This window comes from Hetaerina americana, unplaced genomic scaffold (genome assembly GCF_022747635.1).
Source record: "Hetaerina americana unplaced genomic scaffold, ioHetAmer1.1.p SCAF_107, whole genome shotgun sequence".
NCBI classification, from domain to species: domain Eukaryota; kingdom Metazoa; phylum Arthropoda; class Insecta; order Odonata; family Calopterygidae; genus Hetaerina; species Hetaerina americana.
In genome coordinates, this window is record NW_027286148.1 from 167,542 (window position 1) to 311,720 (window position 144,179).

Here is a 144,179-nt window from a genome sequence, read left to right on the forward strand (position 1 = left end):
CAGATATAGATATACTCCTGAATATATAGATGAGACGTGGCAGTGTGACCTTAACGATATGCGAAAGTTGAAGAAATACTACCTTGATCAAAAATTTCCCGGAATTTATTCAGAAAATTAAAAATACAAGTTTATTCATCTAAATCTATATTGTCCCCTTCAAAGTAATCCCCATCGACTGCAACACACTTATGCCAGCGCTTGATCCAATCCTCGAAACATTTTTTATATTCGGTTTTCGGTATGTCCATCAGTGCTTCCTGCGATTTTTCCATTACTTCCTCTCGGCTGCTAAAACGCGTTCCCCGTAATGGTTTTTTAACTCGATTGAACAGAAAGAAGTCACAGGGAGCCAAATCAGGTGAATTCGGTGGCTGTTGGATGGTATTTGTTACATTTTTCGTCAAAAAATTACGAATAATGATAGCACTGTGCGACGGTGCGTTATCATGGTGCAAAATCCACGAGTTTTCTGCCCACATTTCTGGTCTCTTTCGGCGAATTGCTTCACGCAAACGTCTCATAACGCCCAAATAATACTCTTTGTTTACTGTCTGGCCTTCTGGCAAAAATTCATGATGCACTACACCGTTGTAATCCATGAAAACCGTCAGCATTGCCTTCTTTTTTGACTGAAAACGACGTGGTTTTTTTGGTCTCGGCTCATTTGGTGAACGCCATTTACTTGCCTGATGTCTGGATTGCGTGTCGTACTCATAAACCCACGTCTCGTCTCCAGTAATGATCCTTTTGATGAATGTGGGATCGGATTCAGCCTCGCAAATCATGTCTTTTGCGACGTCAACACGGTCTCTTTTTTGCATGAAATTGAGGTCTATTGGCTGCTACACGACGGAAACCCAAATCATTAACCACAATGTCTTGGGCGGATCCATAGGCAATGTTCAAGTCCTCCGCTATTTCTCTGATGGTTAATTTGCGGTTATTGACCAACATTTCTTTTACTTTATCAATTTTTTCACCGACTTTCGATGTCGATGGTCTGCCACTGCGTTCATCATCTTCGATTGACTCACGACCACTTCTGAACCGCTCGTGCCACTGGTAAACGACCGTTTTTTTTTAGAGAATCGTTGCCGAAACACTTTTCCAACATTTCCAACGTCCGTGCGCCACTAAATCCGTTTTTTACGCAAAATTTAATACAAGTTCGTAGTTGCAAATTTAAATCCATTTCTGAAATTGTAAAAAATCGCCAACACACACAGAGATAGATGTACTCTTGGCTACGTAACTTTTGCAAATGTCAAGTTATGACACTAAGATTTAAAGGGAATATCAACAACAGATGTACCAATTTAACAAAAAAAAACAGAACTCAAATCGGAACGATGGGAGCGCCACACAGTGGTTATTCCGGGAACTTTTTGATCAATGTAGTACAATAATGGATATGCATACCTTCTCACAGTGATCGATTTGTTTTCCAAATATGCATTACAATCCCCCTCAAAAGTAAGACTGCCGAAAATGTGATGAACGCTTTTCGAACAATATTAACCAACAGAAAACCTAACAAAATTCAGAGTGACAAGGGGAGTGAATTCTCTAATGTAAAACTTAAACGTTTCCTTAGTGATAAGGGAATTAATTATTATACAACGAACAACCCAGATATCAAGGCTGCAATAGTTGAACGCTTCAATCGCACGCTCAAGGGGTCCTATGTATTTAACCTACTTTAACACTTTGAACTATGTTGATGCGCTACCGTAACTATTGAAAGGATATAACGGTGGTATACATTCAAGTATAGGTGTACCTCCGAGTAAAGTGAATTATACGAATGCCTCCAAGGTCGCGCGTCGTTTAGCGCGGAGTATTCGGAAACGGCCCAAATTCTCCATCGGTGATTTTGTACGCATATCAAAAGAGAGGACACTATTCAAAAAGGGTTACGAGCAAAATTTTTCCCGAGAGATTTTTAAAGTTTGGAAAGTTGATAGAACGCCAATTCCAACCTATAATTTAGAGGATCTGAATGGTGAACTGATAGAGGGATCATTGTACGCGGAAGAACTCTCGAAGACATCAGTCGGTTCAGACACAGAATATCAAATTGAGAATACTTTAAAACGAAGAGGGAAGGGTAAAAACCTGGAATACTTTGTTAAATGGACGGGGTACGGTATTAATTTTAACACTTGGATCAGAGCCAGCACCGTGAAAAGGCTATGATGGCCGAAGATTTTTTCCTATTTCTTTTGAGCGATAGCTCCGGAAAATATTTCCCCGATAATACAATCGCAAATTTTCGAGTGAAATTACCCCAGCGGATAGCCACTGAGGATTCATGGAAAGTAGGCCTAGCTGAAATTTATTTTCCCAAACTTGACATTCCTATGGTCCCCCCAGATGATAAACCTGTGGAAGAATCACAAGTCAGAGTGGAACCCGAAGAGAAACAACCTCCCACAAGGCTCAAACTTGAAGCTCCACCGTGCCCCGTCGTTAAGGTTGAAGTAACAGTCGGTGTAGTCATTAGTTTGAAAGCTAGAACGTATAGTCTAACCGATTTGCTGAGAACAATAAAATAGAACAATACCATCTGGACAAAAATGGTATTACAATACTAAGCTACACAATAGGTTTCAAAATAAACTCTCTCTCGTGTCTAGGAGTAGGTATACCATTAATTGAACGCTCCTCGATAAAATGCCCCTATACGTTCATAGATATAGGGGGTGTTAAAATACCACTATCGTTTACTAGATACACCCTTGATTAACTGCTCAGTACGATCAGAGTAGATATTAACACCAAATTTGCGAGGGCTGAATTTGACGTACAAAACTCAGCATATTGTTTGCAGTCTTAAATCAAAAATAACTGATGTTGAAACTGGTCAAATATTAGGAATTTATATTGATACAAAACTTAACTGGGAGACATATCATATCAGTCAGACCTGTAATAAACTGAGTAAAGCTGTTTATGTGTTAAGAAAGCTCAACTTTCTCATTTCCAATGAGTATCATTTAATGCTTCACCATGCCTTCTTTCAATGTCATTTGAATTATGTTGTTGAGTTATGGGGTCATTCCCCACATGTTAAACAAATTTTTCAACTACAAAAGAGAGCTATTTGCTCTCTTGATATTATACCACCACATGATTCCTGAAAACCTTGTATTATTAGGCATGGAATCATCACTGTATTTAGTTTATGTCTCTTTAAGGATCTTATTCATGTGAAAGTTAACCTAGAAACTTACCAATTAAGATATAACATCCATAACTACTCAACAAGAGGTAAATGAAATCTAAATACTACTTATTGTAGATTATCATCAACGTACAACACATTCCATAATATGAACATACGACTGTATAACTATCTGCCTACTCAGTTGAAATCAGACGGTATCCAGAGTTTCAAGAAAAGGGCATATACCTGGTCACTTGCTCACCCACTTTACTCATTGGATGAATTCTTTTGTGACAATCTTCATCGCATTTAAGAACTTATGTTTATATGATAAATAATATTTATATTGACGACATTTAATATCGTTGGAGTACTATAATTACCTTAATATATTTGAAATGGACCATTCGGCGCATTTTTACAATCATTTAGGACGAAGCCACTTCCACTGAACGTATCCATCGACCATGAATATGAAACCACGCGACGGATAACGCTTAAAAACTAACGGCAGTCAAGTGAGAGATGAGCCTTTATAAAAGCAAACAGTTTCCAATACTAAGGGAGTCTCTTGTATTTCCTACGGAATTATTAAACGACCCACTTACAATTGCGTAGTGGTTTATTTGAAAAATAAGTACCATTCAGAGCAGTCCCCAATCAACAATTGCGAATTTTTAAGCTAATATCGTCATTTTTACCCTATTATGACTGATATAATGTGGTTATATATATATATATATATATATATATATATATATATATATATATATATATATATATATATATATATATATAACCACATTATATCAGAGATATAAATAAATAAATATATATATATATATATATATATATATATATATATATATATATATATATATATATATAATATAGTCCCCTCCCCGGACTACAACCTTGACGTGGTGGAAGGGCTTGTGCGTTCCGATGACCCCTAGAGCTGTGCTGGCGGGAGTAGTAATAATTGCTCCTGGTAGGGTCACCCATGCCAGATAGGTCGAAGGTTAGGAGCCAGACGAAAGGTAGTCCACGCAGCGTCTGTTCCTCAGTGAGGCGGCTGCAATGGCGTCTGACCCCTGTGGGGCGGCCAGTAAGTGATGGTGTCACGTTAAAAACACTGTTGAGGAAGGCAACGGGAAACCACCTCAATTATCATTCCCAAGAAAAATATGATGGACAATGGAGACGTGGTCATTGAAGCAGGAGGATAGACGTAGGCTGGAGGCTTTTGAAATGTGGGTGTGGAGAAGAATGGAGAAGGTGAAATGGACAGAGAAGAAAACAAATGAGGAAGTACTTGGTATGGTGGGCGAAGAGAGGGGTTTGTTGGGAGAAATCCTACGGAGGCAGGAAAAGTGGATGAAGGGGGTGTTGACCGGCAGTGGGATGTTGAAGACTGTGATAGAGGGTAGAATGTTGGGCAAAAGAGGAAAGGGAAGGAACAGGATAGGGATGTTGGACAGGATGAAGGGAGGAAGAAAGTACTCAGAGATGAAGAGGGACCTGATATAGAGTAGAATGATGGATTTGGTGTTTTGTTAGGAGCAATAAAATATTTGTTTGGTAGTTGTGTCCATCCAAAAACCCACCTTAACCAGTAGATTACTTAAAAAAAATATATATATATATATATATATATATATATATATATATATATATATATATATATATATATATATATATACTATATACAGTAGAGGGGATGGAAGCCAACGAGGGATTGCCATAATATTGAACAAAAATGTAGGAAAATGGGTAGTCAGTATAGAGCAAGCAATGGATAGAATATTACTAGTGGACATAAAAGCAGAACCAATGAATTGGTCCTTGATCAGGTATACATGCCACCAAGTAATCATAAAGAGGAAGAAGTCGATAGGGTATATGATCAGTTGGTGGATATAATCATGTGTATTCATGGAGGGAAATATTTGATTGGGATAGGGTATTAGAATGCAATGGTAGGTGAAGGAAGAGATGGTGATGAGGTCGAGGACTATGGTTTAGGAACAAGGAATGACCGTGGGGAGAAAGCAATTAAGTTCTATAGGAGAGAGGAGTTAGTCATCACCAACATTTCATTTCGCCACCACAAAAGATGCAGGTATGCATGGAATATGCCAGGTGGCTCAGGTAGGGGTCAGTTAATTTATATTATGGTTAGACATAGGTTTAGGAACAGCGTTATCATTAAGCTCAGTTTTTCGGGAGAAGATGCACTCTGATCACAGTTTAATGTTCATGAAGTGTAGTGTCCGATTCCAAAAGATAAGGCAGGGTGATGGTTTAGGAAATGGAATGTAGAAGCATTAGCTGAATAGGCAAGGAGGGAGTATTAGTAGGCTGTAAGGACAATCATGAATGAAGGAAAAGAGCTGATTAATGTCCAGGAAAAATGGAAATACATCAAAAAATGAGTATCAAAAGCTGTAAAAGAAACAATAGGAACTGTTAGTGTTAAAAGGATAAGGAAACCATGAATCATGGATGAGATGATTAAAAAGATAGATGGGAGAAGAAAATTGAAGAATGTAAATACAGAGTTATTAAGTAGTAATTACAAAGGGACAAAAAATAAATGAGATGGGTTACAAATACAGCAAAAGTAATATGGTGGAAGATGCAGTGCAAGTACAGGGTCGCACCCAAAAGTGGTAGGACTGATTTTCTCTGGCGCGAACGGAGCGGTGGAAGGGGGTCTGCCTGGCAGGGTGGAGGGGGCTCTTAGCAACAGACCAACACCAACTTCAGTCGCCTGCGTGCTGTCTTTGAGTGAGGACACCGTTTTTAGTGAAGCAAGTTTTTTGTCCGCGTCGAAAAACAAAATGAATCTGAATTTAGAGCAACGTTATTCCGTGAAGTTTTGTGCGAAACTCGGGAAGACGGCAACTAAGACCCTCGATATGATCAAGCAGGCTTATGGGGACACTGCCTTAAGCCGTTCCAAAGTATTTGAGTGGCACAAGTTGTTCAAAGAGGGTAGGGAGCTCGTTGAAGACGACCGTCGCTCCGGACGGCCGTCGACGGCAAGAACCGACAGGAATGTGGACAGAGTGAGGACACTGCTGAACACACACCGACGCTTAACCAGTGAAGAAATTGCAGACCAGTTGGGTCTGTCGGCATCCAACGTCCAACGCATTATTTCACAGGATTTGGCCATGCGCAAGGTGTGCGCCAAGATGGTGCCGAAAATTCTGAGTGTCGACCAACAGGCAATGCGTGTGCACATTTCCGAAGAAGTGTTAGCCGATTTGCACCGAGATGAAAATTGTTTGGACAATGTGATAACTGGTGATGAAACATGGGTTTTTCAATATGATCCCGAAACGAAAAGAAAATCCGCGGAATGGCACACTTCCGCGTCCCCACGTCCAAAAAAGGCTCGCATGAGCAAATCAAAAATCAAAACGATGCTAATTGTGTTTTTCGACCGTCATGGAGTGGTTCACAAGGAGTTTGTCCCACCAGGGGAGACTGTGAATGCGAACTTTTACGTGCAGGTGCTCACCCGCCTCCGAGATAGCGTGAAAAGAGTCCGACCGGCCATCGCAAACTGCTGGGTGCTTCATCATGACAACGCGCCGTGCCATGGCGTGCTCGTCGCCAGACAGCTCCTGGCCAAATACGGCGTTGCCACGTTGCCGCACCCGGCCTATTCTCCCGATCTGGCACCACCGACTTCTTCTTCTTCCCCCTGATGAAAAGACAGCTCAAGGGACGACGTTTTGACTAGAGTAGAGTCTAAGTAGTAGGGACATAAGGAGAAGAAATGCGCAAGGCAAAGAGGCTTTCACAAGGAGGGAGTTAATGAGAGGGACGTTGAGTAAGGATATTAAGAAAAGACTCGTAAAAACTTTGATATGGAGCGTAGCTATGTATGGCGCGGAAATGTGGTCACTGACGCAGCAGGATAGACGTAGATTGGAGGCTTTTGAAATGCTGTTGTGGAGAAGCATGGAGAAGTTATGGAAAGAGAAATGAAATGCTGGTGTGGAGAAGCATGGAAAAGGAAAACAAACGAAGAAGTGCTTGGGATGGTGGGCACGAAGGAGGGAATTTTGGGAAAAATCATAAGGAGGCAGGAAAAATGGTGAAAAGCATATTGATTGACAATGGGATGTTGAAGACTGTAATATAGAGGATAAAGTTGGGCAAACAAAGAAAGGGCAGGAATTGGAAAGGGATTTAGACGGGGTGAAGGCACCAAGAATGTACACAGAGATGAAGAGAGACTTGTAGAGTAGGATGCTGTATTTTGTTTTGCTAGGAGATAGTTATTTGGTAGTTGTGTCTATCCGAAACCTACCTTAACCAGTAGATATCCTTAAAAAAAGATACTCAATTAAATACCTAGGCATTACCCTCACTCGCGATCTCTCCTGAGTAAAACAAAGTTAGGGAATTTGTTGATAAGCTAGCAAAAAATTAGGCTTTATTAGAAGGGTACTGGGTAAATGTTATGAAAAGATCAAAAAGAAATGTTATCTGTCGCTGGTTAGGCCTCATTTAGAATATACTGCAATTATATGGGAATCACATGGAGAAGTCTTTGATGGAAAAAGAAGCAGGGTTTCCAATAAGTAGATCCTATGAGACACAACTTGAGCTTTTTGTTCGTGATATTCTTATTTCGGGAGAGAGCTAATGTTTCAGTGGCCCCGATTTTTCAAGAATTTAAGAAAGCCACAGTACCGTACACGGTTCGACAAAGTACCTCATAGAAAACTACTCTCAAAGCTTGAAGCATATGGCATAAATTTGAATATCCAGGGTTGTACTAAGGATGTTTTGAACTGTTGGGCACCAAAAGTAGTGATAGATGAAGTTAGCTCAAATATAGTAGAAGTTACTTCAGTCATTCCCCCGGGAAGTGTTATCGGAGGTATTTTATTCCTACTTTACGTTGACGACATTGACTCCTTAGTCACTGGTAAGATAAGTTTATTTGCCGATGATGCAGTGGTTTACCGTGATATTCATGATCCTGAGGAAACAGCAGCTTCATCATATGACCTTAATCCTATACAACGCTGGTGCGACACTTGGACATTAGAATTAAAATTGAAAAAGTGCGAAATAATAATTTTTGGAAAAAGAGCAATTCCCTCCTGAAAGCCTCCTGCATCAGGAACACCGAAGTGGAATGTGTATATTCAATTAAATACATAGGCGTTAGCCTCACTCACGATCGCTCCTGAATGAAACACATACGGGGAATATGTTGACAAGCTAACAACAAATTAGGATTTAGTAGAAGAGTAATAGGTGCATTTGATGAAAAGGTCCCAGAGAAATGTTATCTGTCGCTGGTTAGGCCTCTTAAAATATGCTCCAAGTAGATGGGATCCTTACAAAGTTGGATTAATTGCTAAATAGGATCGCGAGCAGGGTAGAGGAGGTAGATTCGTAAAACGTTGTTATGATAGACTTGGCGTATTCAAAATACGAGTAAGTAAGGACTGTAGTGCTGTATGCATAGGCCAAACGGGGACATCATTAAAAACACGGGTGGAGGAGCATAAACGCTGTTTTAGAATGTGTGACCTCAAGCAATCTCACTTCGCCAAGCGTCTATGGGAAGAAACTCATGGGAGTGATTTCAACCCGGAACTCATACACCAGATGGACAAAGACATGGGCAAGTGGGAAGATCTGGAAATCAGAAATAATTTAAAACGGGTCATTTGGGTAACGATTTTGTTTGGATACATCTCCCCAATCCTGGAAGCATTCCTTTCCTTCACGGACACTTTCTTTACGCCGATCGCTACCCCACCTTTTCCCCTCCATCCCCCTCTTTTCCACATGAATGGTATTTAAATAGACCCGAACTTGATTAATTTGTGCCTGATGATGACGCCTAAGCGTTTAAACTAGAAGTGCGAAAATAAAGAACAGTGGAAATATACATTGTGTTTATCAAATGAAGAATACTATGTATCTTTCCACAGTCCTTTATTTACGTACAACTAGTTTCAATGCTCAAGCGCCACATCAGGTACCCGATGGTGACGCTTGAGCGTTGATAGTAGTTGTACGTGAATGAAGGACAGTGGAAAGATACATTGTATTCTTCATTTAATAAACATGAATTTCCACAAAGTTGAGCCAGGAACAATTGAATACATTGTGTTCTTCATTTAATGAGTCGTCAGCATTTTCACGAATCACCATACGATATGCATAATAGTTCATCGAGCTAACCTTCTTTGTAGTGTCCTCCCGTGAAATGAAAACATTAAAATTAGTATCTTATAAGTCAAGTGAGCATTGAATGATATTGATGCCAGGGTTGGGCGTTAATCAGTTGATTGTTAACTGTTGCAAATCACGGTTGAAAATTTAGATATTTCTAATGACAACAATAGAAAGCGGAATTCAAGCGCAGTAGCCTCGGCATTACTGCGAAACCTTATCCATGGGCAACCTTAGTTGTAAGTTGTTCAAATATTTTTCTTTAATATCTTATATAAAACACAGAATGCATGCATTAGAAATTATGTAAGTGATTTATAAATTCAAAACATCGAAAAACAATAATACTAGAAATATCAAATAGCTTTGAATATAAGTTTAAGCATGAAAATAAGTTTTCGTTTAATTAAAACCTGGTATTCAAGATCAGGGTACTAGCAATATTATTTGAAAAAGTGTCACAATATATATAGTATTACTCCATAAATATTGCTCCAGCAATCCCCGTTATCTTTCCATCTCACCTTGCATAGACCTAAATTGTCTATATTACCTCACTCCAATTTCAAAAACCTTCTGAGATCAACCAACCATTTGACGCCCCCCCCCTCCCCGACAAATTTCCTCATATTTCCAATAGTTGCAACCGTCCCCAATGTAAAACATGTCTACTTATCAGATCTGCTCCCCTCTCCCCATATCCCATCATTGCCCCCTCACCTCGTTCCCATGCTGCCTCTCAAAAAACATTATTTATCTTTTTTCATGCAAACAATGCACTTCATTTTACATGGCATTACCCCCATATTAAGGAAGAGAATGAAATGTTAGCTATGAAAGTTATGAAATGTAGCGTACGTTTCAAAAAGATAAGGCAGGGGCGGCAGGTTAGAAAATGGAATGTAAAAGCATTAAATGGTTTGAAAAGGAAGGAATACAAACAGGTGGTAGAGGAAATCAAGGACGATGGTAAAGAGCTAAGTACTATCGAAGAAAAATGGGAAAGTTTCAAGAAAGGGTTGTCTAAAGCCGCACAAGACACTATTGGAACCGTTAACGCTAAAAGGATTAGGAAACCATGGATCACGGATGAGATTTACAAATATAGATGAGCGGAGAACATGGAAGAATATAAATACAGAATTAGGCAAAATGAAGTACAAAGAATTAAACAATAAATTGAGGCGGGCAACAAATAAAGCAAAAGAAGGATGGTGGAAGACCCAGAGTGAGGATATGGAAAGTTTGCAGAGGAAGGGTGAAATTGGTTCGCTGTACAGCAAAGTTAAATCTTTATTAGGAAGTAAGAAAGGAAGGTCAATGATAGCAGTTAGAGATAAGGCAGGTAAGATAATAGTTGATACAGGAAAGAACCGAGAGAGATGGAAGGAATAAATAGAAGAACAGTATAGTAAAGAACTTAGACCAACAAAGTTAGACATAGAAAAGGAACATGACGTAGAGGAAGATAGCTTAGGTCCAGGCATACTCGACGATGAGATAGGAAGGGCATTATGAGAGATGAAACTAAATAAGGACGTGGGGGTGGATAACATTCCCGCTGAACTATTAACATGTTTAGGAAAATTTGGGAGGAAGAGGCTATATGGGCTCATTCGTAATATCTATGAGGAAGGAATCTGGCCGGAAGACTTTGTGAGATCAGTTTTAGTTCCTATTCCGAAAAAGGTGAAGGCTACATCTTGTGAGGACTATAGGACGATAAGTTTGATATCCCATGCCGCTAAAGTTGTTCTCAAGATAATAAACAAAGGGATAGAGAGTAGGGCAAAGGATTACTTAGGGGACGATCAGTTTGGGTTTAGGAAGGGGAGAGGTACGCATGATGCCATTGCAGTAATGAGATTATTAATCGAGAGTAATATAGAACACAACCAGGAGGTATTTGCCTGTTTCGTAGATTTCAAAAAAGTGTTTGATAGAGTGAATTGGGAAAAACTAATGAGTATATTGCAGAAAATAGGAATAGATTGGAGGGAAAGGAGGCTAATCTGCAACCTGTACATGTCTCAGACTGCTCAGGTGCGAGTGGGGAACGGGGAGTCCGGTTGGGCAGTGTTAGGAAGAGGTGTACGGCATGGTTGTCCATTATCACCCCTGCTGTTCAACCTGTATGCAGAGGAAATGATCAAAGATGCATGGGAAGAACGGGAGGTTGGAATGAAAGTGGGCGGGGAATTCGTAAAATCAGGGAGGTTCACTGATGACCAAGCTATAATTTGTCAGTCAGCCATGGGGTTGAAGGCATTGCTGAGTGAATTGGAAATTCAGTGCGACAGGTAAGGGATGAAAATCAATATTAATAAAAGGTTATGCGATTTTCTAGAAAGAAAAAGGCTAACCTAAACATTAAAATAGGAGGGCGAAAACTAGAGCAGGTAGAAGAGTTTATGTATCTTGGAAGTGTTTTGGACCAACATCGTCAATGTAGTAGGGACGTAAGGAGAAGAATTGCGCTAGGCAAGGATGCTTTTACAAGGAGGGCGGAGTTGATGAGAGGGACGTTGAGCAAGGATATTAAGAAAAGACTCGTAAAAACTTTGATATGGACTTTGACTCGTAAAAACTGTAGCTATGTACAGCGCGGAAACGTGGTCATTGAAGCAGCAGGATAGACGTAGACTGGAGGCTTTTGAAATGTGGGTGTGGAGAAGAATGGAGAAGGTAAAATGGACAGAGAGGAAAACAAATGAGGAAGTACTTGGTATGGTTGGCGAAGAGAGGGATTGGGGTATTGGCCAGCAGTGGGATGTTGAAGACTGTAATTGAGGGGAGAATGTTCGGCAAACGAGGAAAGGGAAGGAACAGGATAGGGATGTTGGATGGGATGAAGGGAGGAAGAAAGTACACAGAGCTGAAGAGGGACCTGATATAGAGTAAGATGCGGGATGTTGTGTTTTGTTAGGAGTCACAAAATGTTTTATTTAGTAGCTTTGTCCATCCAAAAACCTACCTTAACCGGTAGATTACCTAATTATAATAATATGCCTTCCTATTGAGGTAGATGGTTGCATTACCGCAACACATTGAAGAACATATATGATTTTACATGGATGTTGGCAGCAGCGGTCACGTGTGGGAGGCCATGATGGTTATCACCCTGATAAAGTGGTGCGATCGCCGGGTAACTTGCAATTATCATGCACCATAATGGAACTAGTGCTCCCACGGCCATCAAGCACACGAGTGTTGGCCTCATTATGTCTGTCAGGCCAATAGGAAAACCTGATGAATGGCCTTCTTAGATTGGCTCAGTTCATGCGAGCCCAGCAATGCAGTCACATGTTAGGGCTGGCTTGTTCCCCAAAAATATCAATCAGTACCCAGAAGCTCAATTTTTCACCATTAGAAAAACCATGCATGTTCTACTTGAGCAACTGTTACACTTATCACAAGGAAAGATACTTGCCACATCCTAGAGCAACTACTAACAACTGTGTCTAATATGCACAATGATGCCAGCACAACTTGATCATCAGAGGTATCAGCATCCCATGTTGATTTTCCATCCTACACATATTTCAGTATTTTGGTGAATAAACTTAAACTACTTTGTGGCAATGGCCTCTGCTTTGAGAGCATACTATTCTGAGTGCAGGGTGTACACAGCTGATGAAAATATCCCAATGAACAATTTATTACAATCCCAGGTTCAAGCTCGAAAGATAGCAGAGGCACTAAAATTGACCAACTAATTACTTATCATGGAAACATGGTCATCTTAATTTTTAATTTGCCATAGCAATGGGCCAGTTTACCCAGCCTAGGGTTGGACCTAAACTGAAGAGTACAACCACAAAAAAAACCAAAGCATCAACTGTACTAAAGTTTGAGAACAGTTTTTTTCACTCCTGTAGTTCCCTTCTACGCTAAACAGTGATGCTGCAGAAATCGTCTCCCACCTAGTACCAGGGCTCAAAATTGGACTCAAGAGAACTTCCGGTAGCTTATTTTGGAATCTGGCCAGAAGATCAGTGTTTGTTATCAGGGTTTTCTCCTTGCCTCATAAGTCACCTTCTATAACAAGCAGGGATGCTGTAGAATATTCTCAATCCCCCTCAAACACATTCTGGTCTTTCTTCCTCAATAAGCAGATATGAATTCCGAATGAATGTATGAAGAATGTAAAAGATGGAATTAGTTAGAATAAGGACTTGGAATCATGGGATGATGTGAGGACAAGGAAATTAGAAAATGCCAAGCCAGAGATAGAAAGAGGAAATATAGATCTTTAATGTCTATACGACGTGAGATGGAAGGATAGCGGGGATTACTGCAGGGATAGTTACATAGTAATATACAGCAGAGGTGTGAGCGAGCAAGGGATAGCAATACAATAGGATGAAAATGTAGGAGGAAGCGCAGTAAACATTGACCAAATGAGTTATAGAATAAATTTAGTATATTAAAAGGTGAAAAATAAATTAGTCAAAAATGAGAGGTAAATTAAAGGTACATAGACAGTAAGCAGTAGATTCTGGATACATTTGAAAACAAGTCACTATAGGATTTATTGGTACATGCAACGGCTGGAGCTTTGGACATCGTGGAGGGTGTACTCTATTGTCCTCTGCAATGAAAGTGCAGTAGTCGTGATAATTTAGCAGCAATGATATTTTAATAGTCATGACAATTTTACCCTAGCAATATGACTCATACCTACATACTGGATGTAATATAAAAACATGCTATCCGTAGGACAATGATATACTTTGGACTAATGTGTGAGATTTTTTTGTATTAACCAAATTTCCTTGATTTTTTCCAGGTTTTTCCAAAAATTCCATTATTTCAAAAATTGTTACAAAAATTACTAGTTACTAGGTTTTACTTATTAGCAGTAGTCAGCTGAATACAGGTCAGGTTTTGAATGGACCCAGGTGCTTACAGTCTGCTGTATTCCTACGCGGTGGCGATCGAGATGGTATGGGGGCTAACTTACTGGCTTCCCACCCAGAGGGCCCTGATTCATATCCCGGCGGTGTTGAATATTTTTCAGAGGGATCTCAATCCCTACTTGAGGTGCTTTGTGGAGGGCACTTCGGGTGAGTACGCCGTCCGTCGGATGGGACGATAAGCTGTGGACCTCTAGGCACCTTTCGTAAAGAGTAAGCTAATGCCATTTCTCTCCACCCTTCATCCTTTCCTGCCCATCCTCTGTGGTGCAAATTACCTCAGCTGTCGGTCGCCTCCCCTCGAAACTACTACTCCTACTCCTGAAGGAAGCAATGAAAGTGCAGCAGGCAATGTGCAGTAAGCAATGCAGGAAGTAAAATAAGTGACAAAATTAGAACTTAGTGCCATCCCACACCAGTATTCTTGTTTCATTGCATATCATATCTTATCACAGGATCTGGTTGTCCAGCAAGAGTAGGGCATGCACAAGATGCTAAAATTCTAAGGAGACACCCACCAGAAGTCAATGAAAATCCGGAAAAATCATTTCCAGATCCCAGAAAAAATGGTTGAAAATGGCTAACTTAGCAGGAAAATTTTATCAAAAGTACACATGTCGGGGAAAACTTTTGGTTCATACTTGGGCTGTGCAATAAATACATGAACTAGTGCAATCCGGTGGCTATTATGCAGACAATAGCCCCGCTCACTTGCGGTGCTAGTTGGATGAGACCCAATAATTAGCCATCTGTGCTTGGCGGATCGTCGAGCTGTGCGTATGGTGCCAGTAATGTTGGTTTCTGTCGTCCTTGTTTTAACTGTTGGTAGAAAATGGAAATTGACGAAATCACGGAACAACGAATCAAAATCAAGTTTTTGGTGAGGGACGGGAAAAGTTGTCAAGAAATTACTGAAATGTTGACAGCTGTTTACGGTGATAATACTCTGAAGGAAACATTCATTTTCAAGTAGATCAAGCATTTTTAAGATGGCCGACAAGACACCACGGACGATGCAAGGGCAACCTTCAATCACCTGTGTTGACGACAAAATTTTTTCGCATGCAGTCCCTTGTTCTTACCAATTGTCAAGAAACTGTCCGAATGATAGCTGATGAACTGAATTTAGGAAAATCAACAGTGCAAACTATTTTTGCCGAACATGTTGGATAGATCCTCCACTATGGTAATGCACCCACACAGTCAGCATTGATTTTTTGCCAGTTTCTGGCAAAAATTCAATCATCATCCTTGATCATCCTTCTTACCTGATCTTGCCCCCTACGACTTTTTCCTATTCCCAAAATGCAAAAATCTGATGAGGGGACATCACTGGGAAGATGTGGACACAATAAAGCAAGAAACGATGAGAAAACTAAAAAGCTTCACTGCCGAGGACTTCCAAGGATACTTTAAACAGTGGAAAGGAAGATGGAATACATGGGGGTACCCAGCCTGACCTAGAGATGGTGGTAGTTGTTTGAAAAATATCACTGTATTAGAAAGTATGCAATCTATAAAGCATATAATTCAATTTGAACAAGCAATACATTGCATATTAACTGAAAATTTGGACATGAGAAAGCTGTGTGCAAGATGGGTGCCCACACTCGAGCAAAACCAGTATCGCAAAGATGTTTCAAATGAGAGCTGGGAAAAGTTTCACAGCAACAAAGCAGACTTTTTGTGCCATTTCATAGCCATGGATGAAACATGGGTCCATTACTTCACACCCAAGACAAAAGAACAATGAAAACAATGGATTCAAAATGGAGAACCGCCTCCAGAGAAGGCTTAGGCCGTTTCATCTGGAGGCAAAGCCATGGCGTCGGTTTTTTGGAATGCGCGTGGGATAATTTTCATTGATTATCTTGAAAAAACAGAAACTATCAACGGGGAGTATCATGTGAACTTATTGCACTGTTCGAGCGAAGAAATCAAGCAAAAGCGGCGGCATTTGGCTAAGAAGAAAGTGCTGTTTCATCAAGACAATGTACCAGCTCACATTGCAATGGCCAAAATTCATGAATTAAAGTTTCAATTGCTACCTCATGTACCCTAGCTTTAGCCCCCTGGGATTATTTTCTGTTCACAAACTGCAAAAAATGGCTGTGTTCAAAGATTTTTCAACCAGGAAGAAGTAATGTCGGCAGTTAATGGCTATTTTGAGGAGCATGAAAGTTCTTACTATTCAAAGGGTATTGAACTTATTGAACATCGCGGGGAAAAGTGTATAGAGCAGAAAGGACATCATGTTGAAAAATAAATGCATTTTTTCCCAAAATTTTTGTGTTTTCTTTGTGGGATTGGGCATTATTGGGATTGCCTTTGTAAGTTCATATCAACAAATGGAGAGTATTTTGAAGGGGAAAAAATTGATGCAGACTTAATTTTGCAAAATAAAATTTTTATGGCCTCAGTTTGCATATTTATTGGACTGGGTAGTATACTTAAAGGTACCCTTTATGAATTTGAAGAAAAAAATTATTATTGTAATAATGTCATCGAATCTGCAATAATCATAACTCTGTTTGGATTGTATCTAAATGTTTGCCCCAAGACCTCTTGCCTATCCTTCCTGGGGTGTCATGGTTTGGGCTGCATGAAATACTTATGTGGCATCCAGCCAAAAATGGTGGATTATTCAGGTTTCAGTGTGTATTTTTGTTAATACAGTTATCTCTCAATTATCCATGTTATTCTCTCTTGCAATACCTCAAAATTTTGATAAAATCACAATTGTTTAGGTAATTAAATGCTTTGACACTTCTACAGCAAGGACTTCCACACCAAACTCACTGTAAATTCTCTGACCCCAAAGCATAAACTGTTTGAGGATTACGCCTTTGGAGTCTAAAAAGAGTCTTAAAAGATGAAGACGACTTATTTTTGGAACAGAAAAAGAGCTGTGTATGCACTGTAAATGTGCTGACAAAATATTATCTAGCCTTAATTTTTCCTACAGAATACCAATCCCGGGACAGTGTGTGGTAGTTTTTTCAACTGTCAATTCTTGGTGTGCAATGTGATCAGTTCTTTTCAATTATTGTTTTAAGGAGATGGAATTGGCGGGTCATTCCTTTTCACCCGGAATGCTTTCATCGCTGCTTGATTTGCTGACACAAAATAATGAACTTCAAAAAGCCAAGGACCTCTTCCTTCGACTGACAACTGACCATGCAGAATTTGTGATTGATGAGTATAAGGTCATCGATTTGGCAACTCTGATGTGCAGAAAAGGCCAGGTCAATGGTAAGGCATCAAAAATAATGTGTCATATATCTCAACTTACTGAATAGTCATGCTCTTTAGCTTCTTGTTTTCTAATGCTTGCAAGTTTCCTGGGTTGCATTCTAACCCTTGATTTACCCAGTGTTTATCATCCACAGTTTATCATTATTCACATTTATTGCTTAGTTATTCTTTTTGCCATTCCATTTCATTTTATTCTTATTTGTTCCTATTGGGACACACTACACATCTTGTCACATCACAGCTATTGTCAGCTCTCTCTGGACGCCCCAGCACGTCAACATCAGATGAAAAAGATGAAACAGTAAAGAAAATATTTTGATAAATCATCGAATCACTATTTGAGAAGTGCTGAGGATGTTGGCATATTAGTTGGCCTGTGCCATATCATATTTTTGGATATTTTGGCCATGTAACATGTGCCAGCAAAGTTAGTTCTGAAACTGGTTAATTTTGACCAGAAGAACCATCGCATGAGCATCGCTCAGGAGCTGTTGAAAGGCGTCAATGATGATCCTGATTTGCTCAAAAGGGTGATAAGTGGTGGCAAATCATGGGTATATGGTTATGATGTCGAAACCAAAGCCCAATCGTCCCAATAGAAGAACCCAAGACATTCAAGACCGAAAAAAGCACGCCAAGTGCGATGAAATGTCAAGGTTTTGCTCACTGTTTTCTTCAATTACCGTGGCATACTGAATCAGGAGTTCTTACTACAAGGTGGTACGGTCAATAAGGGATATTACCTTGAAGTAATGTACCGTTTGGGAGAAGCAATACGAAAAAAATGTCCGGAATTGTGGGGAAAGAATTCATGGCTTTTGCTTCATGATAATGCACCTGCTCACTTATCATTGCTTGTGAGAGATTTTTGAGCCAAAAACAACACCACAATCATGCCTCAGCCACTATTTTCACCGGATTTGGTCCCCTGCAACTTTTTCCTGTTCCCAGAACTTAAGAGGCCTATGAATGGATGGAAATTTGCAACGATTGAGGAGATAAAGACAGCATTGCTGGAAGAGCTCAAGGCCGTACCAAAAATTGCTTATCAGAATTGCTTCGAGGGTTGGAAAAAGCATTGATACATGTGTATTATATCTGGGGGGAAAACTTTGAAAGAGACAACTTGAATATTGAAGAATAAATAAATATTTTTTTCATAAAAATATAAAGTCACCTTTCTTTTTAAACACACCTCGTATATATACCATGGTACACAGGTCATCACCCTCATGCAAACAAGAATTTCACTCTATCCTTTCTTGCTTGGACTTACATGAAAAATGAATTAAGAAGCATTTGTTCACAAGAGCACCATTCCCCATAACTTGATGCCACAAGAGATGCACATGTACTCTAATGGGATGAGTGATGCTGTGCAACAATGCCATGTGAATATGCACTTCTATCTCAGGTGCCAAATGGGTAAGGCGGCATGATTATGTGTGTGTGTGTGTGTGTGTGTGTGTGAATGTTGGCCAAATTGAGCCACCAGGATGGAACTCATCCAAATGACTAGTTATGCAGCTAAAGGATAAAATGCTAAAAGTTAAAGCATTTCAGATATTAATTAGAATTACAATTACTCACCTACAAAAATAAAGTGAGCTGTCAATTGAAAATAATTGTGTCCATTTTCTACTGTTTAAAATATATCATTTAAGTTGATCAAAAGTAAGCCTGAAAATCAGCCGCAGTAAAAATCAAAGTTAACCTAAAATCTTAAGGGACAAAATACAAATATTCAAAGAAAGCGACATTTTGCCCCTCCTTTCCAGTAAAGATTATACTACTGCCTCAGGGTGTGCAATCTAGCTGCACTGTCTCTCAATGTGGGGTGGATAGGTCAAAGGTTGTGACAAAAACAGAGATATCTAGGTACAAATTAGTAGGGACACTGGAATGCATCTCATAATCATAGGTGGGGGTCTTGACTATGTTAAAATGTGTTTAGTACCAGGTTTCTCAGAACATGTGCCCAAGTCCCAGAGTTGCCCCCCCCCCCTGGTTGGTGGATCCTCTGAATGAATAATAAATGGTGAATTCAAAGACAACCCTTCCGTAACTTTTTAATTTGAGGTCCCTGGCCATTCTTTTTTATTGTCAGATGGTGTGAAACTTCTGCAGAGGCATGCTGAAAGCACTAAGGTGAGGTCTGGGCCAATGTTTGAAAGAAACCTTGTGAATCTCCTCCTCGCCGCTCATCAGGGGTGCCAGCTAAGGGAAGAGAGGGGGGAGGGCAATGCTTGGACGCCTGCAACACTTATGAATGAGCTCATCCGCTTGGGCTATGTTATGCAGCCTGCTCCTGCATCTATGAAGACTAAACTGAAAGATATCTGTGGGTGAGTGTCACATAATATGCTAGATGTTTCTCTGGACATTTTTAATTACTTTAATTGAATAAATAGGGGACATGGTAGTCCAGGGGTAGAATGTTAGACTACTGACCAGAGGGCCAGGTTTGATTCCCAGGTAAGTCCCTCCGGGCACCCTTGGCATCACCCAAGCTGTGTGATTTTTTGGGTACCTGGGAAGCCATAACCAGCACAGGGAAAGGATCTGGCCCACCTACCCCGATGTGTGAATTTCACACGTCGTCGGGCTTAGTTCTGTGTGAACTCTTTAACATTACCTACCAAACTGACCTTCAGGTTGATTACTGTGTTTATGGTTTTAATTGAGTAAATGTCGCACGTACATGATATATTTAAAAGATAAAATATGTATATTTTAGAAAGAATATTGTACTGAAAAATTCCATCAGCATGAAAATGTGCCCGGGAAATGGGAATGTTGGGAGGTAGCTCACCAGACATCACGGGGGCCAAATGTTTTGACTTGCAGCGAGTCACTGCTAAGCTTCGGCTTGTCACACTGGTATAACAATCCAAAAATTTTAATACAAACATTAATAGGTAAAAGTACACCTTAAAATGTCTTACACTTGGATGGTTTTCAAGTGAGGGAGTATAATTAATTGTCCCAATTCCTATTTTTAAGTCTCCCAGCATTTTCTGGTAATAAACTGAAGAGGACACATATCTAAATTACGAGGGTCATCCGGAAAGTAGTACCCGTTCGTGAAATAAAAAGACAAAAGTAAATATTAACAAACATAAAAAATTTTATTTGAAAGAGGATACTTTAAACTACTTCTCAACATAATCTCCAAGCAAATTAAGGCATTTGTCATAACGTGTGACAAGTTTCTGTATTCCTGCTGCATAGTCCTTCGCCGCCAGCTCATTGAGATACGCGAGGGACCCATCTTGCACAAATTTTTGCATAATGCAGATGGTGTTTAACAATTTCATGAACAATTGTTCGAGAAACATTGGGAAAATGCTCACAGATGTCATCAATTGTGACGCGCCGATCGTTCCTCACGAATTCGTCAACTGAGCTCACCAGTTGGTCTGTAATGACAGACGGTCTCCCCGAACGCTCATCGTCGTGTGTGTTCCCCCTCCCCATGTTGAAGTTGCGACACCACCGCCGAACAGACGACTCGTCCATTACATTGTCTCCATACACCTCCTTTAATTGGCGATGAATATCACATGGGCGAACGTTTCTTGCATTGAGGAATTTAATCACTGCCCTCACTTCACAACTGGCGGCGTTCTCAATTTTTTTAAACATTGTAAACAATCACAGAAACAACACAGGCAATGCTAGCGTCACGCAACTTGGCTCAGAGAAGGCAGACAAGCCACTGAAGCTATCTGACCTCGTCCAGCGGCTACTCGCGTCGTCAGCACTTCATGCGGCACGAACGGGTACTACTTTCCGGATGACTCTCGTATTTAAACCCGACCCACATTAAAAATGTCAATGTCTCCATTTGTTAACCTCAGCAATTTCATTTATTGGTTTTGACTGTGGGCATTAGATGCACTTCTGACTGGTGGTAGAAGTAATGTATGCCAAAAGTGCCGACCCAAAGTCTCAAAAGTATTCTAACCTAAATAAAACTTCTATTTAGATTGTCCTTGCTCATGCATGCAAATACACCTCTGGCATTTAGTGTATATATGTTGTACTTATGTATTCATCCTCTCATAATTCTTCCCAAAAGGTTTTTGGGAGAAAAATGTCTGCTCGTGCAGGTGGGTAATTAGGCCATGTATCTCATGTATTCCTTGAAACATAACCCAGACACGCCTGCCCTCACCACTTGTGAATAGGCGAGTAGTCATTACTTTGTTTAACAAGTGAATTACATCCAGTACCTTGTAATCATTACCTTTTTTTTCTATCGAGATGAAAAAAGTAACTTTGTAATTTCAGTCACATTTTTTTGAGAACACGACCGAGGTTCGCTTGGTCTTCTTCTGTATCTTCTGTGCTGTTCTGTTGATTTTGCTTTGGAAGAGTTTCATGGGATGGCAACCGTGGAAGCCTTGCCTCTCCTGCTGCCAGGCATGCCACAATGATTGATTGGGCCGAGTCTCGTAGTTTTCAGGACTCAGTTTCACTGTGCTATCCATCTTAAAAATCAATAATTAATAATTGAGGTGGTTGCCTTCCTTAATGGTGTTTTTAACGTGACACCACTCAATGACCCCCCCTCTGGGGTTATACGCCTTTGCAGTGGCCTCACTGAGGAACATGCTGCACTGCCAACTTTGACCCATCTTGCATGGGTGACTCTACCAGGTGTCATTGTCATTGCTCCTGCCAGTGTAGCTCTAGGGGACTTTTGAATGCCATTCCACCACTCCAAGGTTGTAGCCAATGGGGTGGGATTATGGCATAAATATTGTTAGAAGGAAGTATGTCAAAAACTGAAGACTTACTGAATGATGCCAGTGCATTTTTACAGTGGTATTTTTTTTCTTTCTTTTTAAAAATAATTTATCATATTTGATGCCTTGTTTTACTCAAAAAAGTCCACTAGGTAAAAATTTCTGTTCACAGTTTCTCTCAGATAGTGTAAATGTCTTTAGAAGCTTGTTTAAAACAGATACACTCTGGATGAAACAAGTGCATCCATGAGTACTCGTTTCCTTCCTTTTTACTAAGTAATAATTTCATTGTTTTTGCTATCGATCTTTTACAGCAGAGAAGTGCATTGGTGACAACTTCATCCTATGGTTTCACCAAATTGGCATTAATATCGTTAGAAGCATGTCTAAAAACAGTCTTCGGGTGAAATAAAAGCATTTTTCAAGTATTTATGTTCATTGCTTGCTCTGTGGTTTCTCCAATGTTTAATAAATACAATGAAATAGTTTTGAAACAAATAAAGACTGGCAGAAAAAATGTATGCTAAGAATTTTTCTATGCTTTCTCCCTATTAAATAACTATTTTATAGGCATTTTTGTGTTATTTTAAACGAGAAATGTCCAGAATGTATGAATTTCACTTAACATTTTATCCGATTGAAGATAAATATTGTTTGAAACAATACAAAAAACAAAGGATTTCTTGACTAAATAAATTCATTTTTGTATGTTTTCCTTTCATTTTATCCTGATTTTATTGCTTTCTTTCATATCGAAACAAAATGACATTGGCGAACACAAACATAGATAGAATTGTAAAAAGGGTATTGACAATTATGATATTCCAAACTTTCTGGTATATAAACCACTTTCTGCAAATACGAGGAACTTTCAGTGAGATTTCATGGTAACATTAGGGTCCATAAAAAGTGCTATGCATTTATTAAACTCAATCTAATCAGAACAGAGCTTCAAAAAATAGTCTCCCTAAAATCCCTGAAGAAATATAATCCTAGGAACTGCCATATTTGATCTATTTTTTTGTTGGAAATATGACTGTGCTTAGTCCTCTAGAAGTAATGATTATAATTCTGCTTAAATCATTTAGTTTCTCTTTTACTATAATATTTTAAAGAAAATAAACGATAAATATATACATATAAACATCCATACACACATCTTTGAATTTGGATAAGGCACAGTATTATGCAATACACTAGGCACTAGAAGGCATAAAAGTTAGTTACGTGACATTTTTTCAACTTTGAGATAGTCCTCATTCATACCGAGAAATTGAGATAGGATTTTGATGTTTTGCTTTATTGTATAGAAATAGTCTAACGAGTAGAAATTTCAGGTGACAGGAAGTTGAGGGATGTGATTTTTTCAACAAAGACTGTATAATGATGGTTCTGTTTTTGTACGTATAGTACAATTTACTCCTCATTGTCAAACTGATATGGATTGATGATGTTCAGAATTGATTCAGTGTGTGTGGACAGGTTTAAGGAATGCACAAGGCCAAGTGCTAACTGTGTTGACAGCCTCACTGCCTTGGGACTCAGCATATGGGGACAATAGCATCTTGGTTATTTGCAGTAAATTTTTGTGTCTTATAAGTTTACATCCTCCTCTTATAAAACCAATTATTTGGTTCTCTTGGCTACCACATATACATTCCCTCACAAAGTCCTACCGTTTACATTATAAATGCTAGGACCCCAAATATTGTTCCAAAATGCTGTCTTTCGCAAAATCACAACCAATAAGTATTGTCCCCAACAAGTCGGATGTTACCTATTGTCAATCCATTGAAACTTCCCACATGTAAAAAAAATGGATGGCAAGAGCACATGATTCCTCATGCCCCGAATTAAGTGTGTGCTTGTCCCCATAGCCATTGTTACCCACACCCATTGTCATGTGTTGTTCTTTCTCTTCCTAGACTTGTTCTGCCCAGCTGATGGGGCATAGTCGACTGCTGCCATGTCTGACTCTTGCTCCCCGTGCTCTGGTGAATCACTGGCATTGATCAGCTCTTCCTCTTCATTGTTCTGTTCCGAGCCTTCTCCCCTTCACCAACTGCAGTGGCTTGCTGTTGGCACCTGCAAGTATTGACGGGAATGCAGAATATAAACAAAACTTTTGTAATAAATGATTTAAAGAAATTCTTTTCACTTTGAACATGTTTTGCTTTTCATTCTATCTGAATTTTCAACGACATAACTAAGCAATGTGGGAGATGAAAAAATATTCATTATTATTTATATCACACAGGCATGGTTTGCATAAAAAGTGTCAGGAAAAGTTTCAGAAATTTATATTTATTTTAGATGTTGCCGCAATGCCTGAAAATTCTTCAAAGTAAACCCTTGAGTATAAACGAAATTGTTCCAGTGGCTTTTCCACTCTTCAAATGTTCCTTGGTAGGTGGATTCTGTAAGGTCCTTAAGGGTATGCCTGCAAGCTTCTTTGGTGGCACTTGTGGTGGTGTCTTTTGAGGGAGAATTTCACTTCTGAGAATAGGAAATAAATTTCACTCTCAAGAATAGGAAATAGTACTATTGTCTATTTGTATATTTGTGTCTAATTGTAAATTGTACTATACGTACAAAAACAGAACCATCATTATACAGTCTTTGTTGAAAAAATCACATCCCTCAACTTCCTGTCACCTGAAATTTCTACTCGTTAGACTATTTCTATACAATAAAGCAAAACATCAAAATCCTATCTCAATTTCTCGGTATGAATGAGGACTATCTCAAAGTTGAAAAAATGTCACGTAACTAACTTTTATGCCTTCTAGTGCCTAGTGTATTGCATAATACTGTGCCTTATCCAAATTCAAAGATGTGTGTATGGATGTTTATATGTATATATTTATCGTTTATTTTCTTTAAAATATTATAGTAAAAGAGAAACTAAATGATTTAAGCAGAATTATAATCATTACTTCTAGAGGACTAAGCACAGTCATATTTCCAACAAAAAAATAGATCAAATATGGCAGTTCCTAGGATTATATTTCTTCAGGGATTTTAGGGAGACTATTTTTTGAAGCTCTGTTCTGATTAGATTGAGTTTAATAAATGCATAGCACTTTTTATGGACCCTAATGTTACCATGAAATCTCACTGAAAGTTCCTCGTATTTGCAGAAAGTGGTTTATATACCAGAAAGTTTGGAATATCATAATTGTCAATACCCTTTTTACAATTCTATCTATGTTTGTGTTCGCCAATGTCATTTTGTTTCGATATGAAAGAAAGCAATAAAATCAGGATAAAATGAAAGGAAAACATACAAAAATGAATTTATTTAGTCAAGAAATCCTTTGTTTTTTGTATTGTTTCAAACAATATTTATCTTCAATCGGATAAAATGTTAAGTGAAATTCATACATTCTGGACATTTCTCGTTTAAAATAACACAAAAATGCCTATAAAATAGTTATTTAATAGGGAGAAAGCATAGAAAAATTCTTAGCATACATTTTTTCTGCCAGTCTTTATTTGTTTCAAAACTATTTCATTGTATTTATTAAACATTGGAGAAACCACAGAGCAAGCAATGAACATAAATACTTGAAAAATGCTTTTATTTCACCCGAAGACTGTTTTTAGACATGCTTCTAACGATATTAATGCCAATTTGGTGAAACCATAGGATGAAGTTGTCACCAATGCACTTCTCTGCTGTAAAAGATCGATAGCAAAAACAATGAAATTATTACTTAGTAAAAAGGAAGGAAACGAGTACTCATGGATGCACTTGTTTCATCCAGAGTGTATCTGTTTTAAACAAGCTTCTAAAGACATTTACACTATCTGAGAGAAACTGTGAACAGAAATTTTTACCTAGTGGACTTTTTTGAGTAAAACAAGGCATCAAATATGATAAATTATTTTTAAAAAGAAAGAAAAAAAATACCACTGTAAAAATGCACTGGCATCATTCAGTAAGTCTTCAGTTTTTGACATACTTCCTTCTAACAATATTTATGCCATAATCCCACCCCATTGGCTACAACCTTGGAGTGGTGGAATGGCATTCAAAAGTCCCCTAGAGCTACACTGGCAGGAGCAATGACAATGACACCTGGTAGAGTCACCCATGCAAGATGGGTCAAAGTTGGCAGTGCAGCATGTTCCTCAGTGAGGCCACTGCAAAGGCGTATAACCCCAGAGGGGGGGTCATTGAGTGGTGTCACGTTAAAAACACCATTAAGGAAGGCAACCACCTCAATTATTAATTATTGATTTTTAAGATGGATAGCACAGTGAAACTGAGTCCTGAAAACTACGAGACTCGGCCCAATCAATCATTGTGGCATGCCTGGCAGCAGGAGAGGCAAGGCTTCCACGGTTGCCATCCCATGAAACTCTTCCAAAGCAAAATCAACAGAACAGCACAGAAGATACAGAAGAAGACCAAGCGAACCTCGGTCGTGTTCTCAAAAAAATGTGACTGAAATTACAAAGTTACTTTTTTCATCTCGATAGAAAAAAAAGGTAATGATTACAAGGTACTGGATGTAATTCACTTGTTAAACAAAGTAATGACTACTCGCCTATTCACAAGTGGTGAGGGCAGGCGTGTCTGGGTTATGTTTCAAGGAATACATGAGATACATGGCCTAATTACCCACCTGCACGAGCAGACATTTTTCTCCCAAAAACCTTTTGGGAAGAATTATGAGAGGATGAATACATAAGTACAACATATATACACTAAATGCCAGAGGTGTATTTGCATGCATGAGCAAGGACAATCTAAATAGAAGTTTTATTTAGGTTAGAATACTTTTGAGACTTTGGGTCGGCACTTTTGGCATACATTACTTCTACCACCAGTCAGAAGTGCATCTAATGCCCACAGTCAAAACCAATAAATGAAATTGCTGAGGTTAACAAATGGAGACATTGACATTTTTAATGTGGGTCGGGTTTAAATACGAGAGTCATCCGGAAAGTAGTACCCGTTCGTGCCGCATGAAGTGCTGACGACGCGAGTAGCCGCTGGACGAGGTCAGATAGCTTCAGTGGCTTGTCTGCCTTCTCTGAGCCAAGTTGCGTGACGCTAGCATTGCCTGTGTTGTTTCTGTGATTGTTTACAATGTTTAAAAAAATTGAGAACGCCGCCAGTTGTGAAGTGAGGGCAGTGATTAAATTCCTCAATGCAAGAAACGTTCGCCCATGTGATATTCATCGCCAATTAAAGGAGGTGTATGGAGACAATGTAATGGACGAGTCGTCTGTTCGGCGGTGGTGTCGCAACTTCAACATGGGGAGGGGGAACACACACGACGATGAGCGTTCGGGGAGACCGTCTGTCATTACAGACCAACTGGTGAGCTCAGTTGACGAATTCGTGAGGAACGATCGGCGCGTCACAATTGATGACATCTGTGAGCATTTTCCCAATGTTTCTCGAACAATTGTTCATGAAATTGTTAAACACCATCTGCATTATGCAAAAATTTGTGCAAGATGGGTCCCTCGCGTATCTCAATGAGCTGGCGGCGAAGGACTATGCAGCAGGAATACAGAAACTTGTCACACGTTATGACAAATGCCTTAATTTGCTTGGAGATTATGTTGAGAAGTAGTTTAAAGTATCCTCTTTCAAATAAAATTTTTTATGTTTGTTAATATTTACTTTTGTCTTTTTATTTCACGAACGGGTACTACTTTCCGGATGACCCTCGTAATTTAGATATGTGTCCTCTTCAGTTTATTACCAGAAAATGCTGGGAGACTTAAAAATAGGAATTGGGACAATTAATTATACTCCCTCACTTGAAAACCATCCAAGTGTAAGACATTTTAAGGTGTACTTTTACCTATTAATGTTTGTATTAAAATTTTTGGATTGTTATACCAGTGTGACAAGCCGAAGCTTAGCAGTGACTCGCTGCAAGTCAAAACATTTGGCCCCCGTGATGTCTGGTGAGCTACCTCCCAACATTCCCATTTCCCGGGCACATTTTCATGCTGATGGAATTTTTCAGTACAATATTCTTTCTAAAATATACATATTTTATCTTTTAAATATATCATGTACGTGCGACATTTACTCAATTAAAACCATAAACACAGTAATCAACCTGAAGGTCAGTTTGGTAGGTAATGTTAAAGAGTTCACACAGAACTAAGCCCGACGACGTGTGAAATTCACACATCGGGGTAGGTGGGCCAGATCCTTTCCCTGTGCTGGTTATGGCTTCCCAGGTACCCAAAAAATCACACAGCTTGGGTGATGCCAAGGGTGCCCGGAGGGACTTACCTGGGAATCAAACCTGGCCCTCTGGTCAGTAGTCTAACATTCTACCCCTGGACTACCATGTCCCCTATTTATTCAATTAAAGTAATTAAAAATGTCCAGAGAAACATCTAGCATATTATGTGACACTCACCCACAGATATCTTTCAGTTTAGTCTTCATAGATGCAGGAGCAGGCTGCATAACATAGCCCAAGCGGATGAGCTCATTCATAAGTGTTGCAGGCGTCCAAGCATTGCCCTCCCCCCTCTCTTCCCTTAGCTGGCACCCCTGATGAGCGGCGAGGAGGAGATTCACAAGGTTTCTTTCAAACATTGGCCCAGACCTCACCTTAGTGCTTTCAGCATGCCTCTGCAGAAGTTTCACACCATCTGACAATAAAAAAGAATGGCCAGGGACCTCAAATTAAAAAGTTACGGAAGGGTTGTCTTTGAATTCACCATTTATTATTCATTCAGAGGATCCACCAACCAGGGGGGGGGGGGCAACTCTGGGACTTGGGCACATGTTCTGAGAAACCTGGTACTAAACACATTTTAACATAGTCAAGACCCCCACCTATGATTATGAGATGCATTCCAGTGTCCCTACTAATTTGTACCTAGATATCTCTGTTTTTGTCACAACCTTTGACCTATCCACCCCACATTGAGAGACAGTGCAGCTAGATTGCACACCCTGAGGCAGTAGTATAATCTTTACTGGAAAGGAGGGGCAAAATGTCGCTTTCTTTGAATATTTGTATTTTGTCCCTTAAGATTTTAGGTTAACTTTGATTTTTACTGCGGCTGATTTTCAGGCTTACTTTTGATCAACTTAAATGATATATTTTAAACAGTAGAAAATGGACACAATTATTTTCAATTGACAGCTCACTTTATTTTTGTAGGTGAGTAATTGTAATTCTAATTAATATCTGAAATGCTTTAACTTTTAGCATTTTATCCTTTAGCTGCATAACTAGTCATTTGGATGAGTTCCATCCTGGTGGCTCAATTTGGCCAACATTCACACACACACACACACACACACACACATAATCATGCCGCCTTACCCATTTGGCACCTGAGATAGAAGTGCATATTCACATGGCATTGTTGCACAGCATCACTCATCCCATTAGAGTACATGTGCATCTCTTGTGGCATCAAGTTATGGGGAATGGTGCTCTTGTGAACAAATGCTTCTTAATTCATTTTTCATGTAAGTCCAAGCAAGAAAGGATAGAGTGAAATTCTTGTTTGCATGAGGGTGATGACCTGTGTACCATGGTATATATACGAGGTGTGTTTAAAAAGAAAGGTGACTTTATATTTTTATGAAAAAAATATTTATTTATTCTTCAATATTCAAGTTGTCTCTTTCAAAGTTTTCCCCCCAGATATAATACACATGTATCAATGCTTTTTCCAACCCTCGAAGCAATTCTGATAAGCAATTTTTGGTACGGCCTTGAGCTCTTCCAGCAATGCTGTCTTTATCTCCTCAATCGTTGCAAATTTCCATCCATTCATAGGCCTCTTAAGTTCTGGGAACAGGAAAAAGTTGCAGGGGACCAAATCCGGTGAAAATAGTGGCTGAGGCATGATTGTGGTGTTGTTTTTGGCTCAAAAATCTCTCACAAGCAATGATAAGTGAGCAGGTGCATTATCATGAAGCAAAAGCCATGAATTCTTTCCCCACAATTCCGGACATTTTTTTCGTATTGCTTCTCCCAAACGGTACATTACTTCAAGGTAATATCCCTTATTGACCGTACCACCTTGTAGTAAGAACTCCTGATTCAGTATGCCACGGTAATTGAAGAAAACAGTGAGCAAAACCTTGACATTTCATCGCACTTGGCGTGCTTTTTTCGGTCTTGAATGTCTTGGGTTCTTCTATTGGGACGATTGGGCTTTGGTTTCGACATCATAACCATATACCCATGATTTGCCACCACTTATCACCCTTTTGAGCAAATCAGGATCATCATTGACGCCTTTCAACAGCTCCTGAGCGATGCTCATGCGATGGTTCTTCTGGTCAAAATTAACCAGTTTCAGAACTAACTTTGCTGGCACATGTTACATGGCCAAAATATCCAAAAATATGATATGGCACAGGCCAACTAATATGCCAACATCCTCAGCACTTCTCAAATAGTGATTCGATGATTTATCAAAATATTTTCTTTACTGTTTCATCTTTTTCATCTGATGTTGACGTGCTGGGGCGTCCAGAGAGAGCTGACAATAGCTGTGATGTGACAAGATGTGTAGTGTGTCCCAATAGGAACAAATAAGAATAAAATGAAATGGAATGGCAAAAAGAATAACTAAGCAATAAATGTGAATAATGATAAACTGTGGATGATAAACACTGGGTAAATCAAGGGTTAGAATGCAACCCAGGAAACTTGCAAGCATTAGAAAACAAGAAGCTAAAGAGCATGACTATTCAGTAAGTTGAGATATATGACACATTATTTTTGATGCCTTACCATTGACCTGGCCTTTTCTGCACATCAGAGTTGCCAAATCGATGACCTTATACTCATCAATCACAAATTCTGCATGGTCAGTTGTCAGTCGAAGGAAGAGGTCCTTGGCTTTTTGAAGTTCATTATTTTGTGTCAGCAAATCAAGCAGCGATGAAAGCATTCCGGGTGAAAAGGAATGACCCGCCAATTCCATCTCCTTAAAACAATAATTGAAAAGAACTGATCACATTGCACACCAAGAATTGACAGTTGAAAAAACTACCACACACTGTCCCGGGATTGGTATTCTGTAGGAAAAATTAAGGCTAGATAATATTTTGTCAGCACATTTACAGTGCATACACAGCTCTTTTTCTGTTCCAAAAATAAGTCGTCTTCATCTTTTAAGACTCTTTTTAGACTCCAAAGGCGTAATCCTCAAACAGTTTATGCTTTGGGGTCAGAGAATTTACAGTGAGTTTGGTGTGGAAGTCCTTGCTGTAGAAGTGTCAAAGCATTTAATTACCTAAACAATTGTGATTTTATCAAAATTTTGAGGTATTGCAAGAGAGAATAACATGGATAATTGAGAGATAACTGTATTAACAAAAATACACACTGAAACCTGAATAATCCACCATTTTTGGCTGGATGCCACATAAGTATTTCATGCAGCCCAAACCATGACACCCCAGGAAGGATAGGCAAGAGGTCTTGGGGCCAACATTTTTACCTTAAGAAGATGCACATTTACAGTGTTATTCCAATGGGTCACTAAACCTCATCCATCAACAATTATATTAGCCCAGAATAAATATGGAAATGACCATTTGGGCAGGGTACAGCATGTGTTCCAAAAGTGATGCAATTATTTTTTAAAGCAATTTATTGAACATATTTGCACAAACACTTAAAATTCTTCAAAGTACTGTCCTTGGGCCTCTACACTTTTTTCCAGCAACTCTGCCATGACCGGTACACGTCATGGAAGGCATCTTTGGGGACCTCTCAAATGGTCTTCCTCGCGGCTGATTGGATCTCTTCAATGGACGAAAAAAGGGTTCCTTTCAGGGCTGCAGAGGGAACAAAAAGAAGTCTGCTGGGGCAACGTCATGGCTCTAAGGGGGGTAGCATTGGCACCTAGTGCCAGGACTTGTAGCTTGTTGTGGCAAGGTGTGTTGTCGTGATATAGTTGCCAGGTATCGCGAATGTCTTTTCTTGTCCTGATTACCCTTTTTTGGAGTCTTTCCAGCACATCCATGTATGAAGCAGTGTTATCTGTCTGTCCTTGAGGAACAAACTCCTAATGTACCACTCCTTAAATGCCAAAAAAGACAATGAGCATTGTTTGCTCATTCTTGCCTTTTTGGGCTCGGGGGACTGGTTGGTGAGCTACTCAGAGCTTTGGCATTTATTTTTTGGGTTGCATTAAAAAACCCAGGTTTCATCACCAGTGATGATGCAGACTAAATAATCTGGTTCATTTTCAATATGCTGCACAAGTTTACTTGAGTATTTCTGCTCGGTTGGTCTTTCGTGACATGGCCAGCACGCAGTGGTTTATAATAACTGATGTCCTGGCACTTCCACAGCTTGTAGAGCACTGAGACTGGTTTTGCGGCAAAGCTTAGTGTGTCTCCCCCCACCTACTCCAACTGGTTTGATCCCACTCCAACCATTAGGAGCGGTGCGGGAAATTTAGTTGCGATACTTTTGGAACGCACACTGTATATACATTGTGTTCAATGTTTGGACATTCATTTAAATTTATCTAGAGAATAAATTTAAACTGTTTCAGAGTTAACTTACGCAAGCAGTGCTAGGGAGAAATGTGGAGTATTTTTAGTAAAATGTATTGTCTTAGGGAAAAAATATCTTGAAGTTATTGTTTTATACATCAATGTACGTTTTTTTTAAATTGGATATAAATGTAATTTTTTAATAATAATAATACTGTAATGCCTCATTTGAAAAAATTATGAATTTATTACAAATTTATAAATTTGAAAAGCATTTTAAAAATATTATTATTTTTATTTTTAGACTCGATAGTAATTTTTTTTTAATTTTATAATAAAACTGCTATTGTTAGGTTGAAGAAATGACAAAAAAAATAAATTTGGAAAAAATAATAAATATATGCGGAAGAGTTAGTGAATGGCATTACATTTTGTCAGCCTCTACATAGTTCCACTTTGTCTAATCGTACAGTTTACCTCGGAGTAATATCATGGCTTTTTCACTATCGTTTGACAGTTCATTTTGCTCCTATGGTGAGCCTAACAAATACTGTGCACACTTTTCTACACTGCACGCACATCTATAAGGCCTGTTTTATTTCTGTTCATATTTTTCACTACAAACAACACAATTTTTAGCATAATAGCAATGATTCCCTAAGAAGATTCTGTTGCTGTGCATGATAATATGAATTTGCCAGTGCCTCACTCAAGCTTGGGGATAATATTTCATGGGTGGCCAGGAACTGTACATAATGCCAGTTGGTTTTGGGTACAAACAGATTCCATGGCAGCGGGATGAAAAACAAGTTGAAGAATGCTAAGGGATCTGCAATGGGCGATGGCGGTGCGTGCTCAGGACCGGGGATTTCTGCGTAATTAAAGGCGTTGGTGCTCAGGGTGTCATGGCCATTAGAGATTATGTTAAACCCTGATGGTTGAATTACATCAGTCACATCACTCATTGTATTATTTTCTTATCTTTCCTATAAGTGGGGTCTGTACAATAAGTACTGGGACTGGTTCCAAAAATCAAAATTTATTGCAGTTATCATTACAATTACTTATTAATCTTCAAAACAAATTCCTCCTGCATCGATATATTTAGTTCGGCGCATCTACCACTCATCAAAAGCCCCCTGGAAGTCAGTTCCCGGAATACTGTTGAGAGTCTTTGTTGTCACTGCTTGAACCGCCTCGATAAAGTCAAACTGATATCCTTTGAGCTCCTTTTGAGCCACCCTTTGAGGTAATAACATTGTCGAGAAAATCTTCATCTTCCTGGATGCAGTCCAAATTTCTTGCAAAATTTCCACCCGCGACAATTTTTGTTCCTCGCTCAAGACTTTCGGCACCAGCTTGGCGCACACTTTCCTCATCAAAGATCCTCTGATACAATGGTGTGGATGGTTCTGGTTCCGCAAGGCCGGTCTCCTCACTGATAAGGGTGATGGTTAAACGCCTGTCAGTGTCCAAAACATTTTTCACTTTGGCCACCTCAGCATCGGTTCAAGTGGTCATCAGGCGTCCGACGTGGTGCTCATCTTTGACGAGCTCCCGGCCTTCCTTAAACATTTTGTGCCACTTTAAAACTCTTGTGCGGCTTAAGGCGTCATCCCCATCAGCCTGTTTCATGAGTTCAAGGGTGTCCGACATGGATTTCCCAAGTTTAACGCAAAACTTCACAGGGTTGCTCGACGGTGTGCTCCATGCTGGCGCGACGACACCACAAACAATCACACGTCACCTAAATCCACCTCCTTTGTCAACGCATGTCCGAAGGCGACTGAACTAAAGAGCACCTGAGTGGTGGGGGACCCCTCTACCGAGCTGACTGGTCGGACCCCCATCCACTGCTCCTTTGAGGCTACAGCGAACCAGTCACGATACTTATTGTACGGACCCTGTACCTCTTGGCTTTTTTCTTTGCATTACAATGTCAGAGTCACCCGAATCTGAATTCATATCATCGCTCAGTTGGGCGCTCTCACCATATTTCTCAGAGTAATCATCATCACTTAGCAATTGCCTGTATTTCACCGAATAATTCATCAACTGTATCTTTCAAAGTCCTTTTAATTGCCATTACAAGTAATCAAAATGAACACAAAAATAAAAACATACATATTTGCTTGAAACCTTCATTCGATTCAACTGCATGCTTGTAAGGGAAAAACGGCGCAGAAACTCAAAGCCAAAAGAGCACCAACAGTGTTCTTTGCATACTATCTACAATGCACTTTCCATCTCATGGCGGCAAAATAAACAAGCCTTATCAGAATGAGAAATGCTCACAATGTCATCACATTACAAAGAGCACAAATCATTACCTAGGACGGAAGGTAAAAGAAAGCAACATGTTTGTATTACAATGCTTTCACTAGCATTATGACACCCATGTCTGAGCAGTTTGCATCAAAAAAGATTAATCATTAGGCATTCAAAAATATGCAGAATTAAACAGGTTAGCTTTTTAGTGGGATATCATAGTGAAAAGACCATTCAGCAAAAGAAAACAGCATAGTATTACACTGACCTTCCCCAAATGTAAACAGTTCAATGCAAAAATTAGTGTAAGATTAATATTTTACCAGAAGAATTTAAAATAGAAAATAAAAAAACATGTTAAACAAGTCAGATAAGTCATCTTTTTTATAAGAGAAATAATATGCAAGATGTAATAAAAACGTTATAAATTATAGCGATTTAAAAAATGGCTTACGTTTGAGCCGATATTTTGGCCTGCAACACTTTTCACCTGAGATGCAAAAGCCAATACATCTAGCTGCACTAAAAGGGTTCACTGCTTTTTGAAAAATATTTTTTTCCAAAGACAAATATGCATTTCATTTCTTTGAATACAGATACCATCTTTTTACACAGATTATATAAAATAATACTACTACCTTGATCAAAAAGTTCCCGGAATAACCACCGTGTGGCGCTCCCATCGTTCCGATTTGAGTTCTGTTTTTTTTGTTAAATTGGTACATCTGTTGTTGATATTCCCTTTAAATCTTAGTGTCATAACTTGACATTTGCAAAAGTTACGGTCGGTTTTCGGTATGTCCATCAGTGCTTCCTGCGATTTTTCCATTACTTCCTCTCGGCTGCTAAAACGCGTTCCCCGTAATGGTTTTTTAACTCGATTGAACAGAAAGAAGTCACAGGGAGCCAAATCAGGTGAATTCGGTGGCTGTTGGATGGTATTTGTTGCATTTTTCGTCAAAAAATTACGAATAATGATAGCACTGTGCGACGGTGCGTTATCATGGTGCAAAATCCACGAGTTTTCTGCCCACATTTCTGGTCTCTTTCGGCGAATTGCTTCACGCAAACGTCTCATAACGCCCAAATAATACTCTTTGTTTACTGTCTGGCCTTCTGGCAAAAATTCATGATGCACTACACCGTTGTAATCCATGAAAACCGTCAGCATTGCCTTCTTTTTTGACTGAAAACGACGTGGTTTTTTTGGTCTCGGCTCATTTGGTGAACGCCATTCACTTGCCTGATGTCTGGATTGCGTGTCGTACTCATAAACCCACGTCTCGTCTCCAGTAATGATCCTTTTGATGAATGTGGGATCGGATTCAGCCTCGCAAATCATGTCTTTTGCGACGTCAACACGGTCTCTTTTTTGCATGAAATTGAGGTCTCTTGGCACCAACTTTGCTGCTACACGACGGAAACCCAAATCATTAACCACAATGTCTTGGGCGGATCCATAGGCAATGTTCAAGTCCTCCGCTATTTCTCTGATGGTTAATTTGCGGTTATTGACCAACATTTCTTTTACTTTATCAATTTTTTCACCGACTTTCGATGTCGATGGTCTGCCACTGCGTTCATCATCTTCGATTGACTCACGACCACTTCTGAACCGCTCGTGCCACTGGTAAACGACCGTTTTTTTTAGAGAATCGTTGCCGAAACACTTTTCCAACATTTCCAACGTCCGTGCGCCACTAAATCCGTTTTTTACGCAAAATTTAATACAAGTTCGTTGTTGCAAATTTAAATCCATTTCTGAAATTGTAAAAAATCGCCAACACACACAGAGATAGATGTACTCTTGGCTACGTAACTTTTGCAAATGTCAAGTTATGACACTAAGATTTAAAGGGAATATCAACAACAGATGTACCAATTTAACAAAAAAAACAGAACTCAAATCGGAACGATGGGAGCGCCACACGGTGGTTATTCCGGGAACTTTTTGATCAAGGAGTATATTAAAATATACTATCATTAAAAAGTATTAAAATTAATTACTGAAACCCACATCTGATTCATTACTTGCCATCACGTTTGGATCATGTAACAATTGTAAAATTTCCACCATTGCAGGCCTTATCTCTCTCTGGATTATTCATGGCTTAAGGAGTAATACCCTCTATGCTATACTGTGCCAGTGTTTTGCACACATGCAATTATTTTATTTATCAATTGACATATTTTTCAATGCGTTCTGAATATTTTAAGGTCATCCCGCATGCACCATAACCATCACCCCCATTCACCTTTTTCACTTCCATTGCCCTCTTGAGGTTCCCCTGGCGACAATAGAGCTGAAGTAAGCGACGAAGGACACCTCGGTCGTTGAGGCCCTTGGCCCGCAGCTCCACCAAGTGGGCTTCCAGCTCACTTCGGTCCATGACCCTCTGAAAAGCCAATTACTCATTCGTGGACTGCACTTATTCATTAACACTACATCATCAACATTTCTATCAAAGGAAATGATATCTCCTCTAACCAAACAGGACAAAATTAGGAGTACAACATTTCTATTAAAGTATCAGCGACAACTTTTGTCTAGGGTGTGCTTGAAGTGCTGAATTCAGATCATCGGTTAAGTGTGCGCATGATTACAGATTGTATTGGCATTGATAAGATGGCAGTGCTTATTATTATCAATGAAAATTTGATGATGTGAAAGATCTGCGCTACACTTGTCCCCAAGGTCTTGATGGATGACCAAAAGCAGAGATGAGTATCTGCTTGCAAAGACTTCCTGCAACGACATTGTGACGATTCCCCAATTCCCTAACATTCTAGACTTGGCACCAGCAGTCTATTTCCTATTCCCAAAAGCAAAATCCTCCCTCAAAGGTCACCGCCAACGGATCCCAAGTACCATCAAAGAAGTTTGCATGCTTATCCTTAAGGACCTTCTGGAATCCACCTGCCAAGGAACCTTCGAGTCGTGAAAAAGCCACTGGCAAACGGGTGGATGCTCAAGGGTTGTACTTAGAAGAATTTGGAGGCATTGGAGCGATTTCTGAAATAAATCTACTTTTACAAAATTTTCCCTGATACTTTTTATACAAACCATGCAGTTTCAAAGAAATTCATGAAAAACATGTCTCATTTTTAAGGACTTATTTTTATATAAACCTAGAACTTAAAATGATTGTACTTATACTACTATAAGTTATCTCAATAACCTAGGGTTACATAAAAATTATGACCATTCCCACTTCACTACATGCAAACAACCATCAAAAATGAACTCATCCCTTCAATTTACACTAAAAGAGAGGAAACTTTTTACTTTATTTATTTACTCACTGGATGAGGAATAAGTGGCTGGAATTCAGACATTGGGAGGGTGAGTTTGTCATCAGTGGGAGGCATCACCAAGGGCCTCACCTGGTCCACTTCTCTCAATTCAAGCTGAGGGCTAAGTATATTAAAGAGGTAGTCAGAGGCTTGCAGTGATATCTTTACGCTCTTTGCATCCAAAACCTGAAATGAGAAAGCATTTTAATTCCTCATCAAAGATAACATGTTCAACAAAATTGAAGTACAAGGTGTGATCAAAAAAAAGACAGGTCTGATTTTATAACTTGTTTATTTCAATGGATACAGCTTAATCGAACTTATCGCCCTCATAGTACATGCCTTGGCTGACGACACACCTTTACCAATGTTTCTTCCAGCTCTCGAACCCTGCCTGGTAAGCCGCCTTAGGGATCCTCTTCAGGTCCTCCTCCTCCACCTGTTTGGCCTCTTTTGGCTCACTGTGACCCTCAACCTCTTCATAACCTTTAAGTAGAAATCTTTGTTGACGGTTTGACCTAGAGGGATGTTTTTCTAATGAATCAGCCCTTGACAATCGAAGGAACACACCAGCATGATCTTCACGTTGGACCTGGACATGCGAGCTTTCTTTGGTTGTGGAAAATGCAGACCTTTCGACTGAGAAGACTGGGTCTTTGTCTTAACATCATAACCGTAAACCCAGGTTTCATCACTGGTTATGATGGTTTTAAGACACTATGGGTCAGCATTGGCTTGATCCAGGAGTTCCTGACAAACGTCCACATGTATTTGTCTCTGTTCATCAGTCAGCAATCGCGGGACAAATTTTCGATGCCCTGCACATCATGCCCAAAATGCGTCAAAATTATCTGACATGATCCAAAACTTATGTACACTTCCTCGGCTATCTCCCTAACAGTTAAACAGCAATTTGCACGCACCAAATCGTTCATCAATTTGACATGGTTGGGGTCTGTCGAAGTGGAAGGCCGCCCCTCGTTTGCGAATCCTCATCTGTCGAGGTTCTGCCCGATTTAAAACGACTGTGCCAATTAAAACACTGCCTTTGACTCATAGTTTCATTAACAAAGGCTTGCTGAATCATTCCAAATGTCTCCGTAGCACTTTTGCCAAGTTTGAAACAAAATTTAACTCACACACGCTGTTCCCTAGCTCCTTCATTGCTGCCGTTGCACATGGCAATGAACAGATTAAGACACGAAATGCCACTGCTGCGTAACAACTTGACGTAAACAAATGCATCACCTCTCATTTTAGCCATCAGGTGTGTTGCTAGACGGCGGACTGTGTCTTTTTTCGATCCGTTGAACTGCTTGCGCAGAATAAAATCAGTCGGGTCTCTTTTTGATCACACCTTGTGGTGGAAAACCAGGATGAATGCTCTGCAACTTGCACCTTCATAAATATAACTGTAATTTAGAAGCTACATTCAGGATGTCCTCTCATCAAGGAGGAAAGAAATTCTTAGTTATTTCTGGATTTTTTATTTTCCTGGATTTAACCTCTTAACTTAAGATTATGTCTCTTTAGCACAGAAAATATACCTTTACACATAGTATAAACTACTTTCCCTGTTTTCTGGCATAATTTTGCAATACATGCCAACACATTCATGTTAAAAATAATCTTATAAAACCCATATTATGCACCTAATCCCCACTTGCAGTCCTAGGATTCAAGATGACAGACTTGTGCTACACTTTATTATCTAACATTAGATGTAACAGGAATGCATCATCATGGGTACTTTTCTTGTGCCCGCACTAATACAACAGTTTTAATTTATTTAAAAGATTTAGTTTCTACCCCAGACAAAAATTTGACAACAAGAGAGGATAACCTTCAAAATCCTTAGGAGGTAATCTACAGCCTTAGCTTGACCATCATGCAATGCACCATTGTTTTCAAAAAGGCCCAACTTCTCCGAGAGCTCAAGGAGAAAGTGTCCCGTGTAGTCAATATCCCTCGTCTTCTTCTTACTCATTGAGCTCAGCAGCTTGGCTATGCTGGACAATGATGAGCCATCTGGTCGGTGAAATTTATTCAAGACACATCTGACGAGCGGCTCAACTAGAGGAGACGGATCTATTCTGCCTCGGTGTATGTCATCTGCAACAATCGAAAAGTAGAGGTGACGCGAGTTGGACATAAAGTAGCTTCGAGTTACGAAGTATTGCTGTATTTTTCTAAAGGGGCCATGAGATGGCTATTGCAATCATTCACTTATATTTACCATGCAGGGATTACAGTTTCCGACAACATACTACACATGCAATTATTATGCTGCCTACAAATTGGCACATACTGATAGACCCCGATGCAGACTATCATTTTCATCTGAAGACCTTTCAAACCTATGGGCAGCTGAAATACTACCTGCCTCGCACACTTTCATTTTTCAGCTGTACATGCATCCGCCACACTTCCTTAAATGGTTCCTCCTCCTTCCTCAAATATCCTTTGCATTCCGCATAAAGTGATGTGCAGCCCTTCAAAAAAATCCCTCTCCACATTCATCACATATCTCTCAACGTCACTCCCAGCCACTCCTATAGCCACCTTCCAATTCCTCTCGATTGACTTCTCCATCGATTCCCAGCTCCTCACCATTCCAAAACGTATTTTGTCCCTGGACCCTCTCTGTTAAATCTATTTCTCCATCCGCCTTCTAGCTCGTATCTCAAACATCTCATTTCACAGGGATGGTGCGTTGGCTTCCCACCGAAAGGGCCTGGGTTCGAATCCCAGAGACGGCAGATATTTTTCAGTGGTATCCCAATCACTACTTGAGGTGCTTTGTAAAGAGAATTTTGAGAGAGTACAGCATCCATCAGATGGGACGTTACACTGCGGACTACTTGATGCCTTTCAATAAGAGTAGGCCAATGCAGATGCCAGATCTCTCTCCACCCTTCCTCATCGATCCCTAATGATGCAAATGACGTCAGCTGTCAGTCATCTCCCCTAAATCTTCTTCTACTACTCAATTCATGGTTATCCTCATTCCACAATGACAATTATATTTCAGGGCCATGAACCAGGTGGCAATCCAGCAAATGTATCAATGCAGAGGTGTACATTAAAGTGAAGTCCTGCTGGGTGAATTTCAACAGAGTAAAATATGAATGTTAACCCATTGTGGTCACATCTCTCAGCCATAACATAATGGTTAAACAATGCCCACATGGAAAAAAATGGCCATAATTTCTTTGTGACTTAAGATATGGTCTTGAAAATTTACCTGAATATACTTAACTATAATACTTCATTTTGATTCAGCTGCGAAGTTATGTAAAATTTGTTTTTTAATATTATAAATTTATATTGATAAAAAAACCAAAAAAATCCACTTCTTTCAAATTATCATAAAAGCAGCAAATTTAAACATATTTCAATGAAATGTTCGGGGTACACTCCTGAGATAATACACTTGAAAAATATTCCAATGGTAATAAAATTACATTCATTATGGTGGTAGATCCAAGCTCAACTTTGCAGGAGGAAACCTGGCCAGAGCCCTCAATAACCCTTCTGATTTTTCTTTACGCACCCTCTTATGCTTGGCTAGTAAGGGGGGGTCCACCAAAATAACTGGGCAGTGCTCAAGATGACTCAGGATTGCCAGATCCCTCCCCCAGCGTCTGTTGAGCTGAAAGACTCAATGTCTGGCCAAATTTTCCAACAGGCACACGCATATACAAGGTTTGTATAAAAAGTATCAGTAACAGTTTATTTCTGACATGCCGGTAAAGTGGTAAATTTGCACCATCGGTTAAGTGTGCGAATGATCACAGATCGTATTGGTATTAATTAGATGGGAGTGCACATCATTATCACTGAAAATTTAGCATTGAGAAATATCTGCGCTAAACTTGTCCAAAAAGCCTTGAGAGACGATCAAGAACAGAGTCGAGGGTCTGCTTGCAAAGACCTTTTGTAACCTATTGATTAAGACCACGTCTTGGCACCAGCCGACTATTTCCTATTCCCAAGAGTGAAATCCACCCTCAAAAGACACCACCATGGAAAAGCCACTGGCAAGAAGGTGTTGATGCTCAATGGATGTACTTTGAAGAATTTTGGCACATTGTAGCAATATTGGAAATAAATCTATTTTTTAGACAAATTATTTTTGATCATATATATAAAAACCATGCATTTCTTAGTCCTTTTTTCAACAATTAATAATGTAAAATATCTCACCAAATGCAAACTGCATCACAAATGTAGGTGCATAATTATGTTATAAAGGTAACACAACAAGTATAGCAGTAAAGAAAATGTATATTATCCACATACATTTTCCATGTAATGAAAATGTATACAGAACGGAAGAAGGGTGTCAGGTTGTGTTGTCTTGGGGCGGACTAAGAATGTTCAGGCTATGTCCATTTAAACTTACCCGAAACCGTAAATGACCTAATAAAATAAATAAATAAAATATAAATCTACCTATTCTATGTTCATTTATTTAAATAAAGGGTGACATATACAATAATATTTTCAATTAAATGCAGAGATATAAATGTGAAGATAGAAAAATTGGTCATATTTTCAAAGTTGTGCAAATCCTTTAGTTTTTGGAAATGGTTAATTTTTTTGAAAACATATGTCAGCAAAGTATTCTTTTCAATTCAACATATTCCTCCAGTAAAAGGGTTTAAATTGATATTTTGTCACTTCCATTCATTTATGTAATACATCAAATGCAGAACTCTGTTATTATCTACGATTGCACCAATGGGGGTAAACTTCAGCAAAATGAATGTAATTGTAAAGTAAAAGCTATTGTATGCCAATTACTCCTTGAATACAGGAACTGAGCAGAAATAAAGTTATTCTGACATGACAGCTGCATTCAGAAATTTAAAAACGAAGTAATGCAATAAATAGCAGCCCAGCAGTTATTTGCGTGGTGGTAGGATGGTACATCTTACTGAATTTGGCAGCCTCGGTCAGCTCTCCATTTTCCAGCAACCACTGCGTGACTGCTGTTCGAGATGACGCCCCAACAACTCCATTCTGCTGCAGCAGAGTAAGCACATCAAAGGCACTGCGTCGCTTTTTAGTGAAGGGCAGCACATAAACAGCCAGCGTTTCACAGTCGATCTTTACCCCCAAACTGATCATTTTCCTTAGCAATTTCAATATTCCTAAGGAAAAAAATTAATCGTCAGTGTTATGATGGATGATTTGAATGAAATTCAAGAGCATGTGAGCAAATGCATGTCTTAATGCACAATGCTCTTCAAGATGCTAGCGCAGAAATCACCCAGGGGTATCAAGAACGGGGAGAACAATAAAAATATTAACATGAAAATTGAAATAGTATTATGCTTTCCCAGCTAGTTTCTTACGAGAAATATACTGAGCACATAGTGAGAATTTCAGTAGGGCAGATGTAAAAGGTACACCACTATATTTATAGAAACTGATTATTCAGTAGGTCTAGCTCTAGTCCAGATAAAATCACAGGAGGGAGCATGTATTAACATCATCAAACACTATCATAAGGATGAATTTAATAAAAAAAGAGGAGCAATGGAAGAAACAGGATTACAGAGATAGTGCAAAGTTCTGGCACATATTTCAAGATCAGTATAGGGTAGAATAATAAGCACTGATAAGAAAGAAGCCATCCTAATAGCATCCCCTAGTAGATGTAAGATTAACTGGGGAGAAAGGAAGACCTCAGTTTAAAATGTTAAAGAAAAAGTAAAAAGAATTATACTTAGAGAATTTTAGACCAGAACTATGGTAACAAACGATATCCAAAGAGGATGCACAAATAAAAATTTGCTTACCAATAAGTAATATGCAATAAGTGCAGAAATAAATAGTAAGATATGTAATAAATGTAAAAAGATGTTATCAGTGTAAATAAAATAGGATCATCATGTAACAGCAAGCTTATAGTTAATGTAGAGCAAGTAAATCATAAACAAACAATAACAGATACCAAAGCAACAATGATAATATGATAATGTATCCATACATGTAAGAGAGGTAAGAATATGTAGGAACCCTCAAAATGTATACAATTTGTATTGTATCCTATAATTGCAATAAACACGGCATATTCCTTGAATGAGCCATGAAATCACACAATGAGGGTAACATACAAGAATATCAGCCTATGCTTGCCAACAACCCCTGCCCCATCCTGACAATAGCATCTCCCTGCAAAGAGGAAAGCCCAGACCACTAGAGAGTTGCCGAAATACTCCTATAAACCACGCAATTTAAAATCGAGACACCCGGTACTGACAGCATCATGGATATCTCCCTTAACCATGCACTGGCCTGCTTGCCACCACTATGTGGCATCGTCAATGCCCAAACAGAACTTTGATATTACCCAGAGAATCCATTAAATACTTAGGTCTTACCCTGACTCATGACCTCTCCTGGGTGAACCACATATGGGGAATACGTGGAAAAGCTAACAAACAATTAGGATTTAGAAGAGTACTGGCTAAATGTGATAAAAAGATCAAAGAGAAACAAAAAATTAGGATTTAGAAGAGTACTGGCTAAATGTGATAAAAAGGTCAAAGAGAAATGTTAACTTGTAGTGCTTTGGTCTCAGTTAGTATATGCTGCTAGTGCATGGGATCCTCACAAAGTTGTACTGATAGTCAAATAAGAATGCGTGCAGCATAGAGGAGCTGTATTCATAAAAATTTGCTATGATTAGCTGAGTAGCATATCAAAAATATTAGAGCTAGGCTGGGAATCACTCACAGAGCGAAGGTTAAATTACAGATTAAATCTCTCGCATAAATTGGAAGGATGTCTCTTTAGCAGTGATGTTGAAAATGTATTACTAGCCCCATTGCACTATGGTAGGCGAAATCATGTCAATAAAATTAGAGAGATTAAGTGTAGAACAGATAGATTTAAGATGTCATTTCTTCTACGAATGATAAGGGGTCAGAATAAAATTATCCAACCACAGAAGGGGAAACATATTTGGGTCAAAATTAGTCTAGTGTGTATTCACCCCCTGCCACACACCCTAGTTGAGGCTTGCAGGGTACCAAAAAATACAAATATAACTTGGAGGTACCAGACCATGCTGATGATGTGCAAATGGGACAAGGGTCAAAGGGATGCTGGGAATTATGGGTCTATCAGCTGAATGGGCAACCAGGGAAAGAGGTTTGAGCAGATTTCAGTCGGGAATCTCACATCCACCATGGGAACCAATTGGGTCCCACAACACCAGTGCCAATCCCATCCCACCAGATGGGATTGGCACTGGTGTCACCCTCACCCCCTGCACCTCAGACCCCCTGACTCTCTCAACCATCACTGCAGCTGAAGCAATCAATGAGCATAAATGCACCACTGCTCTGCTTCTAGACATCAAGAGAGCCTTTGGCAACATCTGGCATTAAGACCTAACATGCAATTGGTAAACATAACAGTTAAAGGCTTAACTTTGTGGAATTCCTTCATTATGAGGGTAAAAAAGAAACTTTACACTGCCACAATAAAGATTTAAATATTTCACGACCATGCAAATTGGTATGTAAATACTCCAGGCGTCTCACCAAAATGGCTTCTACCCATATCAAGCTTCCATACTGGCCAGAGTGTAGTTGCCCTGGTGTATTAATGCCTTCCCTATCCCTTTCTAAATGGGAGTCCCACAGGACATGCAGCTATCACTGCTGCTCTTCAATTTATACTGGTGAGACATGCCTGTCCCCCATTATAACCTGGAGCAATACTCTGATGACGGAGCCATTTGCAGGTGGGGAAAGACCTGGATGTCTCCATCCAAAGTCTTCATGCCACAAAAAAGATGATGGGCCAGTGGTTCAGCATGGATGAAGGCAAATGTTCTCCAATTAACATTCATGATTTCCAATAGTGGCAAGGATATCTGCTCAAAGGGACTCATGCCCCCCACATCCACCTCTGGAGGACGAATATCCTCCATAGTGGAGAAAAGTACGACCTGGGAGAAAGGTACGACCCTAGTATTGAAAAGCTGGTCATAAGGATGTAAAAAGTGATTGATCATCAAGGCGACTATGTAGAAAAATAGCTAAATGCTCAGCCTTTCCTACGATGTACGCAAAGTTGAGAATAAATTTGACTTTTCATGAAAAGAAAATAGGAGACCTTACTTTTTAAATCGCCCTGGTATATTTTACCAACAATCCCTCCCAATACACTAAAACCTTGTAATGGTAGATAGGCTTCTGTGTTTTGATGATCCTTAGAGCTGTGCTGGAGGGAACATAGATAATTTCTCCTGGAGGGTCACCGATTTAGTAAATATGAAGGGTAGGAGCCAGATGAAAGGTAGTCCATGCAGCTTCTATTCCTCAGAGAGGTGGCTGCAAAGGTGTTTGTCCCCAATAGGGCCACCATTGAGTGATGGCATCACGTTAAAATCATTATTGAGGTAGGCAAAGGGAAAACACCTCAATTATTAATCCCATATCCCAATGATGGACAGGATTGTTAAAATGAGTCCTGGTAATTACGGGACTCGGCCAAATGAGCCATGTGTCATGCTCAACAGCAGGAAAGGCAAGGCTTCTCACAAAAAAATCCAAGCTCAGCGAAATTGACAGCAGCATTGCAGAAGACACATAAAAGAACCGAACCAATTAGAAAAGGGATTGGAATGTAGGATGATAATGTAGACGGGGAAATCAGAAAATATAAGTCAAGAGACAGAGAGAGGAAATATAGATATTTTAGGGCTGTGTGAGCGAAGGATTACGGGGATTACTAGAATGATAGTCATAGAGAATTATATAGGAGAGAAGGAGAGAGCCAGTGATGGTTGCCAATATAAGTGAACAAAAAGGTAGTAACAGGCACAGTAAACATAGAGCAAGCAAGTGATAGTGATAAGTATTAATAAAAGCGAAAGTTGAACAAAATACATGCAACCAAGCAAATACAGAAAAGGAGAAAGGAACAGAGCCACGATCAGTTACAGGATGTAGTTGATTGTGCTACAGAATGGAAGTGAATGGTAGTGATGGGGGATTGGAACACGATGGTGGGTGAAGGAAGAGATGATAGTGGGGTAGGGGACTACAGCTTGGGGACAATGAATGATCAAAGGAGAAAGCAAGAGAGTTTTGCAAGAGCAGACACATTATCATTAATCAGAATGAACATGTGGCTTCAACACAACAATAAGCAAAGGCATGGGGTTCAGAAATATATCAGTTACACAACATAATGGCCAGGCATGGCTTTAGAAATAGCATGAATAATTCAGTTTCACAGGAGCAGATGTAGATTCAGATCATAATTTCGTAACAATGAAGAGTAACATCAGACTAAAAAGGATAAAACAGGGAATCCAGAGGAGGAAGCAGGGAAGATGGGTGAGGGAATGGAATGTAGAATTGGAATGATAAGAAAGGAGTAACAGAGGGCAGAATTTTAATGTATAAGGGAGGACAGGGAGATGGATACAGTAGTACAGAGATAGGATCACACCAAAAGGGGATATTGAAAGCCACAAACAGTATTATAGGAACATAACTAAGTTATAATTTTTCTGTGTTTGATTCAGTTTTTTTAAATATGATATTTTAATTTTTTACATATCTACTGCATGAAAGTTCACATCACACAAGCAATATAACTGGGCTTCCACACAATAGGCAAAGCCTAAACTATCTATGTCTCAGTAGGCTTTTTACAGGTTGTTCCTCACCCTCACTCTTTTCTGTACGGCTGTTTTCCTGCAGTGGGCTTTTTTCGTTAAGGATATTAGTCCACAACCCTTGCGTTTCCCCACAAATCTGTCTTTTCACACTTGAACCCAATTATTTAGAATGCCCCATTGCACTTTAAGTTCTTCACATTTCTTTCTTATTATACTTTCTATCATATAAATACTTTCTTGTAACAGTTGTAAAATATGTAGTAGTAGTAGTATTTAGGGGAGGCGACCGACAGCTGAGGTCATTTGCGCCATAGGGGATGGACAGTAAAGGATGAAGGGTGGAGAGAAACCTGGCGTCGGCATTAGCCTACTCTTGACGAAAGGCGCCAAGGGGTCCGCAGCTTAACGTCCCATCCGACGGACAGTGTACTCACTCTAAGTGCCCTCCACAAAGCACCTCAAGTAGGGATCGAGATACCTCTGAAATATATTCAACACCGCCGGGATTTGAACCCGCGCCCTCTGGGAGGGAAGCCAGTACATTAGCCCCCACACCATCTTGATCCCCGTAAAAAAAAATGTATGCATGTTAAATGACAAGGGATTAAGTCAAACAAGGCAATACCCAGTCTTAATTTCATTTCAATAAATATGTGTTATTACTATAATTTGTATTTTATAGCCAGTTCTCCAACAGATAAAAGGTAAATCACCATATGAATATTATAAATGGCCAAAATGTAACATACACCAATGCAACATTACAATGCAACAATGGACCCCATCTCTCAAACACAGCGGTATAATTTCAACAACAACACACTATAATGTTAGCAAATTAATATTGCTTGACTTAAGTTAGTTATTTTTATTTTTACTAAAAACTGCACTATACAAGCAAGTTCAACAATCAGGTAAGTGTGTACGAGGGTAATTTGAAAAGTTCTGGGAATGGAATAGAAATAAATGACTTACCTCAGTGAATTTTCTTTGTGTTTTTCAATGTAGTCTCCCAGCACACTAATGCACTTGCCCAGCAATGTTCCAATGCTTTGATACCATCACGAAAATTAAATTCCTTCAGGCCTGCAAAATACCCATCTACTTCGGCTCTTAGTTCTATGTTTGAAGAGAATCTCTGTTCATCAAGGAAAATTGAGCTCGGGAAGAGACGGAAATCTGACTGAGTGAAATCAGGCAAATAAGATGGGTGTGGAAACAACTTTTATCCAAATCCATGTATTTTTACTACGTCAGCGACACTTTTGTGTGCATTATCTATATGAAAGATGACTTTCTTTCTTGCCACTACTGGCCTTTTTCAGTGCATCTTTTGCTGTAGTTAGTCCCGGAGGTTAGTGTAGTATTTTCCAGGAATTATTTGCCTAGTGGGAAGATAATCTATCTGCAGAATCCCTTTCCCAACCCATAAAAATTGAAGCCATCACCTTTCCAGCTTATTGCCTTTGCTTTCTTTGTTGGTGATAAATCAACATGTTTCCATTACTTTGACTGTTATTTTGTCTCTGGGGTATAGTAATGGACCCAATTGTCATCTGTGGTCACAATTTGGAGCAGAAAATATTGTTGGTTTCTGTTAATAGGGTCAAACATTGTTCGGAAATCTCCATTCTAATACATTTGTGATCCTGCGTCCAGAACCCCGGCACCCATCTGGCAGATAATTTTCTCACATCCAATTTCACTGTTAACATGTGATATACCCATTCAGATGACATCCCTACAGCTTCGGCGATTTCTTACACTTTCAGTGGACTATCCCTCACGACCATTCAATGTAGTTATGCAATAATTTCTGGGGCAGTGGCACATTTTGGCCGACCACTACGTATATCATCATCTGATCTCTCCCGACCCAACTTAACTTGCTTGCCCACTTGGCAACAGTTGAATATGAAGGAGCTGAGTCCCCTGTCAGAGTGTACTGAAAGTTGGCATGAATATCCTTTGCCTTCATACCTTTCTTTACAAAGTACTTAATCTCTGCTCAAATCTCAATTTTTTCCATCTTCACAAATCACTACATGGGAACAACAACAGCGGCATCTGCACCACAAATATCTTCCTAAAGCACTGATACATTACGGGTTTACTCATTAAGGATTACCTATTACTACGCAGGAAATTTGTTATGCAAGTGCTGACATCTAGTGGTGATTTCTAACTACCCTTGTATATGTTCACTTTGGAATTACGGCAATGAGTGCATCTGGTTCATTTGTGTTCTATTTCACCACTATTTCCATTGAAGCCTAGGAGAATGAAAAAGAGAACAGCCTACCTTCCTCCTGCCTCTCGCCCATCTCCTGCTTTGCAGTGGTGAGAAACAGTGGCCAGAAATAGTGTGGCCGCAATGGTGCCCCCCTCTGCGCAAGCACCTCCAGGAGAAACACACCAAGTTCACTCTTGGCGGACTGAAGGGCATGGCAGGTCACAATGTGTAGAGTCAATGGCTTCGGACACCCCTCTTTATTCAACAGTCTAATTACAAAATCCTCCAATTGGTCGCAGATTGTTAATACTTCTTCTGGTGCCTGCGAGAAAAATTTGACTGGTGCCTCATAATGAAGTGCAATGAGCTCTCAGCATTTTCATTAATAATAGTTGTCAGAAAAAGAGTGCAAAAACTGTGAAAGGAAAAAGAAAGTGGAGGAAGGGAATGATTGAAGAACAATTGCATAACTATTTTTATCTGGATAATATGGTTAAAAACCACAACCGTGACGTAGTGAAAAGGATTGTGCATTCTAATGACTTCTACAGCTGGGCTGCCGGGAGCAATGATATTTGCTCATTGTACATACAAGATCTGTCCAAAAAGTAGTTTGACTTATTTGTTTGATGGCTGGATAAGCAGCAATTCCTCTGGCTGGGTTCCAGGGAAAGAAGTCTCAGGAAAGGCTGGAGGCCTGTGGCAGTTGGTTCACAGCCTTTGCGGAGTGCTGGTCGTTCATTTGAAAACATCTATAATGTGACCTAGGTATGTCATGAACTGGGTATTGAAAGAGTTGTATACCATCAAATTTTGCAAGAAACTGGGCAAAACTGGGGGAGAGACACATGACATGATCAAGGGAGCTCATGGTGATGACACCATAGGCACAGCAGGTATTTTTCCATGACACAAGTTGTTTCGGGAGGGTAGAGAGGATTTTGAAGATGCCCAATGTTCAGGATACCCTTCAATCTCAAAAAGTGACGAAAGTCTTACAAGATTCAAGACTTTGTTGGATGGGGATCTCTGGTCACATGGTTTCTGATGAACTTAGCAACCCTAAAAGAAATTTGCAATGACTTGTGACTGAAAACATGGGCATGAGAAAGGTGTGTGCGAAGTTGGTGCTACGAGTGCTCTGGGATGAACAAAAGGAAACTAGTACATGGATCTGCCAAGAGCTTCTTGACCATGTAAGTGAGGATCCTAATTTTTTAGACAGCCCCCCACCAGACTTTTTCTTCTTCCCCTGCCTCAAAATCTATGAAAGGATGTCACCATGGCTCAGTGGAGGCAATACAACAGGTCATGGCAAGGGATCTTAGCAGGCACTGCCTTCAAGAAGGCATACCAGGCAGCGGTGTTTGGATGCACAAGGGTGCTACTTTGAAGACTTTTGAGTGAATGTTTCAATTCTGGCAATAATTTTTTTTAAGCGACTCAGTCTTACCAATTTTGGGACAGATCTTGCACATTGAAAGCCGCGAATGAAACAATAAATAAGAAAAGACTTGACTATATTAAATAATTTTCCCTTAAGTGGTAAAGGGTTATTTACACCACTATAAAAGGAAATTGTAATTGAAATTGTAAGGGAAGCACACCATTGTATTTCTCTCAGTTTGTTCATGTTATTTTGCCTTCCTCCTTTATTTTCCATTTTTATTTTATTTATTTATTAATTTGCCTGAGGATCTGGGTACATTCATGTTCCAAGATATATGGCACGTCAAAGATAAAATACAATACATTGTCACACATTCAGAAACTCATCAATAGTGTAGAATAAGTGTATCATGAAAAAGTCCCTCACTTTGAAATTTGTTTCCTCCTTTTGACTAAAGGGCCTAATTCCCCACCATTTTCCTTTTCGACAATGCCTTCAGGCCATCAAGTGTTTTATCCACTTCATAGTGCCTAGTATTGGCATTATTTTCTGTAATACCTGAGTGAGTGAACGCCAATGGCCTTAGCTGCCTATCGCTTCCCCTAAAAACTACTACTACCACTGAGTGAGTGAGAGTGAGTTTTTGTACATATTACTCCTCCGAATTAGGTCCTCAGCATCTGGATCAATTTCCTCGCAAACATATTCAGTCATTTCTAGTAAACATGTAAGGTGTTAATGTATCCCAGAGCTGGGCTCTGGCATTACAAATACCTACCTGTAAACCACTTTGGACTAACCAGTGTGACTGAGTGTGTATTTGTAAGTTCCCAAGTACAGTCCCTGGCTATAGGATTAATTTCCTTGTAAGCCAGTTAGGGAAACCCCTGAGTAAATGTGAGCATCTTATAATACTGAATGTGAGTCTGATCACTGGCGAGGGATTAACTTTCCCCAAAAATAAGCACGTCATTCTTAATATTACCCTTCTTTTTACTTTTACAGTTGTGTTCAAAAACCCTTAACAGCTTAAGGAAAAATTGTTTTGTACAGTCTGTCTTAAAAAGGTTGTAAGAAGCTCTATTCTCCTTTCTAAAAGGGAAAATGACAAGGGAGCCATGAATTATGGATGAGATGATTTGAGAGATAGATGAGAGAAGGAAATAGAGGAAAATAAACATAGGTTATATAATAAACTTAAGGAGGTAAAAAACAGAGCAGAAGAAGATTGGTGGAAGATGCAATGCAAGGGTATGGAAAGTTTACAAAATATTAATTGGCAATTTACACAGGATGGTGAAATCACTGTGAGGAAGTAAGAAGGGAAAATCTGTACATACAATGAAAGATAGGTCTGGAAAACTATGAATTGGACTAAGAAAGAGTCAAGGGAGATGAAAGGAATATAGAGAGAGACTTTATGGTAAATATGTTGGGCCAGTAAAAGTAGACATAGTGAGAGAACATGGCATAGATGATGATAGCTTAGGTCCAGGCATACTTGATAGCAAGATAGAAAGGGCATTTAGGAATTAACTACAAATAAGGCCGTGGGGATAACACATGGCCATGGCCATAACACCACATTCCTGCTGAGCTACTTAAAATGTTCAGGGAAAGGCGTGAGGAAGAGTTTAAATGGACTAATTCATTATATTTATGCATGATTTGACCAGAAGATTTAGTCAGATAGGTGTAAGGTCCTATTCCAAAAAAGGGAAAGGCAGTCATATGCGAGTACTACAGAATAATAAGTTTGATTTAGCATACAGCAAAAATAGTTCTATGGGTCATCAACAAAAGGATGAAGAGCAGGGCAAATGATAAATTAGGGGATGATCAGTTTGGGTTCAGGAAAGGAAGAGCATGATGCCATTGCAGTAATGAGATCACTAATAGAGAGGAATATAGAGTACAATCAGGATGTTACTGCCAATTTCATATATTTTGAAAAGGTATTTGATAGAGTGAATTGGAAAAAACTAATGAATATATTGCAGAAAATAGGAGTAGTTTGGAGGGATAGGAGAATAATCTACAACCTGTAAATTTCATGGACAGCTCAGATGCAAGTGGCAAATGGATAGCCCGGATGGGCAGTATTAGGAAGAGGAGTAAGGCAGGGGTGTACATTATCTCCTGCAATATTCAACGTACAAGTGGAGGGAATGCTAAAAGAGGCATGGGAAGAACTGAAGATAGGAATGAAAGTCCACGGACGATTCATAAAATCAGTTAGGTTTGTGGATGATCAAGGCTCAGTTTGTCAGTCAGCCAAGGGGTTGCAAGCATTGCTGAGCAAGGTAATTATTACAAGAGGAGTTCATAAACTAGAGCAGATGGCACAGTTTATCTATTCAAGAGTTCTGAACTAAAATGATCCAAGTATTACGGATATATAAATAAGAATTGCATTAGGCAAAGAAGATTTCACAAGAAGGAGCGAATGGCATACAGGGATGTTGAGTAAGGATGTTAACAAAAGGCTCATCAAAACTTTAACATGGAGCATTCTGTTGTTCGGTTTGGAAACGTGGTCTTTTAAGCAGAATGATAAGCGTAAATTGCGGAGGCTGTTGAAATACAGGCTTGGAGAAAGATGGTGAAGGTGAATTGGACAGAAAGAAAAACAAATGAGCAAGTGCTAGGTGATTCGGGAGAGGAGAGTGGGTTTTTGGGAGAAATCATAAGGAGACAGGAGAGATTGATGTAGTGTTATGAATGGCAATGTGACGTTGAAGACTGTGATAGAGGAGAGAATGTTAGGTAAACGAGGAATATGATAGGAATGTTGGATGGAATGATGGGAGAAAAGAAATATATTGAATTGAAGAGGGGCTTGATATAGACTTGGATGCCAGGATGTGTTTTGTGGAAGAGGCAAATAAATCCTCATCGTACCATTGTGTAACCTGTATCCATACAAAACATTCCTAAATCAGTCATCATCAAACACTAATGATAATGGATGGATGGATTGATGATGGCCTAAATCAGTAGCAAACCAATAATAATTGCTAAAAAAGCGAAGCCTTTGCTGTTTCCACTTATTCTCATGCCATCAAATACCTTCAAAAAAATGAAATAAAAAAATACATCCTGATTATTTTAAATGTTCCTTTCTATTGATGACTTCATTAATGCTATAGCATCACATGTGCCTCTCCCCTTCCTGAAACCGAACTCATCATCCCCTAAATAATCATTTTCCCTACTCTCCATCCCTAGATATCCTCTTATCCATTATCCTTAGAACAACTTTAGCCACATATGATTTCAAACTTATTGTTCTTTATTCCTCAAATATAGATGACCATTTCCTCCAGGATAATGAAGGATAATTGCTACTCTATGCTTGTCTTTCCCAATTTGATGAAAGATTTCCTTGCCATTCCATCAGCAAGCTATGTTTCAATATTTCAATTTGAATAGAAGAGGCCATTAATCTTGTATTTCATCCACCATACCCTCGAATCCTACATCCACAAATTTCAAGATAAAACATTAGAACAATGTAATGGACTTAACCGCTTCCACAGTCATTTTAAAGGAATGTGGCATTATGGGACACTGACTTTGACTCAAGGTTATGGAACAACCAATTTCATTAATAACTCCTTTTATAATATCTTGATGTATTTATTGCATGTTGATCTTCAGTCAATAACTGCCATGCCATTCAACTAGAGCCTAACCTAATATAATGTGCAAAATTCATTCCAGAATCTAATTCTCATTAAGCCAAATAAATCTTCCTGCATAAATAAAAGCACAACATAATAATGCATTCCATTTTGAAAAAATTCATCAAGCATGAGGTTTATTCAATGAACATTAACTAAGTATGTTCACTGTTTTCGACATGTGAGGGGGATCGAGATGGTGCGGGGGCTAACGTACTGGCTCCCCACCCAGAGGGCCCAGGTTCAAATCCCAGTGGTGTTGAATATTTTTCAGAGGTATCTCGATCCCTACTTGAGGTGCTATGTGGAGGGCACTTTGAGTGAGTACGCCGTCCGTTGTAAGAAACGTTAAGCTGCGGACCCCTTGGCGCCTTTCGTAAAGAGTAGGCTAATGCCGACGCCGGATTTCTCTCCACGCTTCTTCCTTTCCTGTCCATCCCCTGTGGTGCAAAGGACCTCAGCTGTCGGTCGCCACCCTTAAATACAACTACTCGAATTGTGAATCATCTTCATCTTTTCTTTTGCCATGGAATGAACCAACCTGGAATGTGAATTCGATTTGTAGGAAAGAAATCACATTTAGCCTCCTCTTCTGGACTTAACACTCCACAGAAGACTCATGGAGTTTCTGAATGGGAAACAAGCATGGCTTTCATTTTAAAATCTCTGGTTACCTTAAAATGATAACACTTTTCCACTAGATATTGATTTATTCCTGGTTACTATGTTCTATTTATTATTATGCTATTTACTCTGCTTACATTGGCAAAAAATAGCAGTTCAGATGGTCTTTCGTTGGCTTTTGGCCTCGCAATGCATTCTCTTCTGCTGTTACTTTGACATCTTGCTCCAGAAAATACCTATTGTGTCACACTTAAAATCCTATTGTGGCAGGTAACCCTCAAAATCTAAGAGCTTCTGGAAGTTGCCAATGAAGTTCCCTGCCGCCTTTGAGTCAGAGCTGGATACTTTACTGTGCCTAACAACTCTGTGATAGTGATTCTTCCCTTCAATTTCTTGACTTGCCCATGTCTCCCTAACGTGGCCGGCAAAAAACGCTTTCGCCTTCTCACAAATGAGATTCTAATTACTAGTGTTGCAATGAAATTGCTTTTTATTTATCCATATGAGAAGCAACCTTTCAACATCGTTAAGAATACATAACTGTTGTGCAGCTATTCTTGACACTCCCTTTGAAGCAACTATCTCCTTAATTTTGTACTTGCCCTTGAGGTTAGTGCAAGTCATTGATGCTGACAAATTGTATGCACATATGTACAAGATCAGCCACGGTTACGCCTCTTTCTTCCTTTTCAATTATTTTACTTTTCATTTTTAAGGTTATTTTTATTCTCTGATGGCTGCCTTCTCGTGGCTTTTTCTTTGAAGATATTTTTACAAGAGTTATCACTCTTTGCACAGAAAAATCAAACATAATATGTCTGAACACAAGTTTGGAAAAATGTGAGATCAATCGTGAAACTAAGATGTGGGCGGAGCGGGTGCTGGATGCAGACTGATGCAGCAGTTGCACAATCATTCCACGACATCCTCTCTCCTCGTCACTTATCATGTGAAATATAAATGATGCCAAGTGAGACACTTTTCCCAGTATTTATTGCTCATCATGAGATTTATTCGTTATGCCAAATGCTCATTAAGTAAGGTTACACTGCATTCCATCCATTTGTTTTAAAACAGACACTTGCTCAGAGGCAGTTTTACTCATGAAGAACAAATATTTTGTCCAATTTATTGTGTGAAAGTAAAATATATTATTTTAATGTCAGTTTTTTAACTTTCGAGGGTGCATTTTGAAGCACTTTCCACCCTTTTTAGATGAAAAGCAGCCTCTCCAAAGTTCACTTAGGGTCAAATATTTCTCATTGGAGAAGAAATTACGGGCATGGTATTTTTATTTTCCATTTATTTTTTTAACTCTATTGATTGCTCATGGTTATCTAGACCAAACTGAAATAAGGTATTAAATTTGTACCAGAAGCTACTTTTCGCTGAAGTATTACAGTGAAAGACCAAATGGTACATTTACAGAAAGGGCCTCACCAAAAGCACATTTAATTCTGCAGACTTAAAGTGCTTAAGGTAAAGAGGATGCATCTAACCCAATCTTAGACACAGCAAACACTGGGAGGGATGGTGGATTTAGCTCAAGGGCAGCTTAATTTGAGTAATGGAGATTTTTAACCAGGGAAGAGAGATGTCCGAAACAATTTTTTTGCAGAGTACAGTCTCAAGCTACAGAAGTTTATTAAATTAAAATGCAAAATATAGGCCTTTTTAACAGAGACACCTCACTAAATGTTCCCTAAAAAATTCCTTAATTTCCAGAATAGAACAGCAGGTGCAGCATTCCATGGGCAGAAGTAATTCCCAGATTAATGTAAACTGTGCACAAACTGTACAGTTTCCTTTTGAAAGTGTGCATCTTTGGCAACAGAAATCATGGAAATGCACTCATTATCCAGCCTAAATGCCCAAGTGCTTTCCATATAATCTGTATAATCACTATTTGATCGCAATAATTTTATTAACAAGTTCCATATATATTATGATAGAAATGTTAATAACTCAATGAAAGAAAACCAATTTTTCATTACTTTCAAAATTCTGATAACTGTTGAAAGAAGACACTTGGCTTTTTCAAAAGGAATATTTTAGAATAAAATAATTTACTAAGCCAATTTTATTATGCCACATAATATATTTGTAGCATTCTACGTAAAAAAAAGCAGAGTGCCTTCTTTCATCATGAAGGATTTCCACCATGTTGCACCTGAAACTGTGTTATCTATTAACAGTAGAAACTGTTTTACGATTAACATTTACAGGTAGTTTAGAAACTAAAAATCCTATTTACATGGTCTGTGCAATAAATGTACGAACTGGTGCAATCTGGGGGCCATGACGTGGACTATAGCCCCGACCACTGGCGGCGCTACTTGCCCAAGACCCAATGATCCATCTGTGCTCAGTGGATTGTTGAGCTATGCATATGACGCCAATTATGGTAGTTTCTGTTGTCTTTGTTTTTACCATTTGTTGAAAATGGAAATTGACAAAATCACGGAGCAACGAATCAACATCAAGTTTTTTGGTGAAGTGCAGTAAAAGTTACCAAGAAATTACTGAAATGTTGACAGCTGTTTACGGTGATAATACTATAATAATATAATACTATAATAATATAATCGTAAAACTGTCCGAATGATAGCTGATGAACTGAATTTAGGAAAATCAACAGTGCACATTATTTTAACCGAGCATGATGGATGGATCCTTCACCATGACAATGCACCCACACAGTCAGCATTGATTTTTTGCCAGTTTCTGGCAAAAATTCAATCATCATCCTTGATCATCCTATTTATTCGCCTGATCTTGCCCCCTACGACTTTTTCCTATTCCCAAAATGCAAAAATCTGATGAGGGGACATCACTGGGAAGATGTGGACACAATTAAGTAAGAAACAACAAGAAAACTAAAAAGCCCAACTGCTGAGGACTTCCAAGGGTGCTTTAAACAGTGGAAAGGAAGATGGAACAAGTGCATACCAAAGAATAGAGAGTACTGTGAAGGGGACAAAATCGATGTAGAATAAATTTTACAAGATAAAGTTTTTATGGCCTCAGTTTGCATATTTATTCGACAGAGTAGCATAGGGCTCTCAAGATCCTAAGCTGAAAATCCAAAATTATATTTGTTAGATCATAAAAGTGCATGCTCTTAATTGCGGCAAAAACTATCTAGAGTATTTTCATCTATATACCAATTGAGAGAATGAAGGCAGGTTTCAGTCATAAAGAAATGAAGAAGGAATCCATATAAGACAAAATAAATGAAGTTCCATGATATTTAGGATATATATATAAGTAATTATGGCTGTCCCATATCTACCTTTAGCAGGTAGAGAATGAAATGTATAAAGATTTTTGTCCATAACAATACCAGCACCATCAGCTAGGAAATAAAAACAAGGAAAGGAAGAAGAAACTCACAATGTCTACCCTAGCTAACTCTTTGCAGAAGATGATGGGAAGAGGCTCATCTAATGTCCCACCAGCTAAGAATGATTCTGGCAGGGAGAATATAAGCTGGCAGGCTGCATTTGTTTTTCCACAGTGCAGCAGTTCCATCATAGCATTCAATATGCAGTGATGCATGTCCTCAGCCTGGGGTATGCTCATATGTGGCATAACCTGGAAAAATAAAATCACCAGCACACATCACCAAAGTGAAGAATGTTTCCTTTGTAAATTTCAATATGAGTTAAATATTAATTACAACCCTATGTTGAAACATGAAAATTAATTTGAAGAAAAAATATCTTGTTCATTTGCTGGGTCTGAAACTTTTCCGACTAACCTAGGAGCTATGAATTAGGGAATTTTCTCGGCCATGAAAAATATAACTCCATTTTGAATGATTTAGAGAGTATTTTCACACATAGACAGCTAATTAACTTACAGACTCAATGAGTTTCTTGGAATTTGTTTCAGGCAAAGCCGAAGAAACTTCAGCTAGTTTGGATAGCACTGATGCATATTCCAATGGCAACAGCTGCACTCCATCTTTTTCCATTTGAGATAGCAGTTGCAGTACTGACTCCTTATCGCCTCCCATCATGTGCCCTTTGACCAACGATGCATAAACACTACTTGCAATGCCTACCTTCCTCTTCTTCATGGAGTTCACAATATCTTCAGCTTCAAAAATTTTCCTGTTGACACACAAAATGTAATATTAATGAAATACCTAAATTTGTGGAGGGCTTCTAATATGTGGATATCGAGAAGGATGTGGAAAACAAACTTCATTTTTTATATGAGGTAGGTAACTATTCAAATGCTTAATAAGTTACCTTTATCTTACTTATGAAGCATTTTAACTTAGAAAAAAGTGATTAACTACCACTGAGAATTTCAAATGTTATCTTAATTTTCATTTGAATTATCAAAAGTATGAACTAATATTAAACCTACATTTCTTTTTGATTTCTAACCATTTCATTTCCTTCATCTCAAATTTCTGGATTTCCACAAAATTCTTTTACAGTTAAAAACCTGAAAGATCAAGTACCTCCACCAAAAAAAACGAGGAAGATAACATGAAAATAAATTATACACCAAAATAGGTAAGCATACATCTTAGCTTTTCGCTTTATGAAATAATATCTTTAGATAGGGCAATGTGCAAAACGGCAACCAACAAAAATTATTATCAGATTACACCTATCTGTTGAAACAGATAAGCGATGAAAATTTAAACAGTTGTAGTTTATAATTAGCAGCCTTCCCCAAACACATTACCATGTCATTCATCAAATCTTTAAAAAAATGTCCAATTTATTTCAAATAAAGAGCCATACAGACAGTACTGCCAGTGGAATATGAGGAAAGGCAATCTGGTATCTGGACAATAATCTAATCACTCCATTTCAGACATATTAGAGGATTTAAATGTACCTACCCCTGCTCAGCTAGAACTGAAGCCAAAGTTCCATCAAATTCAGATTCACCAGAGAATCCTTTAGATTTCAATTCTTCCAAAACAAAATCCTTATGCTCTTCAGAGTTTTCCAATAGATTCACAAAACTAAGCAATATTCTCAATGTTTCTTTGTTCGGGGAAACACCAAACCCTTTCATTTCTGATAAAAATTTTTTAGGTAAAACAGGGTTTTGGTTTTCCAAGTTTGTTTTTAATAGTGCTGTGAAGTGTTCATTGTCCAGCTGGATACCTTGAAAATAGGAAATACTTTTAAAGAAGTTTGTTTTCAAACCACTGCAATAATGAAAATAATGCTATTTGTCTAGAGATTGCATAAGAAATATGGAGACAAAACATGTGAATAAAAGAAAGAAAAATACAGAAAATACATAGAACGTGGCCATAGAGCCCAAAGGATACAAACACACAGACAGAATCATCTTTCCCCCAAAAAATCACTTCCAGAGGAAGCTATCTCCTATCTTATCAGACTTTGAACATTTCAGCCCAGAGGGATTTAATTTATTGTGAATTTTAATTACCATCACTCTTTGATACAGTTTCATAGTTCTGGAGTTGTTACCTCATCACTTGCTTGATTAAGATTGCCCTAACTCCTGGTATTAACTTGCTAGAAATATGAATTTTATGAGCGCAACTAGATTTATGACCAATAGGTCTCATGTCATGTTTTTAATTTATTTAGCTTGAATTTAGAAAATAATTAGTGGGGTGTGAGGCTGTACTCCAGAATATGAGGTGTTAAACCTACAAGTAAAACAATGCAGAGTGGAGGGCTAAAAGGACATCTAATATAAATATCCAACAAGATGACACAGGAAGTTCCGTTTTTTCATCAGAGAGATACTGTGAAGCTTCCATGAAAGGTCACCACCGAATATCAGGGGTAAGTTTTTTCACTTGAACATGCATAATGGAGTTTTTACTCAACACTTCGGATATTTTTACGAGAAACAAGAACTAGACGACATTTACGAACATTAAGATTTTAATTTAGGAAATGTTGAATAGATTGCATTGAAGTATCTGATATCTAAAAATGCATTAAAAGATAGAGATTAAAAAGCTGGTAACATCTGCTCATTGAAGCAATTTTTATCAGTGATCAAAATCTTAGAAGTGTTATCAGTAAAATATGAAAACAATCATTTCTATCAATTAGAAAATAATGCAGGGTCTATATATAAAGATTACAGGTCGACACCAAATGACCTAGCCATGGATATTTTATAACAACGCCTGGCAAACAAATTGGTGTGGCTGAGGAGGATATACTCAATTCATTTCTACGGAGTAGACTTACTTCATTCATTTGTACGGACCTGCGATATCTAACTTACACATTTTGTTTGGAAGAAAATGATGCTTAAATTATCAAATGCCGATGCGAAGTAAAAGAATACATCTAGTTCTCCGTTTTCAACCAAGAGATGATATTTTTCAAAACAGTATAATAGTAGTTTGCTGTAAACTTTTTCAAAAATATCAGCTAAAATAATTTTCAATTATATTGCCTGAATTGTTATATTTCATTAAATCTGTTGAATATAACGGTTAGTCGTAGGTAAATTTAGGATTATTCACCACCTACTCATGTAGCAAGTAAAGATGGCATATTAAGATTGAACCAAAGTAAGTTTTTTAAATCCATTTAAAATTCAATTATAGTCTATCCTGGCAATAATTCAAACAGTGATTAACACAAAACTTACTAGAGTTACATATTTTATCCCAGACAGCTTGAGCCAATTTTTTCCTCGTTTCAAGACTTTCGTTTGCAAGCATCGAACCACAGCATCGTATTAAAAATACAAGGTCTTTATCATTAACAAATATATCTTTGAAACTTCCTTTCATTACTAACTCTAGATCTAACTTTTTGGCCCTTTTAAATTTATTAACAGTCAACTCCAACCGACGTAGAGCAGATAGAGCTCTTTCTTGTTCTGCCAAATGGGTCACAACCCATCCTCTATCACAAGGCCAAAGACATATAACGAAAGAAAATTCCAACATTAGTGAAACATGGGTAAGTATATGCGAACACAAATATTTGATGGTGGTGCAGTTGGCAAAATTTGACCCAAATGGCAAGCTTACTTTTTATCACCATAGAATTTTCCCCCAGCGTGCAAATATCTGCTATTTAATTTCAATGAGTAACAACAAAATATTGGCGTAATTAATACCGCGGTGGGAACATTTAAGGACGCTGAGACTGCATGTGAAATTTGAAATATTTTTCTATTTATTAAGTTACACGTGCGCATTATAGACCCCAGAGAAACACTCATCGCTGATAATCGACCAAAAGTTACGTTTTTCATATGTTAAAATAGAATAAGTAATTTAAGAATAATGTTGAAGTGATCTGTAATCAGCCGCCGGTAACATACTTCCAACATTTCGGACTTCTTCATCTAGTGCGCGCAATGGGTTTCAGTTGCTGATAGTTCTGTGAACGCTGTAGTATGTTATTTAAAAAGCTCATACAACATTGATAGCCGCGAAAAGATGAAACTTCAAAAAGAGCTTTAAACAGAAACACCTGCAGGCATTAATAGATGGATGCGTCTTATCCTTCGTTTAGTGGTAGTTTGCCATGGTTATTCCGTTTTCCTAGACTAAAATGAGAGAAAGTTTATATATAAAGCTTCATTTAATTCCTTACATTTATTACAAATAAATAAATGTCGATACCGATTGTACAAGAAGGGGGTATCCTTAGCATGCGTAATATCATAGAGCAGTATTGAAATTATTAATCGTAGTAATGGATTACTTTTTAAAAATTTGTGCCACTGATGAAATATGGATGAAGATGTAGACCGGAGATTGCCTGACCCGGCTGGAAACCTGAGAAAACGCAAGGCCTTCCTATGAAAAACTAAACAACTACCTTGAGCAATACGTAGTAATGCTACCAAAAATAAAAATGATATTTTTAACTATATTTCAAAGCAAACCATTATTAAAATTATCAAAGGATCAACAAATGACGAATTTCAATTCTTACATTAATTTATTCTGAAAATGCTCATTTTTACTAAACTAGAACTAATAAATGGAATGATTTGGAACTTGCTAGCTTATGAACTTACTTTCACAGACACCACATTAAATTTTTAGTTCGGAACAATGTAACTGTTCAAATTGACTGCCCAGAGTGACCAGGAGGCAAAGTGAATACCATGAGCATTAAAACTGCAGCATGATGCTGAATAATCACATGAAGGGCAGTACCGAGTATGGGTACTGACAGCAACCAAGAAACTAGAGAATAAGAATGGGAGAAACTTCACTTTCTTCATCTATCACGTCTTACATACATCCCCACTCTTTACCCCAGAGGTCAAGCGTTGACTGAAGGCCCACGAGAAGATCTTGAAACCACTCAGCAGATACACTAGAGCTCAACCTCTAAAGAGAATAGCAACCACCAACTGAATGATAAGGATGGACCCCTTTCAATCACAAAAATTGATGTGTCTTACTTCTGGGATGAACCCTGCCAATTACTTCTGTTGAAAGAAACTTGTGCTCTCTATTTAAAATCCCTCCAGAATCTTTACATACTTACTCATTGGCAGAGAACCTATTGGTCGATATAACTACTGAAACAAAAAATTGCAAAATGAGAGGCAGTGTTAGGGGAGATGAAGGGAATACTTTTCAACTGAAAGACTTAAGTAGTGAAGATCTTTTTCCCCACCACTACTTAGGGTATTAGCCATTAAGGAGGAACACCGAAAGGAAAATAAAAATATTTCATGAGCTACCGTTTTCTTCTCTTTGGTTTCACTAAACTCCTAAATGCCAATGAAGCCTCGATATGCGTAAGCATCTTACATCAGAAACATTTGCCACCATTGAAGCATCTTATTTTGGCATGTTGACACTTAAGCCTTAAAACAAGATAATTCAGAATTTGAGTAGGAGTCAACTCGTATGAAAACATTATTCTTTCAGGATCTATTTATTGACTCCATTCGAAATTATTTACAATGGTCAAATTTTCACGGACAAAATGACCAATAGTAGTAGTTTTTAGGGAAGGCGACCGACAGCTAAGGTCATTTGCACCATAGGGGATGGACAGGAAAGGATGAAGGGTGGAGAGAAACCCGGCGTCAGCATTAGCCTACTCTTTACGAAAGGCGCCAAAGGGTCTGCAGTTTAACGTCCCATCCGACGGACGGCGTACTCACTCCAAGTGCCCTCCACAAAGCACCTCAAGTAGGGATCGAGATACCTCTGAAAAATATTCAAAACCGCTGGGATTTGAACCTGCGCCCTCAGGGTGGGAAGCCAGTACGTTAGCCCCCGCACCATCTCGATCCCTTACAAAATGACCAGTACCAAACCCCAGAGTGAACAGAGGGTTTGACCATCACCAAAAGATAGAAATGAAAGAGATACATTGGTATTATCAATTCATTTCTCATCACAACATGTGTGAATGTTAAATAGCTCAGAAAACACAAATAATAACAAATATTGTTTTAGAAAGCATCTTCTATAATTCAACAGGTAACATTACAGTATTTTTCAATTTAAGACATTTAAATACATTATGGGCATTACATTATGCACATACAAAACATCTATGACTGAAATTGCACATTTATAGTAGCAATTATTACGGTCATTCAAACGTATACTTGGAATGTCATGACAATCAATGCAGGTGAGCATCATATCCAAAATAAATAACATCAAACAATAATCATGGCATTGTGTGAAGATGCCTCCATTAAATCAAGAATTTCTTAATATGAAAAAAGACAAAGTAAAAGATGAATTTCAAATTCTTATTGGGAATAATTAACAAACATTATGATGCATCTATTACATTTAGAGCAATGATTATCTTCTTCCACTAGTTTATGACAGTTGCACCAGTATCAGCCAGATTATGTTTTGACCATTGGAGGGCTTTGCTTTAACTGCAAGATGATAGATCTCATTCTTGAAACATCTTTACTTGATTTGCTGGACTTTGGATTGAAATCGCAGAGTTTGGCAATCCTCTCCCACTCAGTCCCAGGCTCCATTGCGTCCGTTTCTGCAACAAACTGCTTCTCCGCATTCCTTTCACATGCACAAAAAATCATGCAATCAATAGCAGATCAAGTACTAAACTACATTCTGAAATGTATATTTTCATTATGAAAAGTCAATACAAGAAATTCGGGCAATTAAAATACAGGCAAGTGGTGCATGTATATAGCAAGCTGGGAAAATTAATTCAAATTTTAAATTCCCAATTCAGAAAAATGTAACAAAGAAACATTTTATCTTCTACCATTAAATATATCTTTCGGCTAATCCACATTCATGCATGGTGTTTTGCTCCTAAAATGTCTTATATTTCTCATCTAGAGTTTATTTCACCATATTAACTGATGATTACCTCAACACCTCTCAAACCATTTAATCTTCTCTCAGACATATATTTAGCAATGCTACCTCCATATAGTCTTTCCACACTAAAGAAAACAACCAAGCACACTTCTTTCAAACTCTTGTATTCAAAGAGCACTTAAGTCACTTATAATGGCTCACTACTGAAAAACAAAATAGCTGAGACCTTGATTCTTTGGGAGACCTGAAACCTTGAGATTGAGAGATGATGGTAAACTTGATTGGCACTAACTTGAGTGATTGTAAGTTTGTTTTATTATTTATTAATTTTGCTTTTTCGGCATAATTGAGGTACACGTGGGTCACTGTTTCCCAAACACACCCAAGTGACAGTTTCTTCCCTAACACCCCCCTTACTTGTAACTTTGTTTTTACTTCCCCCTTTATAAACCTAGTGCCAATCAAGTTTACGATCTCAGCTATTTGGTTTTTCATTGCTCCATGACCGCAGGTAATTTCATTTTTTTTCATGGACTCACTAGTCCTCATTGTACTAATCTTTATTTTCACGTCTACCACTTCTCATGGACAACATATCTACCACTTTTAACTGATGATACACGTAAAAGAGATGGGTGTTGTCCCCAAGTTACAGATGAGTCCTTTAACCTGCAGGGAGGATGGCAACTAAAAACATGGAGAAGTTAGCAATAATATATAGTCATAGTGAATACATCCCTAAATATGTGTCCTTATAGGTAATACAGCATCCTAAATGAAGAAGACCACTTCTGTGACGTATACACTATTAAATTTTAGGCTAATTAACAACACAGCCTAATACTGGCATGGGTGGTAATGGAATAATGTCTGCTGTTCTAAAGGCCACAGGTTCAATTCCTGCCTCTGAAGGTTTCCTCCACCAAGGGCTTGGGTGCATGTAATTATAAAATGTCTATTAAAAATTGTAAACGTGTGATTACTCCAATGAGCAGACTTTAAACTAATAAACAATGAGTGTGGATGGACATATATTTTAGGTAAGTACATTAAACCATCATTACTAATGCCAGAAGTATTTAGCAAAAAATATAGAAATGACTGCCTACCTGTGCATGTAAATTGGTGACCAAAACTTAAGACCTTTTCTTAACCGTTTTTCTTAACCCATTTAGAAGAGATGGCGAAACAACACCACCTTTCATTTATTTCCCCACTATCCAAGTCCATCTATTGTAGTACTTGCTATCATCTGATCTCTCGGCTTCCAATCACATGGGCTTAGTGAATGAGTTTCCTTCTTAAGCGTTAGTGAGTTCTTCTTTCATCAACACTTTCAGAAAATAACCTTCTCCCAAGTCAGCGCTTTAATATTTTTGAATTTTCTCCATGGGGATGCCAACCTCTCATGAATACCCGAATCAATTTGGTCTTTGAAGAAGGATAACTCATGTAGATTGGAAGCTTTTGAGAAGCAGATGCAGAGAAGGATGGAAAAGGTAGAAGAGAGGCATAATGTAAAAGCCTAATTTCAAAATGATGTTTGTGGACCAGACCATAGCTTTGAATAATATTGTATACTTATTTTTTCGTACCAAAAGCAAGTGAAATCTTTTTCGATTGGGGTTCTTATTTGCTATTAATTACTGCTTCACCAAGTGGACTTAGCAGAACATATATTATTTCACTGAGAATACTGGTCACATGCAAGCTATGCCACCATTCTGCCATGATATAGTGATCATGGCAGCCAATTTGAATATTGCTAACTGAGGTCTTCTGATGCCTACTTTTAATGGAAAGCAAATTTATGAAAAATATTTCTTTTGAAAATGTAAGACATTTCCATCGGTTACATGCTTATTAAAAACACTTACCAATCCTCCACAGGGAAAGTTTTCCGAGGGCATATCCAATCATGAAGTTTGTAAAAGTAAGAATTTAAACCCCTGCAAAGTTAGCACATGGAGAATGCTAGAGAAATACTTTGTGGAAAAGGCACTTTATGTGGTAAGAAAACTTATTTTGTTCATTTTTTTCCAAATTTGAATTATTTAAGGCAAAACACTCTAGTGATTGCTTAGCACTTAACAATGCACAGATATGATTAACCATTCAGTAATTATATTTGTTGGTTATGCATGCCATGCCAGGTTTGTTCATGCTAATAAAGTTAGTGTGGTTGCTAATTAATTGCCTGCAAACTGTTGAGCACAGGCATTAGGTTCCCTCTCTGCCATTGTAATAACTCAGATGGCTAAATCCCTGGCAAACATTAAGATAAGATTGGCTCATCGGCCAAATGGCACCAAAAATTCCCAAAAAAAAAAACACTCATCAATGCCAAAAACATAAAATCAACGCAAGAAGAGTGGAATCCTGAAATACAGAAGAATGTAACAGCACATAAGTTGAGTTTAAAGGTGTTTAATGGACATAAATTGTAAAATAGAAACAGCTGAAGCTGCGAGGGTTTTGATGATGAAGAGGAATTCATCACGTTTAAAGATTATACTCCTCAAACAAGGAAGAAGTATGCAATGCTTGGTGAAGAGAGTGGCCTTAGCTGGATTAGAGGCACAGACAGCTAGAAAAGCTGGCAAGAGAAACATGTTTGGTACTGGAAACAAGAGACTGAGATTCTCGGAGAAATGAAGCACTACAAGGCGGCGGCCTTATGAAGTATGTACCAAAGAGAAAATAATGTACTCATGAGGCACAATAGTTTTACTGGGAAAATATGATGTACTGAAACCCAGGTCAAACAATTTAACATTTAATGGAATTCAAAAAGCAGTAATTTTTCTTTCCATTAAACTATCAAAAAGTTTTTCAAACTAACACATGTTTTATAAGAATAAATGGATCTTACTTAAAAAAACAACCCTTCCATATTCAATGCAGCACCTTAGAAAATTATGATATACTGTGCTTTTTTTGTTATGAATAAATCTTTCATATTTTCTGAAAGAATTTCTATTTCTAGGGTTTTTAGATTCATGTGCCTCACTAAATGCAAGCTCAATGGCAACTTTAATACCGAACATATAATCTTTGCATGCACTTGACATGAACTGCAAGATCAGATACATGTTACACTAACACACGAGGGTAATTAGAAAATTTCTCGGAAAATAATAGAAATTATGAAATTTTTTTGAAGTGGATCATCATCTTAACTGTCCCTAACGAACTTAACTTGTTTGTGAACTTGGCAACAGCTGAATATGAAGGAGCAGAGTCCCCCAGAAGGTTCTGTAAATTGGCATGAATTTACTTTGCTTTCATACTTTTCTCTACATAGTATTTAATCACTGCTTGAATCTCAATTTTTTCCATCTTCAAAGATCACTACATGGGAACAAAAATACAGACATGGAAAGCAGAGGCCTCTTCATGGAGCACTAGCGACTCATGTGTTGGTGGTTGGATATTACTATGCGGGGAAACAACTCGTTGCACTAGCGCTGACATCTGCTGGTGATTCCGAAAACCTTTCAAATTTCCCTCGAAAATATATGTACACACACAAATTCAAACATACACCTGTATACATTACCATGAAATGAAGAACTACAATTAACAACTTAATCTACTCAAAGTGGTCATATATAATAGCCATGAAATCTCAACTTGAAAATTCTGCCCTTAAAATTTCTACACCATGCATTTTTCATACAATATCAAATGAAAGCTAATAGGCTAGGTTAAAAAAGTAACTTACTTGGCAGATTCTCTGAAAGCAGTAAAAGACAATTAAATCAACATTAGACAACCATAATGGACGATAAGCACTAAACAAAGACCAAAACAATGCTTTCCAAAAGGGATTTATTAAAGTACCAGACCCTTACTTAGTTAAACCCCAGTAACATCCTGGAGGGAATGGATGTTGGGTACCCCTCATTCCATGCAGTCTCAATTTACTAGTTTTCCCTGATATCAGTACAAGTAAATCCAAAGGAAAACATTGTGAACTACAATAATGACTGATGGATCTGGTGCAATTTCACATAAATGCACATACACACAGGAGGTAACTCTTTTGGACCAAGAATACTTGCCTTATAACAGCCCAAGTTTTATTATTATGATGCGGCTTATTTAGTTTTAACTTACAGCAAAATATAAACATATTAAGAATATCAAATGGCACTGATTTCTCCAAATCCACACAGCTTCTTTTGGCCAACTACTGATCGAGTAAGATATTCAGAAGAATAAATTCAATTCCCTTGTGACAAGCGAGAATAATAAAATTGCAGTTAGATCCCATTTGGATTTAAAATAGACACACCCATACATTTCCAAGCAAATGATGCTCAGAGGACTCAGAGGAGGATCAAAGGACCTGGTCATGTCAGTTCAGCACATCAGCTATCCCCAAGAACGAATCGTTTAGGAAATAACAGCAAGCTTTGGTGACAGGAAGGAGGAAGGAAGATATGTTGTGTTGTCAGGTTCATCCCTAGAACTTTCACTGGGATTATTTAGTTGAATAGGTGGGTGGGTGGTAGCCAATTAAACAAGCACACTTGAATGTAGCACCATCTGTTTTGAGATAAACTTCAGAATTCGCTCATTTCCCTTGAAGGCTATTTGGTGAGCATTCTACAGTTGGTTATAATATGGAGGAAGCATAACCTTGTCCAGGGACAAGTTGAAGCAACTGATCAAACCATGCGACACCAATGAAAACATTACATATGAATGGCACTGGGATGACATTGGTGATATCCCAATGAAGATCAATATAAAGTAAATAGATTGAAATTATACTTGGAGAACCTTCCCACTGGATAATTAATTCATTTTAGAGTACTGGAAGAGGACACCATCGACAATGATGAGAGAGAGGATTACATTCTTAGGTCTAATTCTGACACTGCAGTCACTGACTTGAGGGCAAACCAGGTACTGATGGATGGATGTTATACCCTCAGAACTAGATTGGTTATCTTTAATAGAAGGGTCAAATGTTGCAGGCAAAAAAATTTAAGTTAAACCCATTTAAGCGGTGATTTGCCACCATAGATGAGACATGGGTCCACCACTACACGCCACAAACAAAAGAGCAGTCAAAGCAGTGGGTGGAAGCTGGTGGTTCGGGGCCAAAGAAAGAGAAGTCGATCGTACCTGTTGGAAAGGTCATGCCCAGTGTGTTTTGGGATGCAAAAGGGATCCTGTTAATTGATTACCTTGAAAAAGGCAGAACAATTACTGGCTAATATTACTACAACCTTCTTGACCAGCTGGATTCCAAAATTCACGAGAAGAGGCCTGGCTTGAAGAAGAAAAAAATCATCTTTCACCAGGACAACCTGCAGTCACCTGCTCACTCAAATGCATTGGTGGGGAAACTGCAGTATTTGGGGCACGATTTGCCTGGCCTGATTTAGCGGCCTCAGACTTCCATCTGTTTCCAAACTTGAATAAATTCGTGACTGGAGAGGGCTTTGCGTCCAATGAAGAAGTTGAGAGGGAGTAGATGGATATTTTCACAGCCTTCCACTCTCACTTCTGGAATGGAATACTGATGTTGGACAAATTCTGGACCAAGTATGTTTAAGTCACGGGAAATTATGTAGAAAAATAAAATAATTTTTTAACAAAAAATCATAGACCTTCATTTTCAGGCAGAGAACTTTTCACCTTACCCTCATATTAACTCTTAATACATCAGTACAACTTCAATCCATGGACTTGGGAGCAATGTGGGAGCATCATTCAAGGCAACCTATCTCAGACAAAGTTCTACTCAAGTAATTGCAAATACTGACAATGAATTCCTTTTTGTTCCTATATGCAGTCTTGGGAGTCATTATTAGAGATGTAATAATTGTTAAGTCTTTGGATGAAGTTATAGAGAGATATCGTTGGGGGGCTTGGAAGAAATTATGTCCTCAACTGGTTATTGATTTTCTGTGGAAGATGTTAATCAAACTGCAACTGATATGGCAAGGTATATGAACCTTCAAGTGGAACAAGGCAAATGAACCTTGAAGTACAACCTGAAGATGTTCCAGAGCTGCTAGAGATTCATGCCCAGGAAATGACCGACCGTCAAGCAGGAAAGACGATGTTGCAGATTAAAAAAGCACTCATATCAAAAACATTTAAAAGAGAGACCATCCAAGGCATTTCACAATTTAGAAGCCACTATGCTTGTTTTTGGTGAAGATCATTCCAGTATTATAAGATGCTCCAAAGTTGACGCGAGCACCATTATTCTCATACTGGCTACACACGAATCTACCATGAGAAAAAGAGAGCATCATTGCAAACTTATTTGGACTACTTTTACATGAAATAACAGCCATCTACAACATGTAAGAAATTTCTCAACTCAGTAGATAGTGAATCCTAATTTTTACATTGCACCTCATTTGATTAAATTTCAATGGAAAGTAGTGATCAGCTTTTCATCATTATATTTGACAAAGCAATCCGAGGACATGGCCTGTATTATGAAAATGGAGAAAATCTTAACATTAACTTAAAATCAGGCTATTTTCAGTGCGCCCATATTGACAAGGAACTCACATGTATAAAGGATGCTTGCAAATTCCAACGCAAAGAGCTATAGAGTATCTTTTTCAACTGTTTCCAAATAGTTAGTAAAAATGAGCAATTCCCATTGCCAACTTTCTCACACAATGGACACATACCTGTTGGCGGCCTTTGTCTTAGAAATGGTCTCCTCATGGTGACGATACCAGTCCTCCAGTTCCTTCTTCGCCACTTCCCTCCACTCCTCCCTCTTCTTCTCCTCATTGGCATCTTGAACGGAGGGAAAAAAAGAAATGAAGGCAAGAATGGGAAAGGACACTTCTCCAGTAACTCAAGAAATTATCTATATTTTCCTCTTTTTTTTGCCACATTTTGGAGTTCTCCACACTGGGGGTAATTCTGAATGTGATAAACATCTACGTGAAAAGCATTTTCATCACAAGAAACAGGCATACAAAGGCATTCCAAACATGATTAAACTTGCACGGGCTGCTGCTGATTCAATACTGGAGCATTAGCACATACCATGAACCACATATAAATCGACCATTGAGCTAAAAATATAATTACAGAAACAAAATCAACTTTTTCTAGTTTATGCATGCCTAGTTTCAATGCACTACATCATATTCAAGTGAAGCCTTCAAATTCCACTTGAAGTGGAAAAGTTGTCATTGTTTCCGCTACTATGGACTGATCCCACCACATCATATCTGATTCTACATTGTATGCCAAGAGCACAGCTTAAATCAAATGTTTGCACAAGAAACTATGCAAATAACGATTTCTTTATCACTCTTTACTGTACAAGCCTCAAACAATAAGAAACTAAATCCCGTTAGTTACATGCCACACAGGTCTCATTTCTGGAGATATAAATCTTTCAGATGATTGAACATTCAAATCAAGCCATCACAATCCTCTCATTTGATCCTTGATGCACACACAGGGCAGAGCATGTGATTGGATTGGCAGGAGCCAAATCCACAGATCGAAACGAACAGTGACCACTCTTACTCAAGATAAACAATGCATACTTGCAAGGATATGCATGATAAACTACAGATTGGTAGGAAACCAGCAATCAAGAATTGAAATTATTCATCTATTTTGTTTTGATTGGCAAGGTGAACTGAAAAATCTGATGAAAAATTACTAATTAAGTCATCCTTTATAAAACACCAGACTCCTTTGGTGCAGTATTGTGTCTAAGAGAATAATAGGAAAGAACAAAATAATTTTCAACAGACTTTTAACCAGAACCCTGTGTTTTTATCCCTGTACTAGGCAAGAGTAAATGGTTAGCAGGAAAGGGTAACTCGCAATGAGGAATATTGTCATTCAAATTACATATTCTATACATTTAAGGCAAGTTTCGAACCAACCCCACAACTATTATTTTCTACCAAAGATTACCATACAACTCAAGAAGAAAAGGGTATAAATGATGAAATATGTGAATGAGTCATTGCATAGAATTATGCAAGGATAGGGCAGTGTGGAATACAGTAGTCACACAAGGTTTCATTAAGCCTTTCTGAAATCAGGCTTTTGTTTGACAATGCCTTCTGGCAAAAGGAATTGTGAGAAATTGTAAAGGGAAAGAAACTCCCATTCCTAAAGGAAAGTGAACTGCGTAAAATGCATATGGTGTCCCCTGTAACAGAAGTACACCTCCAAATGATGAGTGACAACTTAGTAACATATGCCTTCCTTTGTAATAGAAATATTCCCTTTCAGGTTTTCAATTTTCTCTACACTGTCACTTCTAGTAGCTATACTCTGTGGCCAACACACACTGCAGAATCCAAAGTCAAAAGATGTCATGGGGAACAATAGAGAGGCCACACATGCACACTTTTGCCCATCTTTTGGGCTGAATAAGTGAATCACCTTTGAGCTCCAGGCGCTCCTTCTGCTCTTCCCGCCACTTCTTGATCTTCTCAGGCTCCTCTCGGATGATATTCTTCACTGGAGCCGACACAGGTGTGGAGAATTCTGTAAATGCATGCATATCATCTTAATCCATGACAAACTAATCACCTCCATTGTCACCAAGGCATAAGGCATTTCCTATGATGCTCACAATTAAAGCACTGGAGTTATCCACCTTTGACAGTTGAACTGAGGGAACCCCACACTAATCAAAAGTTTTCATTAAAGACCTGTCAACAACAGTATATATACAGCACAAATCGTGCAAACCATTAATTACATCTCTCTGTAGGCCTGAAAATCTATCTTCTACACATCTACTCAAAATCTTCTTAATTATGTAAATTTTCAAGGATGTTTGATTATGCATACTGTGCCATGCTAATATCCTCCACTTAAAAAAAAAAAAACCAAAGAGATTTCCCTCTAAAAATTCATTTCAAGCACAATACAGAGATACAACAAATAACATTTGTAACATGCATATACATAATACCCATTAAATCCTAGTGGTTTACTGCATATCACTATTGTTTATTTGGTTTCATAAGCAAATAGCTACGATTAATTTTAGTCAGGTTATTACTAGCTTACTTGTTTTGATATACAGGTCATGTGCTGCATAATTTATTTCTATCATTAACATTTGCTGATACTTGATTAATTACACAAGTAGAATAAATATAATGTCAATAACCTACTTAGGTTTTAGTACCCTACAAGCCACCTCTAAGATGTGTGGCAGGGAATGATCATACACCCGACTACTTTGGACACATTATACTTCCCCCTTAGCGTGGTTGGACAACATTGCTCTCATCCCTTAACTTTTACATCCTCTTGCATCCATCAGTTTTACATTTAATATCTCTAATTATATTTATATGATCTCTCCTACCATACTGCAGGGGATAATAACACATTTTAACATAATTGATGAAAAGACAGCTTCCCAATTTATGCAAGAGATTTAATCAGAAGTCAGCCTTTGCTCCATAAGTGATTACCAACCTAGATCCTCTAATAATTTCGATACACCACTTGATTATTATTGCAATGTTTCACAAATCAATCTCTTCTACACTGCATGCGATCCAATTTGGTAATCAATCCAACTGCATGAGGATCATATTGATACCAGCAGTATAATCCAATTGAGGCCTAACCCGTAAAAGATAATATTTCTCTTTAGCCTTTTCCTCATATTTCCCCAATACCTAAACTATAACAAATTAATAATTTCTCAAATAGTAATAATATAAAAGCTTTTTCCTTTCAAAGAAGTTCAATTGAGATGCAGATGTTGTTCAGGCAAGCTGACTTCAACCATAAAGGCTATTTAATTAAAATATTTGCCATGCATGATGACTCTCATGAGTCAAAATAGCATTAGCATATACTTCCCCACAAAAAAGCACTGTGAATATATTTTGTCAGCAATCAGTTAAGTACATAAAAATTACAATGTCCTTCACCCTTTTGATTGAAAAAAAAAACGATTAAAATTTTTGGATAACAGCCCTAATACCAGGATTTTAGCCAGCTAATTGGACATTGATGAGAAAGCAAATCTAATCGGTCACTTGGCAAAACAGAAAGACATCATGTTGACACACAGGTAATGGTAAAGCTGACTTGAGCATTTTTTGCCAATAAACTTTCTGGAGATCAGGTCATCCCTTTCCTTCATTAAATCAATTAAAAATGACATTGTAGTCACTCATGGTGACACACACAGGAAAAACTGCAACAGCGATTAGGTTGTTGCTACACCTTGCGCAATATGCTTAAGGTAGCTCTTTCTATTGTCTTTTCAAAAGTACATACAATTATCAGGCATAAATAAGGTGTAATTATAGGCACATTTGGTAATGAGGAGACTTTTTATCTCATCCAAATTTTAACATTCCAACGCTGGTAGAAAATACTATCTATCCTTCCTCAGGTTAATACAAGTAGCTACACAACACTGCATGGGTTAATACTAGACTACTTACATCCCATAGGAAAAAGAAATACTAACGACTAGCTCAATCAATCAAAATTGACTGCATGAGGTCACTACACATCATGATATTAAGATTATTATTTTCAACCTATTAAAATAGGCACCCAGAGTTGAGACTAATTTTTAGATCGAAATATAAAAATGCAATTAAATCTACAGACACATTAAAAAAATTAATTCTAAGGAGGGTTCAAAGGGGTTTTGAAGGTAAAAACAACATTTATTACAATATCAATAGGTTAGTTTGCATTGAAACTTCATACATTTTTTGACAAAATAATATGGGTAAACGAGGGTTAAATCTTTGGGAGTACATTACACCACCCTAATTAGCCAGCTGGATATAATCACTTATTGCAGAAAGTTAACATTTTTAATGCTATTTGACACAATCTTCTATAAATTAAATTAGCTTTTCTTTCACTTACTCATCTGATTAACAGAGGATTCTACACCAATTGCAGCTTGCACGGAAAGGAATCACATTAAATTTTTTGAAACATCAATAGAACGGGTAAAATTGCGATTTTATGCCAACACGTAAAGCACTCGAACAAACAAAAAACTGGGACGAACTACATTGACTATCTAACATATAATGACTAAAAAATTGCATGACTGTACATCAAACTGGGTTACGTTGGGAAAACACATCAAAAAGACAAATCGCGACTTCCTACTTCTGTGAACACGGCTACTCGACATTGAAAGAAGCCAAGAACTTACCATTATCATTTTCTGTGAGGCCAGATTCCTCAGGTACGGCAATTTCTGAAGAAACAATAATCCATAATATTAAGCCACAAAAACAGGCTGGCAACTTAAACAATGCAAAACAAGGGCCGAAGCCAAACTTATTGTAATCTCATGCCAGTTTGAATTTTCCGTCATGCCACATAAAAAATAAAATTTGAACTCAAACATTTTTCCCTTTTTACAATATTTTTGAACGGCTATATAATTAAGAAAGCAAGTCTACACACATAAAGGCCCTTAAATTTAAACAAACCTTGATACAACTTACCTCCACTCATTCCCATTTGGTCAAAACCATCTTGCTGTCCAAAGCCATCAATCATTTCAAAGCTGCCAGTGTGATCAGTTTGCAGGGGAGTCTCTCCTGCATTTTAATTAATTTAAAAGTTGTTAAGCACTAATTACGTGCGTTCAAACAGCAGTAACCAAAACCAAATAATTGTTCGATTCGCAAAATCATTTAAAGAACTTATGATACGCCTAAAAGGTTATACGTTATAAAAAAGGTGATAAATACCATTCGTAGTAGGAATAGGCGTGGGGTTCAGTTCGTCTTCTAGCCCGGCAAGCTGATCTTGCTCACGAGCAAGAAACTCAGCTGCTGGATCAACCTCGGGCTGGTTGAAATTATCGCCAAATCCGTCCATACTTGCTACAAGAAAGTTTAAGGATAAACTTAAGCCTTACTTGGGATGTAATGACAATATAAAAGAAAACAAACCTAAGGTATAACTCCAATTAGAAAATAAATCAACTCAGATGACGTTACCTTAATTTTCCTTGTCTACTGTTCACTCCCCTTCACTAAGAGAGTATTTCGAAGATTAGAAATTAAGCCTTTGACCAACTTGGAACAACAGCGCCATGCAGCTTAACTTAAAATATTGATATATTGTGATACACATTAATATGATAAAAGTAGTCTGAGCTGTTAAAATATATCAGATATTTTCAAAAGTATATTTAATATATATAATTTCAAAATTTTCGTCGTCATGAATTATTCTTGTATGTTGTCAAATTTCTTTATTTTTGTGGAATCTCTTTCGTTTTCTCGGGGTGTTGCGACTCTTGGGTTGAAATCTGGCAACATGGCTCTTCACGAGATCTTTCCAGCTCTTAGGGAACAACTCGATGTCGTCTTAAATGTCCGGCACGTATTTCTCAACCTAAGACGGATAATTGATACTTTTAAATGGAGACATCTTTTTATAATGAATACATGTTTCTCGGTTGATTCGTTCTTGAAACGACGAATTATCTTTTACACATCCGCTTCAAATAATAATTAGGAAGAGTGAAAATTTAAAATTTCGTATTTTCCCATTGATAACGCGCACCCAGAACTTTGCATGCATCATGAATTTGCGCAGATAACCCGAAGGGCTGTGCCATGGGCAGCAGGTTCAGTCCCTCCTATGCAAACCTCTTTCTTGGTCTCGCATAGAAGAAATTCCTGTTAAAACAACCACTGACTATTATGGCTCAGATACATCGATGATATATTCCTCCTCTGGCCACATGGTGCCGAATCCCTAACAACTTTCATTTCCGACCTCAATGCTTCGTTCTCTGTCTCCTTTAGTTCTACAGTTTCCTCCTCCCAAATCACTTTCCTGGATGTAAATGTAATATTAATAAACCGAAAATTTCACACCTCTGTACATATAAAACCCACTAATAAACAGCAATCTTACACTATGATAGTTGCCACCCCTATCACACCAAACGCTCCATTCCTTATTCCCTGTCCATAAGAGGACACAGAATTTGCAATGACCCCGACTCCCTTGATAATTTTCTTTCAAATCTACACTGTTCCCTCCTCAAACAAGGTTATCCTGAATCCCTCCTGAACAAAAGGATCCGAAAACATGCCTCTACTCCCAAACCTTCCTCTGCCACAGAACCCCTCCCTCTTTCAATTTGCACCACATACTTTCCAGGCTTAGAATCTGCGATTAATCCTAAAAGACCTCTACCCTATCTGCAAAAATCATAATGCCACTGCCACCCTTTTTCCCAAATGTCCCTCTGTTACTTTCGAACGCCCTGCCAACCTATTCGATCTTCTCAAATCAACCAATCCTCTCCTTAAATCCCCATCCAGTCCCAAAACCACTCCCATGCCATGCAATAAACCTAGATGCAAAACATGCCCTATTTTCAAAACCAAAATCCCATTCCTCTCCCACCCGCTTTTTAACTCTCTCCCACCAATTCCCTTCTCTACTTGCACATCTAGCTATGTAGTTTACATGCTGAAGTGCCAACTCTGCCCTGTATATTATATTGGACAGTGTACCACACCCCTTATATTAGAATTAACAACCACTGGGCCTCATGCAATAAATTTTCCCTAATTGATATGCTCCTTATCCCCAAACACGCCTCCGAACCATCCGCTGATCCTCCACTGAAACTCAAAACATTAGAGCAATCTTTCTACTGGCTCTTGGAGTCCTGGAATTGGCCAGGAATCAATATTAGGCATTAATTACCCTGCTCCAAACATATTTTCATCCCCCCTCCTCCCCCAACACCTTCTACATTTCCCCCACCCTTCTAATGCTGCCCATCCAAACCCTTCCATTCCAAATTCTCTCCCCACCTTCCCCTTCCATCCATTGCTCCAGCCCTCGTATTCTCTTCAGTTCTATCCCTCTCTTCCTTAAGGAAGGTGGCTGCGACCACCAAAAATTTGAAAGTTAGTGTCTCTTTTTTGGGTGTGTCTGTGTTTTTGTCTGTGTCCACTAGTGCTAAGTGTTATACATTGTATATAATATATATATATATATATATATATATATATATATATATATATATATATATATATATATATATATATATATACTACCTTGATCAAAAAGTTCCCGGAATAACCACCGTGTGGCGCTCCCATCGTTCCTATTTGAGTTCTGTTTTTTTTGTTAAATTGGTACATCTGTTGTTGATATTCCCTTTAAATCTTAGTGTCATAACTTGACATTTGCAAAAGTTACGTAGCCAAGAGTACATCTATCTCTGTGTGTGTTGGCGATTTTTTACAATTGCAGAAATGGATTTAAATTTGCAACAACGAACTTGTATTAAATTTTGCGTAAAAAACGGATTTAGTGGCGCACGGACGTTGGAAATGTTGGAAAAGTGTTTCGGCAACGATTCTCTAAAAAAAACGGTCGTTTACCAGTGGCACGAGCGGTTCAGAAGTGGTCGTGAGTCAATCGAAGATGATGAACGCAGTGGCAGACCATCGACATCGAAAGTCGGTGAAAAAATTGATAAAGTAAAAGAAATGTTGGTCAATAACCGCAAATTAACCATCAGAGAAATAGCGGAGGACTTGAACATTGCCTATGGATCCGCCCAAGACATTGTGGTTAATGATTTGGGTTTCCGTCGTGTAGCAGCAAAGTTGGTGCCAAAAGACCTCAATTTCATGCAAAAAAGAGACCGTGTTGACGTCGCAAAAGACATGATTTGCGAGGCTGAATCCGATCCCACATTCATCAAAAGGATCATTACTGGAGACGAGACGTGGGTTTATGAGTACGACACGCAATCCAGACATCAGGCAAGTGAATGGCGTTCACCAAATGAGCCGAGACCAAAAAAACCACGTCGTTTTCAGTCAAAAAAGAAGGCAATGCTGACGGTTTTCATGGATTACAACGGTGTAGTGCATCATGAATTTTTGCCAGAAGGCCAGGCAGTAAACAAAGAGTATTATTTGGGCGTTATGAGGCGTTTGCGTGAAGCAATTCGCCGAAAGAGACCAGAAATGTGGGCAGAAAACTCGTGGATTTTGCACCATGATAACGCACCGTCGCACAGTGCTATCATTATTCGTAATTTTTTGACGAAAAATGCAACAAATACCATCCAACAGCCACCGAATTCACCTGATTTGGCTCCCTGTGACTTCTTTCTGTTCAATCGAGTTAAAAAACCATTACGGGGAACGCGTTTTAGCAGCCGAGAGGAAGTAATGGAAAAATCGCAGGAAGCACTGATGGACATACCGAAAACCGACCGTAACTTTTGCAAATGTCAAGTTATGACACTAAGATTTAAAGGGAATATCAACAACAGATGTACCAATTTAACAAAAAAACAGAACTCAAATCGGAACGATGGGAGCGCCACACGGTGGTTATTCCGGGAACTTTTTGATCAAGGTAGTATGTACGTAAAAATACTTCTATGCTTGGATTTTTTAAATTTTCATTACATAACGCGCATCATCATTTTTTCAATCATCTGAAAATTTTTGCATAGATAGTGCGTGCCTTATTGATGGGAAAATATGGTATTTAGTTCAGCAGTAAAACTTAAATGGCAGAATCACATCATTAGCAACAAAAATTACACAAGAGGGTTCAAAAAGGGGTTACAAATAATAGGGTTCTAAAAGTACTTCAGTCCTTTGCTGGACATAAGACGAGTGCAATATTTAATCAATCTTTCATTTCAAATCAACAAAAACAGAATTTCAAAAGAAAATTAAGATTATTTTTTCAGTTGTAATTACGCTTTTAGCCACCTTTTGGATCAAATATTACAACCCTTTCCATATAGATAATGCTAGAGCCTAAAAAACGCGGGCTTCTGTATTTTCGTTTTGTTTGTATATACCTATGAGTCACGCAACCTTTCTTTATTTAATGAAAAAATGAAGAAGTAACATTAATAATTGTGATTATTCTTTTCTTCCCACTCCCTTGCTTGCATACATTCTCGGTGTTATTTGCTATCATACACCCACCACAACAGTCTTCAGATTTCATCCCTAGGTAATCAAAATGTTCTGCACACACATTTCCTAATGCCTCCTCATTTCCTCACCATTTGCGATATGTACTCCTCTGTTTTCCTTCCATCCATTATTTTTTTTCCTTCTTCTCCACACCCAATTCTGGATAATGTCCAAACTATGTCTATCTTCTTGCTGAAAGGACGAAGTTTTCATAGTATGTTCGAGTTTTCAACTGACACTATCACAAATAGAATAATTATTCCCTAATTTATTCTTGGCACCCTTATTCAAGGTACTTATCATCAACAACTTCCAACTTGCACAATCTTGGTTGTCTAATGCATTCTTGTCCTAGTATTCATACTACTTGGCCTTCTTTATCCAAAGCATTTCCTCATTTGGTCTGATCTACTTGCTCTAATTTATGTCCTCAAATATGAATGTTTAAAATGGCCATCACAATTCTTAAAAATCTTTGTATATTTGTTCATTTGCATTAATTATTATGTGATTACGACCAAATAGGTTGATTTTTATAATAATCAGCATTTATTGTAATTCTCGAGGGACTATTTTTTATGATCAGCCAATCTACTAATAATTAATTGCAAGAATTCCCCAGGTACTTTCATTTCTCACTATTACTCTTCTTAAACCTCCTGTGTCATTTCCTCTGAATATACATTGAAAAGAATGGATGGCAGTAGACAGTCCTGTCTCATCAACACTGTCCATTCTTATTCTCCATCTGCAACACACACGTGCTATCTGAGACATGCATACATTTGGAGTAAGTTGCCTAACCACATAGTCTACTGTTATAATGATAATAACCTTTATTGGCTCCTATAAGGTATCTTCTGTAATGCATTCATTTAAGCTACTGAATTTACTTTCTTGGACCACATCTATAGTATACCTTGATAATAACCTCTATGCCTTTTTAGAAGTGATGTCACGACTATTATGGCATCACATATACCTCCGAATTTTTTTCAACTAAATTTTTTTCTTTCTAATTGTTGATTCACCCTCTTCTCCTTCTTTTTTTATAAACCTTAGTAATAATGTAGCCTAGTGTGAATTAAAAATATGGTCCCATAGCCCTACAATACGTTTCCAATTTTGAGGGTAGGATTCGAATATATTTGAACATTTTTTCTGGCCTAATTCCTCCCTAGTAAGTGATTTGAATGAGCCCAAAAATACTCTTCCTTCCACTAATTTCCTGAATGCTTCCGTAGTTCTGAGAGAATTTTATTGATCCAAACAGCCTTGTTTGATATGTTTTCCTTTCATGCCATATTCATCTCATAATTAAGTATCCTTAGATCTAGACTGTCCTCTATAACATACATTCTCTTTCAATGCTGAAAATTACTTGCCTGAAATCTATTACATATCATAACTATGTACATATATTCGTTTGATCTTGCCATAAGTCTCCTCCTCCTTGATTAATACCATTTATGTGTTATCTCTGAAGATTTGCTTGAATTCTCATTCCGACTGCCTGGCAGAATTATCCCCTTTCTTGAAAATTCTTCCACTTCCAAGTGCATTTCTCCATCTCTTTGAATTCTCCATTTTCTTGCCCTCCTGTTTCCAAAAGGCTTGCTCCACCCTATTTGTTTCTTGCTTAATTTTAATTTTATGCTTTTGTACTTTCTTCTTACCAATTCTTAAGTTGCATTTTCTTTAATTTCCTTCTCTCACATATCTTGATATTCGTTTTTTCCTTAATCCATGATTCCTCATCCTTTTTCCAGTAACTCTTCCTATTTCTTCATCTGTGGATTTCATTGCCTATATCATCCCTGGAATACTGCTTGCAGCCTTCTGCTGTACTCATCCCTTTGCTTCCACTCATAACTTTTTCTATTGCTTTCGGTACACCACCATTTTAATCCCTCATAAAGATAATTTATAAATTCCACTTTCTCATCTTCAATATCCTCCTTTTTTCTCATGAATGAAATTTCATACTGCAAGAGTACCAAATTGTTATTTGAATATGTATTCACACCTATGTATGAAATGTAGAATGTTACTGTATGAAATGAAGATGCTGTCCTAAAAGGAATGCCTTGCCATGATGAAATCTACTTGATACTTGCCTATATATCTTAGCATTTCCATTCATAGCTGCTATCATTTCAATGCTCAAAGTATTATGACGGTAAAATTAACAATTCCACCAAAAAGATTTAAATATTTCGTGACCATGGTTTCGGTGCTGCACATCATCATCAGGTGTTGATGAAGATGCACAGCATCAAAACCATGGTCGTGAAATGCTAAAATCTTTTTCATGGAATTGCTAAGTTTCTTTTTACCCTCATGATGAAGGAATTCCACAAAGTTAAACCAGAAACTGTTATGTTGCTCAAATTATTCATTGAAATTAGTTCAGTTCTTCTTCAAAACTTTGTTTTTCTATATATCCATTCTCATTTCTAAGGTGTGCTTTCCATCTACATTCCCTTCTCTTTCATTCACACCATTTCCAAAAATGCCATCACTACTATCAGACGTTTTCTCCCATCAGTACAAGCCTATACTTGAAATAATTTCCTTCAGATAATCGAACACATTGTTTTCTGCCTCCCCTAGGGTACTTGCCTGGATGTAATTATTAATCGAAATCAATGTTATTAGCCCAGCTACCTATAAAATTAAAGTATCTCTAATTACAATATGCCATCACTCCCCAAATCTATGATTATTTGCATTCGAATTATTTCTTCTTTGCCAAAATTATACTCAATTGATCTATATTGAATACAAGTTTAAGTCATACAGAGATTCTTCCTCTTTCCAGTGCCCCACAAGTAGGATATTCAATATTCAAATACGTAACATTCTGTGCATTCATAATGGTTCTAAATGAAATGGGCTGATATAGTGATCAATCAATCAATTTAGGTAGTTCACCTATCAACCTAGTTTAACAGTTGGTTTTGGATGGTCCTAATGATGTTTTATTTCTCAGTCTATTTAATTCTACATTTCTTGGTGAACTCTGCATTCCTTCATTCTGGCTTAAAAACCCCATCACCTTCCTCCTAAACCCAGTTTCCTGACATCTTCCCCTCTGCTGTAGCCTTCACTATACAACTGCATTTCCTCCATCTGCTTCCTCTGTCTTTTTTGGATTTTACCCAGTAACTTCCTACCTTTGTTCTTCCGAGGACCTTAGCTTTGTCTTCCTGTCCATCCATCTCATTTCCTCCACTCTCCACCACTCCCACTTCTTGAAACGCTGCCTATTCATGCTCATCTTCTTGCATCAAAGGCCAGGTATAACATACATGAAGTGCCATTTGTCCTGGTATTCTGTTTAATAATAATGTTCTTCCTGGCAAGGCCCTAATTGTATGACTCATATTCAAATTGAGGGCTAATTAATACAAAATACCATCTTGAAATATATTCTGATCAGAAGTGACTATGGAGCCTATAAGGATATGTCTTTGTTTCATGAGTGGAGAAGATGAAGTGGACAGAAAGGAAAACAAATGAGAAAGTGCTGGGATTGATGATAAGGGAAGAGAGGATTGCTGGGAGAAACCATATGGAGACAGGAAAGATGGATGTAGAGCGTTTTGGCAGTGAGATGTTGCAGACTGTGATATAGGGGAGAATGTTAGGCAAACGAGGAAGGTTTGGGAAATGACATAGGAATGTTGGATGTAATGCAGGGAGGAAGGAAGTTTGCGGAATTCCAGAAGTATTTATCATTATGTCAGATATCAGGTTGTTTTTGCTGGAAAAGACGAATGTATTTATTCCAAGAAACTGTGGGAGATGGCACAACAGTAACTTTTAATGGAGTCATCCGCTAATATGCATTTCAATGCAACAATTTCGGAGTATAAAAAGTATTTGCCTGGGATGATTCCTGGAGGAAATTATCCTGGTCAAGGCGAATGATTTTACCCTCTGAAATTGTTGCATTGGAATGTATTTTACTTTGCACAATTGTATATTGTGTTTCCATCCAAAACTTACGTCATATGCTACAATCCCAATAATACTAATCAGACAATTTAGTGATCCTTATACCTATATTTATGACAAAGGAGTTGGAATATCGCCAGTCAAATGATGAACTCAAATAATGTGAAATTAACAACTTGTTCATATTGCCAATTCAGGAACTATTATGCGTCAGAGATATAACATTTTTCTTAACACGACATACATATGGATAATCAAATACGACGATAAAATATTGAATATTTTATTTTGTACATTATGGTTGGCGAGTTCGCGATTATTACTGGCATAGGCACGCAGTGCTCTATCGTCGCGTTATTAGCTGCGCCGGGAGAGAGAGCGGAGGACGGACTGGGGGGTTGGGAGACTGGGAGGGGTGACTGTGGGGGCTCAGGGGGAGGTGGCTCCCTCTTGTGGTCCCCCCATACCCCAACTGATGATGCAAACGACGTTGACGGCCTCCTAATCACGAATTTCCCCGAGGAGGTTCATTTATTAGGGGGTGGGGAAGGGGAAGGACAGGAGCTTGGGGGAGCAGTCTTCAGGGGAGGGGGTTGCCATGCAACCCTAAATATTTTCGGATTTTAATGCAACCCCCATTCCCGTCATTCGCATATTACCCAATCCATAGCCCACTTATATTCTCTTATTCAACATTTGAGATGCACCTTACATCACATACAAGCATTGTATATTAAGTATCGGTAACAATTTTTTCGAGATCTGTGCGTGAAGTATTGGATTCAGGCCGTCAGTTAAAAGTACGCATGATGGCGGATCGTATTGGCATTGGTAAAATGACCTTGCATATCATTATCACTGAAAATTCGGCGATGTGAAAGATCTGCGCTAAATTCGCCCCGAAGGTCTTCTGACGGACGACCAAGAGCAGAGATGAGTGGCTGTCTGCTTGTGAGAAAACCTTCTGAAGTGTCATCACGGCGATTCCCCAACCCCTTTAAAGTCCCGACTTGGCACCAGCAGACTAATTCCTATTCCCAAAAGTAAAATGCTCCCTTAAAGGACACCACCATGGGACCCTTAGAGCCATCAAAGAAGCTTGCACGCGTACCCTTAAGAACCCTCTGGAATCCACCTACCAGGGAGCTTTTGAGTCCTGGAAAAGCCGCAGGAAAAATTATGTCGACGCTCACGGGATACAATTGGAAGAATTTTGAGGCATTGTAGCTTTGTCTGAAATAAATAATATTTTTTCCGAAAATATTAAGGAAACATTTAATACAACTCATGCACATGAAGGTAGGTGAAACAAAAATAAGGAAAGGCAAGAAAGGAACAAGAGAAAAAACAAAAGTAGAAGATGCTATCATCCCATAATATACCAAAACACAGCAACCAGCCTTAATTTTGCCTTGATAGGCGAATGGCTGAGCCCACCTAACACTAAGCCAACGGCATTACACATGAACAGGGTAGGGGGCCAGGGCCATTTTTCATACCACCTATGGTTTTCTGGGAGGAACTGGTACCAGAAAAATCACACAGCTTCCGGGCCGTCCGACCGATTAGTAATCCAACGCTCTACGCACTGGTCTGGCACGTCCCGCAACCCATAATGTATAATATATATATATATATATATATATATATATATATATATATATATATATATGGACGCGCCCGGTGTAGTCAATATCCCTCGTCTTCTTCTTACTCCAAAGAAACTTTGGGAGATGCCACAACAGTAACTTTTAACGAAGTCGTCCGATAATGTGTATTTCAATGTAACAATTTAAGAGTTCTGCCTGTGATATGACGAATACCTGTGACATTGTGTGTACGGTATTTCTTCAGAACATCTTGTTCCTTTAACGCCCCCAAAATTTCAGAGTTAACTGAAATTGTGGCATTGAAATGCACATTAGCGGATGACTCCTTTAAAAGTTGTTGTTGCGGCATATCCCGAAGTTTCTTTGGAATTTGTCAAAGTATAAACGCCATAAGTGTTTAAAAGTTGGCTTTTACCTCGTGGACTGTAGCGTGTCGCGCACGACTACGAATGCCTATGACCTTGTACGGTATTTTGTCATAACATCTTGTTCCTTTTAAGCTCCCAAAATTTCAGAGTTTAATAGGACGCCTCAATAGCTTAACTGGTTAAAGCACTCGACTGGATAATGAGGGATCCGGGTTCGAGTCCCGGTCAAGGCGAATGATGTTTTCACTCTGAAATTGTTGTATTCTTTTAACTCAATTAGCTCAGCAGCTTAGCTATGCTTGACGATGCTGTGCCATCTAGCCGGTGAAATTTATTCAAGACACATCTGACGAGCGGCTCAACTAGAGGAGACAGATCTATTCTGCCTCGGTGTATGTCATCTGCAACAATCGAAAAGTAGAGGTGACGCGAGTTGGACATAAAGTAGCTTCGAGTTACGAAGTATTGCTGTATTTTTCTAAAGGGGCCATGAGATGGCTATTGCAATCATTCACTTATATTTACCATGCAGGGATTACAGTTTCCGACAACATACTACACATGCAATTATTATGCTGCCTACAAATTAGCACATACTGATAGACCCCGATGCAGACTATCATTTTCATCTGAAGACCTTTCAAACCTATGGGCAGCTGAAATACTACCTGCCTCGCACACTTTCATTTTTCAGCTGTACATGCATCCGCCACACTTCCTTAAATGGTTCCTCCTCCTTCCTCAAATATCCTTTGCATTCCGCATAAAGTGATGTGCAGCCCTTCAAAAAAATCCCTCTCCACATTCATCACATATCTCTCAACGTCACTCCCAGCCACTCCTATAGCCACCTTCCAATTCCTCTCGATTGACTTCTCCATCGATTCCCAGCTCCTCACCATTCCAAAACGTATTTTGTCCCTGGACCCTCTCTGTTAAATCTATTTCTCCATCCGCCTTCTTGCTCGAATCTCAAACATCTCATTTCACTGGGATGATGCGTTGGCTTCCCACCGAAAGGGCCTGGGTTCGAATCCCAAAGGCGACAGAAATATTTCAGTGGTATCCCAATCACTACTTGAGGTGCTTTGTAAAGAGAATTTTGAGAGAGTACAGCATCCATCAGATGGGACGTTAAACTGCGGACCACTTGATGCCTTTCAATAAATATAGGACAATGGCGATGCTGGGTTTCTCTCCAGCCTTCTTCCTTCCCCACCCATCCCTAATGGCGCAAATGACCTCAGCTGACCAGTCGCCTTCCCTCTAACTGTTATGAACCTTTCACTTGTTGCGAGTAGATGGAAAAATCAAGTGACCGACGAATTCGGTTCACTACCTTCCATCCTCCAGTATTCGTTTTAGTTTCCCCCTGTCTAGGAGGAATGGATGAAATGGAAGAAGGGAGAATTAGGTCTCAATTTCGCCCAAATACATGCCTCTACCTAACACTTGGATAACTGTCGAAGCAATTGCGCCTGCACTGAGAGGCCACTCGTAGAGATCAGGGCGCGAGAGGTAGGCGTAGGCCTGGGAGTGGTCTCACGACTAGGGGGCCCTCCCTGTTCCTCCCTCCTTCCTTTCGAGGGCGGCGATGGGAGACCGAAGGGGCGGGGTGGTGGTGCTTGTGACGTAGGCGGCGGACGTGCGGAGAAGTAAGCTCTAGACCCGTGACTGATTCGCCATGACGTGTTTGCTTATAGGAAGATATCTGAGTTGATTGCAACGTCGGAATAAAGTTATCTCAGTCAGGAATTGAATTTACAATGCCCATTATCCCCACGAATCAATTTTTGAATAAACTACGGACGGGCATAACCGAATAGTTATAAGAATTTTATTTGGTATGATCGTCGTCGATGTAAAAACAGTAGAAGGGGTGGTCAAGCAGAAAAACTCAAACAAATAAGGCGTTCAACAAGAAGAAACTACGACCGAGCACTGGTCATGTAGAGACGATGTGAAAGTTCATCAAATTTTATAACAAGAATATTTTGTTTCATCGTTTTGAGACGTGGACGATAGGAGGAGAATTAGAGAGAAGTTTAGATACAAGCGAATGAAATTTATTTCGCTACCAAGGAATTACGAAAGCAAAATGGATGAAGGAGAAGCCGTTCGGGTAGCGCGAGAAGAAATACGTCCCAAGTAATGACAGTGTCCAAGCACTTAAGAAAAGACATTTCCCCCTTGTCAATGAAAGCTAGGAAGTATTAAAGCCTCACTCCTTGTCCCAATTTCAAATATAAAGGATTTCAGGTTGGACTTCCTTGATTTAGAAAATAAAAATATTTGGAAGGAAATGGAGCGATTTCCAGGGGATGAGGTACAAGAGAAGTAGGAGATAAAAGGTGAGCATGTAGTAGATAGACATTCTGAACACAAAATATTATCTTTGAAAAAGCTTAATGTTTGGGTTTTTTAAATTACGCATTATTATTATTAAGGAATCTACCGGTTAAGGTAGGTTTTGGATGGACATAACTACCAAATAAATACAGGGTTCGTCCGGAAAATAAGTGTACTGATTTTTTCCCGCCGCTCGAGGCGAGCCCAGCACCGCTCTGACGGGCTGCGATTGGAGGGGGGTATGTTGGCAAGCGACGCTGAAAAAGGCAGTCGGCTCTGAGCTGTGGTGTAGTGAGGAGCTCTGTTAACGCGAACCTCCACGCTCGACCCACGTTACGGAACGCGATGCCGAAGTTTTTGGAGCAGCGTTATTCCATCAAATTTGCGGTAAAGCTTGGGAAATCGTCTACCGAAACTGTCGGTATGATTAACCAGGCTTACGGGGAGTCAGCCATGTCCAGAAACATGATCTTTCGGTGGCACAAGATGTTCGTGGAGGGCAGAGAAGAGGTCGACGACGAGTCTTCGAGAGGTTCCCGATGATGCCTTCGCGGGAGCGTTCCAGGAATGGGAACGACGCTGGAACAAGTGTATCGACTCACAGGGGTCCTATTTTGAGGAATATTAGCTTAAGATATGTAAAAGTGTAATAAATTTTTTTTCCTGAGCTCAGTACACTTATTTTCCGGACGAACCCTGTATTTTGTTTTTCCCAACAAAACGCAACCCCACACACTACTAGTACTCTAAAACAAGTCCCTCTTCATCTCTGAGTACTTCCTTCCTCCCTTCATCCTGTCTAACTGCTATATCCTATTACTGCCCTTTCTTCGTTTGCCTAACATTCATCCCCTCTGTTACAGTCTTCAACATCCCTCTTTCGATCAACACGCTCTTCATCCATTTCTCCTGTCTCAACACGATTGCTCCCATCAAACCCCTCTCCTTGCCTACCATACCCACGTAGTTTTTTTTATCGCCGCTGAGCATCGTACCATCGAACTAGTCTCAAGATAATTACTATGATCTTCTCTCCATACATTCAGTGGCACCAACGGCGATTTATTTCTGTTAGTATCATTCTAAATTATTTAATTTCATAATATGTTATTTGTTTTTCTTTCAATTCTTGAGACTAGTTCGATAGATGATAGTAATATTCACGTCGGCGATAAAAATTCACACGTCAGCGTGTAAGGGGCACGTTTCCCAGCGCCGCTTATGATTTCCTGGGAAGATCTGGTACTGATATCCGAAAAATCACACAGCTTGGATGGAGCTGATGGTGCCCAAAGGTGTCACTGGGAATTGATCCGGAGTCCTTTAGTCAGTAGTCCAATTCTCTACTCTATGGACTTCCAAATCTTCCCTAGAAATAAAGTAAGCACAAGGCTACTGGTGAAACAACTTGGTAGGCTACCCTCTTCCTTTCGGTGCATATGCTGTGAAACACAATCAAAAGCCGTTGAAAGAAGACGAAGGAAATATTTTCTAGGACTAATCAATATCAGAACGAAATTATGTAAGCGAGCTGTTGGCTGAAAATCCATGCTGATTTAAGGGGAGGTGTGAGGAAGTGCGAGGTTTCTGCTGTTAAGGGGGATGCGTATTCACATTTCTAAACATTCTCCAGCAGTAAATGAATAACGGCTGATATTTAATAGATTTTTTAAATTAAGAAATACTTGCTACTGCATTCTAAAGACAATACATATAAATTAGAGGAGATCAAATTACATATGTGGATGTCTTAAACAACCCAAACGGGCCAACCTTTGAGGTATTTTCTCAAGAAATTCGTGGATACCAATTTAAAAGAATTCACAAATAAACAAGATATGCCCGTAATTAGAGGATAATTCATAAGAATTAGGGAAGAGTCTCGGTAGCGGTGTACGCCATTTAGAATGTCAACAATTTGGAGGCCTTAGTTCCGTATCCTCTTTATGGGCAATAACCGACTCTATTTTATTGTGAGATCTCCGTAAACACAGATTTAACCCTATCACCCTCTCCGTACACTTGTTTGAGCGAAGGCGCTAAGTCCGATAAAGGGTTAACCCCGCCTTTCTCCCCCTCCCCCCGGGTTGGGGAGGGGGTGTCTGCACCGCTTACCCCCGGACCCTCCTTCGATGCGACGCCACAGTCGCCCATACACCCGGATATCTCCCGATAATAGTCCGCGTCTTGCCGGATCAGTCACGCGTCGACGAACCGCGGCCACCTCTTTCGCTTCGTCCTTCCCTCAACTCCCCCTCCACTCTCTCCTCATTGACGTTCTGAGGAGGAAACACGCCCCCCCCCCGCCGCTGCCACATAGGTGCACGGGCTCATAAGGACGCGTAGTCAAGGAGACCGGTTGTTTGCTTTCGTAGTCAATCGGAGGGGAGGGTGGGGCGTGGCCATGGGAGGCGATGGAGGAAGGAGGGAGAAGTGTTCTCGAGGAGAAGAGGAAGTCTGCGACATTTTACGCCCTTCCTCTCTTCTTTAAGGGTAAGACAAAGGACCCTTTCAACCGCGTGCCCCAAATCTGTCTCCAAATGTGCTTCGAGCCGAAATTGCGCTCTCGAAGCAGCGATAAACCCTTCGATAATTTGAATTTATTCAGTATAATTAATTTATATTTTTTCTGAGATCTAATAGTAATTAATCAGAGTGAAATATACAAAAATAATGGAAGTAATTATGGAAGGTAACCGAGAGCTGAGGTCAGTCACATATTATATGCGACTGACCTCACTTTGCTTACAGAAATGCATTTACTGACAAAAATTCTTCACGTATATCTACGTGTGTGTGTATGTCTGTGGGTGCACGGAGGCATTAAAAGGAATAACCAGAAAGGAGTATTAGCAGGCTTCAGAGAAGATTAGGAGTGAGGACAGGGATCTGGGAACTATAGAAGAAATATAGGAGCGAATAAAAATAGGGGTATCGAAAGCCGTTAACGAGATAGAATTAACTGTTTAAAGGAAAAGATCAAGGAAATTATGGATGACGGATGAGGTGATTAAAAAGATAGATGAGAGAATTAAATGGAAAAATGTAAATAAAGTGTTAAATAATAAACTAAAGTGGTTTACAAATAGAGCGGAAGAATCATGGTGGTAGACACAGTGTGAGGATATGGAAATTTTGCGGAGAAAGGATGAAATTGGTGCGCTGTTAGGAAGCAGATGCAAGAAGAAACATCTGCGATGTCAATCAAAGATAGGTCTTAGTAAATATTATGAACCACATGACAATTTAAGGGAGATGGAAGGAATATCTAGATGAACTGTATGTTAAGGAAAGTAGGCCATCATGGTCATATCTGAATGAGAACATGACGTAGATGAGTATGCCTTCGGTCCAGATTTACTCGACAGCGAGATATTATGGGGATTAAGGGAATTAAAATCATGCGAGACCGTTGGGGTAGAAAACATTCCAACGAAACTAATTAAAGGTTTAGGAAAATATGGGAGGAAGAATTTTTATGGACTAATTCACCGCACATATGAGAGAGGAATTTGGCCGATGACTTCATTATATCACACTTAGTTGTTATTCCAAGAAAGGGAAATACAGCCTTAAGATATTTTTTCCTTTGAATCGAGATGAATAGGTTTCACTTCAAAAAAAAAGAGTAGTTTCAGGCTAATCAATAACAGAATGGAGAGCAGGGCAAATGATTACACAGAGGTTGAACATTTTTGGTTCAGGAGGAGGAAAAGCACGCGTGATGACCATGCAGTAATGAGTTTACGAATGGGGAGGAATATAGAATACATACTGAATGTATTTGTCTGCTTGGTAGATTTCAAAAAGGCTTTTGATAGTGTATCTTGGGTAAAATTAATTAATGTAATGCTGCAAATATAAATAATTTGGAAGGATAGGAGACTAATCCGCAACCTGCATTTGTCTCAGACTGCTCAGGTGCGAGTGGGGGACGGGGAGTCCGGATGGGCAGTGTTAGGAAGAGGTGTAAGGCAGGGTTGCCCATTATCACCGGTACTGTTCAACGTATATGTGGAGGCATGGGAAGAACTGGAGGTAGGATAGAAAGTCGGAGGGGTATACATAAAATCAGTTAGGTTTGCTGATGACCGAGCTTTAGTTTGCTAGTCAGCCAAGGGGTTGCAAATATTGCCAAGTCAGTGCGATAGGCATGGGATAAGAATAATTGTAAACAAAACAAAAGTTATGAGAACAAGAAAAAGGATAAGTTCAATATTAAAATAGGAGCTCATAAATTAAAGCAGGTGGAACAGTTTACGTATCTCGGAAGTGTTTTGGACTGAAATCAAAATAGTGGGAAGAACAGGAGCATAATTGAGTTAGACAAAGAGGCTTACGCAAGAAGGAAAGCATTTAATGACAGGGACGTTGAGTGGGGATGTTGAGAAAAGGCTCGTGAAAACTTTGATAACGAACGTGGCTTGGACGCTGCGGAAACATGGCCATTGAAACAAGATGATAGGCGTAAATTTCAGGCTTTTGAAATGTGGGAGTGGAGAAGAATCGAGAAGGTGAAATGGACGGAAGGGAAAACAAATGAGGACGTGCGAGGCATGGTAGGCGAGGAGAGGAGAGGGGATTTTTGGAAGAAATTCAAAGGAGGCAGGAAATATTGATGCAGGGCATTTTGATTGGAATGGAATGTTGGAGACAGTGTTGTAGAGAAGACTGTTGGACAAACTAGCAAGGGAATGGGGTAAAATAGAGATGCTGGGTGGAATGAAGGGAGGAAGGAAGTATTAGTAATTAAAGACGTACTTTTTGTAGCAACAGATGTCGGGTTGTGTCTTGTTAAGAGGGGCAAAGGAATTGTCGCTGTACCGTTTTGTAGCTCGTATACATCCAAAACTTATAAACTATCGATATATATACACATGCACATTTACACACACATATACATTAATTATTTTAAATTAACAATTTAGATCAAAATGAAAATATTGCCAAAGAAAGGAGTGAACTGAAGGCATAGAATATCTGTCCGAAACCCTTATATGCGGAGATCAAAAGAATGACCACCGTGCTTTTCAATGTATTCTCAGAGGAAATGCTGAAAGCGGAATGGTAAGGGTCGGAGGTAGGAATAAAAGTAGATCTAGAACTGATCAAATCCTTTAGATCAGTAGAGAGTTATGTTATATTTAGGCAGCCAAACGATTGCAATTATCACTGAGCGCATTACAAAACTATTCGAGAGAGATATTGGGTGAGAATCTGCTATAGTAAAATGAAGATTCTTTTGAAATAGGTAGCCTGCGTTACACATTTTAATTACTTAACATACACTAGAGCAGTTTAAACATTCTCCGTAAGTAGGAAGCGTCGCAGACGATGATGTACAAAGTGGGAAGGAAATTAAAGATTCGTGTTAGTTGAAGAAATTTTACAATGAGAGGTTGTGTAATACAGGGACGATCAATTAAAATAGAAAAAAGTTTAAGTAACAACTTTAATATGGCTAGAAGTATTGCTTGGCTTTGATGCTTTGATATTGAGGAAATGGAAGAAGGAATGTCACACTATTAAAATGTGGGTGAGGAGAATAATAGGTTGAATGGAAAACGAATGACGACTTGCTATACATGGTAAGGGAGAAGAGAAGGCTCTGAGGAGAAATTAGAATAAAGCAGTGAGAATAAATGCAAAGCATATTGAGTGGAAATGGGGCGTTTAAGCCTCTCGCAAGTGTTGGGAGAGCGAGGTACAAGGCAAGAGTAAGGCGGCACTTGTGGGGCGAGGAAAAGAACACTTTGCATTTTGAACGGAATGAACGGAGCTACATTAGGGCATGTGAAGTTAGTAAATGATTTAATATAATTCGTTCTTTTGAAGTATTTAGCCTCCTACCAGGCTAAGTTTAGGAATGCTCAGCCCTTAGGTCTCATAAAAACTCAACTTGTGTGATAGAATACCCTAAATAACTAGGCACAGATTCACCAGGATTTCGTGAAAAGTGGCGATGAAATATACGTACGTTATCAGTCTTCCATTTTTGTCTGGCATCGCTAAATGTCTTGAATAAAAAAATAATCAAATTTACACCTACGAGTCAAAAGGGAAACCATTGAATGGTCGAATATGTATCAATAAGATAAGGCAGATATAAACTGAGATGTACCTGAATAAGCTTTCTGAAACGAGCAGCATTAAAGCAGATCAAATTTGCCCTTTGAAATTCCTATTGTTCAACTGGTAAATCAATTGAACGGAAAACTAAAATAAAACATATTGGTAGTTATTTTAACTTGAGGAAACCTCTAGGACGGAAACTCGTTTAACTTTTGATCAATGATAATAATAGGAATAATGATAACCCTCAGAAACCCAATCATATACGAATTTGTCAAATGAGCGAGAACAGGAGAGATTTAAGGGTTTTTAGTTGTTTGGGAGGCTAATTACGCTCACCTGACACACTGATGCATTCTTATCCACAGATTAAATACGCTTTTCTTTGAATTACTTCGTCTGAGGTCCGCTTCAATTGGATCAAGAACTAATAAAACACTGAGCGGACCACACATGAGAGTATTACGCATTATAACTTAACAAGGTAAAGGCAGCAATTGCAAACAACGACCTCATTTGAAGAAGGAAGTGCTTTCCTATCGGGATAATTCATCTGCTAACACTTTGGCGGTCGCCATGGCTGTAATGCACGATTTTACTTTGAATTGGTCTAAAATTCCCCGTATTCACCAGATTTGCATTTTATATTTTTTTGGTACCCTACATCTAGGGTACCAAATAGGGGTAGGGTGAATTATGGTGAACTAGGGTGCGGGAAACCAGACTAATTATGACTCGAATATGTTTCCCCCTCCGCGGTCGGGCAATGTTATTCTGATCCTTTATCTTTCGTGGAAAAAATGACATCTTTAATCTATCTGCTCCAAACTTAATCTCTCCAATTTTATTGACATAATCTCTCCTACCGTAATACGATTGGGGTAATAAAACATTTTCAACATCATTGCTAAAGAGGCATCCTTCCAATTTATGAAGTACACTTCAATCTGTAATTTAAACCTCGCTCCGTGAGTGATTCCCAGCCTAGCTCCTCTAATTATTTTGGCACGGTACTCAGTTTATCACGACAACGTTTTACAAATCTAGTTCCTCTACGCTGCACGCGATCCCATTCGATAACCAATGCAACTTCGTGAGTATCCCATATACTAGCAGCATATTCTATAAATGAGGCCTAACCAGCGAAATATAACATTTCTCTTTGATCTATTCATCACATTTACCCAGTTCTCTTTTAATTAATCCTAATTTTTTATGAGATTGTCTACATATTCCCCAAATGTGTTCATCCAGGGGAGGTCGTGTGTGAGGGTAACTCATAAGTATTTAATCGAGTTTACACATTCCATTTGTCGGTGTTTCTGATACAGGAGGCTTTCGGGAGAGAATTGCTCTTTTTCCAAAAATTTATCACTACGCATTTTTTTTAAGTTTAATTCTAATTTCCAAGTGTCGCACCGGCGTTGTATAGCATTAAAGTCATCTGACAAAGCTACTGTGTCCTCAGGATCACGAAAAACACGGTAAACCTCTGCATCGCGTACAAATTAACGCATCTTACTACTGACTACGGAGTCAATTTCATTAACTTAAACTAGCAATAAAAGAGTTCCGATAACACTTCCCTGGGGAACATCTGAAGTAATTTCTACTGCATTTGAGCGAACTCCATCTATGACTACTCTTTGTACCCGACCATTGAAAAAGCCTTTAATCCAACCCCGGATATTTTTATCTACGCCATACGCTTCTAGGTTTGCGAGTAGTTGACTATGAGGTACTTTGTCGGAAGGATTTCTTAAAATCTAGGCTGATCGGGGCCACTGAAACATTGCTCTCTCTCTTGAAGTAAATATATCACGAATAAAAAGCGCGAGTGGTGTCCCGCAGGATCTATCTTAACGGAAACCTTGCTGAAATTTCTTTAATAAGTCACTTTTTCCTATTTTCTAACTGTAAAATTTTGCTTGTAGAACAAAGATTTTCATCGGACGAGGAGGTTATCACATAATTTACGCCTATTCAGCGGAGGAAGAAGTCAACTAGTATTTGGAGTGGTTTAAACAGTTTGATCATGTGTTTGGAAAAAAATGTATTAATTTCAGAGGAGAGTACAGGTCAAAAAATAAAAATGAATTTGAAGAAAAATGCCTCTATTATTTATTAGATCGGAAGCATTTCAAAGCACCTTGGTATGCATGGAAAGCGGCGATTACATGAACGCTAAAGGTGCCTCACGCTCACCTTTTAAATAAAGGCGTTAAGAAGTAACATTATGTGGGAGAGGTAGGTCTTAAACAATGCAATCACGAATAACCAATTGGGCGTGAAGCTGGTGATCGGCAAGATGGATCTACGGGGACATCATGGTGTCATCAGCGGATCACCGCGAAGGCCTTCGCAAACGCGGATGGCATGGCGTCAAGCAGTTTGGGCCCTCGCAGTCATTCAACGGTTTCCACGGGAGGCGTGGCGCAAGCGAGCTCTCATTTCCTGAGCCTCTCTGTTGAACGGGGGGCGAGGACTCGCGGGGAGGGGTGGGGATGGAAGGTGGGGCGAGCAGCGTGATGACCAGGGACGCCGCGTTGTCTCTCGGCGGGGGCGGAGGCCCAGCCCCTCCCCCGGAGGACTAGATAAATAGATACACGTCCTTATTCGGGCGACATTAAGACCATAAGGTTCCCTCTTCCATTTAACCCTTCGATAAGTACATAGCAACAATAATAATAAAAGAAAATATAAAGCGTTATAAGTGAAAAAGAAAAGAATGGCATTTTGCATGTGTAAAATAAGAGGATAAAGTGAAACATATAATTTTGCGGGAAAACCCCCGGGAGTTCTGGCATGAAGATCCTGGTAAAAAACTATGCAGGAAAACTCCTGCAGTGATGGGGGTGTGAAAAACCTGTGAAAATCCTAAGGGAGGGGGTGACTCGTCGCCTGCCCCCCACCCCCCGAATGGTATTTGTCCCCACGATCCCAGGTGGGCGCTTCGCCCCTTCCATCCTCGTCAGCAAGTGACAACAGGGGACTCCGAGCGACCCCTCCCGCCAAGATCCCACCTCTCTCCTTCCTCCTCCAAGGGGCCACCCATCACGGCAAAAGAGCAATTGAAAGCAGGAAGTTTCGCCGGTCTCTTTTGCAGCATTTGTACACTTCCTCCTCTCCGCCCCTCACTCTCCCCCCTTCCATCTAGCCTTCTAGGCCACCCCTGTCCTTTCCATACTCATGTTACATTTTTCCTTTGCATTATTTTCTGGGACACCGAGTTATAGCGAACTCATACTTCAAAGTATTTTTAGTCATAAGCAATTACGGACTTTGTCATTGATGTTTGCATATGTTTGCTTATTTTTTGTGTTCCTATTAGTTGGGTTAAAATTGAAATAAAATTCACGGCTTAGGGAACATAAATATAAGCATATTGGGGCAATTAGAGAACATGGGTTGCGGGCATTATGTGGAACATTGCAAACAATAGCTCATTCTCTCCATCTGCTAGGATTCCTGCCAGTAGAATCACTTCCGGTTCCTATGATATTCTCTCCCATTACACCTGCACCGTTCATCCGTCTGCTTCTTTGGCACTCATTGCCAATCGCCCAAGAAAGATTTTTATTCTTCACCTCTTCTCACGGACGTTCGCCCATTTCGGGGTTAGCGCACGGAGACTTGAGTAAATAATGCCATATGCTGCCAAAGGGAGCCGTACTCAGTCGTGACTCCGGTCGAGATCCCTCCCTCTCAACCGCACAGCCCTCCTGTGTAACTCTTACCGGAGGCAGCATTTTCAGGGCAAGAGAAACTTGTGTTTTTTCCGGGGAAAAATTGTGCATCCGTTTAAGTCTCCGGCGTGATCTATGCCTTGCGGTAGATCCTTCCGTACAGCCCAAGGGGCCGGGGGGTGGGGGTGCCGAGAGACAACACGGGGGAGAAAGGGGGGTCGCGGAGTGGAGCGTGGGAGGCCAGACGGACGGATGGACATGCGTGGGCCGCGGACATAATCGGCGGAGATGGGCTAACGGAAGCACCGAACCAGATCATCTATTTCTGAAGAATTCCGACACCCTCATCCTCGCTCCCTCCTCATCCGATTCCCCCTCCTAACTCCAGCGTCGCAGTACCCTCTAATATAAGGGGAGGCCGCGGCGAAAGGCGTAAGAGACGACGCCAGACAGGCACCGCGTTCGCACCCCCCTCTCTCCACCGCCACCAGCAAGAAGGGGAAGAGGAAGGCTTCGTTGTGCTGCCGTCGCAGGGAGACCGGGGATCCATCGCGTCGCCCGCCTCACCTCGTCGAAGTTCCCGGAGGCTGTGGACTCCTTCGGTGGATTTCATTCGGGAGTCGTGGGGAGGACGGAGGAAGAGAGTTCAGGAGAGAGAGAAAGACGAAAGCACCCACAAACAAACGGTGAGTGTGACTGCGAAGAATGCGGGGAGAGTAGGAGACTCTTCGACACTCTTATCGACCTCCTTCGAAACGCGGTAACACTTGCTCATTGTGTCAGATACTGTCCTAGTGATTTCTCTACGGTAAAAATAAATTTGGCATTATGTTATTAAGTTCCCATTTCTTCTATTAGAAAAACGTGATTTCTTACATGGCACGATATTCTGTAAATTGTGTAATGCACGTGTGTGCTAGGTGTGTTTTGACAATATTAAGTCAGGACTCAAATGCAGGCCCCGGCTTTGCTATGTACTCTAATTTTATTCTACGCGAAAACCATTCAAAGAAGAAAGGTTTTTCATGAACTCTTAATATTTCAGCAAATAATCAACTTTTATGGGACTGTAATTAACGGAACACTATCGCAGTAAAAATGAATAACTGCACGATACAAAGCACATCAACTGAATTCTGAATAATTTTTACTAAACTGGACGATATATTCGTTATAATGTTAAAGCTTTACCAAGATTGTTAAATTGACGTAGGAGTACAGCATTGATTTAACCTGAGGAAAATTGGGATACATTTCTAAATAGATTATTTGCATAATATGTAACTTTAATGTGCAATATTCTGATGGGTAAAGGATTTATTGAAAAGTTGATTTCATAAAAGGAATCGTTTTACGGACTAACGGTTTATGATCGATTGTCTTGAATCAGTGGAGTGCTTTTTTGGTAGTTTCCACTTCAAATTATTAGGAGAAATGCATGTTCACGAAATAAGGGGCGATTATTTGTCTACAAAAGTTATTTGGACACTACTAATTCGAGGCATAGGCTTCATCTTCAGGAAAACTATGTCGTCTGAAAATGATGGAACCTCTGCGTAGAAGTACCTCAATATATTTGTAGAAATATGGAAAGTCCTTAATTTTATAAGCAAAGTGAGCGACTGACTGAGGAAACAAGTGTGTCACACCTGCTCTGGCTTCCTCGCCAGACTAAAATGAGTCAACTTCACGCTCGAGGGAACGGATGTGCGATTGAAAGAAGAGCATTTAAAAAGTCCAGCTCATGCTCAAGTGGACCGCGTGCCATGGCCGCGTGTAGATGTCGGATTTCTGCGGAGGAGGATCTGACGGAGGGGAGAGGAATTCAGTACAAGTCCCAAATCCCACTCGAAACACTTCAGCATTCTCTTCGATACGAATTTTGTGTTCTTGCAAAATTGAAATGTGTTTTGAATCTTCTCTAAAGAGGCATAGGTACCAGAACTCAAGGTAAAGAGTGTATATATACATACTCTCAACCGTTAGATCTTATATCTCTGTCTCGCCAGAAAAGACACTAAAATGCTTGCTTTAAATGGCGGTGTTGGGTTTACAAGGCTTTTATAAAAAGTATCGGGAAAAGTTTCGGAAAATTGCTTTATATCAGATATTGTTACAATTCCTCAAAATTCTTCAAATCACAACCCTTGAGCGTCGACTCACTTTTGCCAGCGGCTTTTCCATGACTCGGGGCGGATTCCGGAAGGGGGTCTTTAAGGGTACGCATGCAAGTTTCTTTGACGGCACTTTGAGTCCCATGGTGGTGTCCTTCGAGGGAGGATTTCACTTTTGGGAATGGAAAATAGTCAGCTGGTGTCAATTCAGAACTGTGAGGGGATTGAGAAATCGTCCGGATGCCGTTGCAAAATGTATTTGCAAGCAGGTACAGTCGTCTCTGATCTTGGTCTTCCGTCAAGACCTTCGGGGCAAGTTTAGCACAGATCTTTTGCATCACCAAATTTTCAGTGATAATGGTGTACACTGTCATATTATCAATGCCAATACAATCTGAAATCATGCGCACACTGAACCGATGGTCTGTAATCAGCACTTCATGCACACATTGCACGTTTTGGTCGTTTCATGGCTATCCAGAGCGGTACTCGTCCTCCACACTCTCTCGGCCATCTTTGAAGCGTTTGCGCCATTTAAAACTACAATTTGTGATATGCTTTCATCTTTGAATACTTGGAAAATCATTTCCAATGTCTTCGTGCCTAATATCACAGCCCTACCGAAAATTTGATGGTATGCCGTTGTTCAATCGTTGGCTGCATTTGGCTCTTGCACTGAGTCACTCGACAGGGGTCCACAAAAAACACGATATAGCCTAAACGAAACCTCGCAGGCGATTGGAACTTGGCGTGTGTTGAAGGTAAGCCCTCCCACCTCCGAATCTACGCATTATGAGCGCGCTGCGACATACAGTCACGTCAGGAAAAAATTGTTTCCGATACATTTTATACAAACCTTGTACAAGATAAGTGAAAAATGCGACTCGGCATGATGCTTATAGCGGTATGACCAACGAGACAAGATTATATCACATCCACTAGTGGGGACTTTATAAATTAAAAAATATTCATAGGCGCCACAGGTGGTTTTTCATCGATAAATAAAAAAGTTCATTAATTGCATGCATCGCGAATATGAGAAAAGTTGCAGCGCAGTTCCGGAGAGGGATAAGAATTAGTGAGTGAAATAATATCAGCAGGTTATTCCATTAATATGACAGTAGGAATCATATATATATGACGCTCTGTTTTAATGACATGACGTTCAAACGAGCAAGGCTATAAACAAGCAGACAAATTCGTAGGCATAAATGAAGAAAACTCAAAAAGAAAAACGAAATAAATTTAGCATAGTTAGTCCAGTTTCAAATTTTCTAGTAATGTTAAAATAACTATTGCATGAAATGAATTTGATTTCCTAACCGTTTATAACCTATGTGTTTAACTTTAATATTTATTTTTCCACGTTGAAAAGCGTCATAAACCGTTTCCTCACTGAAAGTGCCGCCATCCTCCCCAATCAAATGGCATTGAGTCCTGTGTCCATAGTACTTACAATCGCAACTATGCACCAAAGGAATATTGCAATTCTTTTGAATATTAACTCTTTCAAAGTCGACAGGGAGTCGTAAGTTTTAATTCCTTTTCTTTCCTTAGATGTGTTCCGTGATCCCTCGACTGGTTACCTTGGCGGTATTATGCGTACACCTAATGCACATTTCCAGCGGCCAATTGGAACCGGTGGGTGATAAGAGGAGCGGCGCCAGGTACTGTGGTCGATATCTCGTCCAAGCGCTCCAAGTCGTCTGCAATGGAGTGTACAACAGCCCATTCATCCCAAAAGCCAAGAAATCAAACGGAGACCTGATTCCAGCAGGTATGCTTCAAACCCATACGACCAGATTTGATACGCCTAAGTAGGCATGAAGTCTCAAAACCTTGGCCGTCCTACGAACAAAATTCTAGCGAAAAATTATAATATATGAATCTAAAATGCCCTTTTTTGAAATAATGGTTAACGAGTGATGCACATTTTCCCCGCTTTACCATTGATTTTCCCTCATAGAGAGTTAAAGCACACTCCCCGAAATAAAAGATTCCATTTATTATCGTTGAAAACAAGACCAAAACACGGTCGTTTTTAATTAACAGATCATTGGCCATCATATTTAATTTCCTCATTGTTGAGGATGCATTTCTTACCACGAAACTCTTTGCGTCTTGGGTGAGATGAGCGTCTCCAAAATTATTGGTGGACCAGATTGGCGTATGACATTGGTATATTGGTGTGACTTGCTCCAAAGTAGCATATACTTTCCGTAAGGTCTATTATGATTTCATAGTTTCCTTATTTTGTATCAGATGCAAATGCACGCAACTTTAAAGATATCTGGACTTTTTGCAATGAATACCTATCCATACTCGTCCTTGTCATCCGGATAAGTGATAAGACCTTTGCCGATAAAGCTCTCTGGTCGTAATAATGGTATTATCGCTGAAAGTGGACGCATTTTTACATAAATGCAAGAAACGCTTTACTTTTCGTCACTTCCCGATGCTGCCTGTTAAGAAAAAGAGTGTGGACAAAAATAAGTCGGCATTTTCAAGTCAAAATATAATTTGGCTTGAACAGTATTTGAGTTAGGATGTCCCATTTAAAATTCAGGTTTTTTATCCGTTTCAGTAAAATCTTTCAACGCGGATTTCTGAGGTTGTTTATAGAACAAGTAGAATGGATGAACTGATCAATCACATTAGGGGAGAAATGTAAAGATTATTTGAAATATTTGTGGCAATATTTTATCATTAATGCCCCTCTTTCTCACACTTCTGCCCTTTTGCCTTTTAATCAGTCAACTAACAGCCACAAAGGGGTGTGATGGGGCCTCCCTATCCCTAGTTTACTTTAGAATAAGAGTTAATGTAATCTTTCTTTTGCAATTATTGACGTAAGCTCTCACGTAAGAAGTTACTTGATATTATTTTCCGGCGGCACAATGGTTTACAAAATATAAAGACTGTAGCTGGCTACTCGCTCACGATTTTGGCGTCTTGATTTCATACAAGAAATGCACATTAGAATTGGGTCTTAGGTAATGTGTGGCGATAAAAAATTGACGTTAGGGGGGTAGGAAATTGAAATTATTCGTAAGTATACGAAAGACGGGACCCATTTAAGTAACTCAAAGAAAGCCAAAGAAAAATTTCTCGCAATATTATCATGAAACGCAGGAATTAAGAGAAGCTATGCCCACCTTACAGAAATATTGCTTTATTAATGCACGAAGAAGAATCAAAGACTTTGCGTTTCCACAGGAAATACTTCAAAATTGTCGACTAGTTTCGCTATATTATAGTACCCTATGGACTCAATAGTGCTACAGTGTAGTGAAACTAGTCGACAATGATAAATTATTTCCTGTGGGAACGCAAATTCTTTGATTCTTTCTTCGTGCTTTACCAATGTATTTCCACAAAGTATCGGCCTCAACTATCTCTTAAATTGTTTAACTAGAATTTATTGTCTAGAATTGTTTAACTAGATTGTACAAGTATAAGTGCCATTAAACCTTGATTAGACAGCACTTATATATATGCATATATGCATATATATATATATACATATATATATATATATACATATATATATATATATATATATATGTATATATATACATATATATATGTATATATATATACATATATATATACATACATATTACATATATGTATATATATGTAATATGTATACTATATATATATATATACATATATATACTATATACATACATATTACATATATGTATATATATATATGTATATATATACATATATATATACATATATATATCTATGTAATTATTAATTATTATACCCCCATCGTACTATGGTAGGAGAGATCATATTAGTAAAATTAGAGAGATTAATTGAGGAACAGATGAATTTAAGATGTCATTTGTTCCACGAACGATTAGGGATTAAAATAACATAGTCCGACCGCGGCAGGGGCAAAAATATTCGCGTCAAAATAGTCTGGTAAGTATTCACCCTCTGCCACACACCCTAGCCGTGGCTTGCAGGGTACTAAAATATGAATGTTATGCCCCCCTGGCCCGCAGTGATGTGTTTGGAGAGTGTACGTAGTACATATTACGAGAGGCGTCCGCAGATAAAAACAAAATTATGAACCTATTCTTACATTTTTGAAAATTAGAACACGCAGTTAAAATATGGGAAATGCGCGCCTGGACTGACAGGTTAAAATAGCATTGATTGCTGTTTGCAATCAATGGTTAAGTACTCCTAAAACGTACAATCTAAAAACTTGATATCCATTATTGAAATAGAAAGAAAGACTCGTACTTTTCCACAGATTTGTGGAAATCTGTGGAAAAGTACGAGTCTTTCTTTCTATTTCAATAATGGATATCAATTACTTCCACGAAGTGAAGCCTGAAACAATAGAATATATAAAAACTTGATCTTCATCCACCATGTCTTTCAAAGAGCATCTCCCGTTCGCTCACAAGTAAAGGCCTAGTACACCCTTCATTAGACCCAGTGAAGTAGATATAGACGAAGTACAGATCTATTTAAATATATGCTTAACTGAACTAAGGATACCGAATATTAGACTTCAATATTAAACGGGCAGCGTTGAATAAAATTATCAGAGTAGTACTCAGGTTTCCGTGGCGTTTTTCAATATGAATTGCTTTACTTTCGAGTTTCATAGAATCATTAAATCATGAATTATTGACAGAGAACACTGGAATCATGCTATGGCCACCCATAGGGTCACAAGGGTAGATATAAAAATGGCCGATCGAGTAAAGTGCTTACGAGTTTCTCTAAAGTCGTAATCAACATGTAGCAAATGCATTTAAAAAATATGCATCCACATTAAACTGCAATCCGCCGCGAGGGTGTATGGCAGGAGTTAGCCTTTTATCTATAAATATACGCTTTTTTATAAACCTATATGGTTACTTCATCAAACAAGAAGTGGGGAAATATTCGAAAGAAAATTTAAGGAAATATTTTATTTCGCGTCATATTAGTTCTCACCTTGAAATACGGTCGAGAATTTGGAGCTCATTATGACCAATTGGAATATTTCAGAAGATTATTGAAAATTTTGGGATTGGACTGAAGAATAAAAGTTTTAGCAGACTCACTGGAAAAAAATAAAAATAGTACGAATTTGTATGCTGACAAAAATGGTACCCTCCTGTGCTCATTTGCTGTACTGGTAGGCGATAAAACAACGATGCGTTAAGAGGAAAATCGACTGCTGGACATATTGATTTGAGAACTTCTTTTCCCCTGGAGGAATTTGATACCACAAGAGTGAAAAATGACCACTAAAATCACTCAATCAACTCGAGAACTAAATGCCACAGGACGATTCCACGAGGGAAAATTTCTAATTACCCTAATGGCTGGTGACCTAACACTCTCTGTCTGTCCTCTGGGCAAATACGCTGCTGGGTAATATTTAGATGTACCTCCAGGATTCATCATATAGCGCCTTAAAATACATTAGGGTTTGGGCAGATCGGCGCTGAAGTGCGTCGATCGCTTTATTATTGTAGAAATCTAATTTTAATTAGGCCATTGTCCTAGTGGAAACGGTCAAGTCTGGCCAACGGTCACTCTTACAATGCACATACATAAAAAGACGAGAAGAATGGATATGAGACAAAATGCTCTTATATAATAGCAATGGCACTTTTAGATTACCAACCGCACGTTTACCATCAAACAAGGGCTAGGTTCACACCATACCTACAACGCACCGTCCATCGCCACACTCCGTCCATAATCACCCACTCCTCAATTTCACATACCGTTAAAAATTACGCACCGTTAATACATCATTGACTTTTGAATACAACTTCTCACGCCGTCCACATCACACACAAAGAATATTTTAATAAGATCATTAGTATAATAATCACTGGTTAATGAAGTTTATCACCCAGTGGCTGCTTTGCACTTCTTCTTAAAAGTCCTAAAATGGAATGGAAAGGGCTCAAACAAACCTCAAGGCAACTGCTTCCATTAAACAATAGTTCTGTCACAAAAATTATATTTTCCTTATTTGTTTTTTCCGTTCTTATTTATATTTTAAAACTGTGGTCGTTTTTTACCTAAAAGTTTGTTTTTTCTATTTCCTTCCATAAATCTTCCCACGCTTCGTCATTTTAAACAACTCTATAAATCGCGCCCAACCAACTCCTTATTTCTTCTATTTTTCAAACTCTCCCATTTCAGAATATCCAATATTTCCGTGACACTCTCTGTTCTTTTGTACCTTCCGTGTGCATATCTTGCTGCCTTTCTTTGAACTTTTTCTATCTTTTTAATATGTCCCACTTCATTTGGATACCATACTATGGACGAGTATTCTAGGATAGGGCTAACCACTACCTTATATTTGTGGCAAAGCTGCTTCTTTTTAAATTTCTCACTATCCAATCAAGTATTTTAAATGCTTTTCTTGTCATATGATGTACTTGGAATCCCCACTTAAGATCCCTAGTTGAGTAAACGTCTAAATATTTGCAATGACTGCTACTTGGGATTCTTTCTCCAAAGAGGGTGTAAATATCCTTTTGTGCATTCTGTTTATTTGAAAAATTTATATGCTTACTCTTAATAACATTAATGCCCATATTATTATTTGTAATCCAGTCACCAAGGCGATCGATGCCATTTTGTAGTATTACGTGGTCATTTACATGCTCTAACCGTTTGTATATAATGCAGTCATCAGCAAAGAGTCTTATATGGGAATGTAAATTGTTTGGTTGATCGTTAACGTAAATTAAGAAGAGTGATGGCCCTAGAACACTACCTTGTAGAACTCCGGCAAAAACGTTCGTCTCTTTTGAAAATACATCCCTATTTTTACTTTTTGAAATCTGCCTGTAAGAAAATTTTTAATCCATTGCTTTACCCTCAAATCCAATGGTGACGACTCCAAATTTAAGGATAATCTATCCTGAGGCACTCGGTCGAAAGCTGCCGACTTTAGGATTGGTCCAGGCTAGAAGCTGGAAATCAACGCGATTAAATAAAACTTTTCGAAATCAACATCGAAATAAATACCCCGCGATCCACCAAAGAGGTGTGTTGCAGATATCTTGCGCTTTATCAAACCCTCCTCTCTCCACTCATTACGATATTTCCACTCCAATTCGACCAAAAGGCGAAGGCATTTTCTGGGTATAGCTCCAATTTGTTGACCGTTGACGTTTCCCGAGTAACGAGAATTTAAAACGTGTCCGGGGTTTCTCACAGTCACCCGAGAGAGCCAAATACAGCATTACTTCGCACTTCCGACGCTGACTTGTACAACCGGTTGGTGTAGTTCGCAGCTGGTGAAATGTCGCCAGTACGAGATGAGTATATCGAAGGCAAGATGTGGGCCATCTGGCAGAAGCTAATCGATTTTTGTTTCAGATTTCATGGACCCCGAGGCGGAGGGTGAAGGTGGCTTCTGGCTGCGGAACTCCGACCTGGAGGGCCTGACCTTTCCCTTTCGCCCCAAGCCCCTCGGGAGGGACCTCGTGCCGGAGTCGTACCGCAGGGTGTCGCGTGGGGTACACGACGAGTGCTGCCGCAACAGCTGCACGTTTCAGCAGCTGCAGATGTACTGCGGCCGGAGATAGAGTGGACCGGCCCTCGTGAGCACCATCCAAGGATTCCCAGGGGACGACACCCCCGCGGGTCGCTAGGAAGGCATAGCGCGCTTAATCGAGGGGTTGCTTGCCCAAGTCACCCATCACTCCGCTTTTGAGAAGAAGAAAGCAGATTATAACCAACCGCATGTATTGGCTCTGTAAAGTGGAAATAGTAAAACAAATATTTACGCTGTACTTGTGATTAAATGATTGTGAACAATTGTATAGAATGATATTCTACGAGAATAATGAAATATGCTGCTATTATGAGACTACTTCGGCATCTTGAATATCAAGTTTAGTCATAGAATCATATACTCAGAGATAGGGGGCTAGGTTAACATAATATATAACACGGTATTGTTTAATTCCATGTATAATTAAAATACCTGGCACCTGGTTAAAAGGTTACATGTAAAGCAAAAAAAGGTGACCTGGAATGGCGAAATATAGATGTGGATGTTTTGATGAAAGATGGTGAGACCTACGGCATAATATAAATAAAATGAAAATGTATCAATGAACGCTAATAAAAAATATCCTCTAGTGTAATTTACTTTGCAAAATTTGTTATTGCGGGAGAAAATAAAGTTCCCAAAACCTGAAGATTTTTAGTTGCTATTTTTTTTAGTCCCTATGGGGTGGCAAAGGTGTTGATATGATTTGTTCGTTGAAAATCACTCCAAGTAAATGTGAAAATGATTCCTAGCTCTTTCTCGATTTTTATTATTTTCTGGCGTAATAAATTTCTTGCAATAACTACAATAAGTAGTATATTAAATTAAATATTTAAGTACTGGTTGAAATAGCTAATTTTCCTCTTCCTCTAATTTGCTGTATTTTGAACTCGGTGAAATTAAGAACATAACCGACGTTGAATACAATCAAAAGTCAATTAAGCTCAATTAGGATCTGGACTCCTGACTCACATATTAGGACAAAATGAGTTATTTCACGATTTGGCCGGAGGAAACCACCAGTACACAACATACCTGTTTTGAAAACATAAATTCATCAATATAAAAGCAAATCATAGGCAACCAGTGAATAGTATAGTGCGCAGTGAAAATATTACCTTAAGAGTCAAGATGACCACCGCTAAGAGGGTTCCCCAATCACCCGCTCTTTTCAATTAATTAATTGAAAATTGGCAATTATCCACAAAATAAAATTTAATACCACCGGTTTCAATGTAACTACATCATCATCAGGTGAATGATCTGATGGCACCGTCATCGCCTGATGATGATGTAGTTACATTGAAACCGGTGGTATTAAATTTTATTTTGTGGAAAATTGCCATTTTTTTAAAATCATGATATTCCACAATATCACGCCTAAAACGTCTCTTTTTATTCGCTCTTTTCAATATAAAATCGGATGAAATGGCAAGGGCTTGGAATGGAAGGGCTGGTAGCAGAAGTGTAAGTAAGTGGGGAAGCCGTAAAATCAGTGGATTTTGCTAATGATTCAGTTAAGTATTTCAGTTAGCCAAGGGTTAAAATCCTTTATACGCTAAGTATAAAATAAAATACGCTAAAGACCCCGCCACGGGGGCTTAAGCGTATTACGGATTCACTTCAATAGATATGGGATGGGAATCAAACAAAATACAATGAAGACAATGAGATTATTAAGAAATTGAAATATATAATTCACTTTAAAGGTAAACCTGTCGAGGAAGTGTTTTGAAGGAGCATGGTAAAAGTAGTAGAAACATTGAAATGAGAGGAGGTAGAAGAACATTTCTAGGCAAAGAAGCTGTTTCACGAAGGATTTTAATAAAAATCTATACGGTAAAGATGTTAAGAATATGGGTTTTGGCAAAGATGGTAGGGAACGACGCACCCTGTGGTGTAAAAAATACCCAAAACCAGATGCATGAAATCGTAGCCTTAGCCCTGGATTTAAAATTATTAAGTCTGGCTTATCCCATCGCTAGCTAACGTGGATATTATTTGGCGTGGAGATTATCGTCAGGTCCGATTTTATTAACTGCCCTTTAGTAAACGCGAGCACACTGACTGTAGTAACTCCCTTCTTTAAGTAAACGAGTACTTAAATGCTCGGTATAGACGTGCTGAAAGATTGAAAACTGATCAATTGCTTGAACCAGGCATTAAATTTAACCTTCAGTTTATCAAAATATTATAAAATCAAATCTTATCAATTGAGTTCAACCGACTGAATTGAGTACACGCACATGATATTAGTTGGACAAGTGAGAAGGTGTATCTGCGAGAAAACGCGACACATAAGTTTGAACTCATGCGTTGCCCATCGAGCATCCTCGGTCGAGCCGAATCCTCTAATGATGACCTCTCCTTGGGTAATTTATTCAAGGATTTCTAAGTTTCATAGCATGAATCCCCGCTATATCCCTCATGAAACTGGTGCAAGATGTCGCTACTTACTGTACAATTGTTTTTCTTTTTCAACAGATGAAGTTTCAGTACCTTGCGACTGAAAAGTAGCTCAATTAACATACCCCTGCCAAGAGTGTTTTTTTCCGAATGTCTTGTCCAACTATATCTTCTTTTGCGCTTTTTTTTATATCACTGCGTAGAATTCCTTGGCGTAAGATAGCGTCGTCTACGTCACATTTATTGCTATTCCCCATTTATTCGGCCAACCATTTTCACCATAAAGATCCTCTGAGATTTCTCTCCGCCTTCCGTGAATTTCTTCTGCCCTAGTCAAAAACTTCCTTGTTTTAGGGTCATTATAATTCTGATTCCAATCCGCCGTACTGTTCTACCTCTCTCCCATTCCTTCCTTTGCCTTCCACTGTGATTCAATCTCCCATTGGTGTTTCTCTATTTGGTGCTTCCTACCCAAATTTTTTCCTCAACTGTTGAAATTTATATTGAAATAAAAACAAATAAATGTAGTTTAATGATAATTATTTCAATATATTTTTTTCTACTCCACGAAAAGTCATCGCCTATCTTTGAAATTGCCAAATCCTTCCCCGGAGAACTCTTCCAGATGCATCTGATTCTGCATGGTATGAATGATACGCATGGGATAAATGAAAAGTTAATTACGTTGTTCACTTAGTTTCCAACATTGAACTCGGAAATTCGTTCAGGAATGAGATTTAGAGCAAATATTTGCTCAATTGTCCGTCTGATTACGAAGTTAGATTACTTTACAGCGTAAATATAACACCTACTTTTAATTACCAGAAATTCAGAAGCTGAGTTTTCTCTTCCCTCATACATATCAGGTAACATTGGTTACAGTTATTTCTATAGTTCAAAATGGACTTTCAATATTCCCCCTAGAATTATTGATATTGATATTATTATCTATTTTAAATGTTTGAAACAATTTTAAAGCATTAAACACATGACTCAATTACGGTTGAACGGCATTTCTTTCAAATAATGAGGCTGAATCAAGTGAAATCTTTGAAAGTCAACTAAAATTTCAAAATGTATCCTACTGTCCTCTTAGTTGGCAATAGGGTTAGCCATGGTTTGATGTGTGTCCTACGGTTAGCACAATGATGCCAGAAAGAAACAATATGGTGCAACAATAAATGGCAGCTGATTTTGCAAAATGCTCCACAGAAGAACGGCATGCTCTCATTTATTTGTCCAGTCGTTAAGAGAAGAAATGTTGAAATTTCATCAATGAACGGTAAGTTGTTGGTTCATCTCTGTCACTCCGACAAGTTTACAAACTAAACAGACCAATAAATGTGAACCAGGGAGTCCTTAAACAGCATTGATCTTAGTAGCAATGGTGCAAATAAAGTCATAGTATTTATAGAGTTATCGTGAACTTTCCAAGTGATTGGATATTTCTATTTCACACCATTGGGGTACATTTTTTTTTTAAGGTAATCTACCGGTTAAGGTAGGTTTTTTTTTTGATGGACACAACTACCAAACAAATATTTTGTGACTACTAACAAAACACAACCCTAAATTCTACTCTACACCAGGTCCCTCTTCATCTCTGAGTACTTTCTTCCTCCCTTCATCCCGCCCAACATCCCTATCCTGTTCCTTCCCTTTCCTCTTTTGCCCAACATTCTACCCTCTATGAATTCCCTCACTGAATTTCCAATTCACTAAGCAATGCTTGCAGCCCCTTGGCTGACTGACAAACTAAAGCTTGGTCATCAGCAAACCTAACTGATTTTACGAATCCCCCGCCCACTTTCATTCCTACCTCGAGTTCTTCCCATGCCTCTTTGATCATTTCCTCTGCATACAGGTTGAACAGCAACGGTGATAATGGGCAACCCTGCCTTACACCCCTTCCTAACACTGCCCAACCGGACTCCCCGTTTCCTACTCGCACCTGAGCAGTCTGAGACATGTACAGGTTGCGGATTAGCCTCCTTTCCCTCCAATCTATTCCTATTTTCTGCAGAATACTCATTAGTTTTTCCCAATTCACTCTATCAAACGCTTTTTCGAAATCTACGAAACAGGCAAATACCTCCTGGTTGTGTTCTATATTCCTCTCGATTAATAATCTCATTACTGCAATGGCATCACGCGTACCTCTCCCCTTCCTAAACCCAAACTGATCATCCCCTAAGTAATCATTTGCCCTACTCTCTATCCGTTTGTTTATGATCCTGAGAACAACTTTAGCTGCGTGGGATATCAAACTAATTGTCCTATAGTCCTCACATGACGTGGCCTTTACCTTTTTCGGAATCGGAACTAAAACTGCTCTCACAAAGTCTTCCGGCCAGATTCCCTCCTCATAAATGCTACGGATCAGCCCATATAGTCTCTTCCTCCCACATTTTCCTAAGCATTTTAAAAGTTCCACGGGAATGTTATCTACCCCCACGGCCTTATTTAGTTTCATCTCCCTTAATGCCCTTTCTATCTCATTGTCTAGTATGCCTGGACCTAAGCTGTCTTCCTCTACGTCATTTTCTTTTTCAATGTCTAACTGTGTTGGTCTGAGTTCTTTACTATACAGTTCTTCTATATACTCCTTCCATCTCTCTTGGATCTTTCCTGCGTCAACTATTACCTTACCCGCTTTATCTCTAACTATTAGCATAGCTCTTCCTTTCTTACTTCCCGATAACGATTTAACTTTGCTGTACAGCGCACCGATTTCGCCCTTCCTCTGGAGACTTTCCATATCCTCGCACTGCGTCTTCCACCATGCGTCTTTTGCCTTATTTGTTGCCCGCCTCAATTTATTGTTCAATTCTTTGTACTTCATTTTGCCTAATTCTGTATTTATATTCTTCCATTTTCGCCGCTCATCCATCTTTGTAATCATCTCATCCGTGATCCATGGTTTCCTAGTCCTTTTAGCGTTAACGGTTCCAATAGTGTCTTTTGCGGCTTTAGACAACCCTTTTTTGATCATTTCCCATTTTTCTTCGATAGTAATAAGCCCTTTACCATCCTCCATTATTTTCTCTACCGCCTGTTTGTATTCCTTCCTTTTCAACCCATTTAATGCTTCTACATTCCATTTTCTAACTCGCCGCCCCTGCCTTATCTTTTTGAAACGTACGCTACATTTCATAACAACTAAATTGTGGTCTGAGTCCGCATCCGCTCCCGGAAAGCTGTGGGAATTTATCACACTATTCCTAAACCTGTGTCTAACCAGGATATAATCTAGCTGATATCTTCCTGAGTCACCTGGCATTTTCCATGTATACCTGCGTCTTTTGTGGTGTCTAAACCAAGTGTTGGTGATGACTAACCACTGTCTCCTGCAGAACTCAACTGCTTTCTCCCCGCGGTCATTCCTCGTGCCTAAACCGTAGTCGCCCACCTCATCACCATCTCTTCCTTCGCCTACCGTCGCATTCCAATCCCCCATCACTATCAAATGTTTCCCTGCAGGAGCACACGCGATAATGTCCTCTAACTGATCGTATATCTTATCGACCTCTTCTTCCTTATGGTTGCTCGGTGGCATGTATACCTGAATAATAACTAAGTTCGTCGGTTCTGCTTTTATCTCCACTAGTAGTATTCTATCCGTTACCTGCTCTATGTTGACTACGCTTCTTCCTACCTCTTCATTTAATACTATGGCAACCCCTCGTTGGCTCTCGTCCCCACCACTGTATATTATTCTATACTTATCACTCCAGTAATCCCCGCTATCTTTCTATCTCACCTCGCATAGACCTAAAATATCTATATTTCCCCTTTCCATCTCTCGCTTAACATTCTCCAATTTCCCTGTCCTCATCATTGTCCTAACATTCCACGTTCCTATTCTAACTAATTTTATTGGGGTACATATGGCAATAATATAACTGATAATATTTTGTATCCAAGAAATTCCGAGTTTCAAAACATAATTTTCAAGGTTTTCATTTGAATCTCCCTAGCAATAACATATTTTCTCACACACACTCTCGCTCCCTGCCCGTCTCTCGCGTTTTCAACAGCAAATGTAGCATAACCTTGAGGAAAAATTGCTCGACCACTCCGTCGAATAACACTCCCCGCTCTGGCTCCGTATGACGCCGGCCCCAAGGGAGACATTATAAAATAAAAAACCATCATCCAGCCAATGAAGGAGATATCAAAAAAGAGCGCGGGAAAATTAAATTAGACTGATGGAGAGAACCGACGAGGTATTTATAATGAATTCGGCGATGGCAGGGCGTTAATCACTGCGAAAGCCGCAGAGGCATAGAAGTCAACGCCTCCGGAGGCCCTTCGTCCGCATCCCCGGGATAATTGATTGCCCCGCGCCGTCAACTCCATCAACATCAAGGTGGTCCAGACGGGGGGAGGGCGAGGATACTGGCTGGGAGGCGGACCGGGGCAAAATGATCCAAGAAGTAAACACCCTGCGAAACAACAGATAAGGAAAAATGGAAATGAAAAATTGAAAAAAAATAATACGCTTTAGAAACGAGTGATAAAATAATTCATGTGCTCGGTCCCAGCAATTCTGAGCGTCGAATTGTAATTTATTTTAAAACCAAGTGGAAATAGGGAGAACAGAATTATTGCAGAACACCAATGTATTAATTGCAGGATTAATGCAGGACATCAGTTTAGATTAGTAATAACTTGGAATCACATTCAATAAACATGTGATATTGAATAATAATCATAATGAAATTATAAATTCAATTTTTGACACTTCAAAATTAAATGCTACTCAAAATATCTCTCCCCCACATTTGATAAGTTCCTTCCGTTGCCTCAGTAGATTTAACTTCTCCTATCTACGGTTCTGACTGAGCTTTGATCTTATGGCCATGAACTCAAAATTGTATATTAAAAAAAATCCACCAATATTCAGAAATATTAATTACGATTATTTTTATGAAAATCGAAATCAGCACTCTAAATCAATACTTATTTACCTGCAACAATTTCAGAGTGTAAAAATCATTCGCCTGGACTTACAATCTATAATTGTTGCACTGAAATGCATATCAGCGGATGACTCCGTTACAAGTTACTGTTGCGGCATCTCCCGCAGTTTCTTTGAAACTTATTTACCTGGTTTACATCAATACATGTATATATTCTAATTTATAATGAATTAAACTATTTAATTTGAGTAAAGAATAATGGCCTCCGCTTCTTAACAGCTATTGATAAGTCTTAACTAAGCATAACTTTCCAATTTATATGGAAATCAAATGACTAAACATGTAGTTTTTTGCAACTCTATTTAACTTTTTCTCTGCATATATTTGAAAAATATACATTCACTAAGTTGAATTGATATTTAGTTTTTCTGTGATTAGTGGTTATGACATCCAATTGGCTACTAGACGCCACAGAAATTTTAATACTAAGTGATTGCTTGAAAATCATTTCTGTTCTCTGTTCCTTAGATTTTAATGACCTATTCCCTAGTATGTGATGCAGTTTACGTATTGTAAAACTTATTTTCGTTTCTTCGACTATCTAGCCATGGAAAAATTCTACCGCATGATGTATTTTGAACTTGTTTGGTGCATAGTGTAATAGCATTCATTTTGATCTATAGTAAAATGCGTGAAATTTAAAAGGTTTCTTACTAATTGTTTTACTTAATCTGCTACTTCCCAACTTTTTTGCTACCATTTATGAACTTCATTTTATGCTTAAGTACTTATCTACATCTACATAATACCCCGCAAGCCGCCGAAGGGGCGTGTGGCGGGGGGAATATCATACTGTTAATAGTAGTAGCCAGCCAAGACTTCATATTAATAATCTATGAAGTACTAACTTGGCTTCACAAATGCATTTAATATTTTGATCATTTGAGTCCCTCACTCCTGGTACATATTTGTGGGCATTTCCATTCAAAAGATAAATAAATAGCCAGGTCTCGTCTTATACAAATGGTGCACTTTGAAAGACACCTTTTCAAGCCATTAGGATTTGGAAAGAGTATACACCCATAAGAGTTGATTTAAAAATTAGTTTGAAACTTGAATTATGGTAGAGAATAATCCATGCCATTTATGAAGAGGTTTGTAGCCACAATGGAACATTTTTATATGACAATGATGATTTGGGTAACTATACAAATGTCTGCTGAATACTTGGACCACATTTCGTCATTGCTGGACTTATCTTATTAACTATAGCATTTATATTTATACACTTACTAACACATCCATATTCCAGAAGATTTCCTATCTTCTATCAGAATAGAATAGACAGTTGTCATTGCTAATAACCTGCCTGTGTAGAAGTGACATTACCAAAGCGGCACAAAATTTTAGCCATAAGGCATTTGGGTACAATTGGTTGTAGACCCCCTCTGAAGATACACAGGTAGCAATTTTACACAATATGCCACAGCACAATGAGGTAATATCCCATGCCAACCCACATTAAAGCTATACACTATTATTTATTACTAGGCAAGCCCTTTCACGAAGAATATTAATGCTATATTATTAGCATTATATTCTATATATATATTATGCTTATAGACTTAATAAGTCAATATTTAATTAAATAAAGATATTTTTACGTATATTTATTGTTTAATTTTTTATTAATCCTATTCGTTTATTAGTTATATTTATTAAATTATCATTTATTTTTCATCTTTATCAACCTTGCTACTTTCATCAAGCCCCTGTTCAGCAGAGCGATGTAAATCTCTTTACTTCTATGTCATGCCAAATCGTATAACACTCAGGATATTCAGAACTTCTTCATAAAATGACATTTCCTTCACAAATACTGACTTAAAGTTTTCTCGTGTGCGTGCCACAATTTTACAAATAACATTTATAGAATTACTGATATGCCTGATGAAATTTTACATTTTAATGAAAAGTTATAAATAAAACATCGTTACAATTGAATTGTATTGAAACAAGTTAAAATTTTGAAAATCATTTTCATTAAATACACATGTGACTATCGTAAATACAAGTATTGTTATACCCAAATCAGTCTAAATTGTTTATAATTATGTTTATGATGATATAAGTGGAATGTCAAGGATTATTGAAAGTTCACATACTTTAGTTTCCATAATCAATTTAATGGAGGGTGAAGATAAAATGGGGGAAGGAATTTAAGGGGGACGATGAAGGTAATTGCCCCCAACCATATATTATAACTTCTTAACACTTAAAAAATTACCAATTTATTATTCTTGTTAGAGTTTATTATTTTAACATAATAAGTATTTAGCGAATTGAATATTTGCATCTAAAAGTTTCTCTCAGTCGTTGCAATTTTTATTAGTTATCCAATCGCTTAGGGTAGCCCTTGGATGACTCCTGGGGTCACGCACCACGTGTCCTTAGCCCTAACTAACTTGACGCCTATACATATTTTTTATCTCTGCGTACTTTCCACCTCCATTAATTCCATCCACACTTTCTCTTCTTTTCCTCTCTCTACCTCTCTTTCCCAGCATTCTCCTTTATACAGGAAAATATCTCCCTTATATTACCATTGTCAGCATCCCACTGGATTTCGGTACCTTCTGCAGCTACTGCCCTCTTCAAATTGATCCCAACACTCTCATTCCTTTCCAATGAAAGATCTCCTTCATTGGTTTTCCTTTCCATCAATTTTATTTTTTCGATTCTTGTCCACAAAATCATATCTAAAGGCCTACATCCTTCTATCTCACCGCCCAAGTTTCCAATCCACAAAAATCTTCGCTCTATATAAATGATAAAATTTGTTTTAATTTAAAAAATTAACTGGGGTACCTATGATCAACTCCCACATCTTCGTAAACTTACGCTAACCTTATATTTTAGTGACCTCATCAATCAGTCCAACCTCATCTAAAACACTTCTCAAATTGGTGAAGTGTTTTATCCTATGTGCCTGTTCTAGCTTATGCGCCCAAAATAAGTACTTAAGTGTGTATTTAACCAAGAATTTAAGCTGGGGGCTGCATGTGGACTTAATTGACAAGAAAGCTTTTAAATCACTGAAATGGGTGATGAAAAACCTCAATGGGAGCAATAGAGCAACCAAGGAAAAGGTATATAAGACCTTGGTAAGGTTGATTTTAGAGTACACATCTCAAGTATGAGACCCGCATGAGGAAGACCTTATTGCAAAAATGTGGAAGTTGTAGAGAAAGGCTGCTAGATACGTGCGTTTATGCATGTTGGGGAAGCATAACAGGAGGCCGGCGAGTGTGAAAGCAATGTTAGAAATACTGGGCTACTAATCTCTGTGCATTAAGAGAAAAAGAAGCAGTCAGAAAAAAGATAATTTATGGGGGAGAAAATGATTGGGAAGAGTTAAGGAAATATTGGGAATCCTAATTATATCAGGAGGAATTTACATAAATACAAGATGAAATGCCGAGCACAAAGAACTAATACACAATATTTGTATTTCTCTGCAAAACAATCATTAACTGGAATTCTACCGGCAGAACTATTTGAGTCCTTCTCGAGAAACGCAAATTAATTTTTAAAAATATATAAACAATTGATACGATCATTGCATACATGTGAAATTGTATGCATAATTGTGATCCATGCAAAATATAAATGGAATGTTAAATTCCAAGTGGTAATATGCATTCAATTAGCATAAATGCTAATTGAATGCATGTTACCACCTGGCATATGCAAACTAGTATCACTTTTCTATAAATAAAACAAAAAAAAATTTAACCTTAATCTTCTAATTTTTAAGAATCTTATTACCATAATTTTCTCGTGGTTAACTATCATTCCATACGTATTCTGCTGATTCTGCCTTGCGCTAAATAACGATTGGAGCACATTGACAGACTGGATAACTAATGCTAGTTTACAAGTTGATTGTGCCACCTATATTTATTTATTTATTTTATTAAAATTCACATGTGCAGATAGACAGTGTCAGGAGGCACACAAGTCCCAAGTAATCACAAAAGATAATAGGTAAAATCAGTCATTAAAACAAAAGTACACTTAAAGGAAACTTCCAAACACAAATCTCTTTAACAAAACAAGAGAATCCCCATCTCATTAACATCAATCAATCACCAGGAAAAAAAGATAAATTAAAAAAAATTAAGCTGTTACATATAATTTTACACCACACATCAATCAAATTATTACATATATTCCTTACATCTTTTCTTAAAAGTATGCACTCTGTTAGGGAAGGGCTCGAATAGGTTTGCAGGTAAGGTGTTTCAATCAACCATTATTTCATTTAGAAAAGAAAATTTTTTTATTCGTTTGTTGTGCCCGGCATTTTACCTTGAAATTATAGTATTTTCCTTCTATAAAACTTTGGTTCCCCGCCCCGAAGGATAGGAGTCAGACGAAAGGTAGTCTGCGCAGCATCCACTCTTCAGTGGTATGGGTTGGTTGAATTGGCTTTTGACCCCATAGGGGCAACCATTTATGTGAGGGTGACACATTTAAGCACTTTTTCCTCTCCCAACTTTTGTTTGATAATGTTGCCACCACTCTCTGGCTCTCTTCTACACCGCTATATATTACTCAATAACTTTCACTCCAGCATTCCTCTGCATCCTTCAATATCATATCACACAGCCCTAAATCATACATTTATCTATATTTCCGCCCTCCATTTTTGCTTTATATTTTATAATTTTCCTGTCTCCAACATCATTCTATCACTCCAACTTCCTATTCTAAGTGGAAAAACCCTCTTCTCTGTCCTTTTTCGTTCGCTGCCGTCGATTTTGTTTTGCAAGCATTTCGCGAGATGGCGGGAAAATTAACCACTCCAGCTGCCGGGAGCAACACACGGCCGATTGGACCGAGTCCCGCAGTTGCCAGGATTCATCTCATTATGATTCCCATGATAAAAGAATAATATAAATGATTGAGGTGGTTTCCAGTTGTCTTCCTCAGAAGTGTTATTAACGTGACACTCTCACTTAAACGGCCGCCCCACTGGGGTCCAGACGCTGCGCAGACTATCTTTCATTTGACTCCTACCTTTTGATCTATCTGGAATGGGTGACTGGAGTAATTATTATTGGTCCCGCTACTATAGCTGTAGAGGTCATCAGAACGTAGACCCCCTACCTTTGTCTTATCAATCTTGTGTAGGTTAATGTCAATTGCTTCATAGTCTTGAGGTAACGGGGAATTCCTTTGACCGCTTCCCACAATGTACACGTAGTTGTAGTTCTGTCAAGAAAGAAGAAGAAGTTGCAATCTGGTCGACGTGTCTTGGCAATATGAATGAGATCATTAATAAGCTTCGTATTTATAAATTCATTTAACTTCTTTACTGGGGCGAGTTTGAGACTACATAACCTCTTCCTCCAACTAACATCTGAACATTACATTAAAGACGATTACTCACGTCAAAGCTCTTGGCGGAGGAAATTCCTCCTGGACGGGAATTGAACCCATGTCCTCAGGATTGGGAGGCGAGGACGCTACCCCGCAGCTACTGGAGTTGGTTTTTTCTATGTGCAACGTTTATAATTTAATAGATAAATTTGCTAGACCTTCGCACTCATTGATCTTGAATTTCAGCAAAACTTTCTCAATTATATCGTAAAAGTTGTGTCTTAGTAGCCGTCTCCCATTACAGTGAAGAGAGGTTTAAAACTCGCGCCGACATTCAACTGTCTATTAGCAGACGACTTCCAACAAAATAGCCCGACAGGAATGGTGGGAGTGGCATACAGAAGGCCGGAAGGGAAGGCTCCGGTCTCTCACGCTGCCTTCGCATTTCACTCGTGGACAGTGGCTTCCGTCCTGACGGTGAGGCTTGACCAAGTAACGTGACGAAAACCTCTTGCAAGGCAGCAGGAAGGACAGCGGAAACAATGGATCACCTGGGAAGGTGATAGCGAACAACGGAGACCCATTAGAAAGCCCCGCGTTCGCCCTGTGGGCAGTTCGCGGGGGAGTTGGTGCTTGCTGCCGAAGGATGCCGTAGTCTCGACGTTGGCTACCAACAACCACTTTCATCAGATCCCGCGTAAGGCAAGAGCCATTTCACTTTCTCAACATTAATTCTCCCTGTTTAAATCAAATTGAATGGTGCCAATCACCCTTGAGGATATCGAAGCTCGCCTCCCAGAGACCATTGCACGCTTTGTACGCATTGTAAGCGCTGGTCGTTAACCGCCGTGCGTCCCTACTTGACCTCTTTGGTAATCCCTGTTAGGCCTATGTCGGAACAAAATCGATTACCGGACTCCCAATGCCATCAAGCGGGGCCCTCCTTGAGTGGATATGAGGTTATGCGACCCCTTTCCTTGGTTGCGAGTCACTCGGGGGAGGGGGGGGTTGGGATTTGAGGGACTGGTGTTTTTCTTGAGATATGGATATAAATCCTCCTTGACGTATCAGCCCTAAACCCAAAGAATCGTAGTTGCACCTAAGTATTGGGCATTAAATGCTTTCGTTAGAAGATGGAATGTCATCAAAAAGATAAGATGCACAACATTTCCCCCTCTGTACGGCCAGAATTCGTTATTGGACTGAATCTGTCTATTCTGAATAGCAAAATTATGAAAGAATTCGTCGTAAACATTTGGGAGTTTCACGAAGACCACTTACTGATTTGATTAATTTGGAAACGTCAGCATTTTTTAAGACCCCTTATGGAGGTTCAATGTGGACTTCTATACCCAATTACTTACTCAAAAATGTGCTGGGTATATCAAGCCATTTGGCATTCCAATTTTTATACATCTTGTAGCCAAACAGTGAGAATCCTTGCCATTAATGTGTACAGATTATGCGAGTATGACTCCTCTATAAATTCTTTTGCAACTATCGCTACTATATTTGTACTATCTGATTTGGTTTTAAATATCCAATGTGAATTTTATCTTCTGGCATATAAGTTGGTGTCCAGGTCCGGATTTCTCATATGCATTCAATTCCTCATCAATGGCACCATCACGCCACTCTTGGTCCATCCAAACTGCCTTTTCATAACTCTTGGGAGTATAAGCGCATGAGCAGTAGGTTGTGTGAAGTAGTAGTAGAAGTTATTGGAGGAGGCGGCTGAGGTCATTTGCGCAAGTAGGATTGGATGGGAAAGGAAGTAGTGTAAACCCAGCGTCAGCTACTCTCAACAATAGGTACCAACGGGGTCCGCAGTTTAACGCCCCATCCGACGGACGGCATAACTCACTCAACGCACTCTGCACAAAGCACCTCAAGCGGGGATCGGGATACCACTGAAAAATATTTGCCACCAGCCGCAGAATTCCAACAAGGCCCTCTGTGTGGAGAGTTAAGAACGATAGCCGCCGCACCGTCCCGATCCCCTGTTGTTTAAAGTTCATTTCCATCAAATAAATGGGTATTAGGGTTTGTTCGATTTCCTTCCCCCTCCGGGCAGGTTTGCCTTAACTTTATATTAATTTTCAGCCTCAGCTATCTCCCACTGATTTTTTCATTGCTTTCTTCTTCATATGCTGGGCCACTCTCTTCAACAGTTTCACTTTTGAAGAGTCTCATTTTCATCAAAGCGCACATCGCGTGAAATAATTATTTGAATGATCCCTGGTTATATAGCTACTTGGATCATACCCAATCATTTTAACCTCTTTTGCTTGTGCTTCCAGTTGATTACTCTCTGAAAGCTTGTAATCCCATCCTCTGGACCAAAAGGGACGTAGCTTTCCAATATATTATTTGCTAAGATATATTTGCCGAATTCGTCCATTCGTTGGTGAGCGGTTGAATTTATACGCGGCGCACTGTTAATTCTCATAGTGTTTTTGTGATATTTTTTAATTAAAGGATAGCTGTTATTAGCTTAGAAGTGAGCAGTTTAAACTCTCAGAAAAAATGTTTCTTTAAGGAGAGTAAGGTAATTTACATTGCGATCAAATTTTCTTTCATGAACTAACATTTCACATTTGCTTGAATAATACTCGGCTTCATTATTTCATCTTATTTTGTTCCACGTTTGTATTACTCAGCTTCCAGTTACCTGATCAAGTAATTTTTTCAAAGTTCTAATTTGAATTTCAGAAGATAGACTACACAAAAACATGGAAAAGTGCCTGTAATTATCTAATAAAATTCCTTAAAATATTTCGTTGGTGGATTCTCAGGTCTTTCAATATAACTGTGCAGCAATTAACCTATTCTGTGTGATTTTTTGCATGACAATGTATTAAAAAGCAGCCCACTTGCTTTTCTCATCACACATTGACTGCACAATATTCTCTATATGGCAGATTGATCACTTTGAGAATCTTTCAACTTACATGGCCAAGCCTTTTATGCCACAAGTATTCTACTTTGTTTCCATCCTTCTTCATTCCATCCAAGTTTATAAGTCTGGCCAAATTCCTTCTGAACCCTGCTTTATACAGGGTCGCACCCAAAAGTGGTAGGACTGATTTTTTTGACGATATGCTTACATCGACTTAATAATCTTCAAAGTATGCTCCTTGAGCTGCTACACACTTAGTATAACGTTGCTCCCATTCCCCCTACGCCCACTGGAAATTTTCTTTGGGGATGCCGTTGATGACCCTCGTCGAAGCCTTTTGAACGGCCTTTATCGAGTCAAAACGTCGTCACTCACTGTCTTTTCATCAGGGGGAAGAAGAAGAAGTCCGGTGGTGCCAGTTTGCGAGAATAGGGCGGGTGCAGCAACGTGGCAACGCCTTATTTGGCCAGGAGCTGTCTGACGACGAGCGCGTCATGGCACGGTGCGTTGTCATAATGAAGCACCCAGCAGTTTGCATGGCCAAATCCTGTGAAATAATGCGTTGGACGTTGGATGCCGACAGACTCAACTGGTCTGCAATTTCTTCACTGGTTAAGCGTCGTCCTGTGTTCAGCAGTGTCCTCACTCTGTCCACATTCGTGTCGGTTCTTGCCGTCGACGGCCGTCCGGAGCGATGATCGTCTTCAACGAGCTTCCTACCCTCTTTAAACAACTTGTGCCACTCAAATACTGTGGAACGGCTTAAGGCAGTGTCCCCATAAGCCTGCTTGATCATATCGAGGGTCTCAGTTGCCGTCTTCCCGAGTTTCGCACAAAACTTCACGGAATAACGTTGCTCTAAATTCAGATTCATTTTGTTTTTCGACGCGGACAAAAAACTTGCTTCACTAAAAACGGTGTCCTCACTCAACGACAGCCCGCAGGCGACTGAGGTTGGTGTCGGTCTGTTGCTAAGAGCCCCCTCCACCTTACCCTGCCAGGCAGACCCCCTTCCACCGCTCCGTTCGCGCCAGAGAAAATCAGTCCTACCACTTTTGGGTGCGACCCTGTATGTTGTGCATGGACTTGTGACCGAAAACATGGGCATGAGAAAGGTGTGTGCGAAGTTGTTGCCACCAGTGCTCTCGGACTTACATAATAAGGAAACTCGCACGCGGATCTGCCAAGAGCTTCTTGACCATGTGAGTGGAGAGCCAAATTTTTTAGGCAATGCCCCACCAGACTTCTTCCTCTTTCCTCGCTTCAAAGCCGTGCTGAAAGGGTGTCACTAAGGCCCGTTGGAAGCGTTAGAACAGGCCGTGACGAGGGAGCTTAGCAGCATTCCAGGCACCGCCTTCCAGGAGGTGTGCGAGGCGTGAAGAACCCGCTAGCAGCGGTGTGTGGACGCACAAGGGTACTACTTCGACGGCTTTTGAGAGAATGCATCGATTCCAGTAATATTTTTTTTTAATCGACTCAGTCCAACTACTTTTGGACACACCTTGTACATGCGCAAGCCGATTTTCCGGAAAATACTTAATATTAATTATTTTATCTCGCATCGGGGAATAGAAAATGGTTGCCTTGATTACAAATTTCAATAATGTTACTGTTTTAAGTCAGTAGTAAGAAACAAGAGTTCCTTGAAATCACTTTCTAAGAAATCCCAAATAAACCGTAAATTTATATAATGTAGCGCAGTTTATTTCATCTCACATATGGTGCTGCTGAGAAACGTATCGCAAGGGGATTTGGCCCCTCTGCTAATACATGCAGACATTCTATATCTCCCAGTAAGCTCGCGGTCTCTAGGCATTCAACCTTAAATACGAGAGCTATCAAGAAAGTAACTGACGATTCGGCCTAGCGTGGCGTGGGTAGGACTTGGTCCATCATCATGGTGTTTAAACGTCCCTACACTCAGTCCACGCATCCTGCTCTTCTAGTGTGCGGACTCTGGTTCTTCTACTTTGCTCACTAGGAACTCTTAAATGCGCGCTGCAATATAAAATCCGGCGAGTTGTAAAGTGCAATCTGTGATTTGGTTTTTACTGGCAAAAAACCACAAGCCAATTTAAATTCATAAGCAACTTTGCCAAGTGTACGGAGACGGAATAATGAGTGATGGCGGAATGAGGCAGTGGTGCAATTAGTTTAAAAATGACCACACCGATGCTCATGACGAGGACCGCAGTGGTCGGTTTAGCCTTGAGATAGATGAACCGACAGATGGCCAGTTCTTGGACACCATTAACCTTTCCCCAGTCACTCTTAAACTACTTGTTACAGCACCACTGGCGCTGTTATTTTAAGAGTGAATTAACTGTTTTTCTTTTCTTTCCGCAATGGATAAGTTCCATAAAGCCCAGCCTGAAACTATGAACTTCATTCCTATAAAGTGTTAACATCAAAATACTTTGAGCTTTTTCTTTCTGATCCAAACTATTTCTATAATGAAAAACCAGAATGCGTCTAATGCAACGATGCATCTATTGGGTCGGGAAACAAGGTTTTGTTAAGGTCTTTTGCTTTTAATTTCACTTTTTTCTTACAACAACCAATTAGAAAGTTTTACTCTTTTGAAAATGGATACACTGCTTTGAAATATTTTCAGATTTTCGTCTTGGGTTGTCAATTCACCTATTGGTCAACACCTGATGGTAATCTGTGGTTTCCCAAGCACTAGTCCTCAGCAAACTCTTGATCACTAATTGTTTACATAGTCTAAAATTCGGTAATTTCATTTGGATCACATGCTATACTACTGCCTCTAGCCATGCCAGCCATCCCCCTACCTCAGCTCATCTTCACACACTGTTATGAGTGTGAATGTATGAGGTCTTTTGAGCCCAGCTTGGCTTGGCCTTCATAATATTGTTCTTTGGCCAATTTGGTCAAAAGCATTGCTGAAATTATGGCATGATTTCTTGTTCAAACTTCTTCTTCCCTTCTCATCTCCCTCCTTGCCCATTCACAACAGTCTGCATCGGTATGGTAGCTGACAGCTTCATTTGGTCATCCAAGCCTTGGACTACATATGTCGCCCTGCATGATAAGATTTATATTTGCCCCACAATAATAATAATAATAATAATAATAATAATAATAATAATAATACTTTATTCATTTTAAAAATGGTACAACCATATTAAATGTCGTCAATCTTAATATTACTTAATATATAAACATAAGTTCTTAAATGTGATGAAGATTGTCACAAAAGAATTCATCCAATGAGTAAAGTGGGAGATGCTGGGAGACTAGCATCTTAAGTAAGATAATGCCTATTTTCTGTCTTGGCATGACTTGAAATTTAACTTCACCTAACAAGACTAGTTTCTCATGGAAAAATAAGGGAGTGCTACAGCTCTTCAACTCTTATTGACAAGTCATCACTTCTTATATGTACACCCTACAAGATCTGTGCAGCCAAATGATACACTAGTCAATAAGTAGGCCATGAGTTCTTGCACTGCCTGTGTAGTGACTCATGCCTCTTGGGTAGCTAAATTACAGGTGACAAATGTGGAGTTTTAATTGACAAAGCATTCATAAAATGATTTCACATTTTTATTTCTTATATACAACATATATGTTAAAAATATGAACTCACAACAAATTTGAAAATCACATTATAGATTCCATATTATTATCACAGCAGAAATCGTAAAATCAGAATAGTGATGATTATTCAAGTTTATATACATTTTAATATTCTCTGCCTTACCTCAGTATGAACAAAATTTGCAAAAAAAGAGAGCATCATTGTTTTAACTGAAGAAATAGTGGAAGAAGAAATAAATGCTAATTTTGACTCCAAATAAATATTGAAGTTGCATAGCATTATATGGATTTGGATTGGACATGCAGCTATGTACTAATAGTTTAGGGTCTTAGTGATATAATAATTGGTTCTAAGTCAAACATATATTTTTATAATTCTGTGCTATCATCATTGGAATGCATTCTTTCAATTTCATCATCATTCCTCAATGTTAATCTTACTGCAGACGATTCAGTTGCTCCGGCTTGAATACAAAAGAATACACCCAGAGGTCAAACTACATTTGTTTGTAATGTCTTTACATTTTTACAACAATCAAAATTAAAAATTATCATGGTATTTTAAAGAAAGGAGAGGAACACTTCCATCTATCTCATATTAGAATCCACTTATCTTATTTCCCATCAATGAAATAATAAATTCTCCAAGATACAATATCCAATGTTGCTTTAATTAAAATATTGACCAGGTTTAATTTTATGAGAGACAGAGCAAATTATCTTCAGAATTCAGTAGTTTTGTTATTTTGTTTAATCCAAAATAATAATTAATTGAAGTTCACTCCATGGCTTCATGTTAATCACAAATAATTAAGGACACCAAAAGTAGTATTTGACTCTTGAAGCCGGATTAAATTATTCCACATTAGTTTGATTACAGTATTTTTTTGCAGGGAGGTATGCATTACCATCAATCAGCCTTTTTTCAATAATATCTTGACCAAAATGCCATCCATACCACATTTGAGAGATGTGGCAGATGTTCTCCTCTTACCCTTTCTTCATCACCATTGCCATTTGAACCTCACTTACTGTTTAAAGTGGAAGAAAGGAATCATTAACATTATGTAACACTGAACAGAAGAAATATAAAGATATTAACATTATGTAACACTGAACAGAAGGAATATAAAGATACACATTCAGACTTACACTTTTCTTTTACTAAAAATCAGTGATGCAATGTCTCGGAAAGGACACTCAATCATCAGATATAGTAGAAAAGCTGCAATATGGGTATAAACCATATCAATAATGGATACTGATGTCTGAAAAGAATCAATGACAGCATTCAAATTTCTACAAGGACAAAATTTTGTCGAGAAGAGGTTTTGCATGCAATACATAGGCATGTGGAAACATCAATGTGGGTTAAAGCATAATAATATGTGATGAAATAAAAATGTGATAGAGACATCCTTTGTAATCAATGAGATTTGAATTAATCTCAGCAATTAATAGTGAATTGATAAATGTTGAAAAAAGCATCTTGAGAAAAACTGAAGTTTACAATTAGGTGGAAAATAAGAAATTGATAAAAATCAGGATGTGTGATAAAATATATGAAATGCATCAATAGCAAACTACTAATATTGAAGCATTCCTTAAATGAGAACACACAAAAAATGTTGACGACAAATCATTCAGAGCATCACTTATTGTTTGAAGCCTCATAGTAAAAAAAAAAGTGAAGATCACAAATGAAGTTCAGAGCAGCCAATGCGCTAGGGTTTAATCTTTTCAGTAACAAAACACAGATCATTGGAATGTTTGTCTTCAATACCATTCCCCTTTTTATAAATGATTCAATCATATGAAAAGTTTTGCTTACAATATATGTCTTTCTTGAATAATTATGACCAGTAAGCTAGCTTTGTAGTTGCAAACATAGGTTCTGCTGCATCTATTTTATCTACAATCATAAAGGAGTTTCATTTTGTATTGATGCTACATTATATATTTAAAAATATTTTACTCACCATGCTAAAGGAGCTTAGGTAGAAAGATTGTCGAATCATTCCCACTGCTATCAGGTCAAAAGGGAGATGGACAAGGTATGCGCTATATGTCAATTTCCCAAGTGCAATGAACAGCTTATTTGAAAGTATGAAGTTTATCCAGCCTAAAATTCAAATTTAATTTACATTAAATAATTTACTAGGCTTTTAATAATAACCTAAAACTCACCATTTATAAGAAAAATAAGCATTGATGCGGAAAAAAGAAAAAAAAAATAATTTTGAACTAAGCCATGTTTTTGAGAATTAAGGAAGCCTGGCGGAAGTGCGGAGTGAACAAGCGAGGCTTAGACTTTTAGAAAGGTTCAGAACAAACGAGTTTAACTATGACACTGAAGGAATTATAATGGCCCCACACCACTTAGGTAGATCAGACCACAAAGATAAATAAAGGAAATAGATTCCAAGACAGATAGGTACAAATACTCATTCTTTCCCCGAACAATCAGAAATCATAATAGCAAGAAACCGAAGTCTCTTTAGAAATATTAAAAACATTGAATTTACAAGTCGGAACAAAATTAAACACTATAGAGATGTTAGGTATACTTTCAGGTGCATGGGTATGTTAGTTGGTAGTTTGAGTGTTTGCATGTGTGTGGGGTGTAAGTGTTCATGCATGAATGTATGCCATGTTTTTTTTTATATATGATTTTGTCGTTATTGCATGCGGTTTTTTTTTCTTTTTCTTTTCTAAATTATGAGTGGTGTCCTAGCACCCCCCGCCACACGCCCTTGCGGCGGCTTGCGGGGTATTAAGTAGATGTAGATGTAGATGAAGACACAGTGAAAGGATATGAAAACTGCACAAAGTAATGGGGAAATCAGGGTGCTATAGAGGAAGGTGAAATTAGTGTCAGAATGTTAGAAGGGAATATCCATTAAATCAATCAAAGGTAAATCAGGAAAATGATTAATTGAACTAGGAGAATTCAAGAGGAATTCAAGCTAAGACATGGAGAGAGAATACAACATAGATGCTTAGGTTATGTCAAAGTGTATTCGATGGCCAGATAAAAAGGATATGAATGGAATTGAAATCAATTAAGGCTGTAGGGATAGACAACATTCCTTAAAACTACTTAAATGTTCAGGAAAATGTGCACCCGGGACATGTCTCAGGTTACTCAATAGCGAGTAGTTAAGGGAGAGTCACAATGGGCAGTGTTAGGAAGAGGAGTGAGGCAAGGTTGCCCATTATTGCCTCTGCTGTTCAACTTATATGTGGAGGAAATGATTAAAGAGGCATGGGAAGAACTGGAGATAGGAATGAAAGTCGGAGAGGAATTCGTAAAATCAGTTAGTTTTGCTGATGACCAAGCTCTAGTTTGTCAGTCAGCCAAGATGTTACAAGCATTGCTGAGTGAATTGGGAATTTACTGCGATAGATATGGAATGAGAATCAATATTAATAAACCTAAGGTCATGAGGTTTTCCAGAAAGAGAAAGGTTAAGCTAATTGTTAAATAGAAGGGCAAAAACTAGAACAGGTGGAACAGTTTACATATCTCAGAAATGGTTTGGAACAAAACAATCAAAGTAGTAGGGACATAAGGAGAAGAATTTCATTAGGCAGAGGAGCTTTCACAATGAGAAGGGAATTAATGATAGGGGCTTATGTCAGTAGATTAAGAAATGGTTTGCCAAAACTTTAATATGGAACATTTATTTGGGGTGAAAACATGGTAATGGTGCAGTGACTAACTTACTCTCCATGCCAAAATTAATTCTAATATTAGGAGAAATTAAATTAGAAATCAGATATTCTCAATTTACATGATATTGAAGGAGTTTGTAATGTGGGACTACAAAGGGAATCAGTCCTTTGGCGGCACCTCATGAAGAAAGCACCAGTCCTGGGGAAGATGAGAGTTCAATGACACCATCCACAGAAGAGAAATAAGCATAATCCTATTTATGGCAAAGGATTCCTCCTATGGTAGGAGGAATCATTTGCTGTATAAGGAGGAATCCTTGTAAACCCTGAATAGTGAATGAGTACGATTCACAAAAGCCAAATACACCCGAGGGATTGAAAAATTGAGCGTTACTGTAAGTCCTTTCTGTTTCTGGTAGGAAGAATCCTTTGCTATATAAGGAGGAAACCTTGTAAACCCTGAATGAGTAAGTATTTGTGGTTTGTAAAGGTCCCTGTTTCCGAACACACCCAAGTGATTGAGAGAATGAGTGAAAAAATGTTTACATCTGTTTCATAATTTTGTATTCATCCGTGTGATTGACAGGTCACTGGCATTGGTATAATCCTTGTAAATCCTGAAAAAGTGAGTAAGTGCATTTCAGAAAGGTCTAACACAACCGAGTGATTGAATGATAGCAAATGTGAACTTGGGCCTCTTTTGATTTTTATTTCAATTTGTTTTTCATTCCTGTGTGAGTACAATGGGTCCCTGGCATAGGAGATATCCTTACAAACCCTGAGTGTGTATATGTGGATGCCATTCACCAGAGTGACTGTTATTCCTTAAGACATCCTAATGATCAAGTGGCTATAAGATTGTTTGCTTATTTATTTATTTTGCATTATTTGTATGCAATTGTGCTACGCGTGGGCCACTGTTTTCCAAACACACCCGAGTGACCTAGTGAGTGTTCCCTATCTTTCCCTTTACTCATAACTATGTTTTTACCTCCCCGTTTTAAAAAAACCTAATGCCGATCAATTCTAGTCTCGGCTATTTCTTAGTTAATAGCTTCATGACCGTGGGTACGTTCATTTTAAAGTTACACTGAAGATTACCTTGATGTATTGAAAGATCCATATTTTTTAAACAACTAGACTGAGGTCATAAAAATGATGGGGCATGAAATTACCTGTGAACATAGGGAATTTACTAGATTCTTATCTGAATATTGAATAGGCACACTCCTTCATTAATGATGGAGGGCATCATTCATAAAAATTATGAGCAGTTGGGGTCCTGGAAATATCATCCTATTGGCTGGGGCAGCAGTGCCTTTGGAAACAAAGAACCAGAGGTCTGTTGCCCTATCAATTGCTGAAACTGTGTACCTGTCCATGGTAGGGGTAGTGAAACAGGTCTCATGGATTCAAGGTGCCCTCAATGAAATTGCACTAGGTGTAATTGTAACTAAGCCATGCACAGTGGGTGCATGTTGAGGAAGTAGTTCATTTAGCAAAGAAAAGAGAGTGACTAGGCGTTGCAAACTGGTGTTAAGTGTCATTTTAGTATGATTGGGTGGAATATTAAAAGACCCTCTTTCACTATGTTAAGTTGCAGGAATATTTGGCCAACATTTGAAGTTAAGTTCTTACAGGCAAATCAATCCAGGAGATCTGCTAAATTAGGAGTGTACCTAGGTTTTTATTTTGGTTGTGGTGGCAATTGAGCAATTTAACAAGTTTGGATGGTTAAATGTGTATTTTTGTGCGATAACATCATAAATTATATTTTTATATTATTGTTTGTCATCATGTTAATCAATTTGGTTGATTGTTTTCATGCACTGACTGAATGAAGTTGTGATAGTTATGAGATTACTAGTATAATTTGGTGAAGGGTTAAGAGGCTTTGTGCATGGCAAAGACTAAAAAAGGGAATGGAAGTAATAGCTGGTGAAGTCATTATTGTGATAAAGTCTTCGATCAATAAATGGCTTCTAACAGCCAAGGCGTGCTTTTTTTGGGCTGGCAATACTATCCCCTGGTGACAATTACCAACAAATAACCATTGCCGGGTGAACTAGATGTTCAACATGAGGAATACAAGTGAAAAAGGTACTTAACGCTAACAAAAATAGAACACTCTATAAACTTTTATCAATATTGTCTGTAAGCACATGCATAGATAAACAAAATAGCAATATTTGTTGCGCAAAAAAATAAAATAGTCACTTCATCAACTTTGTCTTAGAAAAGTTCTTGGATTAATTTTGGTCATTAGTAAAAGCATGAGTGAATGATTTTTAAAGAAGCGGTTCTCTTACTTAAATTACCCGATGACAGAGATATGATAATGATGGCAATGCCACACCCCCACACCATGCGATGGGTCCCAGCATAGAGTGCTGTCTCTAATGGGTAGTAGGGGCGTCCCGGTACGTAAAAGAGTGCAGCATAGAAGAGGGGGCCCATGAGCAGCAGGCAGCCTCCCAGGAACAGGGGGATGGATACAATCTGAGGTTAGGGAAAATAAGATTTTTTGACAGTTGATTTCACAAAACCTTTCCCATTTTTCTGGCGCCACCAACTTTATATTTTTCATTACAAATATTTTATATATTACACATATATGTATGAATGTACACACCCACAAACATGCATACATATAGTATATCTATATAAATATACATATATATGTATATATATATATATATATATATATATATATATATATATATATATATATATACAGGGTTCGTCCGGAAAATAAGTCTACTGAGCTCAGGAAAAAAAATTTATTACACTTTTACATATCTTAAGCTAATATTCCTCAAAATAGGACCCTTGTGAGTCGATACACTTGTTCCAGCGGCGTTCCCATTCCTGGAACGCTCCCGCGAAGGCATCATCGGGAACCTCTCGAAGACTCGCCGTCGACCTCTTCTCTGCCCTCCACGAACATCTTGTGCCACCGAAAGATCATGTTTCTGGACATGGCTGACTCCCCGTAAGCCTGGTTAATCATACCGACAGTTTCGGTAGACGATTTCCCAAGCTTTACCGCAAATTTGATGGAATAACGCTGCTCCAAAAACTTCAGCATCACGTTCCGTGACGTGGGTCGAAGCGTGGAGGTTCGCGTTAACAGAGCTCCTCACTACACCACAGCTCAGAGCCGACTGCCTTTTTCAGCGTCGCTTGCCAACATACCCCCCTCCAATCGCAGCCCGTCAGAGCGGTGCTGGGCGCGCCTGGAGCACCGCGCCCAGCCCAGGAGTCAGTAAGCTTATTTTCCGGATGAACCCTGTATATATAATTATATATATATATATGTATATATATATACATATATTTTATATATATATATATATATATATATATATATATATATATATATTTATATATATATATAATATATTATATATATATATATATATCATAATAATATATATATATTATTATTATTATTAGGTAATCTACCGGTTAAGGTAGGTTTTTGGATGGAAATAGCTACTAATTAAATAATTTGTGACTCCTAGCAAAACACAACATCCTACTCTAATCCTCTTCATCTCTGAGTACCTCCTTCCTCCCTTCATCCCATCCAACATTCCTATCCTGTTCCTTCCCTTTCCTCATTTGCCCAACATTCTACCCTCTATCACACTCTTCAACATCCCACTGCCGGTCAATACCACCTTCATCCACTTTTCCTGCCTCCATAGGATTTCTCCGAACAAACCCCTGTCCTCGCCCACCATACCAAGTACTTCCTCATTTGTTTTCTCCTCCGTCCATTTCACCTTCTCCATTCCTCTCCACACCCACATTTCAAAAGCCTCCAATCTACTTCTATCCTCCTGCTTCAATGACCACGTTTCTGCGCCGTACATAGCTACTCTCCATATTAAAGTTTTTATGATTCTTTCCTTAATATCCTTACTCAACGTCCCTGTCATTTATTCCCTCCTCCTTGTGAAAGTCTCTTTGCCTAGCGCAATTCTTCTCCTTACGTCCTTACTACTTTGACGGTGTTGGTCCAAAACACTACCGAGATACGTAAACTGTTCTACCTGCTCTAGTTTTTGCCCTCCTATTTTAATGTTTAGCTTAGCCTTTTTCTTTCTAGAAAATCGCATAACCTTTGTTTTATTAATATTGATTCTCATCCCCTACCTGTCGCACTGAATTTCCAATTCACTCAGCAATGCTTGCAACCCCTTGGCTAACTGACAAACTAAAGCTTGGTCATCAGCGAACCTAACTGATTTTACGAATTCTCCACCCACTTTCATTCCAACCTCCAGTTCTTCCCATGCTTCTTTAATCATTTCCTCTACATACAGGTTGAAAAGCAAAGGTGATAATGGGCAACCCGGCCTAACACCTCATCCTAACAATGCCCATCCAGACTCCCCATTCCCAACTTGCACCGGAGCAGTCTGAGGCATGTACAGGTTTTGGATTAGCCACCTTTCCCTTCACTCTATTCCTATTTTCTGCATTATATTTTATTAGTTTTCCCAATTCAATATATTTATATAGATATACATGCATGCATATATATATAATTATAAAAAATATATATAATTATATAAACGTGTATATATATATATATATATATATATATATATATATATATATATATATATATATATATATATATATATATATATATATGTACACACACACATACATATACATATATGTATATATATAATAAATACACATATAAATATCATATATGTATATTTATAATATAAATATTGCATATGTAATTCAACCAAAGGAGCAAGATGCAAATGGCATTAGCCAGCAAAAATATAAAAAAAACACATAAAAACACACTCACCCACAGTCCAAAATTTTTGGTGTCAAGATCATTTTCCTCTGCGGAAAGAAGGAACTGTGTGTGTCATTTCCTCATTTAAGAATTCTTCCCTGTTTAGGATTCTGTCAATGCCAAACTACATTTCCCAACATATGACTCCATTGGATAAATGCTATAGTGTCACTATTCTAGCATCCCTTCCACCCTCTACTCTAACTCAAGACCGTAGACTAGGCATACATCTGGCTCTTGGATTCCTGGAATGAGCCAGCTATTATTGTCAGACATTAATCATCCCTACCTCCAGATATTTTCATTTACTCTGTGCTCCCAAAACCTTCCATATTAATCAAACACTTCCAGACCTTCCCCTACCAATCTTATCCCTTCGAAACCCCTCCTACCTTCCCCTTCCATTCAGCATCATCGTCCTCTTGTCCTCTCCTGTTGAAAACTTCTCCTTAGTTCCTTCTTTCCGTAATGGAAGGTGGCCTTACAACCAACATTTGGGTAATATGTGAATCCTATTTAATTTGTTTTTCTCAATTTTTTTTTCAGTGACGCCATATTGTTCTTTCATTTGATTATTTTTATTACACACACACACTAGAATTTAAAACATTTCTAATCATGTAGTAATTTCTAAGAAATTTTAATTGATATTAATTAACTATTAATTGATGCTAAAACTTTTGTAAAGATAACATGAAATAGGTGGGCTATTCAAGCCCAAGGAACAATGGAAGTTCACTGAAGGATAAAATGGAAATTAATAAAAATAGTCATACCCTTGACACTTTCCTTTCATTAATTTTGAGTTCATAGTGTATATATCCTGCGATGAGACCCACGATGTATGGTCCGGCCCTTGTATGTGTAGGATAGTACATGTTGAGTAGCAATTCATTGTTGCCTTGCGCATTCAAAATGAAAGAACTGCAGGAGAAATATAGAATAGGTAATATTATCATAAAAGTAAACAAATCACATATGGCTTGTTTAAATATTCATTCCTGTTGGCATTTGTCATGGCTGAGTTCATTTATGGGTAAAATTAGACTTGAAATATTCTAGAAAAACTCACCAAACGATAAAACTTCATTGAGAATTTTAATACTTTTATTTGAAATTACTTATTTTAAGTTGATATACATACTTATTTAGAGATAAATATGGAAAATAACTTGAAAGTTAATTTTGAATTTTAAAAATTTTTCTACTAAAATAGCCCATAAATAAAAACCACATAAATGTAAAATCTGTTTAAATCTTATTTAAAGCTTATCTGCCCTTACTCTTCCTTATTCCACCAATTTTCATTAAAAATCAGGATTCAATGATGATTTTTCTTAGAGTACTAAAAACTAGAAATGTTGGTCCTATCTCTATACATTGCAAGTATATACTCTTTAAAGACTTTCACGTAAATTATTATTTAATCATATGTATCTTGTCTAGCCTCAACCTTAGCGTAGCAATATAGGATTGATAGATATTTGCCTAAGAACAAACGAAATTCTTTACTGCTGCTGTCTACTCACTTACTCAAGGTAAATGAGAAGTGTGGCATCCAGTCCCTTAGTCAGCGTGATAATAGCTGGGATGACAGCAGACAGGATGGCTGCGATGGACAGCAGGATGATGCCAATGCGAGGCCTGCTCTTGAGCAGAAGGATGAGGGGGACACTCAAGGCAAACATGTGCGTATCACAGGGCAAGTACCAAGAGTGACTCATGCACTGCAAACAATTCAGAGAAAGAGCATGCATTAAAAGCCACCCAGGAGGTCATTTTATGCATGAGGTAGGTGCAGCTCACATGTTAGTTTATCCTCCATACAATGCTGTTGGCCACTTGACTGGTGAGGTGCTCAGAATATTGTTCTTTACATCATAAAATTCATTGCTAAAGCAGTTTCAGCCAAGATCAAAGTTTACTCTCCATGGAATCAAGTGAATTAATGAAGAAGAACCAGCTGAAAATACATTACTTACACCTTAAATGGATCTTACACCTGAAAATGAATGCTAAAGGGCTTTTATTGATTTTAAGTCTAAGTTTATATTCTACTAATTGAATGGATAGTTCTTTGGAATTATTGAAGTTTTTTATCAGCACTATCAAGTGAATTATAAAAAGGTAATATGCATAAAAGGGAATGGAATGATAATCATATGTGAATAAAGGTTTCTTTTTCAATCATTGCATTATTTTGGATTTTTGGTATTTTATTAATCTCTTTATTGGCTTGCACATCTATCTGTGCATGCACAGTTGATCAGTAGATACCTACAAGGAGCATTAAAATGGCAACAAAGTTGATAAAGAAAAAATCTCCTAGGTAATCCAAAATAATTCTTCATAGAACTCATTGGTTGCTTAAACACTACTAGTAAAATTGAATGCATTATCACCTAATGCTAACTGATTCATTGAGGACAATGTTTATAAATTATAATTTGTTCTAGGAGTAGTTCTCCGGAGAGGAAATCAAGACTTTGTCATTTGCACCATAAAGGACAGGTTATGAATTTGCTAGACTGGAAACTCTGCCACCACCAGGATTCTTACCTGGGTCCTTTGAGTGGGAAGCTATACACTAGCCACTGCATCAAGCTAACTAATTAGTAATTACATTAAAGTGGAATTGGACCCTAGGAAGAGAGGATTTTGAAGAGGAAGTGTCCATACAGATGACTGCACTGGCTGTGTGACCCTTTGGCACACTTTCTGTGGACACCATCACTCAGGAGTATTTTATTTAAAGTATGTGAAATGTTATTATGGTATCAATATAAAACCAGGGAAAAATTTTTGCTCAAGGGTACAGTTTGAGATGTTGTTTTTCTATATGAAATTAATGATGTTCAATTTGATCCCTAAGCTACACCCAATGCAACAAATAAGCTTTATGCAAGCCATGAGTTATTTTAATTTCACAAAAATATCAGTCAATAGAAAAAAATTGAATTTTTCAATAGGTAGTTACCTACCATCCTTTCAGGGTTAACATAATTATTCACATAAATCATGTTTGTCCACCAATTCTCCCAACATCTCTCTCTCTCAGGATCTATAATCTTCTCCCAGAGTGGACCAGACCCAATCTTGTTTAAGAGGGTGGAATAAAAAAACACCAGGAACATGAAAACTGGAGTCAATCTGCAAAGGAACATGGGACAGTAATTTAGTTTTTGCAAGAATAGAAAAAAATCAATCAATCAGCTGAAATGATGGAAATACATAGCTTTGGTGAATAATCTAAGGAAACTTTGAAGGATTCCCCGTTTTATTTTTTGAAAGAATGATCATTAAATTATTTCACAAACCATGTGATCACATTCAATTGAAATTTCAGAATTCGACTACAAATAATCTCATTACCTGCAGGCCTACCTACCAACTGGTCGTAAGTAGTTTTGAGTTATGTAGGTACCTATTATGTATTTTTAACTTTAAAACTTAAAATTATAATTGCAATGGGAGAAACAAAAGAAACTGTCCCATGATTAGATTCAAGCCCAAGGAGTGAATATTTATGAGTGGGATTCTGACTTGGGAGCTTAGCACAAATGCAATGTAATGTGTGTCTGTCACACCCATGGTAGACAAAATTAGTTGTGAACAAAGTTTTGTGCACTGTTTTTAAGGGCTATTTCTCTGATTACATATTACCTACCTTTCATAAGGAGGAAGGAATTGATGATAGGGATTTTAGTAAGGATGTTCAGAAAAGACTCATTAAAACTTTGATATGGAGCATAGTTAGGTTCAGCATGGAAATATGTTAGTTGAAGTACGATGATAGGCATAGATTGAAGGCTTTTGAAATGTGGATGAGGAGAAGGATGGAGAATATGAGGTGGACAGAAAGGAAAACAAACAAGGAAGTGCTAGGCATGGTAGGGGAGGAGAGGGGACTGTTGGGAAAAATCCAATGGAGTTAGGGAAGATGGATGCATAGTATTTTGATTGCAAATGGGATGTTGAATACTGTGATAGAGGGGAGAGTGTTAGGAAAACAAGGAAGGGGCAGAAATAGGATGGGAATGTTGGACGGAATGGAGGGAGGAAGAAAATATGCAAAATTAAAAAGGGGCTTGTTGTAGTGTTGCGTACCAGATTGTGCTTTGCAAGAGGGTAAAGAAATTGTCGTTGTACCATTGCATTCATCCAAAACCTTATCTTAACTGATAATATACTTATAATTTATAATAATTTTCATGATAGTACAAAAATGGGAACCTTTTGTGGCCATCCTAGTTCATCTCTACCCTAGCAAAATCAATTCTGGATGAGTGAGAGCCAACTTCAATCTTCATTTGCTCATAATTTACCAATGCGTCCTTTTAATGTTCATATTAGATTGTGATTGTGATCAAAAGAAAATGTAAAACTCATGAACCGATATGTTCCTATGAATTTAGGATTAATTATAATTATTATTTATTCTATGGAGTTAAATTTTTTCTAGATTCCAGATTGGAATATAGGAATTTGTCTACCTGGAGGTTTAGGAAGTTATCCTTTGAGAAACTAACCTCATATAACGGAATACATAAATCATAAAGATTCCATGATTCTTCCTTTCCAACTCCTTCATTAAAAAGTAGACTAGAAGGAATGCCCCAGAAGTAAAAAAAGTGTCAACAACAAGATCTCCATGGAGGAAACATGCATGCAGTGGATTCCTATTATTCTGAAAGAAAAAAAGATATTATTCCAAGATTTACAAAGCCAGTAAACTCTAACATTGTTTGAAGTGACATTATATAGCACCAACAGAATTGAAATTTTGCATTAGAGTTGTGTACCTGGCAAATGGAATAAATGCCAAAGAGATGCCATTGATTAGTCTGCTCAGATTGAAGTTGGGACTTGAAATTGAAGTTGGATACTTGTCCACAGGAAATGATTTACATCCTCTCCATCTCTTAGAATTGTTCATACTGGTACCCTAGCTATGAAAAGCTTACCACTCTCTACTCTATATACAGACTTTCAAAAATACTCTCCTTTTCTGAAACAGTCAGTTTAATAGAAGTAGTTGGCAAACTCAAGCAAAGAAACTATTTCAACTGTCTGCTTCTTGGTAACTATGTACTTGTGTTAGACATTTTGATATCATACCTATTTTTTCCCAAATTTCAGGAATTCATTGAAAGAAAATTTCCATTTCAATCAAGTTTCTGCTCTGTAAGTCCCTGAAATTCTAATACCTTATTTCTTCATCAGGTCTCCTAGTGGCATAACATTTAGCTCAACACCCCACATCCACCTCTGAAGAAGGAATTTTCAATTTGCACATCTCTGGAAACTGCGACCTTAAAAACTCATTCAGTTCTACTGATTGAAGTAAGAAAAAAACACTTACTTGAAGGCCTCTATATGAGAAACATTTTTTGGCCATGAAATATAATGAAGCAAAATTTAATCATGTCAAATTATCGGAAATTACCATTTGTCTATTTATTTGCATTATATATTTGCTTCATATGACAACCATGACTGTTATAGAATTTTGGAAAATAACCGTTATCTAACTAGTTTTATTAAATATGTCATGAAAAATTTATTATGTATGTATAAATGTTTCATAATCATCATTTAATTTTAAAACTTAAAAAAATAACACAAGAAATGTGTTTAGGGTATGCAAATTTTCATAAAAATGCATATAAATCCTATTATTATTAGTATTTCACCAGTCAAGGTAGTTTTTGGCTGGACACAGTTTATAGAATGGTACAACAATACGTTTCCTTGCCTCTCTAAACAAAATACAACCTAATGAATAACTGATTGAAGCACTTTTCCACTTGATACTTATCAAGTGGAAAAGTACTTCAATCAGTTATTCATTATGTTTGACTTCCACCACATCATGCCTGAAGTTACTCAATTTAAAATACAACCTGTCTTCCAATGCTACAAAGAGCCCCTCTTCAATTCCAAATTCTTTCTTCCTCCCTTCATTCCATCCAAAATTACTAATCCTATTTCTAGCCCTTCCTTATAATGCTCTCTCCAGTATCAATCACAGTCTTCAACATTCCATTGCCAACCAGAATGCTCTGCATCCATCTTTCCTGCCTCCTTTGGATTTCTCCCATAATCTTCTCTCCTCCCCCACCATACTTAGCACTTTATTTCTTTTCCTTTCTGTCCACTTTACCATCTCAATCCTTCCCCAACTCATATTTCAAAAGCCTCTAATCCATGCATATCATCCTGCTTCATTGAATATCTGTCCATGCTCTACATTACCATGCTTCATATCAAATTTTGACAAACTATTTCTTAGCATCCTTCACCAATATTCCTGTTATCAATTCCCTTTTTGTAGTGAAAACTTCTTTGCTATGTTACTACTACTTTGATCATTTTGGTCTAAACCACTTCTGAGGTACGTAAACTGCCCTACCTGCTCTAGTTTCTGGAGTTTTAATATTTACCTTAGCCTTCCTCTTATTCAAAAACTGTATAGCATCTGTTTTCTTTATATCAATTTTGATCCCATACCTCTTGAACGTCCTTTCCAATTTACTCAGCAATGCTTGCAACATCTTGGCTGGCTGACAAAATAGAGCTTGGTCATCAGCAAAACTAACTGATGTCATGAATTCCCCACCGACTTTCATTCCTATCTCCAGTTC

The 144,179-nt window shown here is 38.5% G+C and overlaps 5 protein-coding genes across 11 annotated transcripts in view; 2 read left to right on the plus strand and 3 right to left on the minus strand.

Annotated features, from left to right (window-relative positions):
* Window positions 1-17,388: 17,388 nt before the first annotated feature.
* Window positions 17,389-24,343, plus strand: LOC139700712 (uncharacterized). Of its 3 annotated transcripts, none has more exons than XM_071599147.1 (3): window positions 17,389-17,553; window positions 19,664-19,901; window positions 24,233-24,343. In XM_071599147.1, the coding sequence occupies exons 1-3, from the start codon at window positions 17,394-17,396 to the stop codon at window positions 24,249-24,251; spliced, it is 417 nt and encodes a 138-aa protein (XP_071455248.1). In that variant the 5' UTR covers window positions 17,389-17,393; the 3' UTR covers window positions 24,252-24,343. The 3 variants fall into 3 exon arrangements, with proteins under 3 accessions (XP_071455248.1, XP_071455247.1, XP_071455249.1); XM_071599146.1 differs by lacking the exon at window positions 24,233-24,343 and adding an exon at window positions 22,622-22,824; XM_071599148.1 differs by lacking the exon at window positions 24,233-24,343 and adding an exon at window positions 22,625-22,824.
* On the minus strand, window positions 24,309-63,225 carry LOC139700711 (leucine-rich PPR motif-containing protein, mitochondrial-like). Its single transcript, XM_071599145.1, has 13 exons — window positions 62,923-63,225; window positions 62,535-62,794; window positions 60,781-61,051; window positions 59,779-60,031; window positions 59,310-59,510; window positions 50,289-50,541; window positions 43,275-43,490; window positions 40,178-40,446; window positions 38,344-38,520; window positions 37,296-37,436; window positions 31,055-31,250; window positions 28,706-28,943; window positions 24,309-24,392 (listed from the first exon to the last, which is right to left on the minus strand). The coding sequence occupies exons 1-13, from the start codon at window positions 63,147-63,149 to the stop codon at window positions 24,320-24,322; spliced, it is 2,775 nt and encodes a 924-aa protein (XP_071455246.1). The 5' UTR covers window positions 63,150-63,225; the 3' UTR covers window positions 24,309-24,319.
* Window positions 63,226-65,319: 2,094 nt separating this feature from the next.
* Clc (clathrin light chain) lies at window positions 65,320-78,276 on the minus strand. Of its 5 annotated transcripts, none has more exons than XM_071599149.1 (9): window positions 78,165-78,276; window positions 77,913-78,047; window positions 77,664-77,759; window positions 77,366-77,410; window positions 77,068-77,103; window positions 74,590-74,694; window positions 72,855-72,966; window positions 69,911-69,922; window positions 65,320-65,913 (listed from the first exon to the last, which is right to left on the minus strand). In XM_071599149.1, the coding sequence occupies exons 2-9, from the start codon at window positions 78,040-78,042 to the stop codon at window positions 65,736-65,738; spliced, it is 714 nt and encodes a 237-aa protein (XP_071455250.1). In that variant the 5' UTR covers window positions 78,043-78,047; window positions 78,165-78,276; the 3' UTR covers window positions 65,320-65,735. The 5 variants fall into 5 exon arrangements, with proteins under 5 accessions (XP_071455250.1, XP_071455251.1, XP_071455253.1 ...); XM_071599150.1 differs by having other exon boundaries at window positions 77,913-78,043; window positions 78,165-78,253; XM_071599152.1 differs by lacking the exon at window positions 77,068-77,103.
* A 22,366-nt stretch (window positions 78,277-100,642) lies between these two features.
* On the plus strand, window positions 100,643-110,494 carry LOC139700709 (LIRP-like). The gene is made up of 3 exons (XM_071599143.1): window positions 100,643-100,882; window positions 103,868-104,087; window positions 109,679-110,494. Exons 2-3 carry the CDS (start codon window positions 103,868-103,870, stop codon window positions 109,885-109,887), a joined length of 429 nt encoding a protein of 142 aa, XP_071455244.1. The 5' UTR covers window positions 100,643-100,882; the 3' UTR covers window positions 109,888-110,494.
* A 28,570-nt stretch (window positions 110,495-139,064) lies between these two features.
* Window positions 139,065-144,179, minus strand: part of LOC139700719 (nose resistant to fluoxetine protein 6-like) — a 22,282-nt gene continuing 17,167 nt past the window's right edge. The window contains exons 6-8 of the mRNA XM_071599167.1: window positions 142,065-142,222; window positions 140,517-140,685; window positions 139,065-139,262 (exon numbers count right to left, since the gene is read on the minus strand). Coding sequence (XP_071455268.1) covers window positions 139,065-139,262; window positions 140,517-140,685; window positions 142,065-142,222 — 525 coding nt within the window. The remainder of the gene's footprint in view (window positions 139,263-140,516; window positions 140,686-142,064; window positions 142,223-144,179) is intronic.

What these genes read in the sequence shown, in the direction of transcription:
- Clc (XM_071599149.1), bottom strand. Translation starts at nt 78,042, where the DNA reads ATGGACGGATTTGGCGATAATTTCAACCAGCCCGAGGTTGATCCAGCA. An exon ending in GCCTATTCCTACTACGAATG is followed by an intron (nt 77,760 to 77,912) that starts GTATTTATCACC and finishes ATTAAAATGCAG; the next exon opens with GAGAGACTCCCCTGCAAACT. An exon ending in CCAAATGGGAATGAGTGGAG is followed by an intron (nt 77,411 to 77,663) that starts GTAAGTTGTATC and finishes TTGTTTCTTCAG; the next exon opens with AAATTGCCGTACCTGAGGAA.
- LOC139700709 (XM_071599143.1), top strand. Translation starts at nt 103,868, where the DNA reads ATGTGTTCCGTGATCCCTCGACTGGTTACCTTGGCGGTATTATGCGTA. An exon ending in CGGAGACCTGATTCCAGCAG is followed by an intron (nt 104,088 to 109,678) that starts GTATGCTTCAAA and finishes TTTTTGTTTCAG; the next exon opens with ATTTCATGGACCCCGAGGCG.
- LOC139700711 (XM_071599145.1), bottom strand. Translation starts at nt 63,149, where the DNA reads ATGAAAAACGTAACTTTTGGTCGATTATCAGCGATGAGTGTTTCTCTG. An exon ending in CCAAGAAACTCATTGAGTCT is followed by an intron (nt 59,511 to 59,778) that starts GTAAGTTAATTA and finishes TTATTTTTCCAG; the next exon opens with GTTATGCCACATATGAGCAT. An exon ending in AGTTAGCTAGGGTAGACATT is followed by an intron (nt 50,542 to 59,309) that starts GTGAGTTTCTTC and finishes TTTTTCTCGCAG; the next exon opens with GCACCAGAAGAAGTATTAAC.
- LOC139700712 (XM_071599147.1), top strand. Translation starts at nt 17,394, where the DNA reads ATGCTTTCATCGCTGCTTGATTTGCTGACACAAAATAATGAACTTCAA. An exon ending in CAGAAAAGGCCAGGTCAATG is followed by an intron (nt 17,554 to 19,663) that starts GTAAGGCATCAA and finishes TTTTATTGTCAG; the next exon opens with ATGGTGTGAAACTTCTGCAG.